At 39.2% G+C, this 102,680-nt stretch overlaps 2 protein-coding genes across 9 annotated transcripts; one reads left to right on the forward strand and one right to left on the reverse strand.

Annotated features, from left to right (window-relative positions):
• Positions 1 to 5,311: 5,311 nt before the first annotated feature.
• UPF2 (UPF2 regulator of nonsense mediated mRNA decay) lies at positions 5,312 to 73,772 on the reverse strand. 7 transcript variants are annotated; one of them, XM_072857725.1, is made up of 24 exons: positions 73,291 to 73,352; positions 70,876 to 70,950; positions 67,368 to 67,747; positions 65,529 to 66,308; positions 61,013 to 61,173; positions 59,775 to 59,972; positions 57,753 to 57,902; positions 54,437 to 54,499; positions 51,107 to 51,210; positions 50,471 to 50,556; positions 43,362 to 43,470; positions 41,959 to 42,072; positions 40,648 to 40,764; positions 34,551 to 34,736; positions 33,809 to 34,012; positions 32,881 to 33,156; positions 30,880 to 31,063; positions 25,899 to 26,038; positions 23,984 to 24,088; positions 22,943 to 23,041; positions 22,018 to 22,185; positions 16,970 to 17,111; positions 13,103 to 13,223; positions 5,312 to 6,594 (listed from the first exon to the last, which is right to left on the reverse strand). In XM_072857725.1, exons 2-24 carry the CDS (start codon positions 70,882 to 70,884, stop codon positions 6,585 to 6,587), a joined length of 3,906 nt encoding a protein of 1,301 aa, XP_072713826.1. In that variant the 5' UTR covers positions 70,885 to 70,950; positions 73,291 to 73,352; the 3' UTR covers positions 5,312 to 6,584. The 7 variants fall into 7 exon arrangements, with proteins under 7 accessions (XP_072713826.1, XP_072713864.1, XP_072713840.1 ...); XM_072857763.1 differs by lacking the exons at positions 70,876 to 70,950; positions 73,291 to 73,352 and adding an exon at positions 73,698 to 73,772; XM_072857739.1 differs by lacking the exons at positions 70,876 to 70,950; positions 73,291 to 73,352 and adding an exon at positions 73,528 to 73,658.
• DHTKD1 (dehydrogenase E1 and transketolase domain containing 1) lies at positions 73,276 to 99,850 on the forward strand. 2 transcript variants are annotated; one of them, XM_072857789.1, is made up of 17 exons: positions 73,276 to 73,552; positions 81,443 to 81,598; positions 82,361 to 82,572; positions 84,367 to 84,561; positions 84,880 to 85,149; positions 88,249 to 88,420; positions 89,934 to 90,132; positions 91,017 to 91,329; positions 92,416 to 92,500; positions 93,167 to 93,306; positions 93,685 to 93,835; positions 95,085 to 95,191; positions 96,279 to 96,443; positions 96,834 to 96,916; positions 98,025 to 98,194; positions 98,711 to 98,796; positions 99,270 to 99,849. In XM_072857789.1, the coding sequence occupies exons 2-17, from the start codon at positions 81,535 to 81,537 to the stop codon at positions 99,369 to 99,371; spliced, it is 2,514 nt and encodes an 837-aa protein (XP_072713890.1). In that variant the 5' UTR covers positions 73,276 to 73,552; positions 81,443 to 81,534; the 3' UTR covers positions 99,372 to 99,849. The 2 variants fall into 2 exon arrangements, with proteins under 2 accessions (XP_072713890.1, XP_072713882.1); XM_072857781.1 differs by lacking the exon at positions 73,276 to 73,552 and adding an exon at positions 79,358 to 79,551 and having other exon boundaries at positions 99,270 to 99,850.
• The last annotated feature ends 2,830 nt before the right edge of the window (positions 99,851 to 102,680 follow it).

The following is a 102,680-nucleotide window of genomic DNA, read 5'->3' on the forward strand; positions in this document are numbered from 1 at the left end:
AAAGATAACACCCTGCAGTAGTGCCGGGAAGGTGAGTCATAAAAATGCATTCAGGCGATCAGCACACTGGAACAGCACTTGGCCACGCAGAGAAGTGACACTCCATTAGGACAAGCTGCCGCAAAAGCCACGGCTGTGTTGTCAAGGGGGCTCCAGTGGCAAGAGGAGAACTGCCTACAAGTATTTTCTGCAAATAGAGCTGAGTGATGTAACCAGCCTTAAAGGATTGGATAATTTATCAAGAGCAGGCCAGTGGTGTTATTTCTTGGGGACAAATGCAGCCCCAAGGCTTTCACACCACATAGATAAACTCAAAGTTAGTATTTTTCCCAAAACTTCAATGACTTACATCAAATGGATGGAGGAAAGCGTGCAGCCAGGTACTTACCACAATCACACGACCCAAAATAGAGACACTCGCTGGCTTTCTCATCACGCTGCTGACCCCAGAGCTGCATGGTACCTTTAGAGGAAAAGAGCATCACCAGCATGCGAGATCACCTCCCAGGTCCCACTCGTGAGTGTCAGGGCTGAGAAACCCATTAATGAGAGTGCGATGGGGTGTCCTGACCAAGGCAACCCTGAGGTACTCCCAAAAAATGGCAAAAGACAGACCCCAATTAGGGGGTAAGTAGAACAAAGTTGTCAAGCTCTTGGGCTGTCATCCATGACTTGTTTCCAGCAGAAAAGGTTGCTCCCCTTTATCCCATGCACAACAGAAACTGTTTTCCTGCAGATAAATGTCAAAGAAAAAATAAACATCAGCAAAATCTGCATTTCTTCCTCCTTTTTAAGTGTCTCAACCATTATTTTATTTGCCTGACGGCTGGGATCCAGGTAATGGAGGGAAGGAAGGAAGGAAGGAAGGAAGGAGTCTATTTAACAAAACACTGTTTGTTCTTCTAACAACAACCATAAACACCAAGTGTTTTCATGGCACAATCGTACCCTGACGATAATAACTTAAAAGCAAAGTTTAACCCAAACAATACAAGTAAATTTTTTGACATTTACTCACTTGTTTGATTCTTGCTCAAATAGTTTCCTACTCCCAGTATGCTTGGATCTCCTTAGGAGTGGTTGGAAAAAAACCTATTTTTAGTTGAGTTCTGAGAAGAGACAGTGGAGTGTCATCTCAGACAAGCATCTTCAGCAGGGCATGTGGCCGAGGAAAAACCTCAGTGTGGAAAAAACAAGTTACAGAGCTCAAAAGAAAAGGAAAAAAAGGAAAAAATATCTATTTATCAGGGCCAACAGCAGGCTCATGGTATTATTATTATTGTATTTATTTTGAAAATACTCACTCACCTGGCTGGGATATGTGGTCTTAAAACTACAGCACCACTTTTTGTAGACAACAGTAATTAGCAAGTTTGTTTACTTGCTTTTTCATTTATCTACCTTCATTTATACTTCTCAACAGAAAAGCGCAATGACCATTTCGATAACGAGCACGTAGCCGACAGCGGCTCAGCACCCGTGGCCGGTCAGCCCAGTGCCTCCCCCAGTGCTGACACTGCTGCTGGTCCCGCTACAGCCACCTCTCCCAGCAGCAGCGGAGGTCTTTCAGGTCGAACATGCACAGACTATTAATTGCTCGCCTTTGGCCGCAGCCGTTCCGAGTCAGCGCTGATGCCAATCGGTTGGATGGGCTGGGAAAAGCCGTGCTGCCAGCCCGTGAAGCCTGGCCTGGGTTACTTCCCCAAGTCAGCACTTTTCAACAGCACCGCATTTACTTAAGTCAAATGCATTCCCATGTAAAGTAAGGAGAAGGCTGCACCAGCAAACTGCCGGAGCCGAACACAGTAACTCCTCGTAGCTCTCGCCGTGCCGCCCTGCCAAGCACACAATTACTGCTTCACCAGGAAGAGCAAACAAAAAAAACCCCTGAAAACTTGAGCAAATCAGGCAGTCTCCACAATACAGAGGTGGTTTTCTAAGCCTTAATATATATAAAATTACATTATGCATGTGTGCCGCAGTGTATGTGCATTGATGTGTTTGCATATATTTTTATCTCTGTAACACAAACAGCAGGACTGACTTATTTCTCTGAAGGCTTGGGAAGTTAATAAAATTAGAACAAGGCTGAAAACTCAACAATTCATAAAAAAAACTATACTATTTTTTAAATTTTATCACATTACAGCATTGCGGGGTAGAAGACAACGGCCAATACCACCAGCTGGAGTTCACGGTGTTGCCTGTGAGTTTTGACATTCCCAGGTGAAACCGGCACTTTCCGATTTTGGAGCTTCCCAGCCACCTTGGCTCCATCCTGGAGCAAAGACTAACACAGCACCTCAGCTCAAACAGGCTTTTCAGTGATGCGCCACAAATCATGGAATCACAGGCTGGTTTGGGTTGGAAAGGACATTAAAGATCATCTAGCCCAACCCCCCTGCCACGGGCAGGGACATCTTTCACTAGATCAGGTTGCTCAGAGCCCTCTCCAACCTGGCCTTGAACACTTCCAGTGATGGGGCAAGCCACAACTTCTCTGGGCAACCTGTGCCAGCGTCTCACCACCCTCACTGTGAAAAATTTCTTTCTTGCGTCCAATCTAACCCTACCCTCTTTCAGTTTAAAACAGCTGCCCCTTGTCCTGTCACTACAGGCTCTGGTAACAAGCCTCTCTCCGTCTTTCTTATAAGTCCCCTTTAAGTATTGAAATGCCTCAGTAAGGTCTCCCCGGAGCCTTCTCTTCTCCAGGCTGAACCACCCCAACTCTCTCAGCCTTTCTTCCCAGGAGAGGTGTCCCAGCCCTCTGATGCCCTAGGGTGCCTCTCATCAAGTCCCATAGACTTATGTATGTCCAGGTTCCTCAAGTGGTCACGAACCTGATCTTCTACAATGGAAGGGACTTCATTCCCCCAGTCCCTGCCTTGAGTTTTAGGGGTTTGAGAGATGTGGGAAGAGAAATTACCATTGAAAACTGACGCAAAAAAATTGTTGAGTACAATCATGCAACACATTTTCTGGTTGTCAGCCAGTCAGCTCAACAAGCCTCACATCAGTGAGGACGCAACTTCAAATACCCGGGCCTGACTTGAGTCCAAATTCTTTCCAGAGAACGAAGATAACAGAAGATAACAGAATTTTTTTACGCAATCAAGGACGTGAAACAATTTCTCCTTCATCTACGTACATTTTTCTGGATTTAACTCATGCGTGTTCAGGAATGCTGCTTTAGAAATACTCTTTGCAAGAGCGCCTTCGACTAGCATCCCTTGAGAAACGCTCCTGGAGGAACATCCTCTCTCCCACCAAACGATGCCACAGCTTGAATTTGGCATGATTTCCCTGGTGACCTGTCACGCCTGCGGGTTACCATACTGTAGGAAAAGAGAGCAATGATATTAGACATAACTTAATTAAAATAAACATCCTGTAATCTGGATAAAGCAGCAATATTCATAGGTAACAGACAAGCACTGATCAAAATACAGGTTATCCCCCTGTTCCTGTATCAAAAGCAGGCTGCACACCTGACCATGTTACTTAAATATTCTTTAAAAGGAAGACAAACCCTTCTAATGACACAAAATTAAAGGAAGCCATGCAATCCCTACAGCAACAAATTGTACATGAATCAGGTAGCAAAACTGCTCTGCAAGCACTGCCAGGTTGTGGGGCTAGCAAACGGAAAAGCAAAGAATAAATAGGATCAGAACATTTTTTTTTCCGCTGGGTGTGACCCTGACTGTTTCACTCGCAATGATTTTTGACATGAGATTTTTATTCAGCAGAACTTCGGAAGAGTTTATTTTAAAATTAAACTTCAAAAGGTTTCACTGAATTGGTTTTTTATTTCAGCCTGAAGGCAGGGAAAGCTCCAGCTGACCCCAAACTGTTTTCAGCAAATAATTTGCTAAAGATATTTCCATTGATCCAAATTCCAGCCAAGATGTTAGACTGACACATACAAACCAGAGGTAATGCAAATTCATGTTTTATTTTTATGCAGTTATTCAATTTGGATAAATTAAATGCCTTTGAAACTAAACAGCATGTTGCAAAAAGGAAGATGACTTTAGTATGAACCACAATTAGATGCTTAATATGCCATTAAGAATCAGTAGGCATTTTTCATCAGGGAAGCAGAAATTAGATTTGACTAATGGATATGGTCATATTACTGTAGACAACATTCCTGGAGGAGCTCAGAGTTACAAACAGGATTAATAAACATACCCATAGATTTTGTGTGGAAAAAAATTGGTATGAAAAGAATCACACACAACTTGAAACAAAGACCTGGTCTTCCTACAAGGTACTGCTCCTTATAGGGCACGTGCATCCCACAGCCATGGCACGGAACGTACCTTCTCTGAGCACAGAGACCGCTCTACCCAGAGACAGTTTTGAAAAGGCAGGGTTTTGGGTGACTGCACACATTCAGGATACTTGCCTCCTTCAAAATGAGATCCAAGTCTGGCAGAAATCTAGAAAAACACATCTACATGTGATGTTATAAAAACTTCAAGCCACGCTCTGCAAACTGGAAGTTGTCTACCACCACCCTGACCAGCGACGACATCGGGGAAAACGTGCTCTAATGATTCCAGCACTTCAGTCCCCGGCTGCTGTTACAGCATGTGAACGAAAGGAGCAGACCTAAAGCTGCACTTGACATCTTTCCACTCTCAGTGCTCGATTCTGTGACTAAAGAACGTAACCTTAAGCATGTGTATTGTAGAAACCTTGATGACTTCTCTCCAAAGCATCGCTGGCAAGCTTACGCATTTTAAAATTCACTGTAACTGCCTGAGCTAACTGCATAACTAGCCAAAGTAGAAGGCTGCTCTCTATTTCAGGACTGCCTGGTGACACCAACAGAAACGCTATTCGGCCACAATTTCACTTATGTTTTCAAGCAAATTATCACCAAGAGGAGTTCCACTCCTCTCTGGCGTTGGTCCACGTATGGTCCACCACAGCATTTCACCCTTCCATGTGTTAGCGCACAAATTGAGATGCCAATGCAATGAGCCACGAGAGGGAACTTCATGACTGTTAATCTAGCCAAAACCAGCTTAATTTAACTCACGTTAAATTAAATGCATATGACAGCTTACGTTATGTGAAATGACCACCTCTGTTTCACAACTCCTTGCTAAACAGTAAGAAAACCTTGCATTTACTAAGTGTGATTCAAGTATGTTTCTTGGGGCAGGAATCCTCCTACATTGGTAAAATGCCATCTGTTTTTACATTGCTTGCATGAAGCACTGTCTGAGCTACAGCCCTGTGATATACCACAAACTCTTCAAAACATCATTTCAGAAGAAAAAAGTCGATGTAAAGAAACAGACACCAATTCTAAATTACAACACTTTATTGCAGCATTGGCAAAGGTCAGATTTCTGAAGCTGGTGAAGATCGGGCGGCATTTCTGTATGAAATGTTACAATTTTACAAGTCTCTCTTCCTACATGCAGAAACCAAAAACAGTGGTAAAAAGAATTTTAAAAGAGCTAGAAAAAAGAATTAGTAACATACAGATGAGCTCCTTAACTCAATTAACTACCTCTACCTGAAAGCAAACAAAAAACTATGCTAATAAATAACAGATTGTCAGAAAGACCAAGAAACCTCCTTTCTACTTAGAAAAAAATAAAAATTCTACTTTTTTCCAGACTTAAATCTTTTTTTTTTTTAAACTTTTTTTTTGTTTTAATAGACACAGAGGCTTATCAACCCATGAAGATCAACAAAGTATCTGGATCCACTCCTTGACATCCTCCTGTTATGCTGACTGGCACATTTTGGTTTTCAATGATACATACAATGGGCTCAACTATATCCCTGTCCTTAGGCTGGTGTCAGGCTGTTCCAAGCAGTACGAGTCAACACCCTGTGTTAATTGACTTCACATTCTATTTTAAAACTTAACAGACATTTTACCTCCTTGGCTCTTGAGTTTTTCACCCCTCCCCACTCCCTACCCCCTCTTCCTTGCTCATCTGGCAACAAAAGGTTATTCCTTAATCAAAAACTTTCTTGCTGAGGAGTGTTTGATAAGAAGTTATCCTACTTGTCAGGGTTTTCTTTTAGATTTCACCATTTGCTCTATGTTTTTCTATGGTAGATTTGCAGCCCCCAAAGAATATCCTTCCAACACAAAGTGCTCGATTTGGAGGTAACGTAACTTGCATCAAGTTTAGAACTTTGTTCTCCCACATACTGAGCTGTCAAAGACCTTTTCCGTTCCAGTGTAATCCATCTGAATTTCAGGTTGATCTTTGTTTTCACTGAGCTGCTCACTGGTCAAGTTAACCATCTCATTCATTTACTTCTGCTCGCATAAGAAAAATAACCCTCAAGGCGGTTCCCATAACAAAAAGCTTTTTTTTTTTTTTGGTAGGCCATGACTGGAAGCTTCCACTTGTCCTGTGTGGTGTTGGGGGGGAAGAGGGGAGGCTGTTTCTGCCCCACGGCCCCAGCCTGTCCCAGGTTTCGATTCTGAACGCTCTAGACTGACATGCTGAGATGTGTCCACTGCTCGCATTTAATTGCCGGAGGACTCCACTATCCACAACATCAGAGATACAGGACCTAATGAAATGACACTTGCTGCTGGATCAACGTCTCCTGAGAAAAGAAAGGAAACAATAAATAGTTTAAATAGTTTCATATGAGATCTCCAATACTGTATGGGTTAGCAACCAGTGGAATCAACTGCTAGTGATTTTTATATTCTTTTAGCCTCTACATATTAAAATTACTTATTTCCATTATCTGCACAAATTTTTCAAAAGGCCACATCAGACAAAAGAAGGTAGATAACTTATGTCAGAAAAAAGTCCCCTACGTAATTTCAGCAGACCAATCTAAAATTGTTCAGCAAGACAGCTGCTTTATCCTCCCGGATGAGATGCTAAACTACTGAAGTGCACAGCTGATCTGTGAATTTGTTGAAACACAAGTTATTTTTAAATAGTTTTCATCTTTTTGTACAGTTTCTTAACATTTAGAAGTACTACAGAAATGTTAGAGGGTGCTTTCTAGAGTCAAATAATTGTTTAGAACATTTTTAGAGAGTCGACAGTTGTATTAAAATCTTCTGTCATCCCGTTCATAAAAACATGTCCCTACCAAGAAAAAGTAACATTTAATTCTCTTAAGAACGTAAATATGCATTGAAAAATTACACCAATTTGCAGGCATGTGATTCAACAAGACCAGAGTAATCAAGCAGTAATGCTAACCTAGTATGATTGACTCCAGCACAACTGTCAGTTACCATATCTGGGCTGGTTTCCAGTTGATTTCTAGACTGCGAGTTAAAATTTAGTAGTACAAAGTAAAAATTAGACATTTACAATTACAAGAAAGCTCCAGGGCTACACACCCAAGTCTTTTACCATGTAAACAAAACAGTTCATGTTTCTTTACATTAATGCATAAACCTAATTCTGCCTTTGGTGGGGAGGGAAGGAGAAAGGCTAGGACTAGCTGCACGTATCTAACTTCGTAAAAATGATTCTCATCCAAAACAGCAGCTGCCATGGCACGTTGGCGGCAGGTAAGGCAGAGTAAGCGTGTTTCAATGGATTAGGGGGAGACGCTGCTGATAAAAATCTTACTAGCAGTTTTTTGAAAAAACACATATTTCACACAACGCTCCTCTCCAAATTAGTAAACTTGATCCAAACCTATATTTGGCAAGGTCAAACTCTGTACGTAGCTGTAATTAAAGACATCTTGAACTGTATGTGTAAAGTGAATCAATTTTTTGCAACCTGCTCTCCCACCTCCCTTCCCTGCTACCACCACAGTTATTAATTTGTATAAAAATCTTATAGTCATCTTTTCAACACCACTGCGTAAGTATTAATACTGCCTACCTACTCCATGTGATAGAGAAACACACAGATACACTTTTACCTAACTATGGCTGGAGTAGAAAACTGGAATGTGTAAAAATGCACAGAAACATTCTATCATAGTATAGGCCAAGAAATAATCACAAATCCAGTGCACATGTGAAGTGGGGAGAATTTAAGGCAGCAAGACAACATTAAAGCTTAAATTGAAACGTGCCCAGCAGAATACGTGAAATCAAGTCCTTTCTGCACATTGTAGACATCACAAAATCACAAAAAATTCTTAGTATTTCTTAACATGTGAGATCTTTAAAATATACCTAATAATGTGATCATTTCCTAACAAATCTGAATTGCCAACTTCCACGCTGTAAACATCAGACTCCAATAATCCACAAAACCTAGGCTCACTTAAGTAAGAGAATCTTAAGATGTGCAAGTTATTTTATATTCTCATTTGTTCAACAAAAATAAAATACTCTGACAAAATCAAACCGAAGTCAGAGTATGCAAAGAGGGCTATTATCAGGAAGGTGTTTTAAGGCTTGGTAGTTAGTTTCCAGAAGGCCACAAAGCTGCAGGGTTTTCTGGTTGGTTTATTATTATATATTGAAACAACTTTTTTAAACAAAGAGTCTTTATAAATGAGTATGCTAATAAATAAAATCTTCCCTTTGTTTCCCTCTAAACTATAATTGTGATCAGGTCTCTCTTCACCTTTGCTATATGGGTTAGACTCACACCTACATTTGCAGAGCCCAACAAGCACCATGTTGCCAAGACAAAAGCCTGAGGACCTCTCGTCTTACTCTTTTCTGTTCAATTCCAGTGCAGTCCACCAAAAAAAGCTGCAGGATTTGGAAATCCCTCCTTCAAGTTCCTACCCTGGGCTTTCCTCCCATAAAACAGCTGAAAAGGCAGGTAGGAATTTCTCTGCTGAGTTTGAATGGCTTTCATGGAAAGCTACACCGGCATGTGTACATATTAGGGAACAGGATGTAGTACAGGATGATCAAGAATGACAACATGAAAAGGTCAAGACTAAAATACTGGTGAAAAAGACAGCAAAGAATAAGGTGAACTGAGCTAGCACACAATTAAATAGAGCACTGAATTTTTTAGTATTTATGATATCTAGAATGTGAAGATGGGAGCCATTTCATCATAAAAATCTCTGAAGCAAGAGCAAAATATTACTGCTAAAGTGATGACCTCTTTTTTTTTTTTTTTAAAAGAATACAAGAGATCATTGAAAATGACAACTAAAGATTTCAAAAGCAGCGTGATGCACCAAGGGATAGATTTGTCAGTTCAAGACAGTGCCACACCAACACCCAAGAGTTTGTCTAGTTTGAGACAGCGACAGCCGACAACAATCAGCTAGATTGAGGCTAACAGAGAAATTGGATTTAGGCTGCCCAAGGCTTCTGGTATATGTCAATACGAAGTGAATTCAAAGCTTCAAAATACAATACTGGTCAATACATCAATTAGATAGCCGGTGGGGTATGAAGTGTGTTTGTCCAATAGCTGAAACAGGAAATCACATTAAATTCACATTTTTCCTTATTATCTATACTCTGATTTTTCAGCATAAATGAAAGTCTTTATTATGAGACTATTTAGCTAATAAAATCCTAGCGTCCTGTTATTACCTTTATGTTTCATTTTTCTTTATTAAATGTGTTACAGAAATAAGTCGGATGCTTTCTAGAGTCAAATAATTGTTTAGAACATTTTTAGAGAGTCAAAAGTTGTATTAAAATCTTTGATCATCCCCTGTTCATGAAAAACACATCCTTACCCAGAAAAAGTCACATTTAATTATCTTAAGAACATAAATATGCATTGAAAAAATTACACCAATTTGCAGGCATGTGATTCAACAAGACCAGAGCTGGAGACCTGAAATTACCAATTAACTTGAATGTGGTTTAGTTTATCACCTTACATCTGCATCCCAACGGGCCTTTTGGCACAGACAGGTCCTCTTTCTTTACTATACTTTCAAAACAGCAGTAAGTTTTGAGGTTACGGCTTTTAATAAGGCGAGGTTTAACAAGTTAAGACTCCTTGGTAAGGCTCACTTCTCTGTAGTCAAATTTCTCACTGCAATTCTTTTTTCTTTCTTGGTAATCAATGTTTTAAAACAGATTTCATAAAAGGTGGTTATTTACATTTCACTTTATAAACAAGCCATTTAATGGGCCTCAATCCTCTTCAAATAAAGGAAAAACTTTTTTAAAGTGAGAGGCAGTTCTCCAGAACTGTAAAAGAATATTTTCATCATAATCCCATCATCAAAACCCCTACTTTTGTAAATTTTGTGTTTCCTGAAGGTATCAGTTTAACAGCTTGATAGCCAAAGTCCTCTTTTAATACACAAATGCTACAGAACGGGAGGCAAAAGTGAAAATTGTTGCCTTCCCAGTTCTGCTGAAGCAAATCAAGGAACCCTACTTTTAACGGACTCACAGTAAATTATCTTTAAGGCCAGTCAGCCTTAAAGGCACGAGTCCCAAAAAGAATCTCCTCCTTGCAGGATTAGCAGGTCTTAAAACCTGAGGCTATACAAGCAGGTGATTACAAACAAACAGCAATAACCTCCAATCTTTGATCCAGCATTTTGCACATGCTAAATAGTAATTAATCTGACAAAGCCTGTCAATCTCACTGCATTTAATTCAATACAGAAAAAGGACATTAACAGATAACAAATAAAGTAAACAGTGCAAAAGATTTCTCTCTTGTTTAACAAAATGCATGCTGTATAGCCACAGACACCAATTCATTCTTCCATTTACTGTGGGTTTATCACAGGCAAAGGAGGCAACACATTTATGAGTGGTTTTTGTTTTAGTTTGGTTTACCACCCTGCTAGACCAAAGCATAATCACAGAAAGATTTAGGTTCCAAGGGCCCTCTGGAGGTCATCTAGTCCAAATCCTGCTGGGACAGCAGGGCTAATTGCAAAGCTAGATCCAGTTGTTCAAGGCCAAAAACATATGCGAGAACCCAGTGCTGCCTTCATTAATTTTTGAATCATCCATTAAAATAAGTAGATTTGGATTTAACTTTCTAAAAGATGTTTGAAACACCGTGCTTAGGACATGTTTAGCAACACAAAAGTAAAGGTAAAAACACCAAGCCAATTTCTCTACTCTTAACATTACTTGAAATGCAAGAAAGTCCTCATCCCAACCTTAGCTACCAGAACCTGTCAGACTGTACACTACAGTGGAATCAACCAGGAGACTGACTTGCTCAGATTATCCCTAACCTCAGGAAATTTAAAATAAAAAGTTGCATACCTTAAAGAAAGTAACATACATTATTGTTTCCAGTAGGTTTGAGTTACTGTTGCAAGAAAATAACGTATCTGTCTTCTTCATATACAAAGAGGAAACAACGCAATGCAGCTCACTCATGTAAGTGATAACATCTGTAATTATATAAATTGGTTCTATCCTGTAGGAAAGCAAAAACTTCTCCAAACAGATACTAAAATGAATAGCTCAGTTCCTATTTTGCTCTGAGCAAACAGGAAGATACTCTAGTGTCCTCAGAGTCCATAGGGTAACTTCTTAACTAAAACATGATGGTAGTCTAGGCAGAGAGACTGCAGTTCACCCTTCAAAGTATCCTATAAATAGAAGCTCTAAAAATGTAGGTGACAGACAATCTATACCACAAGTGGTAAGCCATCGGTGGACCCACAGTCTCCAATAAATAAATCTCTGCTTGAATATCTTTCAGTTGGGGTTAAGAAAAGTAACATCCCCTTGCTACAGGCTAAAATGGCTCAACTGATGCGTGACTGCGAGCCTGAGCATTGCACTATACAACAAATAAAATATGCCTGCTAAAATAAACTTCCTGGTCCCTGCTCTAAGGAACTTACAGATTAAAAGGAACAAAGAGTAAACTACATAATACAGAACTACATCAGAGTTGCAAGCACATAGCACAGCTATTTGAACAAGCAAACACTACTTGAACTGTTCGCTGGACAACGTCTGACCTAGTTTACAGTGAAGTCCTAAATTATATTTTCCACAAAACATTTGAAAATAAAAAGCTTTCAGAAGAACTGCATTTTAAAAAAATCTGCAAATATCACATCTACTGGTCTGGCTGCTGTGTTTAAAGAATAACTGCAATGTGGTCCTTGTACAGGTTGCAAGACATTTGGGAAAGATGACTGAAGAGAAGACTGCATGGTTATTTATGAAACACCTGCAAGTACCATGGCAATTCAGTGTAACTGAATAGTTTGTACTTCTATGACAGTATTAGGCCACATTGATACAAAAAAGCTAAATGGTCAGCACTGCTCAAATTATCTGGTTCATTTTTAAAACAATATTTATTTTAAATTGCAGTCTGTTTTCAAAAGAGGGGGTTTTTGTTCAAGCAGTATCTGTATAGGGTCTCAGTGGAGTGAGTGATCATCAGGAATTTATAAAATTACTATAAAAATGTACCAGAAAGAAGCTGTCAATGTTACTGTAACATAGGATTAGTACATTAACTTATTTGTAGTTTACAAAGACCCATTAGTAGGTAAACTCTCCCTTCCCAGTTGCTACTCCTATCTATCCACCTCCAAAATTAACTTGCAAAGAAGAGAAACACGAAAGCAGCCTGGGTTCCACCTGAAACTCTGTCTATTCAAATTTGTGCTGCAGGGTTAATTTAATGGTTTATTCGCAAGTTTACTTTGCAAGTGAGAAAAGACACAGTGAGATATATTAGAGCTGTAGAATCACTATTAGGCAATCTGGAATTACTCTTTTCATGTTAATACTGGTTTTGGTATGTTCTTGCACACCATAAATCAAAAGTTCTCCTCCCCCCTCCCCACCTTTACTATATTTACTTTCCATTCAGGGCTTCAAATCCAGATGTATAGCTTTCAAATTCACCAAACTGAAAAAGCACAATGGGAATTTCTCTAGATACTCAAAAATATCCTCTCTCCCCTCTCACTGAGAAAGCAGGCTTGCATCTTTTCTCCTATAAAAAGAGGCTCAGATTCTACCAACTATTCTCAACAGAAAAATAATCCTCTTGCTTCCAAACTTCTGTCAAGGACATATTTACAGACACTGTGTTAGAAGCACAAAACACTGCTCGGTATTTTAACACAATGCTTTAGAATGGAAGCTACTAACAGATGCACTTGCACTACATAGATCATTATCCATTTCAATTATGAAGGTAATTACTTGCCTAGAACCAGAATTACTACATTTAAAGGAAGATTGTCCTACCTCCCACCAGTTTTAAAGATTAGATCTGCATTAGGTGCTCCCTTCGGATGCTGGTAACGAGGCCGCCGTTCACGATTAGTATTTGCTGGAGCTGGACGCTGTGCCAGAGACTGCAACATTTCTGTAATTGCGTACAGAAGAAAGTTAAATACATTTTTTATGCATCTTTTTAAAGAGGAACTTACACAAGCACATTTCACTGCCATGTGGTAAAAAAGACATCTTCTTTACCCTTTGCTAAACGTTAGGGTTAACACTCCTCAAGTTATTCAGCAACAGCTAATTTTAAAAAAGTTACTAAATTGCATAGACAGCTTTGACAAATCCAAGCTACCCTGTAATATGAACTTGCATTTCCAGATGTTCTTACAGAAGGAACTGCCAGCAATGGTTTTCATCACAGGTGCTTAAGAAAGGGGCTGTGACCTTTTCTTTCTAAACATACCAGCCACCACTTTATCAATGATCAGGGACAAAGCTTCACAGCAGTGTAAGAAGCCACACCATTAAACTACCCTGAAATAGTAACAACTGGACAATGTTGCTGCCAATTAAAGACTCCGCAAGAAACCTGTCCTAAAATGAGGCATTGAGAAGTCAGGTATTTAAGTCTAAGCTAGCCATAATAGGATCCTTTTACAGAGAAGACAAGCACCTGAAGAGGGTGACTCAGCTGACCTACATTCCACCAGCTGTCTCATGGATGGAGTTGCTCACTTTATGATCAGTGAGAAGAAATAGGTGGACGCAGAAAGAAGCCTACACTACCCAGTTTAGCCCTGGACATCCATCTTTGGGGCAGTTTAAGCTAGGTAAGTATTGTGTTTTGGCATTTGGTAAAACTTCGTTTCTAAAATTTCATTTCATTTTTTTTAATGATAAAAATGGCTCTTTACCAGGCTAAGTTAATGGTTATTAAGTACTCAGTATAATTACGAATACATCATAGGAACCCCCACATAACCTCTGCCTGTATGTTAGTGCACCTAATGGAACTTATTTCTGACAGTCCACCTGTGCAAGAAGCTACACTGCTCAGAAAACAGACAGATGGAATAAATGAAGGGGAAAAGTGGAATAAACTGTTAAACAGATTATGTTTGAAAGTCTGCTCTGTCTGGTTCTTTAATCTCTGGTAATCTCATTGGAGACACATACCCCTCACCTGCTAGAAACAAACACTGCTGTCACAATGACTTGCACAGGGCAAAACTGGAGACTCTAAGGAGATTCTCTCGCCATTTACAAAATGCACGTGAAGCTTTCAGTAAGTTATCCACCCAGTCTTTGGGAAACTGGGAAACTATGAATGATTTAATATACAATATTCGTGTCAACAGTTAATAACCCATGCATTCACGCTCTGTATATTCCCCTATCAACACCTGGAAAAGGCAAAGAAAGCCATTCAACACTGACAGTCCATTTTTGTAAACATCATGAAACAACATCCTTCAAAACAATCCTGTATGCCAGGAGAGATCTCTGTTGGCAGTGACGAGACCCAGGAAGAAAATAAGAAGAGGTTATGGTACATTGCCAGCCAGGTGCTAGAAGCAAGCAATGAACGAGCAAGTGTGTGCATGCCTGCTTCTTCTGTTTTCCACACTGTAAGTGAAAAAGTATCAGGATTTGTGAAAAGTCAGTTACTGAGAAGTTGAGTAATTGAGAAGATAACAGAAGGAAGAAATGGCAAAGGAGTACAATGTATTAGCTAGGCATGTCACCCACCTTTGGTTTTAGTGAAGAAAAAAATTAATCTACACAGAAAAATACTAGTCTAAATTAGAGAGTCACCCAGGTCTTACTATTTCTTTAAATTAAAAATGTTTGTAACACTAATAAACATTGCTGAAGTATTAAATAATTATCTGATACTACTTTGAAGTACATTGGTGAATTTTTATCTCTTAGCTACCCTGTGCAGATGAAAAAACCTAAATGCACGTGCAAATGTTAGGACAACCCTGAGGCATTCTTCCAGAAACTTTGAGACTTCTTCCTCCATTGGTAACTTCAAAGCTTGAAACAGAAATTTAAAAGCAACTCTTTCTTTCAATGTATATGTACCAACCTGTTACAGGCAAGCCAACTTCAAAAGTAACAATCAACTGCACAAAATCTAAATAAAAAATAGTTCCAAAGAGGAATGTAATTTGGCCTGTTTAATTTAACCTAATTAAAAGGTCCTTTTTAGTTTGTTTTTACAGTGTATATTACCCAGGTTAATAAAAAAGAATCAACAGCTGTTTTAAAAATGGATGTCAATTAGGGAACCTATTTCTTCTGTGTTGATTTTCCTCCTATATTAATGCTTTATACACAGCACCCAGAAAATCCATAAGAAAGTTTAAAAAAATTGCCTATTACCGGTTATCAATTGGTATCAGTTGTCAGATTAATTTCTCTTGGACAAAATCAATGTGATCCTTTTTCGGATAAGAAATACAGTTGCTCACAATAAAATCTTAGATTAAACAGACTGATTTTAAAGATACCAACAAAGTCATATGACAAGGCATAAAAACCCAAATGCCCTAACCAGTAAAAATATCAGAAATATCATTAATGAGGAAAAACCCACAAAAAAGTCCAAGGAAAGCACTTAAAAGTCTAATTCTAGAGTCTATTGTTTCTCTTCCTTTTTCATGAGTGGGCTTTATAAGAGGGCAGTGTCTCGGAAAAGAAGTTTTTAAGCTGATTATGATGTTTAATACGAAGAATATATTGTGTTACCATTTCAGAGCTCTGTAGGCACTCACTTTGGAAAAATACTCCTTTTTACGATTACAAGTTTAGTTCTTGTACTATCAAAGTTCTGAAAGGAGTGTTAGATTCCATAGTGCTTTGGAGTTAAAGCTGCTTTAATTTACATTTCCCATTTCTTGATGAATAATGACCTTTCACTAATACCTTAATTCACTAAATACCTTAAATGATATTTCCTGCTGATTAACTACTTACACTGTGATTACCACCAGACTGCAACATCTTTACAAAAAAGTAGAGCAAGAACTTTGGAGATATTAAATGGAAATACTAACATAAGAACTGAATACCATCAGTATTATTTGTCTGGCTTTGTTTACTATCTGAGTAAGCCAAGGAAAGTTGAGTCTGAAAAAAACCAAAACAAACCACCCAACAACCAAACACATCAAGTGCTCCAGTTTAGGGGCTATATGATCTGTTGTATTAACTGTTTGCTTCAATCTGTCCAGGTTCCAAAATGCCTGACTTACATATCTTTAAAAAACAAATTAGATCATATAATTTGTATGAAACCTTCATTCTCTTAGTATATTCTTATGCTCCAGATCTGTAACACTCCTAGAACCTTTAGCAATATGAAGCTGAGGTGACAGTTTTTCTTTCTCAGGTGAAGGCTACCTCTTAGTATTTGGAAGTCTTAGCACAACAGATGAAGATTCTAAATACTATTAATATCTAAAATACCTATTAATAATCTAAAAAGCAGAGTTTAAGTTGCACAGAATTAACTCCTCTTGTATCCAACTCAATTGTCTTGCAGTCATGGAGAACAATGACACAAACATCAGATTAATTTTGTGTTATATTATTTTTAAGGAAACAATCTCAGTTCTCCCCCTTTCCCAAAATAAATGGAAATGCTGAGATTTGAGGACCACTTGAAAACTCCCTTTCATGGAAGAGCTATAAAAATTTCTTCAAGCACAGAGACCAGGGAGTAAATAATGAATGACTGAAACTAAACTACAAGTTTTCCATGAAGTATTGCAAATCAATGTTCAGAACTTGAACTGCTAATTATCACAAATAATATTTTCTGTAGACCCATGGAAGTTCCTCTGAAAATAAAAATTAAATACTTGGTGATTTTCTTACCCTGGTAGTCCTCTTGTTCTTGCCGTTCATTGATATCCAAAGTGAGCTTTTTCATCCTCATTCTCTCCTCCTGTTCAGCTTGCTGTTGGTTCCAATGGTTTGCAGCAAGTTGGGAAGACATTGGTACATTTAGGATCTTAAACTGCAAATGAAAACAAGTTTTTAAGTGCCCATCACAGAAAAAAAACAACCACAAAACAATCCAAAAAACAGAGGGGTTATGTTTATTTCTAGGTTATTGTGATGAGATACCTTCTACAGACATTTCTACTGGAAAGTATGTTGTTTGTTGGTTTTGTTTGGTTGGTTGGTTTTTATTTTAAACTCTTTCTCATAAGGAAGCATGAGAAAATACAAGATATTCAGACCTCCTAAAGACACAGAGAACATACAAAAAAGGTTGACGTACTGCTAAGGTAAAAGACTATTACACACAGTATTTATGTAAACAAAATTGATTAACTTTCACCAAGAACACATAGCTATACACTTTATTTCTTATTTTCATACAAGCTGATACCCTCACAGTGAATCACACCGGCCTCGAGATAAAAGCACCATAGCTGGCTCAGAAAGCTGCATCTCCCTCCAAAGGTCTCTACCTTCCAAAGAGATGAAGCCCCTGAGCCCTCTACTACTATCCCTTGTGATAACAGAGGAGAAACGTTCCAAGTATTTCAGATATCCCCCGGCATTCCTTGGCTGGTACTTTTCCTTTTACGAATGATTCTAGCTCCACAGTGCTTCTTGTTAGCCTGGAGACAACTGGGGTGTCAAATTTAATCTTTTCCTCCTCCCCCACACCCAAACATCCACACTACACATTCAACACATTATCTGATTTGCCACAAGCTACATTAAAGGTAAGCTTGGTACTACTCCTATAGAAGCACCCTCTCTCTGAAAAATACAGCTGAGATTTTCAGAGAGGCATCGGGAAGCTGCTTTCTTTTTCCCTAGACTCAGAAAATCCAAGTTTTTATTTCCACAGAAAATTTTTTTACAATTGTTCCAAAACAGAGAAGTGATTCTTAATCTTATCTGCAACTGAAACAACAGTTTTCAGAAACCCCTTAATGCTAAAGTTTGTGAATATGTTTAGAAAAATTTAACTTCCTCCTTCAACTCCACATCCATTAGAAATAAATATTTCCGTGCTATAAGTAGGGTAATGCATTTAAGGATAATCATTCTCAATATTCCACAAACTACTCTGAATCCTGCTGCTTGTTCTTGTCATCTGAGATCTACTGCCACAGAAATAGAAGCAGAGCAAATTTCTAAGTGTTCTTTTCTGCTACACTGTCAAAAGCTGCAGACAGAAAAATACATTATCAAAACCTCTGTTGAGAAGGTATACAGTAAAAGCAAAATCCTCACTGCGTATGGTTAGTATTTAATGCCATAATTACTAAGAAATCTCAAGGTATCCATGAGACAGTAGTGCCCCACTAGCAGCAGATGAATAATGAGTGTGAGAAGACACCAAGTACTCAGATGCAGCATTTGAAAATAAACTGTGTTTGAAACAGTTAAAACAGACTCTTGCAAAGACTCGAGAAAAGCCTGGGTACAGTGAAACCCTATCAACTAGAAGATTTATTTAGATGAGACAAATAAGGCAAAAGATTTTTTGTGGGGGGAGGGTAATAGCATATTATATTGAACATAAGTACAAGGTTGTTACTAAGGTGTGCGGGGAAGAATAAAAATGAACGTTCTTGAAATGCCAACAGAAAAGTAGGCTTTAGTTACTTATTGCTGAGCAGACTATGCACGTTCCCAGATATTGTCAAATGAGCTTTACGCGAAGTACACAAATAACTAATCCATTAGCAGCATTTCATGATAAAATCATTCTGTAGCTTCTCCATTAAGCTCCTCATCCATCTTAGTATGCCCTTTATATTTCATCTGTTCTATGGATTTATCAGCTTAATGGGATCGGTAAGTGTTTTCAGACAGGGTGCTTAAAGTAGAAAGAAGAAAACTGAAATATAGAAGGGTGCAAATGAAAGATATAAAAAACAGACTGGTAATTAACAAAAAAATCACTGAGTCACTACCTCAAGGCAATCAGACAGTTGCCATCTGAAATCAAGTCACTGATGACAATTACTAAAGGATATCATGATTACTGAGCAAACGAAACATTTCTGATTTGCAAATAGTGAACAGGTATATCAAAAACCTCTTAGAAAAATCTGTGAGATGGGGACAGAACATAAGGACTTCACTTGGAAGATGGCAAACTGAAGAAAGCTCAAAAATGATCATTCAGAAGACTAGATTATCTCAGTGATGTTTTTATGAAATCGGTAAAGAACTTCACATTCAAGGACAGACTTGACCATTCCATGGACATTACCATACGGAACCTTGCTAAAAATCTTTCAAAAGAAAGGAAATCTTCTGTCTTAGGTATTAACCAAATTTCTTCACACTAGGTGACATTCTTTTTACTGTCTAAATCTCACCTTAGTTCACACCTACCTGGCATAAAGCTTCTTGGACAGTTTCAAAAACATCAAATGGTATTAGATAGGCCTCAGCTCTGATCCTTTATGATGGCAATATTTATTTCCCCTTGCTCTCTCATGCCTTGTGGATAAATCACGATGCCATAGTCTAATTTCCAATAACCATGTTCAGTTCTACTGCTACTAGTTTTCTAAGTTTTGTCATACAGCTTCTTTGCTGCAGCTGACAGGTGAGAAAACCCAGCCATCTATTGCAAGACACTGGCCTACCCAATATCCTTGCTATTGCCTGTTTTTGTAAATCAGCGTGACAAAAGGGATAAAATACGGTGTCCTTGTTACTATCAGCCTGCAATGACTATTAATTCAGGTTGTACACTGCTGGTAAATAGCAGTCAGTTGTTCTTGTGTTGCTTCAAAAAACTAGTTGTCAATGCTCCACTAAAATCTGGCTGACCACTGCCTATTTAGTGCCTGGACCTCAACTACCGAATATTAACCTCCAGAAGGAAGCACAGCATGTTCCATTTTCACCAGCAAGTACTTTCTTACAGTGAAGATTTCGAGTTTCAGCAGCACAGTTGACAAAGACGACAGAGACTAAACCAATTGCTAACATAGCAAGCATTAGGCTGATGTCATAGTGAGGTGGTGATGCTTATCATTCCAGTGACTGTGGAGATGAGAAGTTACTTAAAGCCTTCCAGGTTGTCCAAAAATCCTTTTTGACTGCTTTTTAAAAAGCTGAAAGTTCACAGCTATAACTTAAAAGTATGCATCCATCACTTCAAAACTCTGTGCACATTCTGCTCACGCAGATTTAAAATAAAGTACTATAAGAAGGAATAATTATTTTCTTTTCAACTCCACCTCTTCTTTCCTGCTTATTTTTCTATTAAAACTGACTACTAAGACTTTTTTTTTTTTTCTGAATACAGAACTATGGACAAAGAAGCCTTTCATTGACTCAAGAACTGAAATAGTCTATAAAGCAACTGTTTTCTACATTTCTAGAAACACTGAGAGGAGTTTTGGCAGGAAGAGCCTACTCCCAAAAGCAAATACTGGGGGAGGAGCAGGGAAAGCTCCTGAACAAGTTCTGCTTTCTTTTTCAAGCCACACGTCGGCAATATTTTCCCCTCACACAGAATATGAAGATCCTAAAATTCCTGGTAACTACAGGTACTCCCGGTAAATTACCCTGAAAAAGCTAAACGCCATTTTCTTTTAACGGAGTTCCCTTAAATCCCTTCTCAGCCCCATGACAACAGTTACAATTCCCCACTCAAAACTTCTGTAGAACTTTGTATACAACATTCAAGTTCCAGGGAAACAGAATAACCAAACAAATGTAGTAAGGAAATCAGTTAAACATCACTACTAAATGCAAGCACGTCTGTGCCCACTCAAATAGGTATCACCACTTACATTTTCAGAGCACTTACATAGCACAGCACTTTCTTAACAGACTAACGAGGCTTAAAAACAGATTCAGAATCACACACACTCACTAGGTCAAGGGTTTTATGAAGACAGACCTCACTTTCTACACAGATTTTTAAAGTGTCTTTCACATGGAGAAAGAGAAAGATTCTACTGCAGCTCTATATACCTCAAAAGTTACACTACTGTCACAGTTCAGGTAACAGAAGTCAAAACAAAGTAATGGCATGGTGACACAGATCTAATACTTGAAAGGCACAGATGCACGGAATAAAACAATGCCTTTGTTTTGCTTTCCACAAAAAGTCACTAGAGTTACTCACTTTCATCATTAATTTATACAACCAAAACGAAAAGGTTTCTTTAAAGGACCTAAACCATGACAAGGAATGCATGTGGAATGTATTAGGTATTGATTTGTATACTACGCATTTGCTGACCAAGGAAAATTCAAACATATACTGGAGAAAAGAGCCAAAACAAATGTATAGCTTGGCTGCATGAAGCAAAGAGGTTTATTTGTTTTATCAACATGATTTCCATTTAAGTTTCTCAGAGAGATTCACTCAGCGCATTCTGGAAAAGGCCCCTAAAAAAGCCTTCAGAGATAACAACTTTTTTCCAAGTTTAACAAATTCAACCAAGTGGCAGTTACTTAGGAAGTGGAATTTAGCAAACATATCTTGATTTGAAGCTGAGTGTGTTTTCAGAAAAATCTGTAGAATCTTGAAGATTCTGGAATATTCCTTCTCCTTTTCTTTTCTACTCCTTTTAACTTCCAGTGGCAGTCCACCAACTGCAAGCACTCATCTTCAACAACTATGTTTAAAATACCCATAAAAAATACCACTGTCCCACTGGTGTGATCATGAAATGTAATTTGTAATGGTATTATTTAACCACAGAATTTTCTCAAGTGATTTCTGTTAACAACCAAGAATTCCAAGAAACTACATACAGTATTTTCCATTTATCAAAATTAAGATGCCTGCATCCTAATCTGATAAAAGGATGAAGAAACAAAAAATTATGTGACTTCAAAAGTCACAGAGTGTGACTTTTGGAAAAGTAAAAGCATTTTATTTATTTATTTAAGCAATATCCATACCTTACGTGAACTCTTACCTGCTGCTTGTTGCCTTTTCGTGTTAACATGACAAATGGCATTGTGTCTCCAGACTCTGACTCTCCTTCCCCACCTCCAAGTGGGGGACCCTTCTTGAGCTGACTTTTGAGATGTAGAGGAATAGCAACATCTAACTGATGTACTTTAACAGATTCGCCACTCCGTTGCTATCAAAAAAAGTAAGTTCTATAAATGATCAGATGCTAAAAACACGTCAGTATGGCAATGTTCATATTTTCATGACTGAGAAAAAGTTTTAACCTTCCAAGAAAACAGAGTCATATATAAATAAATGTATTAGGCTTTATTACATTTTCCTTTGATTTCCTTGCTTGTGAAGAAGCAAGTTACAGGGATGGAATACTTCAAATTTCAAAGGAATTTTAGATAACTTAACCTTGTAAGGAAAGAAACGTAGAAACTTGATTAAACACACTTGAGAATGGACATTCTACATTCAAGATTTTTTTGTAGCATGTTATTAATGTATTCCTCATATACAGCTAGCGCTACTCAATACTTAAACATTTACCAGATGTGACTGAAAAAAAAAAAAAAACAGGACTGAAAGGTTATGCAAATTTAAATGCAGCTACATTTTAAACATATTAAAACCTAGGCTTGGATAGCCTAGGATAAAGTCAGAAGCATTGGATAGTATCTGATGCAGCTATTATTCATTCAAGAAAATATCTGTCAGCTTGTCATATATTCACTGGACAAACAGTACAATTAACAGCTATTTTACTAAAAGCTACTTATCCAAACATGTCAACTGCAGAGAAGAGTCCACAGCTAAGAAAAACAAAATCCACGTTCTTTAGTATGGTAAGCTATGCATTAATCTTTTATTTACTTAAAAAAAATCAAATACAGTTAGCTGTACAGCAAATTACATTAATTTAAGAAAATAAATATTTATACCTGAAGATTTTCCAGCATCATTTTATCCAATGCCTGAATGAAGTCCTCATCTTCTGCACAAGGGACATGCTTAAGTCCTCCTCCTTTAATCATTACTTCCTATTGCAATGGGAAAAAAAAAACCCTTCTATTACATTAGATCCAGAAATATGAATATTCAGGCTAGAAATAAGGGGAAAAATATCCTTATTGCTTCCATATCATACATAATCAAAGGCTTAAAAAAATGAATTGTTAAAGAAAAAAGTTTTCAGCCTCGATTTTCTTGAAGAAATATTTTCTGACATTTATTGCATCAATTATTATGGAGGCTGGCCACTCATTATGACATACTAGCCTATGGGTACAGATGTGCATGTACACATTCTAGATACAGCAACAGTACAAAGAAAAGTCTCTATCCCTACCACACCTAATTTAGCTAATTATTCCCTTAAATCCATAAAGTTAGAAGGCCTTTTCAAGATGAATACTATCCTTCAGTATTTGGAAAGCACAACATGACAACAAAAACGTTTGAAGTCAGTACCCCAACACATTGTTCTATAATGATCATTACTTTCCTTACTATGTAACTGCAGTTCAGGCTCAACCGGATGGGTTCTTTTGCTACAGATGTTATAATCTGCCAATCCCAAATCTGTATTTTAGGAATTTTGCACTTCTTGGTTTGTCTCCTTTTCAGTTTTGAGATCTCGTGCAGAGTAACTAGTTTACCTTGTTGTACCATATCAGTTTGCTACCATTGCTGGCATTGTGAAACCATCATTTACGCAACCTTTTCCAGTCTAACTACCTGTGAAAGTGCACGGTCCTGTGAAAACATGTCGTAGCAAAGTTGATGGCATAAATATTTTCAGAAGGTAATAATGAAAGTTTGCAAGTACAAAAATAAGCTCCAAAATGTATTTGAAAGAATAGCAGGGAGTGTTCTTGCCACGTTTTCCCAGACATGTTATGAGCAGCATTGGTAAAAAACATTCAGTAAAGAAAACCAAGGATGCAAAAGTCAATTCACTTATCTAAAGTAAGAATACATACTGTATTCTCCTCATCAGTTTCGTTTTCCTTATTGGAGTCTGTAAGATAATCCGTGTTTTCTTCCTCCTCTTCTTCACCTTCTTCTTCCTCATTGTCAGAGCCCTCCTGAAATATTAAAAGTTTAAAATTTGAGAACATAACTTCTGTTTTAAAACAAAAAGACCACTTGCATCTGATTCCTCATACACATTTGCTGCACCTTTCCTACCCCATCCCCATCTGAACCTGTTTAGTTCAGTTCAGTCTTAGTAAATTTGTTTGTTATGTTTTGTATTTAATGTTTCAGTCTGAACTCACTCAGCTTTATCTGACATTTTCACAAACTGGGAGTAGTGGCTGATACAGAAAACTGGGAGTAGTGGCTGATACACTAGATGGTTGTGCTGCCACTCAGAGGGAACTCAACAAGCTGGAGGAATGGACTGACAAGAACTCATTAAGTTCAATGAAAGGAAATGCCAAGTCCTGCACCTGAGAAGCAATAACCCCATTCACTAGTACAGGCTGCCCATCTGGAAAGCAGCTCGGCAAAGAAGGACCTGGAGTCCTGGTGGACAACAAACTGACCAAGAACCAGCAATGTACCCTTGCAGCAAAGGCAGCTGACTGAATCCTGGGCTGCATTAGGAAAAAGTGTTGTCGACAGGTCAAAGGAGGTGATCCTTCCTGCCTGCTCAGCACTGGTAAGATACATCCAGAGTGCTGCACCCAGCTCTGGGTTCCCCAGTACAAGACATACTGGAGCAAGTCCAGCAATAGGCTGTGAAGATGATAAAGGGACTGGAGGATTTGTCATAGGAGGAGAGGCTGAGAGAGATGGCATTGTTTAGTCTGGGGAATAGAAGGCACAGGGTGGGGTGGGAGATCTTCTCAGTGTGTACAAATACCTGAAGAGAAGGAGCAAAGAAGCGGGAAATCAGACACTTCTCAGTGACTGACCCAGACGCAATGGACACAAGTTGAAAAATGTCATTTAAACATAAGAAAAAAAAGCCTTCTTTACTGCGACGGTGTTTAAACACTGGAACAGATTGCCCAGAAAGGTTGTGAAGCCTCCATCCTTGGAGATACTCAAAACTTGATTGGACTTTGCCTCAGGAAACCTGCTGTAGGTGACCCTGCTTTGAGCAAGGGAGGTTGGACAAGAAGATCTCCAGGGGTCCCTTCCCTACCCCCAAACTGTTTATGACATTATTAATTTGTGGGTAAAGGCACAAACCCAGCCTGTGCTTCAGGAACTTTAATGCTGAGAAGCATGACTGAAAGAAAGCTTAATGGTAAACCAACCAACCAAAGCATAATGAGAAAAAGTGTTTCCTATTTCCTTGATGAACTCATTTTCTCATAATACTACCATTGTCACTATGACACAGCAAAGTTGACGTGATAAGTTAGAATTTCTATGTACATCTCTTTTTTATTGGCTCCACCATTTTTGATTCAAAAGATTATTGGCACAGTAAACAAGGAAGGTTGTTATGCTCCATAAATCTTTTATTTATTCATATTATACAGGCATACTCTGAACACCTGTTATTTTTCCTACACAACTGCTTTGACATCTAGTCAATACATTCGCTTCCACAACAGACAAAGAAAATAATCCGAAAGTGTTTTCATGCCAAAAAACTGGAGGCATCTTTTTGTTGAGAAGCAGCACATACCCTGAGCAAAGTTGTCAGGTTCAAGTTTCTGCCATAATTTGTCTGGAATAAGCCTCAGACACTCTGTATTCAGTTTTCCATATATATATAAAACTGGGATGGAAATATCCTCAGAGTACTGACTGGGTTGTGCATACCCACATTTCACCTGCTAACACTGTGGCATAGAAGGGCTTCAGAAAGTAACGAGTAATCAAAATATTGATTATTCATTCTTTTTATACAAGGCAAGGTAAATTATTTAAGTTCACCTCTTCTTCTGGCTCATTTACTTCACTTTCATTTCCAGATTGTTCCTCTGTTTCTGCTCCACCTTCCTCCTCCTCTTCGTCCTCTTCCAGATTCTCTCCTTCCGTAATGGAATCTTTGGAATCTTTGTCATTCACAATTCCTGAAATTTGGAAAATGAGAAAGAATTAGAACAAAGAACTAGAACAGAATTAGAACAAGAATTAGAGCATTAGAACACATATAACCACTCATATGTGGAAGATCACTTAAAAATTCCATTGTTACTGAACACTAAAACTTCCAATGGGTCATAATATTCAACTTCTGAATGAAACATTTTCTATATAGTTACCTTACTCGCAAAGGATAATAATTTCCCTGCCAGAAAAAGAGGAAAACATTATGGACAATGTTTAAAATCTCACACAGAACAGCAAGCAAGAAGCTGCACTGTGCAAACTGCTTGAAAATATCCTCAAACTAAACGTGCAACCTTACTGAAACATGCAGTGAAATATGAGCACTAAATTGCAGATACTCTACAAAACCAGCAGAACCCAGAAGACATCAAGCCTCTGCAGTCTTAGTTCCAGTACTTCACACTACTGTCAATTAACAGTTTTGAAACAACGGTTTTCTCAGCCTGTAGTAAACCTTTCTCTTATCCTAATGGGCACTTGAGCCTATGAGAATGTAGGTGCCTATATAAAGTCTTTAGTAAATCAAGAGTCTCTTCCTAAAGTATTATCTAGTGTGCTCATCCTACTTGCAGACAGGACTGACAGTTCTTTCACTGTGTTTCAGTTCATCTTGCAGTTTTCCTTACTGACCTGCTTGCCACCTCTATCCCTCAAGACATTTTAGTTTACTCTGTATAAGGTATCAAGCATAGCTTCCTAAACCTCTGCTTTCTTTCAATTAGGTATCCTTCAATGTAATACCCTTATCTATACCATTCCCACAGTAGTGAAAAAATAAGTTTTAGCTTCTTTCAGTGCTTCAGTGTCCAATTTAGTCTTAGATACAGATTTCAGACTTGTTTTCAGAGAAAATTTTTAAGAATTGAGCATGGTTCTGATTCAGGAAAAATAAATGAAGGTCTGTTTTAGAGAACAGCTATTGCAAAAATTAAGTCATCCAATGCAAAAAAGAACAAACTTCCAGCATACGCTACTGTTCACATACATTCTTTTAATTTTGTTCATTAATTTAAGAAGCCACTTAATCCTCTGGAGGATCATGGTTTGAGCTAGCAGAAAGTAATGCTGATGCCAGCCTTCTGCGACACAGCAGATCTAAGCTAGTCATTTTTCAAAGATTTTAGTAAGGAGTCAATACAGTTACTATGCAATTTGTCATTCATATTTTAACATTATACCAACCATACTTAGGGTCGGCTGTTAGCTTAAAGTTTTTTGGACAAATTGGCAAATGAACGTATCTGTTCTGTGCTCATGGCACTGCTTCCTTGTTTGTTCTCTGCCATATGCAAAGAGAAAATGCAGTAGTACGCTGTTCTTAAGCAGAAGTCTAGATTCTGAATATACAAGTGGTTTGGGGCATACCAGACTTCTTTTTTTTCCCTCCACCTCCAGTGCCTTTAAGAGATGCAATATGCAGACACACACAGCCAGGTCTCTTTACAAAAATTTTACTAAGATCACAAAGCACAGCTTTAGGAGGAAGCGAATCTTTACAGCCATGCTTGAATTAGACAAAATTCAGAAATCAAATGAATGGTATATATGGCTGTATGGTAGTTATTGAGGATTTCAGTTCTGTGCGCACGCACACACGCTTCCTCCTTCATATTCCAGAGGTTTCAAAGCATTCTTTTTTCTTCCCTATTTATAAACACTGTGCTCTTCAAAATCTGTGCTGCTCCATAATTACGCAAGGTTTCTTTTGAATCACTTGGTATATTCTCACCACTACAAAACCACCAGAGCAGCACTGAAACCAACAGTCAGTCCGCAAGCCAAGGTCTGCAGGCAACAAGCCACCCCACTGTTCTGCCTAGAACTACACTTCAGACTGATAAAGAACAAAGCACATCATGGTCTTCAACACAATACCTTCTCAGTGTTTTTGTCCATGGGCCAAGGAACTGTGGGGGCAAATTTATCAAGAACTGCAGTTTTACTAGAGCTTTTGCTAAAGTATTAAAAAAATCATTTCCTTCAGATATGCTGGCACCTATCGTCATAACCTTCAAAGATCAGAAAGGCAGACAACAACCTTCCTGAGACCACATTCAAACAGTCCTAATAGGAGGACTAGGAACTATCACACCCTATACTGATGTCTAATAGCTAGCAAGTAATATCAGTATCAAGAAAAGCAACGCACTTGGGGGACACACACAACACAACCCCCTACAGTAAAGGCTGTACTGTTGATGGGCTTTACTGGTGCCAAAACAAACACAATTAAATGCCTCCAACACATGCTCACATTCAGCAGCCACATATCTCCCCTTAACTGCACTAAATCCAGCTGCTATAGTAGTGGTGATGATGCAGAGAACAGAAGTTCTTATGATTTGTAGGAAGGAAGTGCCGAGTATCTTTCAAAAGAATATTACAGTTTATGTAACTAGTGGTAAATTACTTCTTGGTTATCATTCTGAGAGCATAAAAGCTAGTAATTTAGATCACAGAAAGTCATAGAAAACATAGAATTATTAAGATTGGAAAAGACCTTAATTAAGATCATCTAGTCCAAACGTCAACCCAACACCTCCATACCTACTAAACCATGTCCTGAAGTGCCACATATACCTGTCTTTTAAATACCTCCAGGGATGGTGACTCAACCACTTCCCTGGCCAGCCTGTTCCAATGCTTGACCACCCTTTCAGTAAAGAAATTTTTCCTAATATCCAATCTAAACCTCTCCTGACGCAACTTGAGGCCGTTTCCTCTCGTCCTATTGCTTGTTACTTGGGAGAAGAGACCAACCCCCACCTCTCTACAACCTCCTTTCAGGTAGTTGTAGAGAGCGATAAGGTCTCCCCTCAGCCTCCTTTTCTCCAGGCTAAACAACCCCAGTTCCCTCAGCCGCTCCTCATCAGACTTGTGCTCTAGACCCTTCACCAGCTTCGTTGCCCTTCTCTGGACACGCTCCAGCACCTCAATGTCTTTCATGGAGTGAGGGGCCCAAAACTGAACACAGTATTCAAGGTGCGGCCTCACCAGTGCCGAGTACAGGGGGACGATCACTTCCCTAGTCCTGCTGGCCACACTGTTTCTGATACAAGCCAGGATGCTGTTGGCTTTCTTGGACACCTGGGCACACTGCTGGCTCATGTTCAGCCGGCTGTTGACCAACACCCCCAGGTCCTTTTCCGCCGGGCAGCTTTCCAGCCACTCTTCCCCAAGCCTGTAGCGTTGCATGGGGTTGTTGGGGCCCAAGTGCAGGACCCAGCACTTATCCTTGTTGAACCTCATACAGTCAGCCTCAGCCCATTGATCCAGCCTGTCCAGGTCCCTCTGTAGAGCCTTCCTACTCTCAAGCAGATCGACACTCCCGCCCAACCTGGTGTCATCTGCAAACTTACTGAGGGCGCACTCAATCCCCTCATCCAGATCATTGATAAAGATATTAAACAAGACTGGCCCCAAAACTGAGCCCTGGGGAACACTGCTTGTGACCGGCCGCCCACTGGAGTAAACTCCATTCACCACAACTCTGGGCTAGGCCATCCAGCCAGTTTTTTACCCAGTGAAGAGTAGAAGATCATACCATAAATAAGTTATCTGTATTTCAGTTGCTACATAGGTAATTTTAAGGCATGTCAATTAAACAAACAGCATATTAAAAATATAAATTCCTCCTAAAACAGAAGTTGCAACATTTCATCTGGCAATTACACATACTCATCCCACTGGATTAAAGGATTATTAAAAATTGAACTTGTCTAACTAGATGAAGTGCTATTAAGGCTATAATTAACACTGAAAAACTGTAAAAGCTTTTCATGACCAAGCTTGTCTTCAAATAAAGATGGAAGATTAGAAGAAAACTCCATTTAGTGAGAAATGAGCACAGTAGTATCCAATAAGAAGAACTGATATGTACGAAAGGTTTAAAGGTTAATATGATGATAGTAGTTTTAGATACACACTAACCAGTATTTTGTCAACTGAGCTGTGCTGCAAGCCCAGCTTTTTCTCCTGAAATTAACTGATTTTTAACACAACAAGATTTATAAATATACATCACTACTCTTAGCAGGAACTGCATGCTAGCACAGAACCTAGCCAACAGATACATTTTAAGAATAAAAAAAACTTTAACAATCCAACTAAAGCTCTAATTCATGAAAAGGAAATCGTCCTCTGGCCTCTACCAAAACGTAAAGCCCACTCAAAATTATTCCAAAGGAAGTGTAAGGATCAAAGTACCCGACAGCATTTTAAAGGCAAAACAGGTTCTCTCTTTTATTGTAGTCTTACACTAATGCATACTTTGACACAGCAGCTCTAGTGAAATCCAGAACTGGGGAAGGAACACAGAGTTGCAGGCAACCAATCTACCAAAATGACCAAGCTGGTTTCCATCAGTGCTCACCAACCAACAGGCTGCAGTAACCGAGTGTGCAGATACTCCTTGCTTTTTGTACTAGAGTGTGCTTCCTAAATTTTTCTGATGAAATTCATAGTTTTCTTCCTCCTCATTTGCACCATACTACTCCATATACTTATTTTTTTATATATATACACACACACAGAGTCACCCTCTCCAAATACCATTATATTAATAGTATTCATATTGAATTTTTTTTTTAAACACTCAATCACTTTAGAGTTATGGTGATTCTATACGATCTCTATAGTGATCAGAAAAATGCAAGGAAGTTACAAAAATATTTCTATCATGAGACTAAAAGGATTATATAATGAGAATAACAACAGTTACCTGTCATCATCATACAAAAGATAATTTTAAGAAATATAGGAATTGTCAAAAAGACCTCATTTCCCTTGAATATTTTCTTACCTAATTTTATTAAGAATTCTCGTTCCAAGTCTTGCACCTGTCTGATAGCTTCTTCCAGAGAATTGCAGAGCTTTATCTTTGGTCTTAGCAATTCCAGTGTATCACTGATCATATAGTCTATGTCTATAGGAAATGGATGGTCTTTTGTCCAAACATCCAGACTTTTTTTCCACCAAACATACCGCTAGAATACAAAATATTTAAATAAGTTATATGCATAGTGGCATTTATAAACTATTTAACTTAGGGAGTTTGTACTCCCTAAGCTTAGCCATGTTTGTACAGTAGAAAATGCAAAAGATTTTACATCGCTACTCTTATTTCATATAACTATTAGATATTCCGATATCACTAAGCATTGTTCGATAACAATGGATATCACAAACATCAAGAATAAGCTCCTTTTATCATAACAACTGTTAGAAGTATAAAGACTGAGAAAAAAAAAAGGACTGAAAAGAAAGTGCCTTCTAAGGATAGATTCTTTCTATGAGAGATGAGCACTTAATGGGCCAGCTTTCAATTCCTTCCTCCATATATTTTCAAGAAAATTAATTCCCCCAAGGACATATTATGGGAAGAAGAGGGGAAACATCACGAAAAATTTTAAGACTGCAACTAGCATGAAGTGACTTATCCAGTTTGCTTTATAACAAATTAGCACATAGCCCTTACAATAAAATTGTAAAAAATAAATGCTGATCTTAAGTGAACCTAACAGTAGAAACAGTAGAACAGCAGAACAAAGGTGTTGCAAACATTGCATCTGAAAACGAAGTATGAGTAACAATGTTTATTTAACAGGTGACATGGTCAAAAGGAACACTTGTTGAAATTGTAAGGTGTAACAAAAATATGACAACTTCTTCACTGACAAGCTTATTCTGGGTTTAAAAATAAGGCCATACTGTACTTCAAAAAATCATTTTACATTTCAGATACAGATGAAGGATATGCATCCTGAAGGTATGAAATAAATCATTATGGCCTTAACTTTAAATTATACTAAACCAAGGATATTAAGAGAGAGAAGCAGAAAGAAAAATAAATTAACTCCAAACAATTTTAGCATTAACTCCATGGACTGGAATTCCACATTTGCTCAGAGGAACCCATTCTGATGTTTAAACACTCCCTGTTATGAAATCTTTCCCCCTCCCTTACATCTATTCAGTCAGAACTTTCTTTGCTGCAACTTGTGACCATTACTTCTCATCCTTTCCCCGTGCATGCCTGAGAAGTATCTGACTCCTCCTTCTCCACAAACATCATTAGCTGAGGACAGCAACCTAATTAGCATTCTCTTATCCAAGCTGAGTAAACCCACAATGTGAGAACTGAGAGCCTCCTGATCGTTTTGGTGACCCTCCACTGGATTCATCTCAGTTTGCTAATGTCTCTCTTCTCATCTACCAGGAAGCCCTGAACTGGAAACAGTGCTCCAGATGTGGCTTCACAGGTGACAAGCAGAAGGGAAGGGGAAAAAAAGAAAAAAAATCACTTTCCTCAAGCTGCTGGCTACACTCTTGTCACTGCAATGTAGTAAGCTGTTGGTCTTCATCACCCTAATGGTGCAGAACAACGTCACGTTCATACATTCCAGGAGTCCCAGCCCTATTCCTGCAAAGCTGCTTTCTAGGCAGTCAGTGCCAGGCTGTGTTGTGGCATGGAGCTATTCCATCCCAGCTGGAAGACTTGATACTTACCTTTGCTGGAATTCACAAGGTCAGCCCATTTTTCCACTTGCTGAGACCCCCTGACGGGGGGAACCTAAACCCTTCAGTGAATCAACTGGTACCCCACTGTTCTGCAAGTTTGTTGGAACAGTAACATCTACATATAACTGAACATACATGTCACTTTAAAATAAAATTGATATCAGACAGACAGGATTCTAAAAATTACAGTGCTAGAGAACAATGAAAGAAGTATGTAACAGACTGACCTACATTAGCTTGTTAAAGAAATCTACAAAACTATATAAAATTTAGTTTAGAATACCTGAAAATATACAAGGAAGCAATCAAGTTTTCGTTTGCTGGATCCTCTGTCAAAATACTGCCCACAGGTATCGAGGATTGTACAGACTAGTCTGATTCTGAAGAGATGCTCTGGAGGATCCAGTGGACTAGGACTACCATCAGGGTTCACACCAAAGGATGTGAAAGAATACAGAGTTCGAAATATTACAGCTGATTCCACCATTCGGTAATTGTAAAGTTCCCCCAAAAACTTGGCACTGCTGATCCGTCGCTGGTTAAACTTTGGTTGGTTAACCTTTATCAAACAACAACAATAAAAATCACTTCGTCATGCAGATACAACAGAATCTTTGTAAAAGGTTGTGGGGTTTTGTTTTTGTTTTTTTTTTTTTAATTTCATTTTAAATTGATGGCATTCATTACAATAAAAGATGGTTATTTATGGTTATGTACATTACACAAAATTAAACATTAAAAAGTACTGAAGGCATTTATGAAAACTGGTCAACTAGTAGTTCATATAAAGTTCAAATACATTTAACATAGTCTGTCTTAAATCTATGATTTTTCATTGCCCAGAGAATTCTTGTAACTATAACCCCTATCAAAATATGGGCTAGTCTCCGAAGTTACTTGAAGTTGCATGAATCTGGCTACACTGTTCAAGAATAAATTGTATCCCCTTACTATAATAAAGAGGGCAAAATAACTGTCCTAGTAATCTTTGTGGTTTGTTGGGGGGTTTTTTTGGGGGGTGGGGTGGATGGGGGTAGGTGGTTTTTTTAATTTAAATAAACCTACATAAAGCAAACAACTGAGACTGGTAGAAAAGTCATATGACAAAAATCAAAAATCCAAGGATTCTTTTCTTTAAGCATGATTATTTTATTGTTTTCCTTTCAACATAAGTAGATGAGTATGGCTTCATAAAAATGTTGCTTGTTTACCTCCATTCCTAGTCGAATATCCTCTAGCACTCCATCCACAACATGGATTCCGACATCTTCCTGGTAAAGAACCAACCCTGCTAAGAGGTTGGCTACACAATGAATACTATTATATTTCACATTCCAGATGTTGATCATACAGCATATAACATAGTCTTTTACTTCTGTATCCTGCCAAGGCAGCTTGCGCATCTGTCTCAGGACCTAAACCAAGTTTTAAAGACAAGCTTAACATTTTAGCAGGCAAAATATCAATAATATTGACTGTCATCCCCTGTCTCAACCGTGAGAGATGAAATCCCTGAAAGCATCTGCAAGCAACCTCATTCTCTTTTTCAAGCATCTTCCAGATCTGCAGTAGCTATAGAAAACTTTATAGATGTAACCCAACTGCTGTCCTCTAACTAATCATCAAGCTGTCCAAATCTGTTCCATAATTTCCTTGCTCTTAAAGTCTGTATTTAACTGTAGTATTTTACTGTGAATGTAAGATATTTAGTACAAAGATTCTTATTTCATTCTCTATTTGTTCAGCACTTAATGACTGTGGAGAATGCAGGTCCATGACTGGAGCTTCCATGCATTAAAATAAAAGAAATGAAACTATCTTAGCAATCAGGGATACAAAAACAATCCCTCTTCCTTGCAATTAAAGAAAATTATAACCCTCCCCAAGCACTCTGAAAGTTAATACTACATCACTTCTACTAAGATCTGTATCAAAGATTTCAAAAGGATTTACCTTCTCTGTGGTGACCTTGGAGAGATCCTTATAAAGAAGCTTACGAATATATTCTTGCAAAGGAGGACGTTTTTTCTTCACAGTTTTTTCAGCTGGAGGAGGATTACAGTAGTAATAGGCATTTTCTACCATTGTAACATAGCGTGCATCTAGATGCATTGCTTGTTTTTTTCTCATCATTTGTTCCTGGAAATAAATGCAAATAATCAGTTAAAGATGTTGACACACTACATTCTCATTCTCAAGCCAAAGCCTTTTACAGTTAAGTCTGGGATAAAGAAAACATGAAAGGTTGCAGAAAAGGAAGTTAAAATTTTGGGTAAAGACAAGAAAGGACGAAGCATATACATGGTTCTGTGTTGCTACTTCCAAGGTCATTTTTCTTTACAATCCCTATTTTTACAATGGTTCACCTGTGGTGAAAAAAGTTTCAGAAAAGTATTTAAAGCCTAACTTGAAATCTAAATGTTACTGTTTAGATAAATGTTTAATAAGATTATTAGCCACTCTATTCAAAACGTTATTTTACTTAACTAAAGTAGCTGAAATGCTCATTTCTTGACAAAAGCACAGTAAATTGTCATAAGAGTGGCAATCTACCATTTACATCAATATGTGACTCCAGAAAGTTTATATTGATGGTTTCACATGAATTTTCAATCGTTTAGGCAATGGCATTTTTCTTATTACACGCTCCATCGTTGCTGTTTACCCAAGCAGGATAGACTGCAAGGAAAACAGTACCTGCCATAAAAGAGTATTTCAGGAAAAAAAATCAGACAATTAAAGATTACTACATCAACACTAATTACTGTGCTTAATTGCCAGGATTGACCTAATTTTCCTCACTGAATACAATCTTTTCTCCATACTTCATTTGGATATGTACTTTAAAATTTATTTTGTGGGTTTTAAAAATTTCTTGGATCTAAAAATGCTGTACAAGAACAAAAGTAGCAGTTCTAAGCTGCTGATTTTTATAGTTAAAGATGAGGATGAACTTAATTCCAAAATAATATAATTTTTACATGCATCTGTGTTTTTCTATGCATATACATGTGTAATTCTCTAAGTTGCACTGAATTTTTATGTACATCATATGATCCCATATATCCTAAAGCACTCTAAGGTGGTTCAACAGGAAAAGAAACTGCACAGGTTTAGACTTTATTACTTAAGAGAGTTTGGCTACACAGTAATTTACAGCATCAAACCGATAACGAAAACTAAAGTGTAAGTACCATTTTATCACCACAAACAAATGTTAGTATATACATTCAGGTAGTCCAGCAAACTAACGAAAAGAGTTTACACCTTCTTTGATCGTTGGTGAAGCAGCACAATTTTTCATGCTAGTGGACTTTCCACTAAACTTGAATAATTTCAAGTTTCTTTTACAAGGCAGTGGTTCAGTTCAACTGAAATGTAAACACACTCAAACAGCTCCTTAACCTGGAGTTTCAGCTGCTAATTCAATGAGGAAGAGTAGAGTAGTTTTGTGTAACATAGTAACCCAACAAATAACGTAATTTTCCTCCTAGATTGTATGCATCTATTGCCAGAAAGGTCTCAATCTGACACCAACCCTAGCACATTTCATTTTTAACCTTTTCCAGGACACAAATGGCCTCCCCTTTGATTCCCTAACTGAGGCTGGTACTTTCCAAATTGGAAATTTCTGTCAAGTAGTAGCAAGTTTACCTACAGGTGCCTGACAGATGCATAGCACCTTTAACAATCGAGTACGTAAATTGTTTCATGTGGGGGAAAAACCACGTACAAGTTCCAAAGTTTGGAACTTTAACAAAGTTTGGAACTTTAACAAAGTTCCAAGTTCCAAAACCTTACTGTGTCATATATATTAGTATTACCTTTGTAAATTTTTCACCTTTTCTAGATGCAGCAAGAGAAAATATATCTTTGCTGCTGTAATGACATTTATTATGTTTTACTATGAACTGAAAAATTGAAGTAGGGCAAAGTAAGGCATAATAGAGAAAATGGCAGAAGAGCTTGCAAATAAAATTTTAAAAACCCTAAAACTACATACTTTGTATATTTTCCTCTTATAAAAAGTTGCACATTATACTGTAAATAATAGGTTATAATTAAAATGTTTATTCCCAGAAGAGACAATATGCACTACCCCAAGTCTCAAAATCGCTGTAATTAATCTTTTTTTTTGAGCAATCCCAAGTACATATTCTAACTCTAAATGGATAGCTTTAGTCTTAATCTCTATTAAAAGCCATCACCATTTTAAGCAACCATGTGTGTTTCAATCCTTTTCCATTTGAGGCATCAAGTCCGATGGACAGGTAGGAAAGAGAAACCATAACAATACACTGGCTACAATAACAAAAACCTTGACACATTTCAGAAGAAAAAAGCAAGACCTGCAGTCTAAAGTGCTTTAAGCTAATTAACTACTTTGGGTCTTCATTTTACTAGGCTAAAATGGAGAACTACAAAGGTAAAGCACTACATTTGAAGATTAGGTTTCTGTTTTTCCTTTGATAAAAAGAGATCAAACAACATTAAAATGTCCAAGTTAAAACCGTAAAAGAGTTTGGTTTTTTTTTTTTCCTTGCGGAGTAACAAAACCTCTCTGCACGCAGCATATATTGCAGACCCATTTCAAATGAAAATCTGGCAAGAATTAAGAGGTGCTCCTCTGGTTAATAGTCTTGTCATTGCCCCCCTGGTAAGACCAATTTGCATTGCAAGAAATAGAATTGATTTTTGCAAAGCAGCACCAAAAAAAAAAGTCACCAAGTAAAACCTAAGCAGCAGGAAAAGCCCAATTCAGAAAAGCATTTCAGCATAACCGACAGTTGGATTATCAGATTGTAGTAAGATACTGAAACTGTTCAGCTCCTCCTTCCCTTTGCTACCTCCACTGCTCTGCCCTGCTACTTGTTCCAGCAGTTCAAAACCAAAATTTTAAATTTCTTGGAAGCACACTACTGTTATAGTGAATTAACACAGTCTCATTCTAACTACAATTACTTTGTCACAGCCTCTGTCTGTACAATGTTCTCCCCCAGTTTCAACTCTATCTATAAAAGGAGTCACCCCGAGAAATGAGCCACCATGTAGCTTAAGTTCTGTATGTTTATGAATACAAGTGATCTTGCTCTAAAGCTTGAAAAGACAATTTGACACAATTGTCTGAGTTAAAGGATTAAAAATGCATCAGAAGGCTTTTAATACCAAAACTTCAAAGATTCCTTTAACAAGACCACAACAGCCTAACACAAGAATTTGACATTGACATGATTACGTTACAGAAACACAGATCAAGATAATGCTGATCTTCCTTCCAAAGCACCAATTCAAATAATCCAATTCAAATAATCCATTTATCAACAGACCAATCCTAAAGCCAACTTAGTTCTACATTAATATTCTAAATTACATAAAGGACATTGAATTTGAAAGACTTGCCAAGAAGAATGATTAACAGGAATAAACATTGCCCTGATAAAAGAAGAATCTTTAAATGATTTCTAAAACATGACAGTAGTTCCACAAAATCAGAATGTGATCATTAAATGTTTCTCTAGAATAAGTCATTTAGTACTGCTAAGTTTGTGGCACTCTGACAGAATGCTTTACTTTAAAAGTAATAAAGGGAAAATTAATTATTAAAAAAATCCATTCTTAACTATGACTTTCTTCCACACCAGGACAAAGCAATATTGTCTTTAATAGGAGACACATAGCCTGTTTGGCATCTTATTATGTAATATATCGTCAGCAGTACAGATTAAGACCAATAATTATTTGGAAGATCAACAGGCCTTAATTCTACCCATAAGAGTCACTGATAAGATCAGCTTTACATTTACTTAGATTTTTACCATAAGATCCTAATAAGCTTGCTTTGGAAGTAATCTTTTCTACAGTTCACACTAACTGGTACCATAAGACTATCACCCAATTTGCGTAATACTATTTAACTCAAAATTAATCTCTATAGTTTCTACAGGACAACATTAGAAGATGCAGCTATTAAGATGGTTGTAGAATATAAATCTGTTTAGCCTATTTTACATCTTAATCAATAGTTATTCCACGCTTATTTGCCAACTCTATATTCTCCTGGTTCCTCAGCGCTAAAGAAAAAGCTACTTATCTGAAACCATGTGAGGCTTTAAGCCTCAGTTATTGAAATAGTGTTTGTGGTTTGTCTTACACTTCACAGTTAAGTCATGTTTAGCATTCATCCAGCAGATTTCAGCAACACAGCTAACAATCAGCGTTTTTGTAGTGCGTAAGACTAAAAGCAGTCAGCTAGGGAAAGTAGCTCTGGGAAAGGTATTTAATTTTTCCTGACTTCTAAAATTTTTATTAACTACAAAAAAAATGGTAGCAATGAGTAAAGTGTCTTCTAAAGATAATGGAACAGTGTTTTCAGGGGAAAAATACTTGATTATGGAAAGGAATATATTTAACAATAAAACACATCAGCTGGCAAACCTTTAGAAAATTGAGAGATTCAAGCCTTTCAAGATAAAAAGCACTCTACAACAAAAAGCATGAGCCAAGAACTTGCAGTTAATTTGTCCATCTCTTTCCTCTTGTGACTACACCACCACAACAAATGCTATGACATTCAAAGAGGTTCAGAAAGAAACAGCATTTTGCGGAAATTGTACAATATACTCAAGTATGCATCAACTGCTCCTTCATTAACTCTACAGAATGAGAAGGGAGGCTATAGATTCAAGAGGAAAACCTGTCAAGTGTAAGCCTGTGCTTTGATAAGAAAGGAGATAAATACAGAAGAGACAGTGATATTTCACAGCTTAAGAACTGCGTCTCTAAAAAGAGATGCCAAACACATGAACTGCTCCCTTCCAGAAGGGCAAACTATGTCCACTTTTCCCCCCAAAATGCAGCAATTACTTCTTTACTGCAGCTACACATGTCTATATTCTTCCTGCAGTGCATGAATTTGAAGGGAATATAAAAACATCTAGTCAGACTTCTAATACAACAATGTGGTCTATTAGTTGGTCTGTACCTGCTTAAGCTGCTTTTACTTTAATACAATCTCCTATTGCTAGTATCTATCTTTGAAGGACTTCTTCAACCATGTTTGACTCAGTCTCTTGCCCTGGACACAGAGTTTTAGGATTGTCTCTCAAATCAGAAAACACATTATTCAGGCTGAATAAACACATTATTCATACACTAAAAAAGACCCAAAGCTAATCGTTGTTATTTTTAAATCTTTGCTAGTACTTATGTAGACTTACGGATACCACTTCTACTCTTACCTTAATTACCAATCTCTACTTCTAAAACCTCTTCCTCTAGTGCCTTCATAAACTTGTTCTTCAAATTTAGAACCCCAGATTGTTACACAGGGCACAGAAACCACCTCTTTCACAACTGTCTTCACCTCCAGTTGAAATATCTTTATCATCTCCAGTTCTACTCACTACCATTTTTCCCCTCAAATAGTACCTCAGGCATGTTCAGGTACAGCTCCTATATTCCTTCAGCCTCATCCTCTGTTTTTGCCGTCTCTGAATTATTTGTAGTTCAAAAGCAATAGCTTTTTGCTTCAAAAGTTTAATTATTTATTTACATTTAAGTCATGAACAGGTTTATAGGTCAACTGGAGTTCTCCAGAATACTTTCAGAAAGCTATTCTCACAGAAGGTGCAACCTCAGAGCTGAGACAACACTGGACAGGCTATAAATAACAAGATGATACAAGTCCACAGGGCTACAAACACAGGCTGATAGTGCTAAAGCAGCCTAGGACTTGAACCTATGTAACACCAGTCCATCTCAACCCCATTCTACAACAAGGAGGCAAAATTTCAGGAAAACTGGTTTATTCTCCTCCCATACTTGTTTCTGTTTTTATTAAAGAATCAAGAATGTTATCCTCCCTGAGCATTCAAGACAAAACTTACTGAAAGTTTTCACTTCATAGTGCTCAAACATTGTAACTGATAATTAAGGTATTAGTCACAATCATTGTTATGATCAGACCGTATCACAAAGCCAGAAAATAAAAGTAATTGGTTTAATTCAGTACATGACACCCTTCCCCATAAGATAACGAGTTTTCTCTTACCAAAAGAACGCTGGTTCTTAAGTGAGATTCTGGTGATCTAAAGAGGAATCTTCCACAGGTTTCCAGCAGAGTACATGCCATTTCAATATGGTGATGAGAAAAGTCTGACAGAAGCATCTGATATATATTTATATAAAAACATAGCATGTTAAACATCTTTTTCAACTGCAGAAAACAGTACATTTTATCTACTAGACTTTACACTATTGTGGCGTTCCATATTCTTTATGAAAAAATGCAAACTGATTTCACTGATCGGATGTTAACAAAATTGAAAATATTCATCTCATTTTAAAAAGTATAAGAACAGTCTAGACCCCAAATTTAGGCTCCAGAAACCTAAAAACAGGATGCTTCCTAAGCCTAGCATAAAAAGACTACAATATTAAAACAAACACTATAATCTCTTCCATGCCCCTTCCAACTTCGTTATATCTGCTTTAAAATTCCTGCTGCTAGACTGGAAAACCACCACATAACCTTGCACAGGAACACAATAACCTCAAAGCACATCAGATTTAACTGTATTGTTTAAGTTAAGCAACAACTAAAAATTAATAGAGTTTTGCATTTTACAATATTTTATAGATGAGAGAGGAAAAACGATGAGTGAGTTTAACTTTTTAAGAATTCAGCTTCAATAGCTAATGAGTCAATGAATAGAAACTATTCCTAGAGGAAATGATCTTAACCTGTGAGATTATTCAACCACCTTTTATACAAGGCACTTTTAATTTTACAGTCAATTTTTAATTTGGGACTTGACATCAAGGATAAGTTTGAATGTTTATCAGCATGCAAATTGAGATGATACAGCCAAAGATAAATGCTTTCCAAAGATTTATTTTGTTCCTCAAACAAAAGGACCTGCTAAGATGGCATATAAGCCTCTCCTTGCATCACTGAAAAGCCTTCTGCCTCTAACCTCTCCCCCTTACTGTTATTTTCTCTGTAAAAACATTAATTGAAATCAACATAATGGAGAGAAAAGCTCACTTCCAGTTTTGCAAGATATAGCAGACGAATAAGTAGCAATGTCTACCATCACTTTACAAAGAATATTATTAGCAGTTTGCTTATATCCAAAGGTGAAAGTTTATTTTAATATATTCCTACCATCATAAAAATTAAAACATTCTAACTTCTAGAACAGCTAAAAGTCTCCTCATACACAGTAGCAACAGACATCAGGGTATAAAACATCATATGCAATGAATTAATGGATAACATCAGCAATAGACATGTAAAGGGGAAGAGGATGGGGATACATTATCAGCATATACAGTAGTACAGAACTATCACAACACTAACCTTTAAACAGTGGAGAGTATCATTTTTGGAGAACATCTTAAACTTGGTAAGCTCACCAATAAATCTCACAGTTTTATTCTTTGTTTCAATGTTGATCTGGTCCTTTTTTCTTACCTAAAAAAAAAAAGCATTTGATTTTAGGTCCTCAAAAACCTACCTCTTATAAATTACTTTGACACAAATGTGCTTAATAAGCTTGGGAATCAGAAGTGTTTGATTATTTGTTTGGTTCCTTATGCTCTACCTTTACCTATCACCGGCTTTCCTAAAAGTCTCTCTACAACCTTGTTTCTTCAGAAGCTTTTGAATTTCTTTCCCCACCCTCCTGCCCCCCCCCAAAACCTAAGACCTCTAACATACCTACAGTTATAGACACACTTCAACCTGGCCACCCCCATTTTGCTATGGTGAAGTAGTGGTTAAGAATTCTAGATTCTATATTTTTTAGAATCAGTAAGTAGTCCCTATATGAATAGGACCCCTGGTATAGTCCCTAAGGAAATACTAAATACTGACAGCTTTTTCAAGTCAGGTTTAACAAAGTGCAGACTTTTTTTTCTTTTCTTTTTTTCTTTTAAAATCACTGACATCAGCATAATTTTACTGAAAAAGTACAAATCTATCTCTATTTCTAAACATAATCATGTTCAGCAAGATACAAAATTGTATTCCTCCACAACAAAAATAACTTCTGACAACTGTTAACTTCAGATAGTTAAGACTTAATTAAGTCTGAGTAATTAATACATATTTTTACTGTCAATATTAGAAAAAAAATTTTGAAACCTATGCCATAAAATTCAGAAAACAGTGAAGGAGTCACCACTGTGCACCATAACCAATTCTATTACAAAACTTAGAACAAAGTGAAAGAAACAACAATTAAAAATACATTTGCGAGGCACAGAAAGTTTTGGTTGATGAGAATTGTAAAAAATATTTTTTTAGGATTAAGCACTACAATAGTAACCACTATATTACAATAGTAACCTTGTAGTGGGGATCTGTTAGAATAGCTCAGTTCTCATTTTAAATGTAAGTTATTAATTAACAGAAAGCTCTTAACACAGTTGGAGCACAGTTTCTAATTTTTGCAACTTTTGTTGTAACTGTTATACAGTTCATTTTAATCACTGTTTAACACTGGAAATTAAGGATGCCACTACAAACAATACAACTTATCATATGTGTCTGTATATACACATGCAAAAAAGTTTTTAAAGATACAAATCTAGTGTTCTAGAACAAATCTGCTCAGATGACAGGAAAATATTCTAAATTGAGTCACTAAACTTTAGAATTAGCATCTACATAATATGAAACATTCTTTTTTTCCCCAAAATATGACAATTATCAGATTGGTTAATTGGAATGCAAAAAAACTAAACCAACAAAACACATACATGAAATCTGAAATCCCCTTTCAGCATGGAACAAAGATCCTCTGCTACATCAGACATACAGGGATGCAATGTGGCAACCAGCCTTGCATAAAACGGTAGCAAATCCAATCTGCAAACAAAAGGAGATGATAAAATAGACAACTTATTTATGTTACAGACAAAAATGTATTTATGTCTACAAGTACAGGTACCACTTTGCTCGTGAAAAGAATGAATGTGCATATACTGACAGAACTACGTACATGCAATCTTACAGGCTCACACTTCAGATTGCAATATCATTTAAAAATAACAATACAAAAAGGTATACTACCACTTCCTATTGGAATCTTTACAGTTAATTTCCTTTCAAAACTACTGCCTTAGGTGAAATGCCAAACACCATCTTAACTACGGAATTCAACCTTTAAGAAATTACCAGATACAAACAAAATTCAGATCCCTCTCAATATGCAAAATGAAAAATTGTTACAGATAACTGCATTCGTTATTGCAATTGGTTTATTTAGAGTAGACATAACTAGGAAGGTAAGAACATCTTCATTTTTAAGGCAGTGAACTTCTAAATGAATGTAGTAGTGTTATTACATAAAAGAAAGCTCAGCAGATGGGATATGGCAACCCTTTTCCCCAAAACTCAGGTAGTAGTCCCACAAATGGTAATATTTCAAAATTTTATATAGAACTTTCCTTATTTTCTTTTCTCTTTCCTTGATTACATGCTTTCATACCCATTGCATAGTATCACATTTCCCTTAGGGAATTTCCGAGGGCAATTTGTGTTTTCCTTAGTTTGTACTTTGTTTCTTTCCATCAAAGACTATCTGGTTGTAAAAACTGGATAAATGCCCTTAAACCTGGTTTGTGGCATTGCTAACAGGAAACAGAATGTAACAGAGCTGCTTTGCATAAATGTGCACATATCACTTTTAAATGCAGAGAAACCAACTGCACTCTGAGGCCTCATAATATCATTTAACAAGCTGAAGAAAGTATTTTTGTTTTATTTTCAGAATGTAAGTTAATGCTGTAAACAGATGAGCTGTAGAACAAGCCTACTGTTTTAAGTGGAGAGAAACATCTTAAATTTGCATGCTTCAAGTGAGATCACCTGTAAGGGAAAAATGGATCTTGAGTTTACACTTTATGAAGGATTAAGGTTTTCCCTACTGTTAGGGAAAAGAAAAAAAAAAAGGAAAAAAAAGAAAAAAAGATGCTGCCAAAAGAAATCTAAAAGCACAGTCGATACATAGAGCTTGCACTGGCACAAAGTAAAACTGGAAGAGCATCAAGACAAAAACCCCAAAACAAAGCATACACGACTGGCTCCCCTCTCCTTTCTACTCCTATGTCACTAGAGCACATTTCCAAGATCTTTAATATCCACTCACGGAAAGAGGGATAATTATATGTTTAAATTGTGGATTAGAAGCATCAGATATACTACCTGAAAGAGGCACAGCTAAGCAGCCTCCTGATAATACATAAAACTCCTGGTGAAACATTGCAGGTATCCCAGTTACCTATTTAACAGTTTTTATTCTCTCTTGTTAATCAATAACTGAAGCAGTATTTACATTTTTCAAGCTTGTTGGAACACACAGTCAGGGATGACTAGCCACAGCAAATTACTACGATGTTATTAAGCATTTAGCCATTAACTCTCAGAGAAGAAGTGAAAGTCTCATTACTTCACACACACATACAAAAGCTAAACTAAAAAAGGACTTTGGCTGAATTGAGGGCGTGTATTTTAATTGAGGGGCTTTCTGTATGGCATCTCTTTTAAGACAAATAGAAGAAAGTTTTATTCTGGTCTGAACAGGTACCTGCCTGCTGAGAGCTAATAATTTCATCTCTGTAAACTGAACGTACCTGGGGGAAAACTGAAGTCTTAGAGCACGTTCTTGTTATTCCCTCACAGAACACAACAGGTTTCTTCATGGGGAAGAATACTAAGACTGGGTATTTCTAAATAGGTGAAATATAATTAGGAAAAGCCTTGGGTCAATTACTGTGAAACTGGCAATCAGAGATTGAACCAGTCCCCCTCTCACAGAGGAGACAAAAAGTCATGTTTAGAAGCTGAGAGATTGCAGTATCAGTGGCACCATCTACTGGTACCTGCATGAAGGCTAATTTAACTATGTTTTTTGTTTTCTCCAAAAGCATTTCTTTTTCTTGAGAGGGGGGGCAGAAATTAACTAATAAACCCACAAAACCCACAGTATTGCTTTCTCTTCCGGCTCTTCTACATTATGAAGCAAGACCTAGCATCAGGGATGAGTCAGATGACTCTGAAGCCTGTGTCAAGCACCCTGAATATAAGCTACCATAGTAAAAAAACCACTACTTCTGACCACTGTCATTTTGACCACGTACCTTGGATTGAAATCTAGTCAACTCTGGACCTCTGGATCACATGGACTGCACTTCTGTGAAATATCTGAGAGCACATCTTTTTTTGTAGAATTTCAAATGTTAGTTTATTTAAAAAAAACACCACACAACAACTTTACTGAATTAAAAGTCCTAATTGCAATCTCTCTAGAATGGGTCCATCCAAAATTTTATACTCAGAAAGAGTGAAGGGGGCATTTTGTACGTTTATTAACTGGGATTCTACCAGAAAGACAGCTTAAAGAATGAAGCAACAGAGCAAGAACTTCTGCCTCACAAGCATAATCATAATCCAGATAAATGCAGTGTATTCACAAGGCCGGAACAGGTACAAACTGCCACCCACATTGCTCAGTGGGAAGAGAATTATGCTGTGGAATTGGCATGCTATCAGACAAGCACTTTTTGTTTTCGTTTCTTAGCTGTGGCATAAACTCCTTATCTCAAGCACATCCCTCAATTTTATCCTCAAATGAGACAGGCCACTGAAACACTGGTAAGTCAAGTTCAATTGAATGAAGAGGACCTTGCTACTGAGGACTCTCAGGATAAAGAGCTGAAAGAGGGTAGATATACAGGAGGTTTACAACTTTTGAGTTAAAATGCTCAGAAGTATTTAACACTCAAGAAGCAGCTAACTTCTGAATTAAGAACAGCCAACGATAATGCTAAAAATTTCCATATGATGAACAACAGATCTCTTGCTTAGTAAACTTGCAGCTTCATAGACCACCATAGATGGGAATGGCAAAAAAAATCAGAAGCCACAACAGCCCCTATTTACTGTTTAGCATTTGTCTAGAACTGTTTAGAATTTAAGGCCCAAAAAGAGATTTTAAACGTCTCATACTGAAGTTGAAAAAAATTCAACAAAACTGCAGTATGCAGTTAAACAAATACTTATGTGTACCTGTACAGGAAGATAATTCAGCTAGATAGCAAAGAATTACACATAAATGTCCTAAAGCTGTGAGCAGTATGGGTTAAATCACCGTACTGTCACTTTAGTGCAAACTATATAGTCCTGAATTAAAAGGCGAATATTTAGTTTTAAATCAATCCTCCAATGCAAATCTGAAAGCCACTGGTATAGTAGCATTGAAAAGTCTTTTTAAAAGGCTTTCTGTTCTGTTGGGTTGGAGGTTCAAATCACAGCTGAAAATGTAAATGCGATCCATTCATAAGTATTCAACAGAGCCGTGCAATGATGTTGTATTCTAAAACTAATCTACAGTTAGTTGAGAAAAAACTGTCCTTTTTTGTCCAATTAAGTTTTCTGTCTTGAAGAATCCTGCATTTGTCCCAATCTATCCAACCCTAGTGGGAGCAAGAAAGCTCCTGGCAACACTGCATAATGACTTTGACGTTACAGTGCCTGCATTACTCCTCAAACACGAAACCAGTTTTGTACTTTCTTGGTAAAAATGTTGTGCCTGCACATTTCCTAACACTGATCTCTCAAGAGAAGAAACAGAACTTATTCTGTTATTGGAATATCTTATTACGGCTGCCAACATAATCGCTAGACTTAAACAGCATTACGTGATATGCTTGGAGACTAAACGCTTTTGGAAAATATACTGTTTTATCTACATCCTATAAGGACACTGTTCCTCTGAACTTCTCACCAAAAAAAAAAAATCAAAACCACCAAAAAAACGTCCTCAAGAACATAACCACAACAAGCTTTCTTCTCCCATGGTATCCTGGAGAGGTATTGCAGAAAATCCTGGAATTAGTAAAAACTAGTATGCAATAACAAAAACGGAAGGTAAAGACATATCACTGTGGCTCAGTGAAGAGATACACGAAGCAAAAACATTGTTAATGCATAGTATACAAAGCTTTGAAGCAGTGTGTTAAATAATTTTCTAAATTAATTTGTAGCATTTTATAGCAACCGTTAGTACTGTGTGCCATATACACACCTGCAGTTTTTCCACAAGGATTATAAATCATAGAATCACAGAATGGTTTGGGTTGGAAGGGACCTTAAAGGTCATCTAGTTCCAACCCCCCCGTCATGGGCAGGGACACCTTCCACTAGATCAGGTTGCTCAAATCCCCGTCCAACCTGGCCTTGAACACTTCCAGGGAAGGGGCACCCACAACTTCTGTGGGCAACCTCACCAGTGCCAGTGCCTCACCACCCTCATAGTGAAGAATGTTGATTTCAAGACAGAAAGCAGAACTGTTCCTTTACCAACTGCTGTAATAAAGCTAACTTAAATATTGGGATAGATTGCCCTTTAAAATCGTCTGCATCTACGGGCAATTCAGCTGGTATTTTCACTGCAACTGTTTGTGGTTCAGAACAAGAAGCTCAGTCAACATCCTGTTTCTCCTGCTTGGTAGCCCAGAGACAGGCATCACTCATGCAGGCAGAAGAACAGGCAGATATATACAACTGAACATCAGATCTTACAGTTGGAAGCTGGAGTATTCATTAGTCCAGTAGGTCTCAGAGCAGACAGCAGAAAATGGTATTAAAAAAGGAACTGTACATGGAATATTAATATTTCTTAATATTAAGAATAATTAATATTTATAATTAAAGAACAACAGTGATCAGCTGAGGCATTCGGTTCAGTATTAGTTCCAACTATTAGAGAACAGAACTGTCACGAAGATAGCAGCTCCTTGAGCCAACCACACCATCTATACTAGTCTATTGAGTTCCTACAGAAAAATTAAGCTTTTTAAAGTTATTATTATTTTTAAAACAAATTTGTGGGATAATGTAACTACCATTGGGAAGACAACAAATCAGTGGCAGTGTGGAGACTATATACGTTTCTAGCAACTTACTGCATTCCCAGTACAGCCTGATCAAAGACACATCTCCTTTTTTTTTTTAATACCACAATACACTAGGAATTTAACTTTTGCTTTCATGGTATCTATGAAACCACACTGCTGAATTTACAAGCCATCATGTTGTTCTTGTTTGAAACTACCTCTTTCGCTGTGCACAATGTCAACAAGTTCCTTTAGATCATTATCATCTAGCACATTTAGTGGATCATGCAAAGAAAATAATGCATCTTCAAAGAGGTTCCAAGAGTTAATGATCAGTTTGAGCAATCTGGAATCTACAGCACCAGGAAGAAATACAGGGCAGCGGTACAAATATTACTGTATGTTCACTGACCAGCCAACAATCCACTTCCATTTTGCAGACAAACATGAAAAATTCTCTATTACAGTGGAGCTGGAGACAAAAAGTCTACATCATCCTGCTGATTTACATTGCTGTAGATGTTCTAGGCCATAAGGAAAAGTTGTTCTCAAATTGTGTTTTGATGCATTTCATGATTACCAGCAGGCTGATAAATAGAAATGTTATTTCCTCTACATCATAAGTTTGGGCTGAAGAGCGCCTTGTTACATCTAACACAGAAGATACTCAACTGCCTGCCTCCTCTGTCAGTAATTCATATTTCAGGCACAATCAGGCCTCTATCAAAGTCTCCAAAGACTGAGGTGTCAAAACCATAATTTTTAGAGAAAAGAATACGTAAGAGAATGAAAGATTACGTGCACTTCTAATTGCAAAACTACTATCAATGTAGAGTCAGGTTAATGCATACAGTCAGCAAACTATTGGTGTATACACAGGTAAGAGAGTAGGCTTATTATTACAGCAGATGCTTATTACAGCTGGGATGTAGAAATAGGCTAGAATTAAGGTTGAAAACACAATGCAAGAACTAAGTGATTAAAAGTAAGGAAAACAAAACACCAAAGTTTGTTTATTCAAAGCAGTAGTCTACGTGAGTCTTGAGACAAAATGGACACTCAAACCAGATTTTTTCCGTGGTGTTAAAAGGGAACAGAATCAAAGTGGTATGAACAGGAAATCCATGATGATGATGAAACATTTGAAACTAAAAGCAGCATCAAAACAACCTCTGAAGAGAAACAGGGCAAGGTGGAGCAAGAAAAGTGACTCCATAATTGCACCTACTTAAGTTGCACCTATTTAAGGTACAAGTTTACTAGAGAAATGTGTTATTCTGCCAATGAATTTAACAATTTTATCTCAATATTTGCAATCATTTCTGTAAGCAAGGCTCTTCCTGTAAGTGCAAGGACCTCTCTTACACAAAGAGAGAGACAAGGAGAAATATGAAAACTCTACCTGGACAGATCTACACAGACAGAAGAGGCCAGGCTCAAACTCTTATCCTTGCTTTCTCTAAACTGGCCGGCCTAGAACCAGCTCTGTTCCAGCAGATAAAAGGCTATAATGGCTATGTACTATACCAGAATTAACATATCACAAGAAATCCTCCTTCCTAAACTACACTGTGCTCTAACTATTCATAGGTTCTTATATAAAAAAGCACAAGTTCTCCTGAATGAAATATATCCTCCTTTTTTGATGGAAGGTAGGTTTTGCTGTTTTCATGGCTAAAAAAGTCATGAAAAGATCCACTACAAACACACAAGTACCAGAAAAGAGAAGCTAATTATTAAAAAAATTTACACTGCTATGGCAAAATATTGTGGTGAATTGCTTGATCATTAATCCTAAATATTTCTTTGATGGTCTAGCATAAATCACTCCAGAAGTGCACATGAGGAATAAACAAATGCAACCTCAAATATGCACTGGTCTTCAGTAATTTAAACAGTTAAAAAATATATACATATGTTGAATTAAATAACCAAAGGGTGGATCCAGCTTGTTCCCCTTCAGTACTTACCTTTGTCTAGGAACTATGAAAAGTGCTCGTACTAGTTTTCTTCTGTTGGCTTTTGTATTCATATTCATGCAAAAATCCATTGCTGCCTGTAAAGAGAAAAGTCAATATAATACTTCACCTTTAATGCAGCAGTTTTTTATTTAAAGCAATATAGCATGCTTTTCAAAAGCATCTTTTACACAGCTATTCCTGTTACATGCAGCTGCTTTAAAAACAACCATAAAGGCAAAAAAAAAAAAATCTTCATTTTTGTCTAGAAATAACATAGTTAGAAAACATGTCCAGTTACAGGAATACAGAGTGATTCTCTGGATCAACACAGGAAGAAAGCAGCTTTAGGGAGATGGGGAGTAATTTGTCAGGGAGTGATGGAAAGAAAAAAGGAAAAAGCCAAGTCTACTTCTAAAACAAACTAACACATAAGAGAACATACAGATGAAACCAATATCACATGGTATTTGGGCAATGGCTGACTAAGTGAGAAAAAGAAAGTATTTCCTCCAGGTTAAAAATTAATTCAGCTACTGCTAGACTCCAAAGCTTCAATTTCCGATTGTATATCGATTGTATTTCCAATCGATCTGATCCACCATTATAGCTTTTAATAGCGGGGAAAAAAGAAAACTATGACTATACCTTGTCTATGAGGTCTCTGTTTACACAATTTGGAAGCTGCTGAAGAAAAGCATCTACTATAAGTTTTAAATGAGATCCAGTACTGGCTTCTTCATCCTCTTGTTCTAACAGAGTGAAACAAACAAGCAGCACACATCTTTAAGCTATGAAATATAATTATTTACAATCACATTCCCCAAACACAGTGCATTTGTAATGTTTAGTTGTTAAATATTCATCCACAGGTTAAAAAAAAGAAGGTATAAAGATGAATACAAAATTTCATTTTTTAATGTGAAAAAAAAATCCATGGATTGTCTACACCGACAAAAGTCAAAAGTATCACCTTTAAAACTTGTCTTCCTGTTCATGAAGTTCCCTACCTCGTAATTTATACTGTCAGGAGTAACAAAAAATATATATTCCTAGGAAACTATGGTAATTTCTTTAAGTGATAAAAGGAGGACCACAAGAAGGCCCGAACATGGGAGAAAATAATATGGGGGGGGGGGGGGCGGGGCGGGGAACACCAACAAAACACCTTAATGCAATTGTGGATTCTATTTTTTATGTGTTTGCCCTGCAGGAGAAACAGAATTTTTGACCAAAATGTCCATGAAGGCCATTCTTTCATCCAGTATGTTCTTGACATCTTTTCACTTGAGACTGTAAAAGCTAGAGGCCAACTCAATTATTTCAGCTGTACAGAAACCAGAGTATAGAACCATAAAGCAACAAGGATGGAGCGTTGATCCCGTAGCAATTGCAAGGCAAGTGACAACTTGTTTTTCAAGCAAATGCTTCCATGTAATTTGCAACATAGGAAGCAGTGACAGTGAACCTGTATCTACTAATTGAGTCAGTAACACTACTCAAGTAAGACTGCAGGACAACTCTGCCATTGAAATTCAGGTTTTCTGGCACCAACTGTGAAGATCTCACCAGACCAATCCCCCTACAGTTACCCTTTAATTGCAAAACATGTGGTATGCTTCAAAAATTTTCCAGATTTTACTAAGTCCTAGAGAAGAGTCTAGTTTGCTCTGTAAGCACAACATGAGCCAAAACAATAAGTTCTAACACAAATGCTTGGAAAGAACCCTTCCTTGGCCAAAGCAACCCAAAAAACCACTGCTTCCTGAAAGAGGAACTTGATGATGTTTTGTTTCCTTTCAATTTGAGGACATTCAGCAGTAACAAGAATACCTAGGAGGTATTTGAAAGCAGAACAGAGACAGACAGACTTCAAAAAGGTCAATATGGTAGTGGTGAAATTGCACCCAAATGAACTACAAAATACCCAAGACTCGGTAAAGTCCCTTTGTCTTTACAAGTTATGCAATAAGGTAAACTAGCATAAAAGAGTGAAGTTCCTTTTTCAAGTTAGTGAAAGGCAAAGAGAAAACAAAGATGCTACATTGTAGGATGTTTTTTCCTTGGGTTTTTTTGGAAATAGCTGGGGGCAGGGGTTGAGCTTAGGTAGAGAAACACTAAGAATTGTTCCAAGGAACACTGCCAGCTACCCCATCTTGAAGATGCTAGAGATTAAAGCAGATGACATCGCCTCCTCTCTTGCACAGGCAACTAGAAGTCAGAAGAACAAGAGAGAAGGGTTCATTAAGAAAGGAGAAAAAAGAGGAAACGGAAGATGTTCCACATACTCAGACAAAAGAGGACCATGAAGCTTAAGGAACCTTGACTCTCTCATCACCCATATGCTCAAAGTTAGAGTTCATGAGGATGCATGCAATAGCTCAAATCAGACAATTTTTACTAGTAAATCTTGTTTTAATGCATTTTTCTGTTTAGATATTTACAGCCACACCTTCCTGTCTCCTTTTATTTTCCCCTTTTTCCCTTACAGCCATTGTCTCACCTCAGTCTTCTATTCAAACTGACTCAACGCTCTTGAAATAAATTAAAAAAAATTAAAAAAATAAGTCTTCAACAATTCAGTCACTTTTCAAGACAATCTTTCAAGAGGCCCTGCTAATCACATAAATTGCAACAGTTCCCAGATGTGTCTCTTCTTTCACTGGTCCTCCTCCTCACTGGAGGGCTACAGATATTCTCACATTATAGTTCTAGGTATTTCTTTCTCACCACAGTATGTGGATCCTTTCTAAGTGGAAAGGCTTTTTTGTAGTACCTGAAGCAGGTTTGGGACTTAAAACAGAAAATTAAGAATTTTACAGTGACAGGAAATGAAGTGGTCAGAGCTTCCTTCTCTAAGGCAAACTATTCTAAATATGCAATTCATGCAAAAAATTAGTTCATTTCTTGCTTTTCACTTTGATCCTCTTGAGCTCCAGTCTTTCATCATCACCACGTTTTAAAACTGCATTACCTCTTTTTAAAAATTTACTACAAGTAGTAATGTATAAGAATTAGTTAGACTATTTGTAGTAGTTTATCTGGGTGCAGATCAAATCATGCAGTAAGATCATTGTAGAGACTGAAAGAAAAATTATTTTTTCTTTTTAAACATTTTTATATTTAACCAGAAATGCATGCAATCCTGCAATTTTCAGGGAGAAAGTATGAGAAGATCCTAAGGACTTACTGAAGTTGTTCTCCTGCAACAATTGGTGCCAAACAATCTTCTACTTCAGTAACAATAGTTATTTGCCTTCCCCTCTCCCTACACACATACTTTCTGAGAAAGCCCTGGCTCCCTTACTGTTAACATCTTTTTTTTATTTTTACAAAACTGTAACCTTACAGAGGGCTCTCTCCTAGAAACTCCACTCTGCCTGAAAGCTTCAGTCTACTTTGTATAGTATCAAGACAGTGGAAATAACAGAAGCGCTTTTGTAATGCTAGCTGCTATTCTTCTGTGAGATGAGCTTCTGTAATGAATTTGATCATGCAGGAGCCCTCACATTCAGATGGTACAAACCAATACTGTGAACAAATTGTTGGCTGGATCCCCCTGTCTTCACAACACTTAGGCATAAGCATAATGTTAAACATCTTGCTGAATCAAAGCCTCACTGAGGAATGTGTTCAGAATCTAGTCTCAAGTCATCCAAGTCCAAAAAATATTTCTTAATGAATATTTTTAGATCTTTTTTAAATTCCTGCTCTCCTGATAGGAACTTTGCTAGCTCTCTTAACGGTGTAGCAAAATTAACAGGGTTGACTTAATACTCACTTCAACACATCATTTCTGCTGCTGACCAACCTTACAAAAACTGGCACTAGATATATATTAACATCAGACTCCTCCTGCTCCCAGTACCCTTGATGGCTTACGCCCTGGCCATTCCTTACTTAACATCTTTGTCTCCATTCACACAGCTTCATTTTTAACATTTTATCTTCTCTTTTAAAAGCAACCTCAAAACTCACTTCTTTCAGCATGTTTTCCGTCACTATTTTCAGCTCCGGTGCTATCTGCTCCCTCTCTCTTCCCTGAGCATATTGAAAATAAGAAAATTAAGATTCACTCAAAGTTAACACAATAGAGAAAACAAAATAAATTAGCTGAATTCCTGGTAAACAAACCTCTTCAACTAACTGCATCAACTTCCCTTTTACATGTCATATCTTAAACTTAGCTGACTATAGACTCCACCCTTTAGGGAAAAAGTGCAGAAACAGGCACTGCAGTGCTGTGAAGGATGCTACAGCAGGGCAGACCTGCTTTAAAAACCCACACTTTGGAAAACTGCCTTGTCTCCCTCATATTTGGACAGGGGAGAAAAGACTGAAGAGAAGTGACAGAAGGAGATGCAGAAGTAACAAAAGATATGCAGTACCCACTGTCTGACTGGATTGTCTACCCTATTTATCCTATTTTCCCCTCTATAATTTACTTATTCCCTCTGCCAATGAAATCCACACCCCCAGATTATCACAATAACTAAAGCTACTTTTTTTCTTCATCTTGGACCTTAGATGTAAGACCCTGCTATACCTCATGCATCCTCCCTTTTTACACTAATGGCCCATCTCAACCTAGGAATACTCTAGTTTATATTTGTAATACTGTCGTAACACAGTGATTTCATTCTTTGCTGGCTTTGCACAAACATTACTACTAACTTACCTCAAGTACAGATGCACAAAAATTCAGTACATATGAAGAAAAGTTAAAGCTATATTTTGCAGATGAAAGACACCTAATTTTCCTAATTTCAAACCTAAATGAATTTTATGTAAGAGAAAGGCTGAAAAAAAAAAATCTACCAGTTCACTAGATGGAAATACATCACAGAACTTGAAACGACATCTAAATTCAGATTTTTGTTAATTCTGTATTTCTGGCGCTACCAACTAGGGGTGTTCAGAATTCCATACACACACCAAAAAAAACAATCAATGTGTTTCTCTACATGTTTCAAGTAAAGTAACACTTACATGCTTCTAATTTATAGCCTAGTTTTCTAGCAGAACAAGGATTTGGCAATCTATTTTAATTTCCATCATTAATTTATGAAGCTACTTGTTAGTATCAAAGAAATTTGACAAAGGTATAGAATTCGCAAAGACACTAAGTTTCCACATGTTTCACAAAAAATAAACTAATGAGCAAGACAATCATGAAGCAATAGTTCTCCACTAAGAAAAAGCCTACACTGAGCCAAATGACATTACCTTCACAAAGTAGAAAGTAAAAGGCTTTCTTTAAGGGCTGGCTGTTTAATGGTAAAAAAAATAAACCCCATTCTGACACATTTTAGGTTAACCTTTCAGATGGGAGTATGTTTAATGCTCAGCCAATAGCTAAAAACAGAAACTAGTATTGATGGTTAATCTTTTATATTATGAGAAAGCATGCATCACCTTCCTTTTACAGTCAAAAGCATGATCATCAATCCCTTCTGTGCTGCTGTACATACTCAAACTGGCATTGCCTCCCAGTGAGCTAGAACTATACAGAGACTGCATCTTCTATTTCTGATTTTATCTCCTGTTATTCCTTCCTCACTTCTACAGGATCTCATGTTCATGTTATTTGGCTTTGTCTTTATATTTGGAATAATCTTCATCCTCCTATCAAGTCAAGAATCCCTTCAAAAAAGACAAGAAATATCCATGTTCCTTTAGATGTCTGCTGACAAAGTCTTTTTGGCCTATCTAGCAGGCTATGACCAATCCCAAATGAACTGCTCTTTTTCCTTTTGATTCCAAGAGAACATCTATGTGTACCTCCCTTATAGATAGCTGGAACCAAGCTCTTCACTGTTTTGTTTGAGATCTCTGACTGGAGGTTAACAACTCACTAGAGGTGAACGTCCTGCAGTTAAAACTTAACATCTCACCCAGCTTAATGAGCTGATGACTACTCAGAGAAGAATATAAATGGAAGAGAAAATTTATTCCAAAGAGGGTATGGCTTTTTCCAACCTGTCTAGGTAAAGAAAGGAAAAACCTAAGGAAATATTACATCAAACTATCCTGACAGTTTTCCTTTCAGAAGGAATCTGAAACAGTCTGACTCGAGCTAATTTATTTGAATTTGTGAGGTGTCACAGACCAGCATAGTCCCAAGCTCAGCTACCTTTAGGTGCACAAGAGAATCATCCAATTTAAAGACTCACATGCCCTAACGCTTCCCTATTGTCAGCTGAGAGACAGTGGCACTTTGAGGAGTTGTTCAAGCTACTCAACGCCCAAACCCACCGATCCATGCATCAGCCTGGTTAGATGAACCTACACTTTAAACAGCGATACACAGTCTTTACCAGAGCCTGAACTTCTTTGCTTTGATGTGAACTCCACAGCTTGAAGTTTTGGCTTTAACTTCTTAGCTTTTAAAGCCTAATGCAGTTTCAAGCAAGAGGATGATTAGATTATAAATTCACTAGATCAGGTAGGATTTTCACTTTTAAGCCACAGAATCTCTAGCCAGTGGACTCCAGATGCAATTTTTTTTCCACATTCTAGACACAGAATAAGTTTCCTGCTTCAGAAATGAAAGAAAAGAACCTGCATTGGTCCTTGGAAATCCAAAGCAGCAAAACCAATGTGTCTTACAAACTGGGCTCAAAGAAAACACCTCACTTGCTCCTCTATGAATTTGGCTCAACACCTAATGTTGCTTTTCCCACTATTCAGTACCACCAAAAGAAAAACTTGTAACTCATAAGAAAAATTCTTAAGAAACATTTTGCCGCTGTTTCCCCTAGTAAAACTCACACAGACACATTTTCACAGGTGCCATTTGCAGCCCTTTACACATAATTAGAGGTTAGAATTCTTAAATCCTGCTATGTAAAGCCATAACATCAAAAGAAAAAAGTCTTTAACAAGACAGAAAGGCAGAGCTGAATCTTAAATTTCAACAGAAATTAAAAACAGAAAATATTGTATTTTTCTAAGCACATTTGATGAGAAAATCATTTGTGTACTGAAGTCTACATACCTCTCTCTAGTCACTTTTCAGACAACTGCCTTCACATTTGATTATTTTTAAAAGCTATATGAAGGAATCAGTAGCTTTCACTACATAAACCTCCACATAATACTTTTCACTTATATCTGAATGTCCTGTTACGAATGCATTTTTTTTACCACAATCCTAACAGTTCCTAGCTACTGAAGTTTCATAAATAAACAAACAGTTCTCCCTGACGTCACTCTATCTACTGACTAAAAAACATCAAGCTCAAAAAAACCAATCAGGAAACAACAAAGAACTCCTAAAACCAATTCTTTTTACCTTGCTCATCAAGAAGCTTTTTTGTAAGATCTTCTGCCTCATCTCCACAGTCTAACTCCAGAGGATCATCATTAATATCGAGGTTCTCCAGCTCCAACTCCAAATCCTCACTCCCAGGTGCTTCCTTATTATCTTTGGCATCTTTTGAATCTATTTAAAAAGTTAAGTAGAAATATTAAACTATTAGATACACGCAGTCACGATTAGAATACAGGAAGACTCACATTGCTTAACCTACATCTCTCTAGCGTCTTAGTCTCGTTAAAAGGAAATGGGGAAAAGAATATGTCCGTCTTGAGACTATACTGTCTCATCTGTTAGGTCTCAGTGGTTTGATATCCTTTATCAAAGGATATCATACAGCTTTACCCATATGCCTGAAAACTGCAAACATTTACCTACATCGGGGTCTGTTAAGAATTGCCAACAGTTTTTAGTGTTTTGGTTTGTTCTGAACTATACCTGGTACATCTTCATTGTATGACATGCATACATTTAAATAGAATAAGATATTCAGAAATGTAGCAACCTAAGTCCAAAAGTGCTTAAAATGGATTGCCAGGCCATCACATGGAAAGTGCAAGCAAAAAAACCTTGCATACCGGGAAAGTCAGATAGAAAAACAGTATCCTCCAAAACCCCAGTAAATAAATATCACAAACATTATTCAAAAAGAGCCAGATTCAAAGGTACAAATTCTAATTTAATGTTTGCACTGCATATCTTTCATAGCTCAACTGATAATAAAATTGACAAAGCAAGGTAAAGAAGAAGTATTTTATACAGACCAAGAAAAAAAAAAAACAAACCACAAAACAACGCAAAAAGCAGAACAGGAGGAAGATACTGAAGAAATAATGTGCTGTGTAGAAGGTCAAATAAAAATCATATTTTCCTTGAACACAAATAATCTATGAATCTGTAGATGAAGATTCAGAAAGGAATATCTAATATTTTTCTTGGACAACACTGGTCCAGCATAGTAATCTCTTGGAAAAATGCTCTATCTACAACATTTTACTATTCTTTTAGGCCTCCTTTGCAGACTATGCTTCATAAAAAAAATAATTTTCAAGGCAAATAACCTTATTAAAACACCTAAATTTTTCAAACAAAAATGTGTCAACTAAGCAGTGTACACATCATATGGAAATAGTAGACTCACAAAGCAAGCAACCTGTTCAGAATCACAGACTAATTTAGTCTGGAATGGACCTTGGTGAGGCCTCTAGTTCAACCTTCTGCTCAAAGTGGATGAGCACTGCATTCAGTCCAAATTTCTCAGGGATTTTTTCCAGTTGTCTCTTAAATCTCTTAAATTCCAGTCTCTCTGGGCAAGCTGCTCCAACATCTAATTATCCTCACAGGGAAATTTCAGAATTCAGAAATAAAAGAAGGCCATGAGCTAGAAAGTTGAAATTCCATTAATACTCAACACTGACCTACTGCATGGGTATTAGAAAACCGTGTAGCCTGTGTCTTTGTTGGCATTTCCTCAATGCCAAAACACTGCTCTTATCCAAACATGCATCTTCTGTTACACTTTGAGCCAGTGATGGTGAATATAATTTTTATCCCATCATAACTAAAGTCTACCAATGCCTGGTTGTGAACCTAGGGCTGCATCAGAAGTGAAGAACCATCTACTGGAATTTTATACTCAAGACAGTTGGCTACCATTGACAATTTAGTGGAAAAAACAGAATGAACACTAAGATCTTTCAAATAAGGTAAACTTTTAGGTTTCTCACAGAAACGTTAACATTTACTCGCATAGGTTAATCTCCAATTATTTTAAATTTAAAATTCTATCAATATTAAAATGTATTTACTTTTTTCTTCCTTAAAATACCATACCCAGATATAATCCCTTTCCCACATAGTTTCTTCCCTAAAAATTCATCCAAACTGGGGTACTGTCCTGATCACCACAAATTATTTCATTAGAGACTCATTACCTCCATCAAATTTGCATACCTGTTGGACAAAATATGTTAAAAAATACTCATCTAAGCATTCTACCTCTTGATTCATCTTTGCCGGAGTCCTTGTTCTGGGAACATTTTTCATTATCTTTAAACAAAATTGCTGGCACAAAAGCCTTTAAATCGATGAGATTCTCATAGAAGTTTCTTGCATCTTCGTCTTCCCAGATACCCCCCTCCAGATCATACTCTCCAGGCTTTCCTGGTGTGAAAATGTCAATACCAGGTCCATGTTCTGCAAAAATAGTGAAACCATAAGAAAGTCATTCACACAAGTTTTTCACCTTCTAAAGGGAGGTACCTTTAAAGATTAAAAAAACCCCAACTTTTAGAAACGTGTTAATCTATTTATTACTACCTCTGTTTTCAATTAAATACTGCTACATATAAAGTGCTTTTAAGAACCCAATCTTAATATTAGATATATCAATACGCTATCTTAAAATTGTAAGTTTGGCATTGATAGAAGACACAGGCAGTAGCAGAGTGAAAGTCAAATCAAATAAAATCAAGCAGCACATTATGTGATATTAGAAAGGAAAGCTGTAACAGACTTTAACCACATTAGCAAAAAAAGTAATTGCTTCGAGCATGATGAACTGTACCTTACTGTATTCTAAGAACAGAAGTTTAAAAAGAATAATTTTAAATTTATAGGTATTCAAGAAATACAGCTTTTTTAAGCTGAAGATCACTTGAGACGAAAGGTACGCTCATGATTTCAACAACATCTCTAAACCTAAAATTTGAGATTCATTAAGGCATTGAATAGCTCTGCCAGTTAAATGCTGTACTTCTCCTCAGGAGGTCAGAGCGCCACGTAGTGACTTACCTGGTTTAACAATATGTTCCTGCTCATAACATCATGACCCAATATATACTTCAAACTCATTTTTTAACAATATCAGATTTTAAAACTCTAACATGTACAGTTCTTTAAATACTAAAAAATGCATTACATTAAATTGAAAGGATTACATTAAAAACATTTTAAAATTTCAATTTATTCCTGTATTACCTGAAACAAACCTAAACAGATATTACTTATATTACCGTAACTACACAGCATATACAATAGTTACAGTTACATGTTAGGTTTAATTACTTTAATAAAAAACTATGTATTATTCATTCTTTGATATCCTTAATGGAGAAAACCTAAATTAAAAAAAAAATCAATGGGAAGAACACATCGGTAAGAGGGTTTGGCTAGCTTTCCCACCACATCCAACCCAAGTCCAGCATCCTGTTTACTTGCTTTAAAAGATGGCCTACCCTCAGGTGTTGGTTTCTCTTGGGGAAGGTCAGGCATATTTTCATCCAAAAGATCAGCTAGAGATTGAGAATTGGCCAACAGCTTCTGATAGGACATTGCAAATTCCTCATATTGCTTGTGTCGATCTTCACTCAGCTCTCCTTTGGAGTGAAGAATGCGCCTACAAAAATCAAAGTTACAGTAAGACCTTTTTTCTTCAAATATATATTTGAGCTATGCTGAACCACTACCAATTTCTCTGAGCAAAGCTAACCTCCCCTCTTCGAGGGAACTGTGAGAATTCTAGTTTAGACTGCAATAGCAAAAATCTGAGCAACACTATTTCTTTTCCAAACAACCATACTGAATTACCAACTTCAATATAATTGAGGGTAGTACAGTCACAGAAACTCTACCTTCAATGCCCAAAGAGAAAAGCTAACTTACTTTTTTTGCCATGATTATCCTGTAAGTCCTGCACTATGAAAAGACTTCTGTAGCAAATTAAAACATACAACTTACATGAAAGCTGGATAAAAGTTGCTTTGCATCTGTAACAATATATTTCCTTGCTGTTCAAATGGTTAAATGGGCAATCATAGCAGGAGGCTCAAAAAAGTTGCACGTTAAGACCAGCCCATTAATCTTCCAACAAACCAAATTATTTCAAGGCTATCAGTCCAAATTAAGAGCAGTTACATTTGTTTTTTCACTTACTCTTTGTTTTCTTTCATGAAACTATCCATACTTCTTTAAATTCTCATTTTAAAAATTGAAATCTGTTGTCAAAAGCAACTTGCACTTGGAACGTAATCACTGCTTGCAAGTGCACAGTAAAGCAGTTTCAGGATTACATGCAGAACAGTATAACTCAATTTTCTTACCAAACTACAATTAAGGCCATCTTGGATTTTAATCAAAAAATATCAAGAACTTTCAGTAATTTGAACCAAAAACACAGAACAAGGTAAACTCTGCTAGTACAAAGCTTGTCACAGAAGACTGATGAAAGACTGTCATCCTTGATTTTGGGTTAACTAAGAATAAGCCGGTTGCTCATTAGCAATGTTCTAGTTTGTCCTCAACTAGGGCTCCCGAGAAGTGCATTTTCCCATCCATGGCATGATCCACTCTGCATGAACAGCTCTTATATGGACAAGGCACAGTCAGTTCTTTACCAGTAAGGGACACTTTGGGCCAGCTGAACTGTTTGGAGGCCTACTACAGCAAAGATACAAATGGGCTCAGATCAAACATGGACTTTCAAAGGGAAGCTGACAGAATGAGCATGCCTAGGTAGTTACTCATTTGTTTTACAGTAGCTTGAATAATGCTAGTAACATTGGACTAACTAGCTGTAACCACTGACAACACTCCCTGCACTGAGATGAAAGCATCAAAAGATAAAGTTTGAAATTAGGTGTGAATGCCATAATTCCTAAAGCAGGTTGCATCACTACATTATCATGAGGCTTTTATTAAGCAGTAAGTATACAATCACATTCTTGCCAAAAGACCAAAACATTTTATGGCATAAAAATTCTAAGACAGTTTAAGCAACATAAGTCGAGGGATAATAATCTTGGCTTTTTTCAGTTCCAGGTTAGTTGTAAAACAAAAGTCATCTTTGTACACCACACATTCACAACAAAATCCCTGTCTGCTCAGAAGCAAAACTTGACACAGATATCTTGCTAGAGGGCAAGAAGCAGTAACACTAGCAAAAGTTCTATTTCTTGTCCCTTGTACAAAGACACACCTATATAACATGTATTACCTGCTCCTGCAAAGTAGAGCAAGAAAAAAATAACAAATTAAATAACCACTGACAATTTCTAAAGTACAGAAGTTCAGTTTGCATTCAGGAAACATGTTAAGTGCCAATTCATAGCCTTTCCATGGAGACAGCTATCCATTAGGTACATATTTTAAGTTTAAAATATACCAGCAGCCTCATAATCACAAGCACTTAAGCTCTGTGCTATGATTAAAAAACAAAAAACCAAAGTGCTGTAACAACAGTACAAGAGTTTCAGTTCTCAGTTTCAGTTCCCAAAAGACAAGTGTTAACAAATTCAAGCAAGCTAAAGCATGCTAAGCAAACTGTAAAAAGCACAATTCTTTTTTTAATACAATTAAAAGTACAGCATACAGTACTCATCTTACTTTATGTCTCCTCAGAATTTCACAAAGTGCCACAACGCAAGTTCAGCAGATCTTAAGAACATCCTTAATTTAGACAAAAGAAGTTTCTCCCATATCTAACACTCATTTTTGAAAACTCGCACTACAATTTGGGGATCAAGTTGTTTCCTTCCAATGACACAGCCTGCACAGGTTTTGCTGTGCCCTTAGCTGTGTAACCAAATGGCCATCAGGTTCTACTGTCAAAGCATAACTCAAGGTATTTTTCCTAATTATCCACTTGCAGAAACCCTTGTGTCTAATAATGCTTTAATTTTACCTACATGATTCAGCAGATAACACAATATTAAAGCACTGTTAAGGTTAGCATATTAATTTTCAATTAACTCAACCAATCTGTACAGCTTCAGTTATTTCACAGTCACTCCCCTGACACAGGTAAATTCAAGAGGTATTTACCTGACAAAATATCATGACCTAAACATATGACACTGTTGATGCACAAGAAGGAACAGTTCACTCCCTGTTCATTTCATCAGTTCTGGAATAACAGGGGGAACAAAAGCTGTTGCTATCAGCAAAGTGGATCAGGTTTCAAACACACACAGGACTGTTTTTTCCAATAGGATGATTCCCTTTTTTAAAACAAAACAAAAAACCAACAAAACCCCCACAACACATCACCACAATCACTTTTCAGAAATCCAGAGGTTAGGAAGATTTCTATAGTATTCACAGACTTCTTACCAGGCAAGTTTCTGTCTTTGACCTCATGCCTTGCACATCCATAGCATGCAAATGCCAAGCATCTCTCGTTACAGACACATTGTAAGCAAATAACATTAGGCAGGAAAGTTTTTTGATGTCTTGTATCTTTAACAAAACTTATTCCCCAACTTTTAATAAAAGCTGCTAAAATAAACATCTAAAAGTTCAGACAGAGAAAAATAATAGAATTATCTTCATCCAATGATAAACCATACTTCTTCACATTCCCTCCCCAAAACAAAAAGCTTTGCACCCGAGTTCACAGGGATAATTCAGATAAGGTGCATAAAGAGGTCTCTAGTCTGATCTACTCAAAGCAGGCTCAATGATGAGAACAGACCAGGTCGCTCAGGGCTCTATCCAGTCATTGTTATCGAGTTGTGCAAGTAAACATTAAAATATATTTCCCTCTCCCAGATCACTTATGTTCTCTCCTCTTCACCGTTTCTTAACATTCTTCGTATCTCTTGGAATTTTTTTTCCACTTTATTTCCTATCTTACAGACTTTTCAACACTCACTCCTTGAAATGCCAGCCAGAAGCAATGTGCCCAGAACCAATTATAATTGTGAAAGTATAAAAGTTTATATTCATTAACTTTTTAAAAAAAAACCAACTAAGTCAATAACACACTTTAAAGTAATAAGGTACTCGTAGAAATAATGGTAGCTCAAAAGGCAGTTTATGGTCCTGTGAAATGCACCACTTAGCTGACCAAGACCAGACAGGACCACAGTACAATACCCATGAACACAACGGATTCAAGTTTAAAGCCTTGGTTTGGGAACATCAAATTTTAATGTATTCCAAGCATACATTTGGCTCTGGACTGATGCTCAGCCTCTTAGTTGAAACCTGTGCCTACACATAGTAACATGTTCATTTCTATCTGCTTGGAATGCATCCAAAAGGATGTAAGAATGACCATGTTTTAATACCAGCAGTTGGGTTTAGGCTGGCTCCAATAATGACAATTCAGGACGCTTTAGAGAAAAGCAAACAATTATTAAACAATGTGGTTATGGTAGCAATCAAATTATTCAGATCTTAAAGGTGTGTCTATTCATACCCTTCAATATTAGTATTTCATATAGACATTTAAGAGGATTTGAATCAAATTGCCTATACCCTCCAACATTTTACATAATAAATTTGCCCACATTAACAAGGTATCCCTTACGCTTTAGTCTAACCTAATTTTTCCTCCGTACTGGTACACTAAAAAAAGTAAACAAGCCAAAGCCATTGTGCCATATGCTCCGTTGGATACGTGTGGGTGGAAAGGGAGAAATCAGATTGTGCCAACTGGAAAAGGACAGTACCAGCTGGGAAAGAAGCATTACTCTCAAGCTGCTAAGGGAGCATCACCAAACCTACAGAGTTATAGAGAATTAAAGCTAAAGGTCAACCTCCATTTTCTTTAAAGATATTCAAAGAGTCCGTTTGGTTTTTGCTTCTTAAGTATTCAGAGCAAATTTAGGACTTTTTTTTAGATATATTGCAGAACACACTTATCTTCTACACACCACTAACAGACTTGTTTACAAATACTGCAACAAATTAGGCATTTCATAAATAAACTATTTTTTTCTCCATAAATGAAAAGCAACATTCAAGTGTCACCTGTTTTGTCTTTCAATATTTTGTAGCTCTCTGTGGTCCCTTTTCAGGTGTTTGGTCAAAGACGTAAAGTATTCCTTCAACAAATTCTGGAAGGGTTGTTGTTTCTCTGGGCTAATTATCTCACTAGGAGGAAAGCTCAAGTTAAACTTCTCTGCAACAGTTTTTACTTTCCTTGGTACCAAACCAGCAATGTCATCTCCACAGTGCCGACAAAAGCTGATAACCACAGAAACATGAGTGTGGGATTCTCGATCAGCGTTAATAATATTTTTAAGCTGCTCATAGATTAAAGATAGACCTTCCTTGTCAGTGAAAATCCCAACTATTGTCAATTCTGCAATGAAACGCAAATCAGTTCTTAACTTGGTAATGTTGGGAGTCTTCTCTTCTTTCCTTGCTTCAAAATGTTTTTTCCAAGCCTGAAGTAATGAAGGAGCAAAATCAGCATAGCGCTGGTGAAAGAGGGAACACAAGTGCACAGCGCAGTTCACGTCTGATATTTTTAGTTTGGCTTCCACAATAGAAGCTACTGCTTCTGCAATGTATTTGCTTAAATTCAGGCTATTAAAGTCATGGGACAAGGAGTCCCTTTGTTGCTCTGTAATGGTTTTTAGCTTCTTAACAAAAGCTGTGTTCTTCTTCAGACTGGAATCCAGTCTGCTGAAGAAGTTTTCCTCAGGGCGATTGTCTGGTGCATTCTGGTTTTTGCTGCGAAGCTCTTTTCTTGCCTGATGGCGCTCCCAAGCCTCCTGATGGAGCTGATGTGCTTCCTCTTTTTCTCTAAGAGAATAAAAAAATTAGTCATTTTCGTTACAGAATCTTACTTTCAGGTTAACAGTTCAAAGGAAAAAGTCATAGTCGGAAACCCTCCAGTAGTACTAAACAATTTCCCCTTAATACTCTATTTTTAAATATTTAACAAGTTAATCCTAGAAAGTTAAAGCATCTGCTTCATAAACTCTTGTTTAAGTTTTTTGCTGCAAAAGGCAAGTACTACTTGTTACAAAAAGAAATTTCTCTAACATTTCTATGCAGAACATATTAATCACAACAGACTTAGAAAAACATAAACATAAAACTCCATTTACTCCAGACAGAGATGAAGTTCTTACAGAAGAGGACAACAACCTTTCAACAGGTTACTGTATTACACAGTTGAGGGAAATCCTTTATTCCCAGACTACTGAAATCACACAGAAAATATTTTAAAATAGGTGAAATACATCTGTCCCAGCTAGAACTTGGCTATGACTTTGCTTCAGTCTTAGAAAGTGACATATTTCAAACACAAGAATGTCTGGAATCTTGGCTTTATTGGTCTAAAGATGCTATCCTCAACACTGTAGTACCTCTTGATAACATACTAAGAAACATTGTCTTGGTAGTATCACATATTAAACTGACAGGTTGCATTCTGTGTTTGCCACCCAGGTATCAATTGTCTATGATTGATAAAAAGAAATGACAGCCATCCCTTACAGTAGATTTGCTCCTGTTATGGTCTGTGGACCTGTTAGAGCCTGTATTCACAATTTTATGACACTAATACTTCTCCATCTTAAAAGAAACTGTGCTTCTTTATTCAATCATATTTGTGCATTACAGGGTCATCACATGGAGAACACAATCAAAAACCCCTATTAGAGACTAAAGTAACAGAGGTGAGAGGTGAAAACTCCAAACGACATTGAAGTCATAAAGCATGCTCAGCTAGCCATGTAAAATTTATAACACTACATACAACTATAATAAGTAACTCAAACAGTTCATCTTTTATAATTCTGACCACAACCCCGACAGCAGGACTACAGCATTTGGCACCATTAAAAGACAACTTACTTCAGTTGAGCAGCTGCTTCTTCTTGTTTCTTTTTCTCTTCCTCCTCTTGTTTCTTTTTCTCCTCTTCTTCAAGTTTCTTTTTTTCTTCCTCTTCTTTCTTCTTTTGCTCTTCTTCTGCCTTCACTTTATCCTCCTCTTTTTTCTTCCGCTCCTTGTCTTCTTTTTTTCTTTTATCTTCTTCCAGTTTTTTCTTTTTATCTTCAGGAACCTTTAAAGTCTCTCTCTTCATGCCAACCTTGACATCTTCTTTTGGCTTCTCCCTGGTGCTCACTGGTCGCCTTTCACTAAATTCTTTTTCTTTATTATTTAACAGAGATTCTTTTTCTTCCATATTTGCTGGCTTTTTGCGCTCAGCTGGCATCGTGTTACCCAGGCAAGTCTGCAGAATCACAGGAAAATAAGTACTTTTAACTTGTTGTTGATATATTAAAGTCACTTTCACAGCCCACCCTTAGTTCTTAACTAAGATAACTCACAAATGCCTAACTCATCAGAATAAAATACGGGCTTAAGGTAAGTTTTCTTGAACTAAGGAATGGACCTAACAACAGGTAAAAACTAATCATTTTGTTATAGTATCACACTGTTAAGTTGTCTTTAGCATGAATTGTGAAGTGAAAGTATTCGAAGTTTCTGCAACTTGAGGAATACAAGATCTCAGAACATAAACAGAAGTCCATCTGGAAAAAAATCCAAGACTGATGAAAGCAAAGTACCCCCAACTTAAAAAACTGGGTACAAATATTTGATTCATCAGCATGCACCTGCACCTCACTGACCTTGCTACACATCTCCTAAGAACACTCCCCCTTCCACTACCTCTACTTAGGATCACAGGATAATGCAGGTTAGACAGAACCTCAAGGGATTCAACCTCCTGCTCAAAGCAGGGTCAACTATGAGGTCAGACAAGATTGCTCTAGCCTCCAGTCTTGAAAGCTACCAAGGAAGGAGACAGCACAACCTCTCTGGCCAACCTGCTCCAACACTTGACTGTCCTCATTGTTAAAAGGCATCATCTTGTTCCCCTCTTTCCTCACCCCTCCCAAGATTTCCCCAGCCATCTCAAGCACTCTTCCATACAGCACAAGTACCAGCTGGAAAAGCATGCCGTGCTAAGATGTATGCACAAACCTCCCTGCCAGCAGAACAAATGGAAATTATAGCAGAAAGGCTACAATTATGAAGAGTTGTCAAAGGCTCCAATTTGTATGTCTTTCTACTCAACCAATGTTTTTCTGGGGACTTGTAGGAGCTTTAGCATCTTTGGGGTTTCTAGCCCTCTAAGCTTTAGTTTCATTTGGCTAAGGATCCAAAAGGTAACAAATATTGAACAAAAAAGGATAGAATCATGGAATAATTTAGATCAGAAGGAAACTCTGGAGGTCACCTAGTTCACTCCCTTGCTCAAAGCAGGTCAAATGAGATCAGGGACTTGGCTAGCTAAGTTTTGAGTATCTCCAAGGATGAAGATGCAATGGCCCCCTCTGGGCCCCTGTTCCAGTACCTGAGTAACCTGAATAAGCTTTTTCTACTATCATCCTGGAATTTGCTATGCCCCATCTTGTGTCCATTTCTTCTCATCCTATCCCTGTACACCTTTGAGAAGAACCTAACTCCATCTTCTCCATACTCTCCTGTCAGGTTGTTGTAAACAGTAATAAGACTTCCCCTTCTCTTCTTACGGATGAAGAACTGAACCCAGTTCTCCCAGTTTCTCTTCAGATATTGTGTCCTCCAGCCTCCTAATGATCTTGGTGGCCCTCCAGTGGACTTGCTCCAGCATATCAGTGCCTTTCTTGGAATAGAGAATCCACAACTGGATGTGGTGTCCAGATGTGGTCTTGTAAGTACCAAACAGAGGGGAAGACTCACCTTCCTCAACCTGCTGGATAACTCTTCTTACTACAGTCTAGAATGCAGCTGGCCTTAATGCAAGGGCATTCTGCTGACTCATGTCCAGGATCAGATAGGGCCAGCCAGGACTGAAAGAGGCAGTTAGAACCACCTAAGCCTTATTTACTTCAGGCTAAGTTAATTTCTTAAAACAAAAAGTAATTTTCACATATTCATGTGCTTCAAATTAAATTCATACAGAAATGGGACTGATGGAACACAACTGCATGTGACACCTCCTAAAGAACCATCACTTGATTTTATTAGTAACACCAGTTTGATTCCCAATTACCACCCTTACTTTTGCCTTTCTAACATTTCACTCAGACTGTATGATGAAAATATGCTAGATTCACATATTTCCTGCATCTACTCAACAAAATGGATAATGAGACACTTGCATTCCAATCTAATGTAGAGTGCTTCTAGTATTATTTTTAACTATTTTGAAAGATATTTATAAATAAGACATCACACTAAAGAAAATCTCTGTTTCTAACTAAGTATTCCATATTCCCTCCCCCACCTCCCAAACAGTAAGATGACAGATTCAAATACTGACTATCCCATATGGAGCACTGCGTTACAATTTTTAAGATGCTTGTCCAGGTCTTCCAAAGAAAAAATTGTCTGCAAAAATTCACAGTCTATTCAGATATGGGCAGAGACAACTTACCTATGGAGAACCTGTTCAGGACTTGGCCTCTTTAACAGCAATTGGCAACAATACCAATGAAGAAATGTTTCTGACACCGATTTATGGAAGTGAGACCAATCACATCAGCATTACTTAAACAAGTACTAGCAAATTTGGCTCCCTAATGCGTGTCTACAACTAAAAGGTTTCACAGCTCAACATCTCAGAACGACTTGGATTTCAAAAACACTGATCTACATCATCTTAAAACAGTACTATTATTAAATCAGTACTTAACCAAGGAAAAAAAAAGTTAACAAAACCCAACCAACTAACCAGCCACCCACCCCCACCCCCCCAAGCCCGTGCATTATTAAAGGTCTGAACTAATTTTTCCATCTCTGTAGGCCAGCTAAGTGGGACCTGTTCCTCATAGATCCATCTGGGAGATGCAAATCCTCTACATGTTCTGTCCCAAATTCAACAATAACAGTTTATTAATCTTTTCTCACTATGAGTCCACATTGGAAATTCCATCAGTTTGAGACAGCTAACCTATCTCTCCCACCATTTTTAATAAAACAGGTTTGAAAGGGAAGCTTTTAGCATTTAAACATCACTGTAATATCTTACTAGTAAGATTAGGTCCATGAGAACATTGCATGAGACTCTCCAATAATTGTATTAAAGTGTTTTTCACCAAGAAATCTATTAAACAAAAAATTAGAGTAATGCATTCATTAAAAAAAAGCATTAGATTCAGAAAGATAATAAATTGGGAACTAAGTTTAAAAATAAAACTTCGGGAAAAAAAGGTTGTTTGATTAAAGAAATGCTGGAAAGACATGCCACAATTCCAATACTCTGGCTTTTACCTCTGTCCTCCACCTGTTGTTAGTAAGGTAATTCAATTACAATCGGGGGGGGGGAAATATCCAGCTACACAGGTAACTTTTAACAACACAACCACTTACCAAAATCATTACACTGCTCAAACTCCTACTAATTTTAGGAACTCAGAATTCTGTTTTAAAGACGTCTGACATTTGCTTGTATGAAAACAAAATAGAAAAGATGGGATAAAAAGAAAAGGGATGGAGCATAATCAGGTACATTGTGATTTCGACTACAAGGCAGTATTATCTGCCTTTTTCCCCCCCATGAACACTGGTGACCACAAAACCCCCAACAATCTAGTTTATAATAGGTTTCTGTCCTGTATCACAGAATACGTCTGTTACAATACCCCTCACTACCTGCTACGTATATATAGCTCCTTATCTCACAAACCCTTCCGATCGCACTGCCAGCTCATTTATGTCTACCAACCACCCATGGCAGGAGGCAGTCAGTGCGGCTGCTGCCTCCAAGCTATACACAGACTGATTCACCCCTCAGCACAGGAGTGTCGGCTAACAGCACAGACAAAACAGAACTGTCCACCGAGCGCGTGCTATAGCCCTTCCCTCAGCACGAATGTTAATTCAGACCTTGTTACTTTTCCTCAGCTGCCAGTTATCGCACAATCTGTAGAAGGTTTATACCTTCAAAACATCTGCCTGATTTGACTGAAACTGGTTGAACAGTTCAAAAGTTGTGGGAAGCAGGGAAAAATTAAAACGGACAGGCAGCAGGCTTGCCTGGGTCTCCTTTCCATAGGAAATAAGGCTGAAGATAGAGAGTTTGGTCCAGATTAAGGGAGCAGTAAGGAAATATTAAGAGAAACTTAATCATTAAGAGAACTTCTATTTAATACCTAATGTTTACGTGAATGTACCGATGAAAAGGCACGATAATGACATGAACTTCATAAGCCAATAGACAGGAAGAACTGGCACTCACTGCTGAAAATTAGAAAAGACGGACAAGATAGATACAAGACAAGCATTCCATATGCTTTTGGACTCTTGGCAGTCCATTTCTGTAGTGACATTTAGATGCTTTAACACTCTATCTTCTTAGTTTTATTACTTACAGATGCTATTTTTCCAGAGAAAACTATTTCTCTTAATTTTTTCACTATTTGACCTACCTTAACTCAATCTTAGTTAAGACATTTTTTATTGTACCTGAATTTCTACTTAGTTTTTTTCATACCAATCTAGGAATTTGAAAAACTGATGGGATTGGGTTCATGATACTCTGGGCTCAGAAACTTAAGAAACAGGTCTTGAAATACACAGGCAGCATTTAAGAGAAAGCATCTACGTACTTAGTTCTCAAGGAAACCAAAGATTCATAAAAGGTATTCAGCATCATTAATCTAGTCACCATTCAGAATAAAAGGATAAACATCAACACCTTGGCCCAATATGCTTAAATCCTCTCAAATCAATAAAAACAGCCTATTGGCACAGACTGGAGTACCATGAACCAGAATCTCAATCCTTGCAAACACAAGTATGCAGGGAAGAAATACGGCTTTATGAAACTAAGAATATTGAGATTTTTCACATTCTTTTTTGCTGCTACTGGAAATTAAATTGATCACATAAACATTCCTTTATGCAGCTACTCTACTACAAAAGAGATAAGGGAGATAAAGAATGTAGGCAAGATGTCCCACTTCTGATCGGCCGAAAAAACTCACAGAGCAACCAACTTCTTCATCGTTAGAAATCACACCACTCAAAAATTAAAAGTTTCCAGAATTGTTTTCTTGAAGTTCAATTAAGTTTTCTCTTGAAGTAAGGGAAGGAACATTAAAAAAATACCATGGGCAATCAGAAGAAAATAAACTTAGCCACAAGTTTTAAAAGATGAGACACAGAGAAAGACGAGAAATTACAGTGCACAGAAAGAAGCCCCCCTACACACTGGCAGGGAAGGCAGGCCTGCCTAACCAGCCGGGCAGTTTTACTTTCGATTCCATTGGTCTCGGAGAAAGCGTTTTGCTGTCACATCTGCAGGAACACGCTTTTCACTGGGAAAAAGAGGCCTACAGACAAATCACTAAATATACGCGCAGCAAAAGACTTCTTCGCTAACAACTCTCCTCGCTTCCTCCAGGACGCCCCTACACATGTCAATCCACGTAGGCAGGCTCTCCAACAGCCCGGCCACCTTCTCGGGCTCTGCCTTCCCCGCTCTCACCGCAAGCCTGAGAAAAACAGCGACCTGCCCCGCTCCCTGCCACCGCCTCCCCGTGCCCTGCAGGCACCCTCACCCTAGTCCTTCCTTCTCCTCACCCCCACGGCCCCCTCTGCCTCGGGACGCCTCAGCCCCGAGGAACGCCTCACGGCCCCCGCCTCCAACAGGCCCCTGCGCCCTCCCACCGCCTCCCCCAGGCCCTCTTCCCCACACACCACGGCGCCGCCCCACCCTCCGGGCCGCCCCCGCCCTGCCCAAACGGCTGGGGCCCCCGCCGCCCCCCGCCGCAGGCCCGCTACCTCCGCCCGGTGCAGACATCGGCCCGGCCTCCCGGGGAGCACCAGCTCCTCCACCCGCCGCGGCCCCCTCCCCGGCGCGCGAGGCCCCCTCGCTCTTCTCCCCTCACGACGCTCGCCGCGCTCCCTGCCGGGGCGCCCGCCGCGCTGCCTGACCGACGGCACCGCCCCGAGCGAGCCCGCGACGCCCGCCCTGCGACGCCCAGGCGCGAAAGGAAGGGCGGCGCCGCCTAACCGTACCGCCGCCGCGGCTCCGGCTGCCTCGGTGAGCGGCGCTCCCCGACGGGCGGGGGTCAGGCAGCGCGGAGGGCAGCCCCCGGCGGGGTCCTGGCGGCGGGCGGCCCTGCTCGGGTTACCGGGAGGCTGCGGAGGCGGAAGTGGCGGGGGGGAGGGGCCTCGGTGCGCCGTACCTCACGGGGGGGGGAATGGGCCCTGAACGGTGCTTCCTTGGTGGCCCCAGCGCCCGATCGCCTTGTCGCCCCGCGTGACGTCACTGCGGTGACGTCTCTTTGGTTATGAGGCGTCACGTCGCGTCACGCTGGTTGTCATGTCAGGGGTGGACTTTCTGAGGGGACCGCGCGGCGGCTGTACTGCACGGGTGGGCAGCCGGCACGGCGCTGCCTGATCTGTTCAGCGGTCACTATGATAAAATGCTAGGAGTAATAGTGGCATAATATCAAGTTATGATGTAATCTGATGGTTTAATGGATGTCGTCTGTTGTGTTTTGTAGTCTAAATCTCCACTTCGTTCTCCTGTTCTGTCAGGATTCTTGTCTGGACACCCGAAGGCATTTTACAGTGGTAAATTTAGTTGCACAAAACGTCCCAATTCATTTGAAACGCTCACGATCTGCACGGCTGGGCGTGGTGCCGGCTGTTGGGCAACTCTAAAGTCGCCCAAGCTGGAAAAAGCTGGCACAATCCAGAATTTCAGAGTGTGAATCTGGTATTTATTTTACATTTAGACTCCAGATTCTGACAGAAGCTTTTTCTTAGGTATGGGAAAGTGTTTACACCCCTCTAGACTTAACAACGAGCACACACAAATACTTGACCGTGACAGCAGGCACAGGCCTGGAAGTGCACAATGAGATTATTCAGTGCTAAAGCCGCCTTTTATTCGGAAGCAAGAGTCAGCCCAAATATAAGACTGTTTACTGATGCAGAGTTTTAGGTGCACTCTGCCAACTGGTACAGGACTAGACAGGTTTTTTTTCCCAGGAAAGAGCTCTCCTCCCTGTTGTTTAACTTCACTGCTCCTTTTGCAGACACATCTAAAAATCTCTTTCTGGAAAAGTTTGAAAGGACAAAGTCAATGCTTGTTATTTACACAGATCATGCAAGTGTCCCTGCTACAAAAACGTTTCATGTACTTGCCAAAATATCTTGAGTTACCAGGTTGATTAAACTGATTCACTACAATGGGGAAGATCCATGTGCTAAACAGAGAAAAAAAGGGGTTAAATGGGGAGGGTAACTCCATGTTAGTGCTGGCGCTTTAATTTCCAAAAGCACCAATCCTGTAGCCTGGCGGTGGATGCCTTTGAATTATTCTTTTCTGGACTGGTTTGAAAAGGCAGTCTCAGTGTTACATTAGGCTTAAGTATCAGTTTCAGTGGCTTTACATCAAGAAATGTTGGCTTTTTTTCTTTTGAAGCATGATATTGCTGCCTTTTCTAACATGAATAAAATGCAGTATTGCTACCATTCGGAAAGGAACCAAAAGCTCCTTCTGTTTTTATATCACATTCTCACACAGCTACGATTATGTTGGAACTGTCTTTTGTAAAGACCACACAAGTAAATCTTGTTTTACCTTTGATAGCTTGGAAAGCTTTTCCTTATAAAGTACCTGTTTCATTTGTGGCTACTTACATACCAATCAAGTTTTCCTACTAACTTACCAAAAAGAAAACCAGGTAGATCTCATTTCCTGAGTCTCAGATATAAAGCATGTCTTTGAATTTTTTTAATTCCTGAAGCTCTTCTTCCTAACTTTTTCAATATGTTTCCTCAATTACTGGCACCAAACATGCACACAGTATTCAGAGAGCAATCACAATTGTGCCAGACACTGGCCTAATGTAGAATCTGTAGGTGTACTCACTATTTCCTTGTAGCCAAATCTAGAAAATTATTTTTTTTGCCAAGTGAGCCAATATTCACATAACTTTTTCAGACCCATCTGTTCTATTCCCACGATTTTTAGATTATTTATAGTCACTGTTTCCTGGAAAGGAGCTCCATTTTAGTGCATGTACTTTTTCAAGGTGTACAAGCTTGTGTCTCATCCTGTTAAAATAAATCACATTTGCTTATGTCCAGTCCATCTTGACACTCAGATGCAAGATAATCTCTCTTCACCACGTGTCGTGGTTTAGCCCCAGCCGGCAGCTAAGCACCACTCAGCCGCTTGCTCACTCCCCCCCGGTGGGATGGAGGAGAGAATCGGAAGAGCAAAAGTAAGAAAACTCGTGGGTTGAGATAAGAACAGTTTAATAATTGGAACAAAATAATAGTAAGAATAATAATGAATTGTAATGAGAAGGAAAACAACAAGAGAGAGAGAGGAACAAAACCCAAGGGAGGGAAAAGGGAAAAAAAAAAATAAAAAAAAAAAAGATACAACCGCTCACCGCCTGCCAACTGACGCCCAGCCAGTCCCTGAGCAGCGATCGCTACCCCCCCGGCCAACTCCCCCAGTTTATATACTGGGCATTACATCATATGGTATGGAATAGCCCTTTGGTCAGTTTGGATCAACTGTCCTGGCTGTGCCCCCTCCCATTTCTTGTGCACCTGGCAGAGCATGGGAAGCTGAAAAAAGTCCTTGACCAGTGTAAATACCTCTTAGCAACAGCCAAAACATCAGCGTGTTATCAATATTATTCTCATACTAAAATCCAAAGCACAGCACTATACCAGCTACTAGGAAGAAAATTAGCTCTATCCCAGCCGAAACCAGGACAACCTCCAGCTGACAAACTTCGTCAAGACTTAATTTGTGGGCAGTTTTTTCAGGTTGATATAACTACTAAGGTGGCAAGGATTATAATCCCTTTAGAAATGCTCCCAGCTGATGATGATTTTTTATTTAAAATATTGCAAGTTTAGATCTGCTAGGTAGTCAGCCATATACTATTTAGTACATACAACCTTGACTTTGAAGCATTTCTGGTTTTCTTAGCCAGAACATCAGGTAGTACTGAATCACCCTCACACAGGAGTCTTCTCTAGGACAGGCTCTCTGTGCCAGAAGATTCAGGCCAGGAGAATCCCCTTGCAGAGCCAGAGCATATGCCCTTAGCAGCGGTGTTTCTGTTGACATAGGTACCACTTTCTCACATTTAAAACATGAACCAAAGTCAACAAAACCTTTTATTGACCTAGATATATTTACAGCAAGGCTTTTGCCACGTGTAATCATGTCCTGCACAAGATGATTATGCTGGCAAAAGTCTGCAAAGTACTTTAAATCTTTATTAACTGAATTTTGTATCACAGAAAAAACCCAACAAGTTGACTTGACAAAATACATATTCCATAAACCCAGGCTTAGACTTGATTAAACCAGGAAGTGAACCTGTATATACAAATATTCCATTACTCCTTCGAGATCCACATTGTGTGACTGAACCATCTCATTTAGTCCTTTTTAACTTTGGAAGATTTTTAATGTTCAAACCTATTCCTATCAGTGCTAACTGGGAAATATTCCACTAATTCTCTATCTGCTTTAAAGCAAAACCCTGTTGATATCTGCTATTTGACTGGTATTTGCTTAAGAACTGTGGAAAAGTATTTCATCATCATGTGATCTGCCTGCAACATTTGTATTTTTGCCCAAGCACAGAATAGAAATATTTATCAACCTTTTCTGCCTCTTTAGTGTCAACTCTACAAAATCATGTAATATCGCAACCTTATTTTCAAGGTTCCTTTGTTCTAACATACATTGAAAAAATCAATATTTGAAGCCACATTTCTACTAAGCTTCACTCTGTTGGCCACATGTCAACTGTCCTACTACAGCTGTATCCTTTTGCCTTCTTTGCAGCGTTAAAGGTCATTTCCTTTTATTTTTCTCCCAAATTGGCTGTCATAAATCTGCATAAAACCAACCACACAGGCCTCAAGGAACACAAGTGGCCCCTCTCCAAGAACTATGACTATCATAAAATCCCTGGCCAACTGTGGTGTCATAATTGATTCAGTTGCAAAATCCAGTTCCACCTGTTCCAAAAGCATATAACCACAGTTTGATTTGAAAGAAAAAATACTCTTTGATTTCCCCGTTGTGAAGGCAATCTACAAAGTAGATTTGTGGGCACAGCCAAGCCTGTGGAAAGGTAACTTGCCACTACCCCTCCTGCCTCCCAGGCCTGCATTCACACAAAGTTTACAGAATCACAGAATGGTTGAGGTTGGAAGGGACCTCTGGAGGTCATCTGGTCCACCCCTCCCTGCTCAGCCAGGGCTACCTAGAGTCAGTTGTCCAGACAGCTTTTGAATATCTCCAAGGATGGAGACTCCACAGCCTCCCTGGGTATCCTGTTCGAGCTCTTGGTTACCCTTACAGTAAAAAGATGTTTCCTGATGTTCAGATGAAGCCTCCTGTGTTTCAGTTTGTGCCCATTGCCTCTGGTCCTGTCACTGGGCACCACTGAAAAGAGCCTGGCTCCGTCCTCTTTGCACCCACCTTTTAGTTATTTACATACACTGATAAGAACCCCCTGAGCATTCTCTTCTCCAGGCTGGACACTCCCAGCTCTCTCAGCCTTTCTTCATATATGAGGTGCTCCGGTCCCTTCATCATTTTTGTGGCCCTTGGATTCAATAGTTGGATTCTCTCCAATATGTCAATTTCTGTCTGGTACTGAGGAGCCCAGAACTGGGCAGATGTGGCCTCACCAGTGCTGCGTAGAGGGGACCTGCCAGCAATACTTTATCTAATGCGGCCCAGGATACCATTCGCCTTCTTTGCTGCAAGGCTACATTTGCTGGCTCCTGTTCAACGTGGTGTCCACCAGGACCCTCAAGTCCTTTTCTGCCAAGATGCTTTCCAGCTGGGTGGTCCCAGCACGTACTGGTGCATGGGGTTGTTCCTCCCCAGGTGCAGGACTTTGCACCTCTTCTTGTTGAACTCCATGAGGTTCCCGTCAGCCCATTTCTCCAGCCTGTTGAGGCCCCTCTGGATGGCAGCACGACCCTCTGGTGTATCAGCCACTCCTCCCAGTTTTGTTTCATCTGCAAACTTTCTGAGGGTACGCTCTGCCCCATCATCCAGATCATTAATTAAGATGTTAAATGGGACTGAACCCACCCCAGGGGTACACCACTAGTTACCAGCCTCCGACTAGACTTTGCACCACTGGTCACCACCCCCTGGACCCGGCCATTCGGCCAGTTTTCAACCCACCTCACCATCTGCTCATCCAGCCCACTCATCAGCAGCTTGTCTATGAGGATCTTACGGGAGAGAGTGTCAAAGGCCTTAGAAGTCCAGGTAGACAATATCCACTGCCCTCCCCTCATCTACCAGGCCAGTCACTTAATTCTAGAAGTTTCTCCAGCTGGTCAAGCACGGTGAAGCCATGCTGGCTACTCCTGATGAGTTTCTTGTCCTTCATGTGCTTGGAAATGGTTCACAGGCACCTGAAAACTTTAGATGAAGCTTTTAGAGTTTGTTAAAACTTTGTTTCTCTGTAACTCCTGTCTTTTTTTGGTAGGTTTTCCAGAGGTGATGAGGTTGCTATGTCTTTTCCCAGTCTAACCACAATCCAGCACACCGTATACACAAGATTAAGCTCTGATACGTTTCGAGAGAGACTTTAATAGCAAATTTAGGCAGCCTTTTAATAGGAAATACCAGGATACTGGAATATACTTCTGAAGTCGCTGAAAGGATCAGAGAAATAGTCTGGACATTCAGATTCAAAGGACAGACACACGGCCGACCATACTGACGCCCCCCCCGCGGGCGCCGGCCCGCCCGCGGCCGCCACGGCCGCTTCGCCCTCCGGCAGCGGGGCGGGAAGCGGCGGCCCCACCCCGCGCGGGGGCGTCGGCGTCGGCGGGGCCGGCGGTTGGCGGGCGGCAGCGCGGCGGCCATGGCGGCGGCGAGCGCCGTGCGCTGCACTCTATGGCGGGGCGGCCTGCGGCGCTGGTACCGCACCGAGCGCGGCGTCTACGGCTACAAGCCGCGGAAGGCGGCGAGCGGGCGATCGGCGGAGCCGCGCGGTGCCGGGGCGAGCGGCAAAGCAGGTCGGACACCCCCTTCCCACCGGGGCTGCGCGGGGCTGAGGGGAGGTCGGCGGGGGCCGCGCCGGAGGCGGGGGGCTGCTCGTCCCGCCGCGGCGAGGGGGGGGAGGCCGGGTCGCCAGCGCGGCGGGTCGGGCGCTGCTCGGCAGCCCCACGCTCGCCTCAGGGAGCCGGCGGCCCCGCCAGCGCTGAGAGGCCCAAAGTCCGAGGGCGTGAAGCGTCGATCTGAGGCGCTTTCTGTTTTGTTCTCGTTGCCTTCATGAGCGCCGTCCGGAGCCGCCGCACCTCCTCGGGGCTCCTGGCGGGTTTTCACCTACCCTCGGGCAGAGCTTGCTCGCTCTGCGCAGCGGAGGGCCGAGAGCGGTGCAGATCCGCTCCGCAAAGTCGTTGGCTTCGGTTCCCCGGGAAGTCTGCTGATACCTTGCCCAGCTCCACGGGCAGAAGTGACTGTGAGTGCATCGACTGCTGAAGTTACTTTAGTGATGTGCTCTTGCAGAGTTTTACTGCTCATAAAGTACCTCTGCTATGCGTCTCTGATTTTTTTATATTATTGTGCTTGAACTCGCTAAGTACAGGTAACTCTCTCCTGTAGCAATAACTGTGATGCTTTAAACTCAGTTTTATAGTGCATAAAAATAATTTCAAGCAGAAAACTCTCTGGGATAGGAGTGTTGTCCCTGCATTAACAGCTAAGGAGACGCCGGTAGGAATTAAACCTGTTGCGCAGAAGCAGGCATGAAACCAGTTTGTTAGCTCCTGGACACCGAATCCCATCACTAAGTAGCCTCCTTGTTAAGCAAGGAAAGTGTTAATATATTTTTATGTTACACTTTAAAAATTGCTTTTAAATGGCTTGCTTGCTGAGAGTGTTGTGGGAGACATTAGGGTTATGTTCTTCTGTTGTAGAATCCGTTAGAGAGAAGGACCTGTTTTGAACGGGCTGACTGCGTGAACATAATAGCTGGAGCAGCGTGCCAGCAATGGAAATACGAATGTCAGAGAAATAACTTTGTGAAATGGTCTCAGAAATTGCATTGTTTTGGAAAATAAAAGTCTTCAGACCTGAATGCTGTCAGTGCTGCATCTTTATTAGAGCGAAAAAACCCCCACGTTAGAAACGCATTGTAAACTGGTTCATATCATTAGTTTGTAGCAGATTCTGCTTGCAATATATTTTATTGGTTTATGGTTTATCGACCTGGCCTGTGGCACGTGCTCAACAACAGTAATGTTGTGTGCATGACCTTTCAGCTGGTCAAGTTTTGCTTATGTCGATAATTTTTTGACCTCGATGCAAAATGCCTGCAACAGCGTGTTGCTGGTGTCTGTTGAAAAACATGTTCACATATTTGAATTTTTAGTATGTCTGGCTCGGTATGTGCCCATGCTGTTGGCTAGTGGCTCCTGTAGACACAGACTTTTTTTTGAAGTCATAGGACCTGAATTATTGTTAAGACATTATCCTCCTGTCATTCCAGCAAGGAACAGGGAAGCACAAGTGGTGTGATTTGAGTCGGCTGAAGAAATAAGACTTTACACACTGGTACCGTGCTATTCTCGAGTTGGACGTACCTGTTGTAAAGAGATTTGAAGCAAAATGAAGTAGCTTTGCATATGTTTACAGGCACCTAACTGTGAGGGGAGCTGTGGGGAAAATCTAGAGTGTACTTGCTTGAAAATTTGATGGGTGAGCAGATTTAGCAGTTTGATGATGGGAGCTGTTGTGGGACAGCTCAGATCAGAAGTGGGATAGAAGTGGGACAGAGATCTTGTTCTGTCTTTCCAGCCAGAACCTTGATGATTATCAATGGGCAGAATACTCCTGTGTTGGTGCTGTAAATGGATTAAATGTGAGCACGTGTGTGATACTGTTCTGCTTTCTTTTTGTTTTTAGTTGACCATGCCCTTGCTCGTTTAGTAACTGCATATGCTGAACATGGCCACAAAGCAGCCAAAATAAACCCACTGTTTGCTGGCCAAGCTGTTATGAACATGGTACCTGAAATCCAAGAGTTGGCAGAAGTTCTTCAAGGGCCTCTCATTACTACAGGTAAGCCTGCGGCCTTATCGCAGCAAATTGTCTTCATGGGTGATTTATTGAGAGGCTGTGTCTGCTGCGGAAGAGACAAATATTGAGTGGTGGTTCAATCAGTAATGAATTGTTGGACGAAAAATTGTTAACTTCAGCCTACTTAAATGTTTGTTGCAGAAATCATCATGTAATGAGTGGCTACCTTCTAGCATCTTTGGAAACCGTGAACATTTTTAGTTGGTCTTACAACTACTGAGGTTATACATTAATTTCTTGTGTTGCTGTAACATTCTATGATTTAGCATAATACTTAACACTGTAGTGAAGCTGCCAGAGCACCGGGGCAGAAGTCAAGACTTGTCTTTTCTTGGATCTCTTAGACTCTCACTGTGGCCTTGAACAAAGGAGGGCCTTCTCCGTGCTTTATTTCCTCCATGTGCAAAACAGCTGCTTATTTACTTGTGGTGCAGCTGGGATTGGAGCTCATCTCTCTGAGCCACAGGATACCGAGTGCTATACTGAGTCACAGAAACAGTGATTTTGTTTCATTCATGGTAAACTCTTTCAGAAACGCATTTCGAGCACCTTACAAATGAAACCCTCGTATTAATAACACTGCAGCATGCTTATAATCTTGAGTTTTGTTTTTAAATGGAGGAAAGGAAGACAAGACATTAATTTGTATGCTCAAAATGTTAATGTAATTGCAAGATGACAGTTTAGGACTTAGTGCTTCCCCCTGGTCCCCCAAAGTGGCTAATAACATTTATTTCCCACCAGGGCTTCTAAACATGGGAAAAGAAGAGGCTTCCCTAGAGGATGTGTTGGCTTACCTTGACCATATATATTGCGGGCATATTTCCATAGAAACAAGCCAGCTTCCAACGTTGGAGGAGAGAGAATGGTTTGCTAAAAGGTTTGAAGAGCTAAAACAAGAAGCATTTACACCCGAAGAGAAAAAGCACTTGTGCAAACTAATGTTGGAGTCCCAGGTACCTTGTTCACTACTACGGGCTTGTAATAGAGTCATGGAGTCTGTCATGAACCCTTCACTGCTTCAGGCATTATTCGTGCAGAAAAAGAACAACCACTATGCCGAAAGGCTTTGACAGTGTGCAAGAGGAAGAAGTACAAAGTTTTGCCTGAAAAAGTGCAATACACAAATGCAGGAATTTCATTGGAGGTCATTGTTGAATTTACCTAGCAGCCATTATTGAAACAAATAGCGTTACCTTTTGGTTTGCATTGATTACTGTGGAAATTATTTCTAGGAAAATATTTCCAAACTCAAAAGGCTTTTCAAACTAATTAGAACATCTATTGTGTGTAATATATGTTCTTGTAACATATATTCTTTAACATTTGCAGACACAATGACTCTACAAATCCATGAGTAATCAGTCTTCAAATGTGAGATTCTCTTAGGCTAGTGATCTGACAGCTTATATTAAATGTTACTGATGGGAATGCAAGGTTGGGCAGAGCTCTCTGAAATTTTGTGCTCTGGTGTAGCTGTTCTGTGTTTTCCTTTCACTCTCATGCTGATCTCTTTTATTAGCTTTAAAGTCTAATGTCTCTCAAGGTTTTGGGAGAACAAAACAGAGTTGGACTGAGGGGTTAGCCGTATAGCACTGGTAAATTTGCTGCTTTTCAGCAAAGGAACCTTTGTTCGATGCATTCTGTAAGGAAGTGAAAGATTTATGTACTTGCAAAATGTATAGAGAAAATTTATTCCAGTACTTCTGTACTGTGAAAAATTTTCTTTTTTTTCCCCTTTTCTCCCTGTGTTATTCAGAAGGATGGAAAGGTAGAAGAGCAGGATCTGTGAAGCTGTCCCTGTTTCCAGTTTTCCGAGTGGAAAGAGTGTTAAATGTAATATTTACCAATGGCGATACAGAAGTATATGGCACATTTCATATTTTTCTTGCCTCTTTGGCAGTTAAAGGAATTTGATAGTGACACAGGAGGGTGAAATCAGGACCCTGATAAATCCCATATTGACTTCACTATGACCGGAACTGTACTTAGAGTGTAGAATTTGACAGGAAAAAAATGCTTCTATGTGTGATTAGTTTTGTATACATTATTCCTTGAAACTAAACGTTGCTTAACCAGAAGTGTTCAGCAGTTGGCTCGGATCTTTGGCTGTGGCTCAGTCTTCCCTTCTCAGTTACATTTATTTTCAGTCTTCAGTTGCAAAACACTACAGACACTTCCAGTGCTTCCAAAACTTTGTCACTTGTGAGAGCTGTCTAGGAGTTGATGAATGGAGTGAAGTGGGAGGAGTGAGAGGAAAATGAAGTAAATATAGATTAATTTATTTTCCTTCTCTGAAGCATTCTTCTACCTAGGTACTAAGGACTGGGTCTAATAGTAATCAAAATGAAACGCTGTGCTTCTGTAGCACTTTGCATCTCAGGATAGTTAAGGTTTACACTGTAAAAGAACACCATTCCTTAATTTCCACCTAAAGTAGGTAAACTATCAAGGAATTTGTAAATTGCTCTGGTGTTATATTTCTTCATGCATCTCCTTCCATGTTAGATAGGGACAGTTTGGTCCTCAATCCAATGTTTTTCTGCTTAAGAGGAGGTAAGAGCGGATTTCTTGTAGTCATCATAGCTTCTGGTCTCAGACTGTGTGAGTGAAGAATGAGCTGAGACTTTCAAGGGGTATGCTTAGGTCTGTATGCCTTAAAGGTACAAACATAAATTATATTTCAATTTTATAAACAGAAGACTGCTGCGTAAAATAGCCTAATACTGAAGTTCTCCTGTTTTTAACAGGAGTTTGATCACTTCTTAGCCACGAAGTTTGCCACAGTGAAGCGATATGGTGGTGAAGGAGCAGAGAGTATGATGGGTTTCTTCCATGAGTTGTTCAAGATGTGTTCGTACAGTGGTGTGACGGATATCATTGTTGGAATGCCTCATCGTGGAAGACTTAATCTTCTCACGGGTTTACTTCAGCTTCCACCTGAGGTAAGAGACTTACAGTCTCATTGACAGTTGCTCTGTGCCTAATTTATTTGCAATGAAATAAAAACCTAGAAGTTTGCTGTGTTGCGAATGCTGAAGCAATAAAAAAGTTACCTGCGTGAGAGCGTATTTCCCTTCTGTCGGCACCTCAGCCAGATCATCGCAGGAGACTGTTAAAGAGAATTCTAATGAAGGGGTTTATGTGCTGTTATCTGAAGCATCCTTGCAGTTTCAGTAGGAGAGCATACAGTTCTTAAATGTTTTTCTTTCAATGTGTTAATGAATCATAAAGGGGGTTTAACCAAATGTGTTTCCATGCAGCTCATGTTCCGTAAGATGCATGGTTTGAGTGAGTTTCCAGAGAATTCAGCAGCCATTGGGGATGTTCTCTCCCACCTGACATCTTCTGTAGACCTCGACTTCGGTTCACACAGGCCCTTGCATGTCACCTTGCTACCTAACCCCTCACACTTAGAAGCAATCAATCCAGTGGCCGTGGGCAAGACACGAGGAAGGCAACAGACTCTGCTCGATGGAGATTACTCCCCAGAGAGCTCCGCACAGCCTGGAGACAAAGTTATTTGCCTGCAGGTATTTTGCTCACAATTTGTAACTGATCTTTGTAAGACTTCTTGGACTAGCATGTGAACAGAAGTGATGTATACAGAAATATCAAACAAAACTGAATTAATGTAGAATATCAAGAACTGGGATCCTCTTTGTGGAGAAAGAGGAGGGAGAGGAAAATTTCCAGGTGACATATGTGATGATACTGGCATTTAAACAATTCCACTTCTAAGATTTTTGAAGAACTCATTCCGATACCTTCCTTTATTTTAATAATACTCTGCATTGAGAGCCATGTGTGCCTTTCCTCACAGACCACTTTTGCATTTAAACCACCACTGTTAGCCTTCTTTTAAATTAAATGGGTTTGGAGGATTTAGAATTTTGTTGTTTCATCATGGTACTGTTGAAGAAAGTCTGCTGGAATTGGTTTTTACTCCTTGAACTGTCTTTCAGAGCTGTGGAGGCAGTCCTAAATAGTTTCCTGATAAATTTTCTTTTCTTGCATTGTATTCAACTTGGAAATACAAATGAATCAATCTCTTAAACATTTTTAAAGCTGGGAGTAAAAACGAGTTGGGGCAGAACTGTTCTCCTGTGAGAAAAATAAATGTGGAGGAAGTTACAGATAGAAGTGATAACATATTTCAGTTAAATAAATGTTTTGCTTCCTTCTGGAATGATGTGGATACTGGGAAAAAGCAGAAAGGAGGATATGAAATATTGAGAAAACTGGAGGCAAGTTGGGGTTCTTATTGTTCTTATTTTTTTAATTTAAAAAAAAATAAGGCTTTGGGGCATGCAAGTGCAGGAAGAAAAGTTTGTTGTCTGACGCGTCTTCTCCTCATATTTCAGTGTAGTTATGTCAGTTAGTTTGATATTATTGCTTGTTAGATTCTGTCTGTCTCATAATGTTAGATCGCCACCGTGTAGTGATGAAACTACTATGACTCTTTAAACAAAGATTCTTCAGGATAAATGGACCCTCCCTATGCAAGAAAAGATTAAATTTTCATTTTTTGAATGCATAAGTGGTAGGGAGGGTTGCATAGTAGAGAAGAACAACATTTAACTCCAAGCTAGCCACCTCTGTGTTAGTGAACAGACTCCAAGTATTCCCAAAAGAAAGAAAAAGTTTCATGTAATGTGAACATCAGTACTTGTGATTGTGTCTTTAAGAGGTCCAAGAGTTAGATTTTAAAAAAAAAAAAAAAAAAGGCAAACTTTTACAGTTGTGACTGTTAACTGCTCTCGTTCAGTCGAGAAGAAAGAGATGAAAGCAGACACCTCCTCTTTCAGAATCTTGGTTTGGAAGTTTCTCTTTAGGCTTTCTGTTTTCATTCTTTCTCTCCAGAAGTGTAAGTGTAGAAACTCTGAATTGAGGTTTATTCTGGCATTTGTTCTATTCTTCCACTAGCCTGAGTGCCAGAGCTTGACGGTAAAAAGAGTAAAGCTCAGCTGAGGTAACAGTGTCAGTGGTGAGCCTAGTTGTCCAAGGTCTGAAGATCTTTTCTGGAACTTCAGTGTGCTCGGAATGTACGAATACTATAAAACTCTTCCTTGGATAACTACTGTGGACACTTCTGCAATGTTTAACTGTCCATCTCTGCTGAAGAGTGGCTTATTTTTCATCTTCTCACATATCTTAACTCCACTTCCTGGACATCAAGCAACTGCTGATGTCTATGATTTGAACTGAAATCTGAGAATAAGGTCTCCCTGAAATAAATTTCACATTTGACGTTCCACTGTCAGGGTCACTGTTTGATGAATTAAACTTGATGGTGACCTTCCTTTTATGTTCTTTGTTAATGCTGCCCAGAAAAAACATGTGCTAGCAAAACCTGTTTCCGGCTTTCTGCTAGAATGAGTAAAATCCTACCTACCCCACAGGAATTGAATCCTCTGGGGTTGAGATGCATATGAAGAGTCTTGTGTAGTTGGATAGTCACATTGTCTGTAGGCGTTAATGCTTTGGATGTACTGAAGGCCATAAAGTTCTTTCAGATGTTCTAGGGTCTTCACTCAAATGGTATCACCGAGATACATAGCCTTCTTAGGCAGCAGAAGAAACCAGAAGGGAAAAGTGAAAACCCAACACTTCAGGAACAAATGTAGCATGGTAAGGGGTAGAGTGGGGATGCTGCGTTGGCTCTCTCTTGCAGTAGTTAACTTTGGTTTTCTGTGATGCCTTTTAAAAAAGTCTCTGTATTAGAGCTGTATAAAACCCAGTGCTGCCATTTCACTGGTTGATTACACCTCTACTCTCTTCCAGGTGTACTTGCACCTCCAAAAGTCTCTTAAGACTTGAAACCGTTATCCCATAACTAGAAAATAGAACTGTCATCTGGTTTTAATAAGAAACCGCATCAATCAGCATAGTGACTTTGATCCACAAAGGATCGAATCTGCATTCTGAGGAATCTGTGATCAGATTGATCAATGGAGAGCTATCGCTAGTTTCAAAACTTTGAAATGATAGATGGTACTCGTTCTAGTATCTCTACCCCTTTTTGAAACCTGGGTTGAATGCCACAGTAGTCTCCCCTCCCCTTCCAAACTTCTTTTATTTGCAACATTTATTTGCGTTTTCAAAATGTAACTAAGAACTTAGGTTTTATTTCCTTCCAAAAGCTTTTATTTACTTTTATATGCTTCCATTCAGTTCCTTTTCCACTTTTTTTTCTATCATGTCTGTTCTTGTCTCTATTTGGTAAGGTGACAGTAGGCATAAATCCCAGTTCACCAGCATTCAACTTTTAGCAAAGCGTGTAGCAAATGCTGTGGTGACTGGCTTCCTTTTGGTCAGTGGTCAGTGACTTGCTACTGACTGCTGCAGCTTTGCTATAGCCATGATACTTGCAGTCACCTATACACTGGTGGGTCAATTTTAAGAGAGTATAGCTCTGTTTCAGGTAGGGATTATATCAGGCAGTCATGTACTGTCAAACTGTCAAATCATGAAAACAGTAGTCTGAAAGGGGTTAAGAAGGGGATCCAGCTGAAACTGTATCTGTTCTACCTACTCACTTTAAAAAGTCTTGCTTAATGAGTTACAATTTTGATTTTGCTGTTCCTCCAGCATTTTCTAATGAGGCTTTTCCATCTTCTTCCCTGATGTAGGTTCATGGAGATGCTGCTTTCTCTGGGCAAGGGATTGTTCCTGAAACGCTGACCCTCTCTAATCTACCACATTTCAGAGTTGGTGGGAGCATCCATTTGATTGTTAATAACCAACTGGGCTATACCACTCCTCCAGAGCGAGGAAGATCGTCTCTGTACTGTAGTGATATTGGTATGTATAGTTGAATCAGAAGGAAGGTTGCCTGTTGTGTCAGAAAGGATTTTTAACTCCAGTGTGAATATATGCTATTCTATGGGCTTTTTATAGCAAGTGCCTGTCAAGTCTAGGGAGTTAGATTAATATATCTCCATTTTCATGATAGAGTAGCAATGAAAATTATTGATTATTACCTCCTACTAGCAAAAATTCAGATGCTAAAAATATGCCCTCCGCCATCTGCTTTATGGCAAAGACTAAATATCAAGGGAAAATCTTGTCACATTTTTACAGGATGTTATAAAATATTTGCAAGATTACTGTGAAGTCTATAACTCATTTAATTTCTGCCATGTCATTGACAGCTTTTAAAAATGTATTGTGATGGAGTGTATAATAGAGGTATTTTAAATATATCTTGTTAAATTTAATAAAAACATTCCAATGTGTTTTCTGAGCAAGATTTATAAGTCAGATACTCCTTCATTTTTCTGTTTTGTTTGTTGTCAGGTGAACTTGTTGAGCTTTTAATGGAAGGATTAGTTTTGTGCTATTTCTAAGCTTAAACTAGAAGTCTTTTGTTTTGGACTGGTCTTTCTTAGTGATAAACGGATGTATTATAATCAGCAAGATCAGAGACGTAGTAGTTAGTTCCCTTGTGTATGTCCCCTAGAATTAAAAATATGATAATATATGTTTTTAAGACTTAACATCAAGTGTTTGTGTTTTGTCTTACGGTTTCATCAAACTGAACAGGTAGATTCCTTAAATCTGATAAGGCATCTTTAGTTTTCCTTTTTTCTTACCTGGTCAGTGAGGAGGGGGGGGTGTTACCCATTTGAGCTTCAGGATTTTGCTGGGGAGGGAAACTTGATGTGCATCACGAACGGCTGAAGCATCTTAATTTCCCAGAATTTGGGCAGATAAAGTACAAGAGGCGTACTCTGTTGCTGGGAAGATTTGCAGCCAAATTGTCATACAGGAGAGGGTGTTAAGACGTTTGAATTTTGCAGTGTTCTCTTTAATGAAGAGACCTTTCTGCCTGGAGGAGCAATGGATAGAATGACTACTAACAAGGGAGAAGATTGTTTCTGGCCTGTATGATTTCATAGTAGTTAGTGATAGCTTAGGATAAGAAGGAAACAAAACTCAGTTTTTGTTTGAAAGAGAAGCAATCAAATAGTTCTCTCCCATTCCCCGGAGATTTCCATCCAGATTAAGAAGATGTAGGAACTCTGTATAGAAAGTCCTCTGGGAATTTAGTGCTGATAAGAAGTTGTGCTCAAACTGTGACAAATACAACAGTTTGTCTAATAGCCAACAGGTTGGGCTAATTGCACTTCCTCTCGGGGAAGACTCCTACTCCTTACCCTAGCTCTCATCACAAAGAGCATCTTCTGTAGATTTGTTTTTGTTAAATACACTTCACATGGGTTGTCTGTAGTTTTCAGCAGAGCAGGTGTGTGTCCAGTTTCTTTGGAAGGGGTTGAGTGTGATTACTGTTGTTATGTTTTGAATCCCTGGGCAGGTAAAATTGTTGGATGTGCAGTTATCCATGTGAATGGGGACGATCCTGAAGAAGTTATCCGTGCCACACGACTGGCTGTTGAGTACCAACGCCAGTTCCGCAGGGACGTAATAGTAGACTTGCTGTGCTACAGGCAGTGGGGCCACAATGAACTTGATGAGCCGTTCTTCACCAATCCCAGCATGTACAAAATCATCAGGTAAGGGTAACACACCTAATGGGGGAACCCAAAATGTCTGCACCAACTCAGTATTGCCTGCTACTGTAGTAGAAGTCTCTGTATGATGAAGATCCTTTGCCATACCGACAAGTCTTTATGTAAGCATAGCTACACTGTCAGCAGCCCTTGACTAAGGTGTGAGTCTGATAACGATGTGTTAATGAAGGTAACCACTAGTGTTGGTTCTTGAATATGTGGCTTGATGCCTCTTGGAGAACAATCTTGCACATAGCCCTTGGATTTCAAACTCATGATGGCTAGTAATCAGAAAGCAAAGTTGTCTTCTGCATGCCAGAGGGAAGTATAGATAATGTGGGAGAATGGGCAGGAAGCCAGTATGATGTTTGTCTTGTCTTTGCCTGGTCCTGCTGGTTCCAATGGGGACTCATCTTTATGAGCATTTAGATGCATTCAGATTCTATCCTTATCCCCAAAGAAAAATACACATAAAAATTTACTGGCCAATGAATTCTGGTGTTTTACGTGAAGCATTTACGGAATGGATGGCTTGATTCTCAGCTAATACTGAAATCCTACTGTCAATTTGTCTGAAGAAACTGTGCATGATAGCATAGAGTCAGTCTAACTGTGAGGGTTTTTTTGACTTGCTTTTACCTGTAACTGCCAACTACAGGCACTTTTTTTTTTTTAAATAAAGGACTGTAAAGCACATATCCAAGCAAATTGTTATCTTTCTGGAAATGCCAGGAAAGGAAACTTGATGCAAATGAGTATAATGCACCAGGGCATCATTTATTTTAGTTTTCCATGGTACCTGACAGTAGTAAGGTGGTATTTCCTTGTTCTGCAGTGACACTGTTTTCAGGCTTAATGTCTGTGGGGTTTGATTCCCTCCCTGACAGGTCCCGTAAGAGTATCCCAGACACATACGCAGAACACCTAATAGCTGCTGGGCTCATGACTGAGGCTGAAGTATCTGAGATAAAGACGACATACTATTCTAAACTGAATGATCATCTTGCCAACATGACTTTGTATAGTCCACCTCCTACCAACCTGCAGGCTCACTGGAAAGGCTTCGTCGAGCCTTCTGCTAAAATCACTACTTGGGACACAGGTATGCCTGTACCACTTCTGCAGTTTATTGGAGTCAAGTCTGTAGAGGTGCCTGAAGAACTCCAGGTGCACCGCCATCTTCTGAAGACCTACGCACAGGTCAGTAGAGCATAATGATTCTTCTAGTCCCATTGCTCAAAGATGTGACCCGTTACAGGAAAAACTCTAAACACAGCAAGGCTGCCAGTTGGAGAATAGCATAGTGTTCTCTAGGAAAAGCAGCTCGCTCTCTTTTTCGAGGCTCAGGTTATGCCATTTTTCCTCCAGTTTTGAAGAAAGACCTGTCCTCTCCCCCAAATCTGACCATATACGTAATTCTTTTATTTCAACAACAATTTCATTGCAATGAAGAAAAAAGCTTTTAGAAAATACATTTTGTTATTCTTACAAATAATAGAAACTATTATGATAAATTACTGTAATTTATATACTTTATAATTACAATGAGTACTTTGTGAGGGAATGAATCAGGAACTTGGTAATAGTGTACACAGTTTCTCAAGCCAATAGTGAGTGTTTATGTTTTATATATATAAACATAAGCATACACATGTGGCCAAGTTTGACAGTCAGTTTTGGATAGCTCGTAAGTTTGTGTGCAATAATTGGATTGGTTTGGGTTTGTGAACATTTCCCTCTGATGAATGATGACTGCACACAGGTGTCTAGTTGGCAGCCATAGAGAGGCCATGAGTTGAATATTTCAGAAGACTGATGTTCTTGCCTTCCCAGCCCAAGGCAAGAACACCACAGCTGGGTATGTTCATTTGTCTGCAGTTCTGCAGGCCAGAACAGGGGAGAATTCTGGAGACTGAAATACTTACACCTGGTGTCTTTCGTCACTGCTAACCAGACAAACCAAAAGTCTGTCAAGAGCACACTCTGTGCTGTGCTAAGATTTTTAATATTTGTAGACTAAGATCTGATTTGTCAATCCAGTTTGTTGACTGGTAAGTGAGCATGTGGGTCATCCATGGTTCTGTGGGCTGCAGGGCAACCTTCTTCAGGATGTGCTGAAATAAGACTGTGTGTATTCCAAACCAGCCTAGCTTGGCTGCAGGAATATAGCATTTTTATCTATAGTGGTTTTGTTTTCCTAGCTTCTAATATTGATCTGTGCCACAAAAAGAGATATAGATGGGAAAAGGCAGAGTAGTAACTTTTCCTTGTTGTTTACTTGTTTAGTCAAGAGTTCAAAAAATGGAGGAAGGAAAAAAGCTGGACTGGGCAACAGCTGAAACTTTAGCTTTTGGTTCCCTGCTGAGCCAAGGTAAGAAGCAACTAGACAGCAGACAATAAAATATTTTTGCTTTGATGACAATGAAGTATAACATTAGAGTTCTTAGGTGTTTCTAAGTCCAAAGATTGATATGATGTATAAATTTGACAATTTGCATTTGCATGGTACTAAGAGAAGGTAAATAAGAGTCCTGTGTGTTACTAATATTTGTAGGTTGGGTACTAAATGTCTTCAAAGAATTGTTGCTCCATCCCACCCCCCAAAACAGTTGGTGCTTAGCGCTAAGCGCATGAGCAATGCAGCTGACATCAGTGAGGTCTCCCATACACTCGCCTTTTGGAGCATTTCATGCTATAATTTCTTTTCCCTCCTCTCTAGCCTGAATTCGTATCTCCATTTACGTATGATACAGAGTGCACGTATTTTACAGTTTCCTTCAGTAAATTGAACTGTTTACCACAAAATAATTCTTGGCTGCAGAGAGGAGAAAAGAGAAATGTCTGAGCATCTCTGTGCTTGTGAGTTGGATCTGCTGCTGGTTAAGAATTCCATCTCAGATTTCATGTTGCTGATGAGGGTAAATCCAAGAAGAGACTTAACAAGAGAAGTAATATTTTAGGATTGGGGATTTGTTGTCCTGCATGTTTTCTTCTTGCATGACGTACTAATCCAGTGGTTTTTTTATTGCTTGGCAAGGGTTTAATATCAGACTAAGTGGACAAGATGTTGGCAGAGGAACCTTTAGCCAACGACACGCGATGTTGGTTTGCCAAGAGACGGATGATACCTACATTCCTCTGAATCATATGTCCCCAGACCAGAAGGGTTTCCTAGAGGTAGGTTGTGTGGTCCACAAGACAGCCTTCTTCAAGCTGTGCTGAAACAGAATGCATATTTTAAAGCTGCTGAGACATATTTAGGTAGCCAATGTATTCTGGCAAACCCCAGATACAGAGACATAAAAACTGTCAGGGCCCCCCCATTCTTGTAGTTACCATCTTTACAAATTTAACAAGGGGTTTTGCTTTCCTTGAGAGATCAGCTATTACTCTTTTCCCCTCAGTGTCTTCATTCAAAAGAAAAAAAGAAGTGACCATCAATTGTCTTTAGGAGTGCATGTCCTTAGTGTGCCTAGCACTGATGTGCCTGGTTCCAAAGATTCTTAACCCTGTGTTGTCTTCTTCCTCACCCCCCCCCCAATTTCCTTTTGTTAGGTGAGTAACAGTCCCTTGTCTGAAGAAGCTGTGCTTGGTTTTGAATATGGAATGAGTATTGAGAGCCCTAAGTTACTGCCAATTTGGGAAGCTCAATTTGGAGACTTCTTTAATGGAGCCCAGATAATATTTGACACTTTCATCTCTGGAGGTGAGTGTACAAGGAGCTAATATATTTAAAAATTAATCATTTGTAGTGAGTACATTTTTAGAAAATCCTTCATCTTTAAAGTAAAAGGGCAACGTGTTGAGAAAATAATTCGGTTTTCTCAAAAAGGCTTGTAAGCTTGCCTATGAAGTCCCGACTTCTATGCAGCTTTTCTCTGAAGACAATCCATGATACCTAAATCTAAAATGAAAGACACCCCATCCTTGGCAGAAGACAGTAATTCCAAAAGGCCAGTTGATTATATTAATGGCCTTTCTTCCCCCCCCATATTTGTTTTCCTCTGTGTATATATAGTTGATAGCTTTTTAGGCTGTACCTTTCCTTCATCAGGCATCTGAAAAATTCCTGAGGCAACACAGAAGGAAAATAGTGATTATTTAAAACAAATAAACAGAAAAACCCACAACAGCGCCTTACAACCAACCTCTAAGTTCGACTCTAGCATGTTTTCTGAGTGCTCAGATACTGCAGAAAGACCTCTCTGAGCTGGAACACGCTGAGAAAATGCTAAGATGGATTTCTAGAGTGGGATTCCTTGTATGTAAGCATCCAGAGTTTTGGCATCTAGCCTCACTTAGGCCTCTGCACTCCCTCTATAATCATAGATGGAAATTCAGAGGCCCTCTTATCCCACCATCCTCAACGTGTATTTGAGGCTGGGATTAATTACCTTCAGGATTTGACTGTAATCCCTTAAATAGCACAGGAAGTTTGATGGAGCCCAGGGGAACTAGCCTGTGGCTAGCACTGCTGTGCCAGCTAGGACTGGCTCACAGGATGCTGCCTGAGTCACACCTGTGGAGGACCAAATGACAAGGTATGCAGAAAATAGCAATGAATTTTGATTAGGGGTTTGCTTACTGGAGAGCTACCTTTGAGGACCCGTGTTAGTCAGGAGGACAATTCCATTAAGAGGATTCTTGCATACTGTGGTGATGTTTTAGACTAAGTTTTAAAATCTTCACTGTGTCACGTGCTCCACATGGAGGCTTAAGTCTTCTGGAAGCCCAAAGTTACATGCTAATTTCAGGAACTTGAGCTCATCTTATGTGTGCTGTTTCACTGTTGTGAATCTCATGGCAAAATGCCAGCAGCATGTTTCAGGCTTGTATTTAATGATGTGGAAATTAGCTGTTCTTTTTTCCTGAGTAGTTTGTGCAAAGTAATATGTGTTTTGCCGCTCTGTTCTGTGGGAATCATTCTTTCCTTCCTCCTCATTGTGTGTTTCTAGGTGAGGCCAAATGGCTTCTGCAGAGTGGGATAGTAATTCTTCTTCCCCATGGCTACGATGGTGCAGGCCCTGAGCACTCGTCCTGCCGGATGGAACGGTTCTTACAGGTACCCCACCACACCTCTCAGATTCACGTATCCCCCGTCACACTACTGGCAAACAATGCTCTGGGAGTCTTGCCGCAAAATGCCGCATTCCTGATGTACCTGCTAGCGACATCAGAAGCTGGAGACATGCCAGGATCATACCATCATGGTGAGATAGGAACGGGCTGGGCTGGAAGTGGAGGTAGAAAGGGTACTGTGATGAGAAGGTGCAGGTCTGGAAGTGGCGAGGAAGTAGTTTTGGTTTAAATGCTGCCACAACAGCTCTGGTGCAAGACTTTGATTGAACCTTGTAATAAATGCTTGCTGTTCCTGTTGCATCTCTGTCACCTGCCCAAGTGGGTGTGCGGTAACATGAAATTTCCTAACATGAGATTTGCATAGTGTTTGCAGAGGCCCTGTGCCCTCTGCAAACAGCCCTAGTGGGACATGCGTCAGTACTGCCTGCTGTCTTTTTTCTGATTGCTGCTCCTCAGCAATGTCACTGTACCACAGAACGAGTCCAGTAGCAAGGCAAAATTGCTGAATTGCAAATAGCAGACCTCTAATGAGGTCTTATAAAAAGCATTTTGGGGTTGGCATCAGGAACAAGCAGCCACCCTCTTGAGCAAGCCACTCACAGATCTGTCCACTAGGCACAGATCATACAAACAGAATGCTGGACACTATTAAATATCAGTTAGTAAATCTGTGGCACATTTTTACCAAAAAAAAAAAAAAAATCCACTGTTGTGCCCTTGTGACTGTACTAAGTGAAAGCCTTTTGATCTGAGTAATGGCTTAAGGAGGGGTTTGCAGCATGTTTAGAGGGATGCGGCCACTCTGATGAAGTCATGACCTTATGTCATGCCTGTCATGCCCTGGTTACAATGTGCTAGAAGGAGGCAGTTCAGATATAATCTTGCCAGTTGAATGCTAAAGCCATTTCTTCTCTGAAGTTCTTCTTCCCTTGCAATCAATGTCTGAATTGGTGTATTTGCTCTTCTATTCTTGTACTAGTCAGCATGCCTTATGTGCCTGGATTCTCTCTTGCATATTTGGCTCACTGCTTGCTTCTTAACGAGGTATTGTCTGTGTTATCCTTATTTAGATGTGTGACAGCTCAGAAGAGGGAGTCGATGGGGACCAGGTGAACATGTCAGTTGTGCATCCCACCACCCCAGCACAGTATTTCCATTTACTCCGGCGGCAAATGGTCCGAAACTTCAGGAAACCTCTCATTGTTGCTTCTCCCAAAGTGTTACTCAGGCTCCCTGTAAGCTGAAATATTTCTTTTTCTTTTTTTTCCTCCTCTTCTTCCTCCTTGTCTGTGTTCTGTTCCCCTTTCTCTTTGTTCTTCCTCTGTGTTCTCCGATCTCTGTTTTGGGGTCAAATCACTGGGGTTTTGCCTGTTTGGGGCTGGATAGGTTGAGGATTAAAGCTGGGTGGAGGTGAGCTAGAAGTAGGGTTGATTCTAGGTCTGGCGGTGTTCTTGGGAATCTTACCATCCCACCTTTCTTTGCTGGGAGTGCAAATGGGAATAGGCGGGAGAGGGAAGACTGTATCTTTTGCACTTACCAAAACCCTGTCTCGGTATCCTCTCCCTAACTCTGGCCTGAGGGAAAAGGCAGCAAGATTTGGTAACTTGCAACTCTCCCCCATGTAGGCTGCTGTATCAAGTCTGGAAGAAATGGCCCCAAGGACAACATTCAAGCCTGTCATTGGTGACTCCTCAATAGATCCTAAAAGGTAGCTCTACTTCCTTAGAGGAAAAGCTCAGAAAGGATGTCCTGTCCCTTTCTGCTACCTAACAGCGCAAGTTTGAGGTGATATGAAAGAGGTGACTTTGGGGGGAAGATGTTGTTTTATGGTGGGTGACTTAGTTTTACTTGTTTCTCTCCTTTTCTTCTGCTTACTTGTTGGTAGTTAGCATATCTGTCTGCATAATAGTAAAGTGTTCAGGCTTTCAGCCCTTGCCCCCACAGGGAAGTTGTGACCATAGTTACTAATCTGGTGGGCGCTACTCTGCGCCATGCCCATTAGCTAACAGTCACTGGGAGCAGCTGTTACGTGAAGAGATGCCGAATTTTTGTTCTGGTGTTGGAACACCTGAGCTGATGAAGTGAAGTTAGGGCAAAAATAAGTTTTGTGTGTCTGTCTCCCTCCCTTCAGATATGGTAGAGAATCCTGTTCACAATGGGCAATTCTGGCCTTCATTTTTTTTCCCTCCTAAGGTTCTTATCTGGTCCTTGTCCCAGTAGTACCCGAGTCTGACAGCATCACTATGTTTGCATCCTCATCCACAATCAAAAGGCTGGAATTATCTTAGCATCTTGGGTTTTTTAGGTGGGATGGTGAGGCAGAAAGGGCGAGGTTTATCTCCTTGCCTTTGTCCAGTAAGGTTAGGCAGCCAAGACCTCTCTGATCGCTGGAGGGTATTGCGTATCTCCAGCAGGCAGTTCCTCTTTGGCATGGGGGAGAATTGTCCTCTGGAGATGCTTCTCTCCCTCTCTGGTTTATTGTCTACGGAGAGCGCATAGCTCGACTAGGTGTTCAATTTTTAGGTAGTTAAAGCTAAGAGAGATGAATCCCATTGTAAGGTAACTTTCCCAGGATTACTGAAGAAACAGGACCTCTGGGCTCTGGCATACTGTGCCCAAAGGTTAGTTTGCCAACTGCTGGAAGTGAGTGGGAGGGAAGGGAAGGCAAAGAACAGAAAAGGTTGTCTAGGGTAGCAGTTTAGCTTCATAAAATTGTCTTTGAAGTTTGGCTGGTTGTTTTTGTTGAAAGTGTGAAACGGCTCTGCATAGAGTTTCTGTAAAACACTGAATTTGGAAACATTCCTGTTTTTCTTTAGCGTCACCCAAGTGGTGCTCTGTTCCGGTAAGCATTACTACGCTTTGGTGAAGCAAAGAGAGACACTAGGAGAGAAACAGCACAACACAGCTATTCTGAGACTTGAAGAACTGTGTCCTTTCCCCCTGGAAGCTCTACAGCAAGAGTTGAGCAAATACAGCCGTGCAAAAGGTCAGCCAGATTTTTACGTTTGTGTTTCTAGGCTCTTTGAAGTACTAAATCTGTTGCCTGTCTTTTAGGAAGAAGAGTTGTGGTGGCTTTTTCCTCTTTGCTCTCCCCCCCATACATCTTGTGTTTCGGGAATGGGGTGATACAAACGTTTATGACTTGTGCTGAAAGAACTTGTCTCTCTGCTATTGTTAGTTTCCATAAAGCACTACTAAAAATTGGAGTGAACCATTTGGGGCATTTTTTGCACTGGTCTTTGCAGTCCAGTCCTTTAAGTAGCTTTTGAAAACGGCAGTAGAAAAGCAGAATATACCCACAGTGTACCCTAATGGTGGACATACTTTTGGTTTGACTTCAGCAAGCTGTGACCTGCAAGGGAATTCAATCTGGCAAGCCTTCATTTCAAAGATAGTGCCAAGACAAAAAAGGCAGAGGTGCTACAAAAGAAAAAAACGTTTTTCTCGAGCTGCTGAAAAGATAAATATGGGCATTTGTAATGTACCCTTATCCTTCTTTTAGTCTTCATCTGGAGTCAGGAAGAACCACAGAACATGGGTCCATGGTCCTTTGTGTCACCACGGTTTGAAAAGCAGCTGGGGGTTAAGGTAAGATGTCCCCATGGTGTTTTAGTCTTTAAAATGAACTTTGAAGTTCTCTTTGAACGCAAAATTCTGATGTGTGCACAAAAAAATAATCTTGATGCCTAAACCAAATGTGTGTTCTAATTTAAGCTACTTATGCTCTTTATAGCACCATTCAGTGGTGATGAGCAGGACTGGAGCTTTCTTTTACCAGGTGTTTAGTCTAAGTAGACAGGATGATGAAAGATCCCAGGTAGGAAACAACATGCTTGAAGTGAGTGGGAGCAGAATCCGAAGCTGCTGTTTGCTCTGGCAGATTGTGCACTATAATGTTCCTGGAGCCATGGTCTTTGGGAGATGGAGGATAACTTCCTGCATTACTTCCAGCTGGGACTGCCCAGTATCTGACGGTAGATAGCACCATGGCATCAGAGGACCTCAGGATGCAATTCTATGCTTGTGCTTCATTAACAGTTTCCTCACAACTCAAATTTCAGCTCCGTCTTGTGAGTAGACCTCCTTTACCAGCCCCAGCAGTTGGCATTGGAACCTTACACCACCAGCAGCAGGAAGACATTCTTACCAACACGTTTGTCTAAGTTTTCAATGGATAGACTACTCCTGCTGTCAGTCATGTTTGGTGCCTCCTCCTATGAAGAAGAACAAAAGCCAGACCCTTAAGACTCTTAGTTCTCCAAAATGGGAAAGAAGAATGGAACAAGTTCTGTAATGATGAAACAATTTTTTCATGTAGAGGAATACCTAAAGATGAGAGGTGACGCCTGTTGCTCTTGATACTTCTTGTTCTCTTGTAGTATTTTCTACAAAACATCTTTTTAAAGGTAAAAAAAGAAAATCCAGTCCAGGGAGCAGATCAGTGAGGTGGCTATAAAACACCTTGTATCACGTTGCTTATCCACACTTGACAGTTCCCTGGGATGGTGCATGTGTGGAAAGTTTCTGTTTCCACAGAAGCGTTAGTGCTGTTTGGTTGAATAAATGCTTCCCCATGCCTGGGAATGAGCCATTTCTATAGCAGAGTGTTGTGGATTTTCTCATTTCTTTTCCTATGGGCCAGGAATTAAATCTGTTGCAGCTGTTGGTGCTCGTCTCAATGCATGAGTTGTTAAAGCAGGATTCCTGGGGCGGACCTTGCAGGATGGCTCCTGAAGGCGTCAGGCACCACTGTTTCTCTCGCCCGGAGAAACAGTGCTTTCACATCAAGCTTGCAGGGTGGAAAGCATGCTGCAGGGATCATGCCATGGTTTAGAACCAGATTTTGTAGAGGCCAAGCCGGTTTCTAGAGGCTAGCCTGAAGGGTGACACTACTTCCTACCCGGGAATTTCTTCTCAGTGTCATTCTTCTGGGTTGTTGGTTTGTTTTTTTTTAACCCCCAGATTGTACTGTTAAATTGGTCCATTGGTTTAGTCTTCTGTGTTGACAAGGAACGTGTAACTTCTCACTAGTAAAGCCAAAGGGAAGTGCATTTAAGGAACCATCTCTTTTTCCAGTCCCAGGCTGCTGTGCTGTTTCACCAGTTCTCATGAATGTGGCCTGTTTTTGAGGGCTTACTTCTGCTCAGTTTCTTCCTTCAGCAGTCCTTCCTTCAGCGGTCCACACAAAATGTTGCTCATGCTGGAAGAAGACTGAAGTCGTGACCAAGTAAGAGCAACAGCAAAGAGTCCAAAACTGTGGCAAGCTAAACAGAAAAGTGCAATAAGGCAGGCTGCAAAGAGTTTGAGGGACAACTTGCTGAAAGGTGTAATAGTGAGGCCTCTTTCAAATACACCAGAAGCTGGAAGGGTGAGAGGCAGGAGAATTAGGAGGTTGAAGAGGCTCATCAAAAAAATCTGCTGGAGCAAAAAAAACCCCCAAACATCATGGCGTTTTTTGGTTTTTTTTTTTTGTTGAGGGAGGTCCTCATCTAGAGGCCTGTTGGGAGGTTCCTGAGCAAAAATTCTTCTTCGCAGTGTAGGTATCACAGACTTTGTCTTGAAAAGATGTGTTAACAAAACAGGTTATAGAAGAAATCAGTGAAAGGAAGAACAGCAAATGACAGAACAGGAGGGTGATCAGCCAGGTTTTCTGAAGGAGCTCAAACAGATACAGGTATTCAAGCCATTTGAAGAAGTTCCCAAAAGGCACCTTTGCTCCAGCAACAAGACAACGTGAGCAGGAGAGGACAGTGACTAAAAGTTCAGCTTTAGCCCTCACAAGCAAGGACTGACCACGGGTCTTCCCTTTCTCACAGCTTCTCCTGAGGGCTCCGAGAGGGCTTCTCCTGAATCCCATCTTCTCCTTCCACCAAGAATTCTTCTTTCCTCCGCAGTACATGGGAGCTCTCATTTAGAAGACTAGTGTAAGTGTCAGCTAGAGCTCCGCAAGGGATCTGTTAGGGCTCCCTAAAGGCTGTTAAACCACTGCTCTTTCCCTTCTGCTTGTGTGACTTTTTCAACTTAATGTGTTTGGAAGAAATGTGAAAAAAAAGCCATTGCCTGCTTGTTCCCAAACTGCCCTCCGCTCCCAACTGCAGAGACACTTCTGTAGCCAAATGCTCCGTACCCCAGCAGTCAGCATCCAGCTCCTGGCCCCGCAACTCGCTGAGGGAAGGTTTCAGCACAGCTGTCATCTGGGGACAGGAAAGAAATCAGTCATAATTGGGAAGCAAGGGATAAATGATGGAAACGTAGAGGGTAAGCAGGAGAATAATGAAGCCAGATGGCAGAGGGAGGTAAAAGCTGCCCAGGCAGACCCCACTGTTGACTGCCCTCCTGCTACCCCATGGCAGCTCCCATCGCCACAGGATTTTTCCCAGCATTTTCTCTTTTATGGTCTAGTTGTCAGTGTGAAGTTGGCACCTCCCTACTCCTCTCAGTGTTATCTGGGGGAAGCATGCTTGAATAAACCAAACCCACCATGAGCCAAAGACCTTTTCGAAAGGAAACAAGTGGGGTTTAACCAAATCCAGCACTTCCAGACAGAAAATCCTGGTAGGTGAGGAAGGATGTGCATTCACCTGGAGAAACAGCTCCCCAAAGCATCTCTGAAGCATACTTTGGTATTTTACCCTAATTAATTCACACATTCATTCATTTAGTCTATATGACCCAGAAGTAACTGCTGTAATCTCTGTTCAGTAGTCTGTTTCACATGAGTTCTTTAGCACGTCTATCACAGTGACATGAAATCATGTTTGCTCTAGCAAACTTCACAACTTCTAATGCATTCTGAACAGCTTTATCTAATCAAGACATACTCCGGTTTAAATTTCTGCTCTGAGATTTCCAAGGATTTATTGCCATGGTCCTTGGGCAATAGACTGTGCCAGGTTGAAATCACCTTTCCTGAGAACAGCTGGAGCTCTGCCTGTCCTTTACTTCTTGCTGGTTTTAACCATGAATATTGTAACAGCAGCTGTTCTTTCACAGGGATATGGTTCCCTTTTGCTTGGATATAATACTTGGGGTGTATACTTCAGTTTGTGTATACTGAAGGGCAGTGGGCAGTGTATACTTTGCCCAAACAGGCACTTGTGTCGTGCTTGGTACTTTTTGTAGAATTTATCTCCCGATGTTCTGCTCACAAAGAACCTCTGCATTGATAACTAGAAAAAGGAGGCTGAAGAGTAACTTGCTTTGGCTGCAGCTGTAGCTAAGAAAGTTGTCGAGCACAATCATCGGCCTTGACTCGAAGCTGCATAAAATTACATAAAACCACATTTTTTCACTATGACAATACACACAAGGGAAGAACAGACCCAGTATGATGAGTTTTACGTGGCCTGAGCCTGACCTTGCTACGCGCCACTCACACACAGGCTGTGCAGGTTTATCTAACGCATCTAACCGCATGAGGGATGTGCATCTAACCGCATGAGGGATGCTCGAGTGTTCAGAGCCTGTTTTAT

This window comes from Ciconia boyciana, chromosome 1 (assembly GCF_034638445.1).
Source record: "Ciconia boyciana chromosome 1, ASM3463844v1, whole genome shotgun sequence".
In the NCBI taxonomy this organism is placed as follows: domain Eukaryota; kingdom Metazoa; phylum Chordata; class Aves; order Ciconiiformes; family Ciconiidae; genus Ciconia; species Ciconia boyciana.

Excerpts from the sequence above, each read along its gene's own strand:
- DHTKD1 (XM_072857781.1), top strand. The coding sequence starts at position 79,398 with ATGGCGGCGGCGAGCGCCGTGCGCTGCACTCTATGGCGGGGCGGCCTG. Across the intron at positions 93,307-93,684 it reads ACCAGAAGGGTTTCCTAGAG|GTGAGTAACAGTCCCTTGTC; the intron begins GTAGGTTGTGTG and ends TCCTTTTGTTAG. Across the intron at positions 96,444-96,833 it reads AAGTGTTACTCAGGCTCCCT|GCTGCTGTATCAAGTCTGGA; the intron begins GTAAGCTGAAAT and ends TCCCCCATGTAG.
- UPF2 (XM_072857725.1), bottom strand. Across the intron at positions 61,174-65,528 it reads AATATTGAAAGACAAAACAG|GCGCATTCTTCACTCCAAAG; the intron begins GTGACACTTGAA and ends TGATTTTTGTAG. Across the intron at positions 34,737-40,647 it reads TAAGAACCAGCGTTCTTTTG|GAACAAATGATGAGAAAAAA; the intron begins GTAAGAGAAAAC and ends ATTTATTTCCAG.